At 39.6% G+C, this 143,559-nt stretch overlaps 1 protein-coding gene across 1 annotated transcript; it reads left to right on the forward strand.

Annotated features, from left to right (window-relative positions):
- The first annotated feature begins 26,185 nt into the window (after window positions 1-26,185).
- On the forward strand, window positions 26,186-112,809 carry SPTLC3 (serine palmitoyltransferase long chain base subunit 3). The gene is made up of 12 exons (XM_037405740.1): window positions 26,186-26,335; window positions 59,838-60,029; window positions 61,634-61,788; window positions 62,722-62,870; window positions 73,592-73,716; window positions 75,895-75,988; window positions 85,869-85,974; window positions 93,254-93,473; window positions 95,625-95,751; window positions 108,456-108,591; window positions 109,590-109,719; window positions 112,084-112,809. Exons 1-12 carry the CDS (start codon window positions 26,225-26,227, stop codon window positions 112,195-112,197), a joined length of 1,659 nt encoding a protein of 552 aa, XP_037261637.1. The 5' UTR covers window positions 26,186-26,224; the 3' UTR covers window positions 112,198-112,809.
- Window positions 112,810-143,559: the final 30,750 nt, after the last annotated feature.

A 143,559-nucleotide genomic window follows, 5' to 3' on the forward strand; every position in this document is an offset into this window, starting at 1 on the left:
AGAGAAGGGGATGTCCCAGATGTTCTTTGTATGTGCTGTTAAATTTGGGGGTTTAGTAAGCATATGATAGTCAAAAAAGACAAATATTAATGTAAAGGAAGAAGGAAATTATGATCATGATTATTGCTAGTGACTTTTCGGGGGGTGGGGGGGTTGGGGGGGCAGTGTTGATGATATATGAGTTTTTCTTCCATACCATTTTCACTCCTTTTTTTTCAGTGTTAAAAAGTTAGGTTTTTATATCAACATCATACTATAAAGTATGACTTGCTTATAGATATTTTTATGACTATATTCCAGTTAGAAAAATAGGATGTTTTTTCCAGCTGTATTTACAGTTGTTACTTCTGTTGTCCAGTGGTTCCTCCAGGGTAAATCTTTCACTTTCCAGAAGAGCATGGAAGCAGAGAAACCAGAATGGTTTCCCTGTTTAAGGATAAGGGTTTTATGAAGCTAACCTAACTGGGTGTGGATTTGTGTGATCTTCCTGCACCTCTACAAAGAGAGATAAACTACAGAAAAGCCACTACTTTCCTGTGACAACAGTTACTAGAAGACATCTCTTTCACAGAGACCCTGCCTGCTACCCAGTTTCTGAAATAACCCATGCAGTCTTCACCCATTTAGTAATTTCTGAAGACCTACTGGGTTGTGGGCACCATGAGCATCTTCAAAGACCATATTTTATCTAGAAATGCTATTCCAGGGGTTTGCAAGTTAATCTGAAATATCCAAGTATATGTGAAATAGAGAAATATCTTCTCATAGCAATCTTGTATTACAAACACTCTTCAAATGAGCATAGAAGTAAGTGTGCAGACATGTAGGCAAACTACAATTGCCTTGTGCCTTTTAAATTAGCTCCAGTGGCAATGGTCTGCTGAAGCTGCTACATTCTGATGTCAAGGCCAAGCAATGCCGTCTGTGAATCATCCCCAACATCAAAAACTGTGAAGAATTTCCTAACAGGAAAGCAAATTCCTGGGTAGGGCTGTGAGTGACTGCAGAAACTCAAGAGGTCTGGGAGTGAGGAGCACTCTCTTGAAGACTGCCATAGTGTGAGATGTTCTGTCCATATCTAGAAATGTAGCACTAGTCTGTTCGCTTGCCAGATCAGCAAGTCTCACTAGCTTCAGTTCAGAACCACAGAAAGTTAAAATATTCTGAAGCAGAAAGGAATTTGGTAAAAGAAGGGATGGAAGCTGCAGGGGAAAATCCCAAGTTTTATCCAAACTGGTATGAAAGTAAATAAAAGTAACAACAAAATATTTGATAGCTCCATTATGAATGCATTAGCTGTAAATATGAAATGCAGGCTGCTTAGAAGGAGCTATTGATAATGTCTATCAACACTGGAGTGAATAAGTACTCATGTTGATAAGGGTCCTGGCAACATCCTATAGTACCCTCTTCAATGCACTTACAGGAAAGACTTGCAGAATGTCACTCCTCCATAGCCAATGTTGGAGGTTATTTTGGACTGCTAAGGATTTTAAGTTTCATCTAAATGCCAAGGTAACCTTGGAGTATGTTAAGGAGACCTGGCTGTGATCATTCATCTGTGGGTGATAGTCTGCTTGTGATGAGAGAGTGACTATCAATCACTGTACCAGCTAGATATGGAGACAAGTGCCTGTGAAGAGGTCACACAGCTTCAGCAGAACCCAGCAGTTTGGACAATACCCAGTATCTTGGCACTAGAAAACAATGTTCTGCTTAAATAAATAAAGTCATACAAGAAAGAAGCCTGCTGCATGCAAGCTAATGAGACCACAGATTTTAAGAGTTGTTGAGAGTGAAAAAAGATTGGTTCTCAGCAAAGATTGTGTTGATATTTGCTTTGTGAGTCCCCACTGTGCAAGGACTTAATAAACCATAAAACTTTCCCTTAGACTACAATCTGTGTCAGCTGCTAGACCAGGAACATTTTACCTGTGGTTGTTTCGCTTCACAAATATACTGCCTTTTAATATATTCTGCTGCCATATAAATGTGGGCTAGATATTTTTTCCAGTAAAACCTTGGCTATTGATTTCTTTTTAGTCTACACAAAAATATTAGGCCATTGATTATTACAGATGAAAAATGTGCTATGCAGTATATGCTTTCAGAAAAATACATACAGGCATCCCGGTAAAGGCAAGATTGTCTTCTTTCCCTTTGCAGAAGAAATGTGAGTTCTGTTCAGGAGATGTGAGATTATAAAAATAGCTATGCTGGTTCAGCCCAGGGACTTGTTATTCACTCTCCTATTTCCAAATGTTGCTGGATGAAGTGTCAGGGTACATGGAACAAAGGGACCCCAGGGATATCGTGACTGCAACCATGGCTCATCCTTGGTCTTCTGCCTGCTTTTGTTTATCAGTATATGAATGTACTGCAAACATCAGATTTCCTCCAAGTGGCTAACCATCCTGGTGGCGTGTGCAGGTCCGTGCTCTTCATCATCATCCTCACAAACTTTGGCGACCTGGGCAGGGTGAACCCTGGTGAAAGATTCTAGGTAAAGACGTTCTGCAAAATCATTACCTGCTGCTTCCTCTTTGACTTTGGCCTCATCCACTGGCCTTGTGTCTGGTTGGCCTCTACAATGTCAAAAAAGACTCCCTACCAAGAGAGGGGGAAAAAGCAAGATGGGGAACTGATCCTGTGTAAACTGTCCCTAGAGTAAATGCCTGTAAATAATTTTTCCTGTTACAACAGGAAAAAATCAAGCCTTTCATGTATTGCTTTATCATCATCATTCTCTTTCATCTGTTAGCCCAGTTTTGTAAGCCTAGCAACTGCATACTGAATAATGGTGTATTATGGGAAGTAAGCAATAGCAGAAAATGTATTTGAGAAATTCCATTTTTCTTTCTGTTTTGAGATTAGCAGTTGTTTTTTTCCAAACATATTTGTTATTTAGAATGATACCCTGAGTAACTTTGAACTATAAATTCCTTTTGACACTGCTTCAGAGGAGGTAATAGTTTATTTGGCATTAGCCATGTGATTGTGGTACTGTTCTTTTAACAGCTGAACCATAAAACTTTTAATTACAATTCTAGTTTTTCTCCTAGGATAGTGAATTTGAAACTATTTTTCTATATGGATTGGTTGTGGTGTTTTCCACCAGAAATACTTACTTTAAGAAAAAAAATTAATCTAGACAGTCTACTTCCTGAGAAAGAGTAAGTTTGTTTAGAAAATCATATATATTTGAAAAGGGAATTACAACCCCTAACTGGTTTTCAGCTTTGGTCAAATAATCTGGCCAAAACTATATGCATTTTAATGACAAAATGCTATCCTATTGTCCTATGTCCTTATTTTTTTTCTCCCTGGGTCCTCTTCCTAATGTCTACACATAGCATTATATGTATTTCCTAAGAGGAGAAAGCATGCTAATTTTTTACCCCAGTATATAAAGGAGTGTAAATTCCCTGAAGCTCCCAGATTGTGCTTCAAATCCCCAAAATATTATTGCTTTTGGCTAAAGCATTTAGAATGGAACAGGGAGGAGTCTTCCACGAAGTTTTCTGTGGGTAGAGGGTGAGGAAGAAGAAATGTTGATATGTTTTCAAGTGACTGCCACAGAAATATTTGGTGGTATGTCTGATATGCATTTTCTCTGTGGAATGCCAACCACGAATGTGAATACAGGCAATATTGAATTAAAACTGGCACCTGTGCAAATACCTGTAAGCAGTATGTTTCAGTTTGTCTTTAGCTCTTCTGTCCACTATCTGAACTAAATACTCTTTCAAGCTGTATTTATTATGTCTGTTGAACAACTTATCCAGAATGCAGTCTAATTTATTTTAAACCCAAAAGAATAGGGGCGATTTTACTCTGACAACGGTGATTAATTTAAATCTTTTAAGTCCGTTATGGACTTGAAGTGTTCAAAATTATTCTTGATGAACTATTGAACTGATTACTCTTTTTTTCCTTTTGTCATGTTCCTGAACTAATCAGGTTTTCTATGAATGTGTTAATTCATTAAAAAATTCTTCTAAATCTTGCCAATAAAAAAAAGTTATTACAAAGGATTTTTTATGAACTATCCCTGCTACTGTTTCTTTAAGAATCTGGTATTTTTTTCAGGCATTTGATTTGTCTGCTTAGGCAAGTCTTCTGTTTCTATGCTATGGTTAGATAATTTAGTCTGTTAGAATGAGAAAATAACCAAAAACATCTAATCTATAATGAGTTGCAGTATTACTTTTCAGCATGGATAATTATTCACTGACTATTTGTGAAGTATTTAGGATTCATAAACATCTTCAAGCCTAAAAACATTTGTCATGCAGATATGCATATGCAGTTAATAATAAGCCACAAATAATAACTGAATGAGCCGACAGTGCTTACAACAAAATTATTCTCTATTTTTTTGATATTTAGCCAAGTCTACTCAGGATCTATAAATAACTGCTGACTTACAGATTCTGAAGACCAGGTAGAACTGTTGGATCATTTTTCTGATTTACTAGGTAGTATAGGCAAGGTGCTTTTTACCTAGTTATGCTGGGTGAAGATTATATCTATGCATATTTATTGTTTTAATTCTGCTGAGTGTAGATAAACTGAAAAGGTTTAAATAAAAGTAGAAAAAATCTGGTAAGGAATGTTTAGTGTAGCAATCTCTTATTTAAACAGTGCAGCAGTCATGTCATAGTTAAAATTTCCTCATATACAAGGTGGAAGGGTTTAGGGAATTTCTTATTCCTTCTTTTTGCAAAATCATGTAGAATCATGTTGGGAAATAGAATCCAGAGAACAGTGACAGTTGTTTCTCTATAGCAAATGAGATTTGTTAATGGAAAGAAATGCAAGACAGCCATCTGTTGGAATGCACAGCAACATGCTTGGTTTCCAGGTCCCAGTGTGGGCTATCAGTAGCCCAGAAAGGAACAAGTACAGTGCTTGTTGCAAGGGCAGATGGTGTTTGTGGACAGTTTAAATTCATACCGAGCATAAGTCCACTAAAACCAAAATGTATGCATGTGAAAATGGGTCCTAGGAGTGCTGCAGACAACTGGCATTCAGGCAGGGCTTTGTCATCAGCATGTCACTGGTTGTACAGAGGTTTTCCATGTCTTTTCACAAGTCACAATTCTATACTGCAGTACTACGTGGCCAGCTACCATCAAAAATGATGGATTCACACTGATACACTTTTTGAGGAGAGTAAATGTGCAGCTGATCTCAACATGCATATCAACGTAGAACAGAAGACTGGTTTGTTCCTGGGCTTGTATGACACCTTCAGATATATATTGTAAAGAACATACTACTGAAGATTACAATCATATTTATCTTTGAAAAGTTGGGTTTACTGTAAGATTTGGATTAGATATCTTGGATCCTTATATTTTGTATATTATTAGTTTTTATCAAAAGCCTTTCCAACATATTGACCACAATTGGGTCTTTGGTTGTCCCAGATCTACTGATCCAGATTTACAGTTTGATAAATTAGCCTAGTAGCATGTCATTGCCATTCATGCTGAGGATCTAAGCCATCTTCTTTCCCATCCAGACTTCTATTCTGAACTGATTTTGTACCTTTCTTAGATCTGGGGCTGTTTAGATAGGCTTAGTGCCCAAAACAAAGAAAGTGACTTCATTCTGCTTTCTGTCTCCAGATCTTTTTAGTAGACAGAAATAAAATAGTGCATATACCGCCTCCCTCTCTTACTGCAGTCTTCAGTGTAATGCTTGAGCACATACTCTCTCTTCTAGGTGATAATGACACAAAGGGGAACTCTTTATAAGGTACCATGGTGCTGGGTGTTTGGGCAGGGATGTTGTAAGCCTCTTGCGTATTGCTGCTGTCACTAGGCATTACAGCTGCATGCTAGTACTCAGGACTAAGCTCCAAATCACAGTGAAGTGAATGGAAATATTACCACAACCCACGCAATTTTTCAGAGCTCCCTGGCTTGCCTTTTTTTGTCCTTGGTGAGGCCAATTAAATGTAAAGCTAGAAAAAATTGAACCAGTGTTGAAAATCACACCCTACATGTTCCTCTGAGTACAAACAGATTGGATTTCAATTAAAAATTACAGTTAAGTAAAAGGTCACTTGTTAATTCTAATGTAATTCAAAATGGGCATAAACTAATTTTGTTTCTTTCTTTGTCTTTAAATTCTGTCACATGCTTTTCTGTAGGTCAGTGAAATCACAAGAATGGATAACAGCCAGTAGCTGTAAAAGCTAAAGGGGAGAGGAGCAAGGGTGTGTGAAGCATAAGAAAGGTATCCAAATAATCAGTTACGCTATATAATGGAGCAGAAGTTTATACTCACTGATCTGCACTGATGATTTGTTTGCTGCATTTTGTGGCAGGCATCTGTTGTGAATATTTGACAGATGTGATTGCTTTGGCAGAGATACTCAAATTGTTTGCAAACACTGAGGATTTGACCACTGCATTCAATGTGATAATCATAACTCTCATACTCTGAATTCCTGTGCTGGTTATTTTTCCCAGTAATTTGACTTAGACTATGACTGCTTCTGGTTGTGATGTATTCATCCCATGTGCTATCATCATCAGATTAATATATGTTCTAAATAAAGTTCAGCTGATACCAGACCGGTACAGCTGGAAGGACGAGGGTACCAGCTGTGGTAGGCCAGCTTGTTAACATTCCTACAGATCTTACTATGAGCTGAATACCTGCTGCTCAGGTTGTAACTTTCTGGGAGTTTTAAAATTACATAAGCAGAAAGGACAGAAGAAAAAGGTTATACAGTTTCTGGGGAGATGTTTGACAGAATGTGTGCTGTTTTTAAGAGAAGCTGGCCTTTCTGCTGTGTAAGGTTTTATTCTTGATTAGTCAGCATATCATAACAAAAAAGGTCTAGTCTGGTTCTGATTTTATGTTATATTTAATGTAAATTTCATGACTCTGCATAAATTTTAATCTATAAAGCCTGGACTTTTCCCTTTAATTTAAATGACCCAGTTTTGAAATTGCTGACTGCTGCTGTTTGGGGGTATTCACTTCCAGAAGCTCCTGGGAAAGAGGGACCGATCCCTAACCTCAGAGGAAGTTTTGTCCTGCATAAATAACTTCATTCTCAGAAGCAATCTGGGCTGGGATATGGGATTGTGTTTAAGACAAGGGAAAGGTAAAACAGCTTCAATAGAAGAAGATAATAGCTACATTATGTTTACTGAAAGCAAAAGAAAGGCCTTCAGAACTTTGGGATCAAAAGCAAACCAATTTTTTGATAGAACAGAACAGTTTTCCAGCAATGCTGAATAAGTTTGATTCTGCTAATAACCTTCTCCAAGCTTTGCCTTTGACCCCAAAACCAAAATAGAAGTTTTTGCCTTCATTGCTCAAGACAGATGAGTTTTTTAGAGCAAGATAACAAATGTGGATTATGTCACTGCAAATATTGCAGCAGAGGGTGACACTTCATGTGCTTGCCTCTGGCTAAGTATGTAAGGCTAGTGCTATATTCTTACCTAGGCTCAGCCTCTCTGCTTACCTTAGAATAAATTAAACTGACTTCTTGTCTTTGGTATGGCTGAAGCAGCTTTTTTTTTTTTTTTTTTCTTCCTTTTAACCTCAGGGTAACGAATATACCTTAGCTTTCCTGAGGTAAAACATAGCGAAGAGGAGACACTTCGGTTTACAAGATCAGTGCTATACATCTGCCTAAGGCTGACTTAGCTAAATTCATCTCGCAGTAAAACTGAAACACTTTGACAGTGTTGTCTTCTTTTTTTGTCTTTTTTGCATTTTTTTTTTAAACCTCTGACAACCTTGTGTGTGCTAATTACCCCAGCTAAAACACAGTGCATCCTGAGCAATGAATGAAATGTTTTAACTGCAGTATTCTTAGGTTATGCTAGTATGGAGATCACACTGCTGATGTAATTTATCTTTTCCCATAGGCAAGTAATCTTCCTCCTTCTCCTGGTTCATTATTCAATTGTATATTTCAATTTGATTCACTCACGTGTGGCATTCTGCTGTTCTCCTTACTAGATGTTCCTGCTCAGATTTAGCTACTTCTAAAGTACTTAGACAGCTGTGGGCTTCCTGTGCTGCTGCCATCTGCTCTCCACTGAAGCAGGTGTAATTAACATAGGAACAGTACTTGATACCTCTGCACAATTTGTCTTTTCACCCCAGAGTGGCAGCCTGAAATTTTCTGACTTTCCTGCACTTAAATAGACTAACTCAGTTTCCCCGTGAAACTCAGTTTCACCCATCCAAGCTGTACAGGAGAATGCTGTGAGAGATCATGTCAAAGGCTTTACTAAGGTCCAAGTAGACAACATCCACGGCCTTTCCCACTCTAATCTTTGCTCTGTATAACCTTGTGACATCCTTATAGTCTTCCAGAGTTGTCTGTCCCTCCTTCCAAAGATGGCAAGCTCTCCTTTTTTCCCCCAAGTCCCAGCCAAAGCTCTCTTTTCAGCCAGGCCAGTCTTCTTCCCCAATAGCTTGTCTTTGGGTACATGGGGATGGTCTGCTTCTGCACCTTGAAGACTTCCTTCTTGAAAAATGATTTTCCTCCAGATAGGGAACCTAGGCACTTGTTTCTTTCATTCCCAAAGCTTTTTATCAGCCTGCTTTTTGGGCTTGTTTAGGCTATCTTCACAAGAGCCATGTGTTGGTTTGTGGGGGTTTTGTGTTAATAAAGAGTGATATTTCTACTTTAAAGGCTGAAAGTTGCTACTAATAAGGCTCCTAGATAAAGCTCTAGAAAGCGTCAGAGTTTGCCTCAGGGACAAAACCTTGGGAGAAAATCTTGATAGAATGAAGGCAGCTTCTCTCTGCCCCACCTCATTAACCTTTTTGGTTGGCCCATTCCAAAGATCAAAAGACATTTTCTACCATACTTAGTGATTTAAGTTCATGCGCTTCTCCCAACTTAGCTGTGCCAGGAATCGGGACTTACGTAATATATTGTGAACTTAGCAGCCATGAAAATTGTGACAGCAGGGGTTTTTTTCAAGCTTCATGTGTTTTCTCCCTATGATCAGAAAAATCCATTTATAAAGAAGGAATAAGGTGGACAGGTGTTTTAATAAAACCTTCTTGTGAAATTTCCAAACAGCTGAAAGATAGAAAAACAGATGATCTGTTAGTAATAATTTTTTCTGCAAATACTTGGCTTGCATATATTTTAAATATGCTTTCAAAAGAAAATGATGATGCAAAGCAAAAATAATCCCAAGGCTCCCTTATAAATCATTTTATTTCCATCTCAAAAGAGGTTTTTTCTTGTCATGTCAACATTATTTTAATTAGAGCACTGGAGCTCCTAAGGAAGCACAAATAATTGCAGAACCATGTTTCATACACATTCACAGCCATCAGAGGTCAGTACAAGTTCACTAATCTGAGCAGTTTTAAGGTCCTTTATTCTTCCAGTTTTGTATAACAACTTTTTCATAAGTAAGAGAATAAGCCTTCATGTCTGTGACATCTTACTACATAAGAAGATTCTTGGGAACTGTAAAAAGCTAATGAACACAAAATATATGCTTATGCTAATATCTTGACGCTATATAGTGTGCCAGGAAAAGTTCAACTTCATGTTTGTTCTAGTTTTGGGAGTGTAATTCAGCAATTGCCAAAGGACTGGAATGAGCGGAATAGCTATACCAAGTGTTCTTCCAGACTTTGGTTAGTGCTTGTGCATTAATGTTTATGTTCGACATTAGTCCTACCATTTATGAAGCTTAAGCTGCTAAGATTGAGCACCAGGACAGCTGCAGTAAAGGGCCTACACCTTGCAATGTGTTATTCCAGTGGCTCATCTAAGCCCAGTATTAATGGGCCACAGCGAAGTGCCCTCTAAAAAATAAATCTGAATAGTCTTCTGTTAAAAAGAATGAAGGTTTAAAGGCTACGTTTTGAGGATTTATAACTGATTTTAAAATATGCCGTGTTTATTTCAAAAAAGCATGCTATAAACTGCTAAAAATGGAAAGTCTAGCAAACTGAGGAACAGAAGGTTCAGGAAATTCTGAACTTAATTTTCCCAACCCAATACTTACTTCTGTATCCACCTGCATTTCACTGAAAAATGTTCCTTAGAGGAACATGAATAAAACTATTTGGCTGTAGTGTGGGAGAGTGAAAGAAACACAGTGAATCTAGTGGTTTAAGTCCCTGCTGCAGAAAAGGTCTGAGAACCTTCGTTAGGAAGCCGGCAGAGAACAAATTTGACCACCTTCTCCCACTATTAAAAGCGTGTCTTTGTTGTGGGATCTTCTCCCTCTACAGACAAATGTCAAAGGTAAACAAAAAATTGGTAACTAACATGAGTTTAAGTGTTTGTTTAGGAAAAGCCTTTCTAAACGATTTTGGTTTTGACACAAAAGAAATATTGAAACAGAAAAATTCTAAGAAGTATAATTTTAGCTCCCTAGACAGCAGAAATAGTAATGTGAACTGCTGCTTATCTGTAACTAAACTATGAAAATAAAATTTAAGTGTAGAAGGTCAGTTGAAAATTAAGAATGCAATTTATTAACTTGGTTTCATTGGAAGAAACACTGAAACACAGACTCAGGGGACAATATTACAAAATGCTGCATAATCAGAATTGCCAAGGCTTCAGGTTCGACTTGGATCTCACTATATTTGTTGTTTATCTTGAAGACTAGTTCCCACAGTCATTTATCATGTGAAAATCTCAGCTTTCATTTAGACACCATGTTGTTTCCTTTTTGCCTGTAAAGGAACATATGAAAATACAAAAAGTATGAACTCCAGTGTTCCTTTACTGTCATTGAAAGAAAAAAAAAATATAAAGCTAATCTCACAGAGTCCCACTGCTCCAGAAGGTAGGGCTGCAAGAGAAAACATTAAAAGCCATTAGACTATTGATAGAACTGTGACAGTTGGCAATTTTGAGTTTGGAAAGAAATTCTTCTTATAGTATCTAGCTCAAATAGGAGTCCAGTAAATACATATTAAGAGTACTAGCATTGAACTGACTAGGAAACCTTCATAGTCCTGGTGGATGATAGAGGAAATCCCAGTATCTGATAAAACCTCCATCAGGGCCAAACATCATCACATATCCCCTGAAGTCTGAACAAAGACTAAACAAGGCAGTATTCTGACTGTTCTTGCCACGTCAACTAGTGTTAAGCCAAAAGTCTTTGCTTTTTACTGGTGTTAACTCAGTAATAATTAGCTATCCTGTTCCATCACAAAATAGGAAAAAAAATATTGGATTTTATCAAAGGTGATGCTGAGGGACAGAGGTACATTATGAGGTCTTTATAGGGCAGTGACAACCCTGGAAAGAAGATTCACTAGAACCTAAACTGTAACCACATTTAATAATCATGACTTGAGAAATGTTACAAGAATGGTCAGGAATTTTGCTGTATCTTATAAACAATTATTCTCAGCCTTACCTTTACACTGTGAACAGCTGTATTAATTTAACCAGAAATATTTGATCTGTGTAGCTGTAAGAAGGCAGGGATGTTTGCAAGAAAAGCTTTGGTATTCTGGGAGTGACTAGTTAGATAAAAAGACTTAATTCAAAGGTGTTCTGTGTTATCAAAAGGTCATGATATTGAACAGTGGTTTCAGTTCTTGTAAAGTCCACTGGCAATTCTAATTAAGCATATATGGAAAAGAGGAAATATATGGATGATTTGTTTGCTGTTCAATATTGTATGAAATCTGGGATTTATCTTTAATTATACTGCTACCTGAAGTTAATTAAAGTATTGCCCTAAGCATCAGGTGGAAGGTGGGTTTGATCTGAAACATTTTGTGCTTAATGTCAAGGTGGATATCTAACTTTCTTGTCAAGTTTCAGTAAGACACGATGAATTATGCTAGTAAGAACACAAGCAGTCTTAAACTAGGCCTAGCTAGACACTGGTCTGGGTCTGTCTGGGAGTAAATCTGAATCTGGACAGAGTGCCTAGAGTCAACAAAGCTCTGCAGAGGCACATGTGTATTCTTAGGGAGAGGGCCATGACTCACCGCAGGGTTATAACAGAATTACTTCCCCCCCCCCCCCCCCCTTCTAGATTTTGTTTTTACACAGAACTGCTGATTTTGTGTGTGCATTTGTGTCTTTGTCTTAGACATCAACGTCTGGACTGGGTAATCCTGAATGTTTTCCTAAAGTATTATATTTTCCATTGTTGAGGAATTATGGTTAAATCAGAGAATTTTCTTGAGAGCTCTTTTAGTCAAATCCAGATCACTAATGGAGCACCAGGCTGTCTGAGTAAAATTGTACCACTAATCTTGAATAATTAGATTCAAGATTAGTATCTCCTGGCCTCAAAAATCTAGTGATAAAGATGTAATCTTCACACCATTTTGAAACGTTAAAAATAATATCAGAATTCTGAAATTCTTATGACAAGGAGTAGCACATATTTTGCTAATACTGTTGATATAAGTCAGTTGGTGTATAGGGCTATAGAAAATGACCTCCAAAACTAAGTGCTTCTGCCAGATCTTAAGTATAATGTAAAAGCAGCAGTCATTTAGGGCAGCAGGGAGCTGGGGCAGTAGAAGGGCCGTGGTTCAGCTGTCTCCATTACCAGGACTAGAAATCTTAGGAGCTAAACAGACTGCTAAAGCTGACAAGGGAAAGGTTGGAGTTTGAAGCATGGCAATTGCTGTGGGAAGGAAAAAATTAGTAAGGCCTTTTTCTTCCTATTTCTTTCACACAAGTACAATAGCAAACCTCAATCTCCAGATTTTCTCCTGACAGTTCTCAGTCCCTGCTCCACCTCTTTCTTCTATACACCTGCTTTCAATGAAAAGTCTATTAAGCTTTCCCCAGCCCTCAGTTTTCTCCTTCCCTGCTGAGTATTCAGTTTTTGCCTAGCCCAGTCAGAAGTCTTGAGTCACCTCTGTTCTATTTTTAGCATGCTTTCCTCCAGCAAAGAAAAGGAAGAGAATGAAACCTTATGCAAAGAAAGTGCATTAATGCTGCAGTAAATCTATGACATCAGCTGCTGTTTGCCAGCAGGTGAGGAAAAGAATTTTTCAAGGTAAAAGACTGTTTTAGATGTCTGTTAGCTACAGTGAAAGCACTGGAACTGAAGGGCATGCACTAGTCTCAGAGTAAGTTGTAGACAATCACTTAACAGCTTGAAACTTTAGCATTGAAATTTAGCAGCACAAGACCTCTGTCCTAGGTTACAGTCTCATGTATAGGAAAGGTTACTTTGAAATCCATGCAAGCAGTAGCCTCCTAAATATAGCTGGAATAGTCACCTCCCAGACTAGGGGATAAACGCATGTAGCTGGACAGTGGCATGAAGCCTGCCTAAATTACTCTAAGGCTCAACTTGCCTGGTATTCTCTGGTGATAAAAAATATGCTGCTTTGTTTGACATCAGAGTTTGTTTGAAAAGACCTTATAGAGACCGGGAGAAAGAAACCCTTGATTCTATTTCTTTACTGAGGTCTGTCAAACTTATCTTGCATAACATTAAAATTAGAGATTATGTAGAATACAAAAACAATTGAACACATTGGAAAGAAGCTTTAGTTTTCGATTGTCTTGGCATGACAGTTAAAAGACTCTAATCATAAGCTAGCCTCCTTTAAGAATACAAGTGTGTTTAATGAAACTCTTGTCTGAAACTAATATACCAAAATAGAAACTGCTGCTCTGGAAAATCTTCAAGATTATTTTATTCTCTGGTATATGTACCAGCTTTGAGCTGATCTCTTGTAGTTTAGATCCTGAAACATGGCAGAGTTTTTGGAATACCAGAATGTGTTCCTAAAGCTTCTGTACAAATGCAGGGTGTTTCAGACTTGTACACTAAATCTTAAATATGAATAACCCCAAGTAAAGAACAATATAATTTTTAATTTTTTGACAAAATTACATAGTGCCATTAAATATAAGGCTTAAACCAACTTAAAAAAAAGTGTTTATCTCAGAACTTTGGGGATTTTAAAAATTCTTGGGATGATCTTGTAATGTTGCCCTTCTGGCATTTGGGACCAATTCTAGGATTATTTTTTAAATTCTCACTTACTCTTTCATCCTCCCATCTGACCCTTGGTACCTCTTCAGAGCTTCATTACCTTCAGCGAGGCATGAAATTTAGAAAGAATTGCAGCTAAGTCTGCTTAAAACAGAATTGCAACTAAGTCTTTAAAGCCATAGATGGAGCAAAAGTCAAAAGAATTTATTCACAAGGGAAAATAGAAAAAACTGGATCTGGAAAACTTTTTGAAAATTTACAGTAGGTAGGTAAAGTGAACAATAATTTGGTTTCTTCCATCTGTTTGACAGTGGGGGGTAGCAATAATTAATGTCAACCATAGTAAAGTATCATGAGTCAACCAAATGAAAAAAATTTATTTTTTATAAGGCAACCTAGCTACCAGATCTTTACCATAATAACTGGCAATAAACACAGGGGTTTTTTAATTTGTTTTTTCTCTCTCAGCCTGTATTTCCCTAAGAGATAGTATGGACAGAACTGAAATGATGAATATCAACAATATAGGTATTGACAACAGGAAATGAGACTATAGGTAGCCCATGTATGGAGTCACATTTAAGACAATACTCTAATTTTGTGTCACATCTTGAAATGATTTGTTTATTGGCAATGTGGAAGGCAAGGAATCTACTGTATCATGTCACTATGTTTAGTACTGCTAATAAAAAGGTGTTGAAGCATAACTACTACTTGGATGAGTAGGGCTATTGACCTAACTGGGTCTAATCACATGAAGTGCTTCATTGAATGAGTAAGAATTGCAAAACGGAGCCACTTGTACCTAGATTAAAAAATGCAATTTGAGTATTTTGCAATATACTATTTTATTATTTTTTTAAAAACAGGGTAGCATTACTAATTGTCATCTGGGCCTGTATAAATCTTATGCTTCTTTAAGCACTGAACAATTACATTATTGCTCATTCTTCTTATAACCTTTAAGTGTTGTGTGAAATCACTTCTTTAATTTCCTGTTCAGAGACTGAAATTTCATCATTAAACATAGGTTAAACCTATGGGTTTGGGTTCCCTTTTATTAGTAATACTAAGGAGATTTGTCTTCCTGGTTAAATATCAATTGTCTTAATGTTCCAGATGTTTGTAGCTAAGAAAAACTTGTCTGAATTGATGTGGTGATGACACAGAGAAGCAACAGATGGCACAGACCTGCCTCTGCTCCATTCATCACGTCAACAACTGGAAACAGTGACAATACCGCACTGGCTTGTTCCAAATTATGGAGCCCAGCAAACAAATTAGCCTGACTTGCAGGAGGTCTTGAAAAGTACACAGAAATCTGCCTTGGACAGCTATAGAGGTTACGTGATCATGGATCACATCACTGGTGAAAGAGATCACTAGAAAAATGTCCCAAGAATGAGGTTTTCTCTCTACCTGGTGCTTGTAAAGTTCTTTCAGCCTTTGGCTTGGATGAGTAAGTAGTTCTATTGACGTCACTGGGTCTAGCTATATGAAGAAGGTTTTCATTTAAGGAGTAAGAATTGTAGATTTGACGTTATGATCACATCCTAGTTAAGAATATGGTAATGGCATGATACTTTTAAGTGGAAGAAACTAGAGTAAAAGGGTATACTAGGCTTACTTATGCCTACTGCTGTGTTTTTGCACCGAGATCTTGGGTACTATACCATTATTCTTTTTGTCTAGATCTGATTTTCTGTATTACTGTTGGTTTTGTTTGACCATGACATTCTAGTCAGATATTTTTTTTATCTTTGTATCATAAATTAGACACAGAACCATATCAGCTGTGCAACTTATAGTCTTAATCCTTGCAAGGAGATTGAAGGGTCAGGTACCACAGATGTCCTGGGGTTGGGTACAGATTCCTAACATGATGCGTGTATTGTGTATCAAAAATCCCAACAAATTCCTAATGTTGTGAGTACTCATAGCTGATTGACATCTGGATGAGATGTCAGAGAACAAGTTCCAGTAATATTGCTCAGGAAACCAGGGGGACAGTATATTTATATGCTCATGGCTTGCAACCATTTTCCTGTTGTCTTATTGTATATCATTAAAGAACAAGGAGATGCAGGATTTGTAACTAAAGAAAAACAGATTTTGTTGTTTGTTCCACGAAAGTAGAAACCTGCTGGACTTTTTCTTCTCAGGCCTGCAGAACAGGCTGTTATAGAACACCAAATACAAGTTTTCAGTATAAGATATTTATTAGTATGAATCTTTATGAGGTTTCTTCTGTGCCTTGGTGAACACATAGTTTTGGTCAGGGGTATATTTATAGTTTGGGGGGAGTAGGAATATTCACAGTGGTATATTTAAAAATAAAATCAGCAAAATTACTTGCTTGGTAAATAAAAGTGAGTAAAATTAACTGTTTTATCCAGATTGGAAAGTGATATGTGGATAAACTCCACCCCCTTTACAAATGGTAAACTGTTCAGCTGTTTTACTCTTGACTGCTCTAGCAGTGTTGAGGCTATTTGCTAGAAGACTATTCTGTACAGTGAGTGGAAAAAGGTAAACCTGTGATTCTTTTGCTAAGAGTATGAATAGTTCCCAAAATATGAAAGTTTAGGGATTTGAAGCCAAGGTAGTTTCTGATGCTTTTTCCTTACAAGCAGAGTAGCTTGTTCTGTGCTTCCTTTTATTACCTGACATGAGTTCTATATGTCCATCTGAAAAGTTCTTAGAAAAATGTTTGTACCAGCAACTCTCTGCACTCAGGAGTTAGCAGAATTCTTTGAAATTAAGAAGTCAGAAAAATTCCTTCTCCCCTGCAAACGCTTTGAGAATATTGCAGCAAAGCCTGTGTTTCTAACTATGGTGATTTGGGGCTGTTAAAACTTAACTTTCTGTCAAGAGAGATTCCTAGCTTTCAATAACAACAAAAGATTTTGCATTAGTATTTGAAAATATGACTCAAATGCATCCAAAAGTTTTAGAAAGGAGAAGGTCTTAAACCATTATTATTTTAAATTTATTTCATGGTGTTTCAATACCTGATATTGACTGTATCCAGTAAATCATGAAAACAATGATAAAATAATTTTGTAATCTACATAACAATTGAAAATGGTAAAGCTAATTAAGTATTTTCAGAGGAAAGTGCAACTGTGATTGAATTTCCAGTAGATCACATTATGATGATGGTAGACTGTTAATACAGAGTACATGTAGTTTGAGGATTTTCTTTTTATGGCAGAATAAACAAAAGGAAAATAGAAACTAATTTAGAAGCCTCATTTCTCAATAGAGATATCCAAAATCAGCGGTTATATGCAAACTTTTTAGACCATACAAAGGGTATTACAATTTAATTTTCAGCTTATAGACACTAAAGAAAAACAGAAAAGACTATGAAAATAACAGTAGTGACAGCCAAACAGCAGAAGACCTTGGCCTAAGATTTAATAGATCTAAAAAGGAGCACAGCCCTACAACATTAATTGATCTCCAAAAATATCGATGACGATCACATGCCAAGACACCCCAAAATACTAATCATGGTAACCAAGTTATCCTGAACCATGATGCTTTTCCTTGATAACATAATACATCTGATTAACTAGTAGAAACTTGGCTACCTGAAAACCTAGTGGGGTTTTTTATCAGCTCAAAGCTTATAGCCCCTTTTATTTACATAGCTGAGCTAATGCAGACTTAGGTTATTTAATATGTGTACTACTGATTATAAACAGGAAAAAAGCAGATAATGGTTTATTAATTTTATCTAAACCTTAGCCTGAATAGCAGTTTTCATGATGAATGACTCTGGAATATAAACCGAAGATTTGAAATGTGTGGCTTCCTTATATACTTCAAGAATGACATCCAAAGTCATGTGCATGCTGATACATTAAGCTTAGGTCTGGTTATAATATGCCAGTCTGTTATCTTTTACTAGCCTATAATAAATTATCTGTGGATTTAATAATCTAAAGTATTTTTCAAAAGGCCACCAAAACTTATGCTAGTTGCTGACACAACACAAGTTAGGATTAAAAAATCATTAGAAATTGAAGATGTCTGTCAACTGGTAATTTATTCATACTACTATTACTCTGCTGACATGTATTGACTTAAATATTGTATTATTATAGTGCAAGAGTAGAATAAGACTTCAACCCTAGTCAAGGAGGGAACAACATCTGTGAGTAGCAAGAAATATGTTGTGTTTGTCTTTAACTACATATTAAAGCGGTGAGAGCAAAAATGACAGAAAGAATTTGACACCTAAGCAGAGATCTTCCTATCCAACAACAGGATGATCTGGCATTCAGACATACAATAGTGTGCGTAACTCAAATGAGTAAAACAGCTGCACTTAGTTCATGCATCTCCTTTTAGCCATTTTTTTTGCTCGGAGAAATGTACATTAAGGTTTCAATAAATCTCCCTGTAGCACTGGAACATTAACACTAAGTGCATCCAAGGAGTGTTTAATAGAATGCAACATTAAAATGAGACATTTTATGCATACCATGTTCAGTATAGGGTTTTTAGATGCATCCACTATGATTGAGGGTGCCTTTGTTATCAATGATGGTCTGGCAATTCATGCAGTGCTGTCCACTACTGCACACACCTAGTACTGTGTGTACTGATATCAAAGAGCAAAATTTTCTGCTGTGGTTTATTCTGCTTTTCAAGAAAATATAATTTATTTCCAGTGTTCTAAAAGCACTTGGAGGTACAATTGGAGCTCCATTATGTTTCATATGTAAAATGAGAAAGATGTTCTGAGAAACCTACGAGAAATCTGAAACAAAAGACATAAAGCTGGTAGGAATATATTAGGAAAAAAAAATTCACTGAAAGGGTGGTCAAGCATTGGAACAGGCTGCCCAGTGAGGTGGTCAATCACCATCCCTGGAGGTGTTTAAAAAAATGTGTGGATATGGTGCTTAGGGACATGGTTTAGTGATGGGCTTGGAAGTCCTGGGTTAACGGTTGGACTTGATGATCTCAAAGGTCTTTTCCAACCTAAATGATTCTGTGTTCTATGCCAGGGGTGTGCAACTAGTATAAATAGACCATCTGCTCTAGTCAGCAACGTTTAAGCTTCCCTTCGAAAACACATACTGTCATGTAGGTGTGAGGAAACTCTCTACTTTCTCCTCAAAACAATTACTAGAAACATATCTTCATTTAAATTACTAGCACTTCATCCCTCTCTAAGTAACAGTTTTGTCAAAAATTTTTTTCTTTCACTGGCAATTCTTTTCTGTCCCTTAAGCCAACAGTTTCTGAGATAAGAGAGTCATTTGTTTTTAAAATGTTTTCTGATCCCTTCATGAACATAGTTAGTGTAATCAAGTTGTTAAACTGAATTCACCCCTGTCTTCATAGGAGTTATAAGCCTGAGGGAAATTTTTTGACAGCATATGGAACTGCCAGCCTGAGTGGTGTAACAAGTGTCCATGCAGGGTGTCTAGTTATCCACATCTTTTCAATGGGTGTATCGATTTATGGCTGTCTGCTGTGTAGATTTCACACTCTGCCTAGTACCGTAACTTTACTCACATCAAAGTAAACTTTGATTCCCAATAAATACGCACATACATCACTGCTTTGCTGCTACTGTGTGATCATAAATGAAAGTCTTTCCCTTTCCTTATACCCATGGAAACACTTTTTTATTAGTGCCATCCAATATGAATTCTCAAAATTTTCAGTGGCTGCTCTTTGTTTGTTTGTGAGGTTTTTTTCTAAGCCCACTGACAATTTTGTGGGAAAGCAGAATGGATGAAGGCCAAAAGCTCTTTGTGCATTACCAAGAGCCTATCCACAAAAATCTGTTGAAAGGAAGGAAAGAGAAACAATAGATTGTGATGATAAAGCAATACAGATGAAATTCAGATGGAAAATGTAAAAGATCAAGACTCTGCCTGCTTCATGCTGTTTCCCAAGAGTTTCTCTTGGGTCACCCATCAAAGAAAGAGCTGGAGAGGGTTAATGAGGTGCATCAAGTTTTAAAGGTGACACCTCTTCTGAACTGCCCAAAGCTGGATTGCTGGATTCGGGGGGGGCTGGCTTACAGGTTGGGTTTTTTCCTTTTAGAGACAGGTAATCAGGGCAAGGGGGGGGAAGTGGCGGCAGCAGGGTGACAAACGTGCTAACCGCTTGAAAAAATGTGGAATTATGTATTTTTTTTTTGTAGACATGCTCTCTGTGCACCTGTGAATGTGTGACTTCCCACAGAATCATGTTATTGTGCCACTCTGAGGTATGAGCCTGAAAGTAGGTCAGTGATCTCCCACCTCTGTGATTAAAAATCAACAAATCCATCTGGGCTATCACTAAACTAAATAACAAATTTTCAAGGCCCATTCATTTGGACAAAAAAGAAATCAGTTGACATTTTTTTGATGCAAGACAGTTGCATAGAATGCAACATAGTGTACCAAATGAAATTTTCAGTTTTTTATAGACCCCTCAAATGTGTGAATCCATGTGTAAAGACTGAAAAATTGCACAACAGGCTTTTTTTCCTTGGGTACCTACATCCATAATCCCTAAGAAGTTCTTGCACTCTGGTAGTTCACAAGCCAGAGAGAATTGTCTAAAACAGTCTCTTAGGGAAAACCAATGCAGCTCAGAAGCCTGGAGTCACATTTCAAGCTATGAAGCAACACTTCTCCATCCACTGGCCCTTAAAGAGGCCTCCATCCCTTTTAAGATTTAGTCGCAGTCTGAGGTGTAAAGGAAGGATCTCTGCCAGCAGAATGGCAACCTCCATGTCCCTTAGAACAGAAGCAATGTTGAGGAAAGCTCATGATGACTTGTAGAGCAGAAGTTAAATAAGTTTTCTCAAGTAGGGGAAAAATACTGTTGCTTTCTAGCACACAGTAGTCATTTGTATATGCTGACAGGATGAAATTGCCAAACTGCTATTCTTGCTTCACCCAGAAAGATTTTCATAGCAAGCGATGAAATGACTGTATAAGTCTAATCTGTCTGTTCAAGAATTGGGTCCAAAAACAGGCTGTGGTGCAACAGCTTGAAACATGTCAAAGTGCACCCTCCAAGTCCTTGCCTGCTCCGCTGGCCCTTGGTTCCTAGGGCTAGCTCAGCTTTCACAGCTAGACATGTCTTCTTGCACTTGTGCCCACACCTCTGGCTGTGCTTTTCCTGCCTGAGTGTGAGCATTTTGCAGTCGATTCAAGGAAATTTATTTTTTACAAGTGGGGCAAGATTACCTTGTTGTCAGGACCCTCCTATTCTGGAGGTCTTACAGCTTCTGTTCTAGAATTTCATACGATCCAGCAAAGCTCTAAAATGTGCAAATTTTTGCTATGGCTGATCTTCCCAGCTATTAATATCAGACGTAACTCAGAGTACATAGTCCCCTCTAACTCACCCCTGGGGAGCTTCTTTGTGCCCTTCTCTCCCCCCCAGCTCCCAAAATGCAGAGGTGGAGAAAGGCAGCCATGCCAACCCAGGGCTTTGCAAATGTCACATGGACCCGCCAGAGCTGGAGGAGCGCTGCCTGTTGTACCTTGTCTCTCTGTTGCAATGCTGGTTGCATGTGTCTGCCTGTGCCATAGGTCTTGGTTCTGAGATGCTCTAGGATCAGTTCCTGACCAATTTCAAAGCAGTTTGTATATCCTTCAAGGAGCAGTTGTGCAAGGGCACTTGAGGGGATCCATCAACATTGGTGTGCAGGTTTACGCCCAGGTGTAGGCTGTTATCCCTACTCATTCTCACATATAGTATGGCTAGATAGGTTTTAAAGCAGCAAACGTGGATTAGGGGTTCTTCCATGTGAGTGTTTGGGAAGTTTAGCCTACAGCCAGTGCTGGTGAAGTCTGGAGGAGTCCGGAAAGATACCCAGGGAGATGACTGGCCAGCTGATACCTGATACTTGCTGTTGCTTTGTTGTTATGGTGTCTCCCTATTTTTTTATTTATTTTAGCCTCATTGGTGTTGCTATATATTGTAAGTCATTTACAGATCTGAAGTAGGAATTCTCTCCAATATCCATGTGTCCACAGGTACCAAACATAATACTGGGATCCTAATCAGAGAATAGGTCATCAGTAGTACATAGAATTTATAAAGGTGGACTTACATTGTAAGAGAAGTGATTGGGAGAGCAAGAAGGCTTTTTAACTGTGTACTCCACTACTTGGGACATGCTCTGCAGCTGATTTAAATATTAGTAGAACCCTGACTTTTAATGAAGTAATAGTTAGGCTCCCAGTTTTTTTCAGTTCCTATTTGACATTGGTGTCTGTCCAGCGAAAATAAGCATAAAACTAGCAGGTGTCTTTGTGTAGATCCTTATTGTTTCATGTGGCATGTAAATTTGCATCTGTTGTGAACTGTAATTATCAAGATCTTGCAACCGGATTGCAAGACCATTTCACAATGATGCCATAACTAACCGTTCTCTGGGATTAGCAGGAATCCTGTGAAAAATCCTTCTGGCTAATGACATTACGGTTTTCTGGGGGTCAACTCTCACACCTTCTTGCAACACATACTTTTTTTATTGATAGGTAATCCAGTAGTGCTATTATAAATGGGAACCCTGTGGCCACTATAATGACACTATATGGTGTGAATGAGCCAAAATTCTAATGGTAGGTTAGATGGTTTTGTCCCCGTTTCTTGAGTGCATCTGAAGAGGTCAAGCTTTTAACCTATCCTGTGTAAGAATGGTAGTGCACAGCAGAAAATTTTCTTCAAATACTGAGAGACTGCTTAGTCAGAACCCTACCCCTTCCTATTGTCTTCACTGTGTTGTTAAACTTCATCTAATTAACTGTATATATTTTACTTCATTTCTGTACCACGCTCCTCAGCGATTTGTCTCAGAGCATTTACAAAGGATTTAAACACTTTATCCTGATTTGAAGGGGTGAGTCAGCAAACACCCAATGGTGTTAACATGATAATGACAAAGCAAGGAATAAAACCTAGTTCCTGAGAATTCATTGGTTGTTTTCTTACAAATTTATAGTAAATGCAGCCAAGTCTTAAAAACTTTACTAGCATCTATGTAGAACACAATGTGTGGTCTGCTAGTAAACTTAGAAATTCACTGACTTCTTGCCAGTGTATGATGGTTAACAGTGTTACTTCTGACCAGTACTCAAGCCACTAAAAGTGAAACACATATGACCTTTGTAGGATTGGAGTCCCCTGCAGTTAAATACACACAGTTCTTGTACGGTTAGCATAGTAAAATTTCTCCTCCCATTTCCCAGAATGGTAAAAAGAGACAGGGTATTGCTGTTTGCAGTTTTGGTGTTGCAAAGGACACAGTTATTGAGTCCTTCCTCCAGTGTCCAGGCAGCATAGATTCTCTTATTTTTGAGTAATAGATCTAGATGCAGCTAATTGGTAGCATGATAGATAATGGATATCGAAGCCTGAATAACAGATGGCTTTGAGTAAGATGGAGTTCTGAAAGGCACAATTCAACCTTCTTTTTCTTCTGCAGGAGAAATACCACATCCTGTTTACAGATCATCTGTGTGTATTTGGCCAGACTTAGCCATTCTATGAATCATTTGCTCTGAATGGAATCGGAGCAGGGATTTTACTCAGCTCCTAGTGGTATTTGTTTTGTGGGCTATGGCTTTTAAAGCATGGTTAAAAGCAATCCAAAAGGACAGCTGTTCTCTAAGGTTTTTAAAATTGCTGATTTAAATTCATGTTTAAATGTAGTCTCTTTAAGTGCTGCTTGTTTCTGATCTTAAATGTTAGAGACATTGAAAACTAAAATTAATATAGCCTATTTAATTCACTATTTTACTGATGTAAGGGCACCAGTGTTTCATGGGCCTTGAAATCAATAACAAGTTTAGGCTTACAGCCAGGGGCTAGAGACAGAAGTTTCATCATCTGAAATGTTATCTAATCAGAGATTCCACTCTTTCATAAACATGATTGAAAATAAAAGAATAAGGCACACGTGAGATGGTAATTATATCATATTGTGCCCTGGAAGGTGCTGAGTCTATTGACAGGAACCTGGCTGAAGTGCTGGCTGAGACACTGGAAGCTGTTAAGGGGAAGAACACTACTCTGGTAAGTCTTCTTGTCTTTTATCACAACAGGGTCAAGGTGATCAGTAACTGACTGAGCAGATGATATATTTTACAGATGTTTGATATGCTGTGACAATCAAAGAAATAATTCCCAAATGAAGAATGCTTCTTGGTGAAAGGGGGTTGCTAGATGCAGAGAGCAAGCTCTACATTATCTTGTTCCATTTATCACGGTACCATAGGTGGTAGATATGCAGGGAAGTATTACTGACCATTTTTACTGCATGCTTATGGCTTGTCCTCATCTCAGTGTTCTCCTTGTGAATATGAACTCCAAGCCACTTATCATGACCAACAATTTGTCTTATCCTTACATATTCACAATTAGTCTGTAATTGAGTTATCCCTACAGATGGCTTAATGAAACCTAAAGAAGACCAAGTCATATAGAAATGAGGCATTCTTGCCTAGGAAAAACACAACAAAGAAAAAACCTACGAAATCTGAGTTCTGATAGTGAATCTGGTGTAACTGTGAAGAGGTGTTTTAATGTTTCTGTGTCATTTTAGTTGTTTAAGGAGATATTTTCTTGACCAAAATGACTACTGTCTTATTAATTGAAATATGCAAGTAAAAGGCTTCTTTCCAAGGATATAGAACTCAAACCTAGTTAGAGGTGGACTGCTTTTCCAGTTGTGCTACTCTATAGTCTATCATGGTGGTTTTTTACAGATCTTAATGGGGGTCTGCAGACCACTGGGTGGTATGAAATGAGGTGAAATGCAAAAGGAGAGAGGCACGGATGTTTGTTTTAAACACAGTTCAGTTCAGGTCTCTCTTAGGGTAGAGACTGAAAGTTTTCCAACGTGTTGAAGATATTCTACTTTCCAAATCACTTCAAAGGACAAAATACATTTTAGCAGTTCTATACATGTCTAAAACAATTTTTCAAAACAAATGCAATGTGTTTCCCAGTATATTTTTGCAGTGGTTCATTTAACATCTCCTGCATTCCACATATTCAAGTTCTAGGCTGCTTTTTCTGTATCACTTGCATTTCCTTGCCAGGATGACACAGAATTTTTTTCTAATTAAAACAGTCCGAGTATCTTTTTTCTCCCTGCCTTTCGTCCTTACTGTTTTTCAAAATGGATATTATAATTCAGTTTTCCTTTAATCTGTCTCCACATTAATTTTAATTTTTTGGGGAGGAAGAGATTCTATGAAATGCTGCCAGAGATGCTTATACTTTTATGTTTTGCCACTGAAATCTGAAACATGAGAATTTGGTTCAGGAAAGACAATATATATGAGTACTTCCACAGTCAAAAAACTCTTGTCTTAAAGGCAAGGTTGTATGTTAGTCCTGCCTAATACTTTCACATGTGACTAAAACCTGTTTTGTTTTAAAACTAAATTAATCAACTTTATAAAAATCTGTTTCTCATTAATTGTAATAGCATGCCATTTATCCTATTACTGGCTAAACTGAGTTTAAAGGGACAGTTCACACTAGTAAACACCTGTGCACACACCTGTAGGATAGGGACAAATATATTATTTCTACCTCTAGATAAAATTTCATTCTAATACTAAAATGCTTTCCATTTCCTGGTTAATATCATGTCTGTCATGTCTGTTACCTATATAAGAAAATATTTATTAAAAAAAAAGAAGAAAAAAAAAGTTCTGTTCTACTCAGCAAAATACTTTTTTCAACCAGTATACTCTTAGCAAGATGAACCATGTAATTTAAAAGATTACTCTGTTTAAATTTTCAAAACATTTTATTATTCTACTCTAAATGGAGTAACGTAGCTCTATGTTGAGTGTAATAAGGAGAAAAAAAATGTGATGTTCCTCACTGGGAGATGTTTAAGAGGTAATATGTCTTTAAGTGTCCCCGCCTCTGAATCCACCCACTTCTTGATAGCTGCAGCAGCCTTGTTGACTCATAGAAGCTGCATTCATACAATAGTCGGCAACGAGCAGTATTTTTCAGAGATTTTAATAGCACACCTCCTGCTATGTATTTCACGTTCTAGCTTGCTGGGGCTGAAGGTGTATGAAAGAAAAAGTTTTAAGTTTCTAAGATATTGCAAAAGATAGTTCCTCCTCTCATCCTGGAAAATCCTGACAGACCAGTTGGATACCTTTCAGGCCTTAACCAAGAACTTTATCTGCTCATCCCACTGTCTTTTTTACAGTTGAAAGACCCAAGACACCCTTAAGAACTGAGAATCTGACTAATTTAAACAGATGGCTAATCCCAGTGCAGTCTGCAATGGACATCTACATCATCATCAGAAACAGAATAACCTCTTAAAAAGTGGAATCTATAAGAAAAATGGAATTACAAAAGGAATGAAGGTAAGGTGTAATAGTTTACCTTAATTGCCTCAATATTGAAAACAAATAGGTAGTTGCAACATTACTTATTAAGCTAGTTTTATGGCGGTCTTAGTCTCCATTGAATAGGTTGTATGGATTAGGCTTGTGTGTCAGATTTTGTGGTCTTAGGACCTGTCGCTGCTTTTTCTCTATCATCCTGAACTGTTGTGAGCGTTGTGAATGTCGGTCCTGTGGACTAACTGGCTTCTAGTTCATATCAAACACAACAAACACATGCACACTGAAATGTAATTGTTTCCTTCTAAAGATTAACTGATGGTGAAGTCAACTTTGTGATGTATTAATCACTAGTGGAAAGCTGTTTTATCAACTTAAAGCATGTGTGGAGTGGTTTTTAAAGTGTGATTTATTGCCGTACAAGTATAACCCAAAAAACATTTAGGCAGGGAAGCTGTCTTTTCTTGATGTTTACATTACTGCAAGGTTGGTTTAACTGATGCCTGCACTTTACTGATGTCTACTCTCCAGCCTTGTACTTCTGAAAATACAAGTCAGTTTACTTACTATTTTCTCAAGCTGTTCTCTTTGAAACCAGCACTTCTCATTTATGTGAATGTTTTGTGGAACAGTTGGCATGTAGCATCCTAAAGAATGAACCACAAAACCGAAGGTATGCTTTTGCCAAAAAAAGCCCAAATCTTAAATGTGGTCTGTCTGTGATACCTGTCCTGACTGGGAACATACTGTCTGTCTTGAAGTGTCCTAATTCTAGATGTTGATGTGGTCACTAATAAAAATCTTGTAGTGACTAGAAAAAGGCTGGCTTTACAGCACAATGTGATGGTGAGAGGGGGATGGAGGAAGTTGCTTTTGGAGCCTGAGCACTCACCTGACCATCCTTGTTAAAAGCTTTAGATGGAGAGAGCTCCACTGTTTTACAAATAAACTGCTATCTTCTATCTTTCTCTAAATGGAGCTCTTACACACCTAACACACTAATGAAGGCACGCCCAGTGTCATGCTTGATGATTGTCTGGCTTTAGGTGTCTCCCTTGGTATGGTGTTTCCCAATCATTGGCTTGTGTAGGATGAGGAAAGCAAAAAAGCTTGTGCAATGATTGAAAAGGCCTTTCCTGGTATTTGCTTCCAGGAACCTAATCTAGCATCCTTTTACGTATCACATATGTCTTCTCACCATTTTATATATTAGCTATTTGCCACAATGATGTCTGAAATCTTTGCTTTCAGCTTAAGTGGCAAATTTCAAGGGCTAAACCTTGCCATTCAGTTATTGTTAAGCTGCTGCAAATGAGCAGTTTTGAAAGCAGTAGACTCCCAGGAGGGGATTAATTAGGTTTTCTTCCTTAATAGGAAAGACATGGCTAGAAACATAAAGTAGAATACTGCTGAGGGGTGAGCAAAGAGGAAATAAATATTAACCTGAAAAGGGTGAGAAAGAAATGAAGGAAATGTTAGCAGATATACCTGCTAGATTAGTAAAGTCTTACAAGCACTGTATGGCTGGAGAGGGAGTTTTACCCTGCCATGTGATGTGTGAAAGAGGCACTGAACCACTGGTAAATATCATCCATGGCTGAGGAAGTAAAGCCTTAGAAAGTTCATGAAGCTTATCAAAGGCAGATTTGGTAAATCCGGGTCTAGTACTGTGTTCCGAATTACATACCAGTTCCCCTGTCTTCCTGTTTCAAACACAGATTGGAAAAGAAGGAAACAATAACAGACTAGAGTCCTGTATGAACCAGGAATCTCATCCCTGGTAGGAATCTTCCCAATCCTGTCTGGTCTGTTTCCCCGCCTCAGCTGCCTCACCCTGTTCAGTACTTATGCTTTATCCTATTTTACAGGAACAGATACTGTCCCTTCCTACCTGCTCTGTTTACACGGCTTACTGCTTGTAGGTGTGCAAACTCCCACAGTCTTCCAGTGTGTTTATATTTGCAACACCTCACTGATGTGTGCTTCTCACTTTATAGCAGGGATGTGAGGAGCAGGGAATATGGCAGCTGGGTGCTCAAGGAAGCTTGTGCAGAAATGATACCCATGTTTGTCACGATTCTAGTAATCTTCCTCCCTTCCTCCTCTTCTGCACATTCTCCATGTTGCCCTGGTTTCCCCTAACACTCTGACACACGCACAAGGACACTGGGACACGGACACACATGCATGTATTTCACTGCCTATTTAGTAAATCGCCATTAAAGACCTTAAGTAGGAGGGGAAATATAGTGCTTGAATATTCAGGGGATGTGCCTGATGAGGCTGGTTCTAGCACCTGAGACTTGTGGCAGTTCTGAAACTCTTGGGGTTAGTTACAACTGTGTTACTTTGCAAGGAGGGAGATGTGTTCTGATTTGAGAAAGGCAACTGGTGGTGCAGAGGTTACAGCGAGGGCATGGCACAGTGAAGGCTTCTAAGCCAGGAATATGTAGCAATAGTTGCACACAACTGACTGACTGGAACATCAGGCTTTGCAGAAATCTGCTTTATAAACCTTTTTTTTTTTTTTTTTTTTTTTCTTGAGAGCCCACAGGAAGCACTAGCTTCAGGAAATGCTGGCTTTGGAAACAGTGCTTTTGAAAACACGGGCTCAGGAATAATGTGTTTTGCATCTTAATGATGTAAGAACATTTTGTGTGTCTGTATGTGCATGGCAGAAATAGAGAAGTGATTCTGATATAGCAAAAAATCCAGGTTTCTGAAGAAAGGATTTTCTTTAATGGGTTGGATGATCAAATGTGGGGGAGTAGTGAGGTCTTCTTTACTTCTAGCAATCTGTGGTATACCAGGAAAGGGGATAGTTAAGTGATAAAGAAGCAGTGAAGCATCCTACCAGAAAAGAAGCTGTTGCTTTGGGGAAAAAGTTATATTACTTTTGAGTGGGACTACATGTTTGAATAGCTTCTGTGATTATTTTAAGTCTGACTTAACTCTAGCTGATAGCACAGACTCCCATGTAATAATGAACACCAGGCCTAACCATGTCTCCACAACCATGCTGCATCCTTGCATTCATTGGAAGTTGGGCCAAAGTAAGACCTAAGCTTTGGAAGGTGGGTTGTGGGCCATGTCTTCCACTTCGTTAGTGCTTATAACACAGGCACATGCTGGGTGTTCCTCCTGAACCTGTAGCCTGGACTTGCCTTTATCCAAAGCACAATTCATGAGCTAACCTATTTATTTATGTGACAGTAGTAGCCAGGAGAAGGTTATTTTCCTAGTGATGGTTACTTTTGCTGTTATACTGCTGTTGATTGTGTGTTAATCGTAGGGTACATTTAAGTTTTAAAACAATAAATATGTCTCTCCAGTGGAAATATGTTTTTCCTACAGTACACATGTAACAGTTTTATTTCTTAGATCATTTCTTTGAGTGCGTTAGTGAGCCTGCAAGGCAGTATAAAGCTACCTGCAATTTCTTTTTTTTTTTTTTTTTTTTTTTTTTTTCTATCCTGCACTAAGAATGGCAGTAGCTTGGAAGAAACTTGCAGTGAACAAGACTTCAGCCTTTTGCAGGGCTTTCAAGCTCCTTTCAGAAAGCAAAAAAGAGCCCAGAATGAGATCAAACCCAGTAACACCTGCCCCTCTTATTTGATAGCCCAGAAGTATGATAGCCTCCAGCATTTGGGGTCTCTACATTCAGAAGCTGATTATATTTACCCTTTGTCCTGGGACATCTGAACCTTATCCTAACTGTTCTACTGCACTATTTATTCAATACTCCAGCAGTCAGTTTCAGTCCCTTCCATGCTTTTGGCTCCCCTGCTTTTCTTCCTCTCCGTTCTGCTCTACAATGTCACTTACTCCTCAGTGAAGATCTTAACGAAAAACATTGACTGTTTAAAAAGAGTCATGAAAGGAGTTTGCCATGCAACTGTTCTTGTAGGAATCTTCTATGTTGTAAACGCCCCCTGGAATTTCTTTGTGCTCTGTCCTCTCACATATATATATATATACACAGCACTTCTTCATGTGCTTTTACAGTAGTTTGCATCCAAAATGTCCTATTTATACTAACTCAATATAAATGTTAATGAGTCCTGTGGGGAAATATAGTAAGCTAATTCCTACAATTAGAGTTGTGCGATAAGGTTTATTGATAAGAGAAGAGCAAGGAGTGACTGTTAACGCTGATCAGACTACTACCTTTCCAAATGCTTGCAGCCTCAGCTGTGCAACCATAATGATCTATCAACGTAATAGGGTCTTTTTTTCTGAATTATCTTCCTTTTTTGATGTTGCTTTGGGTAAAAACAAACTGAAAGGAGGTTTTGTTGGCCCAGCCTTTTTCACCTGCAGCACTAAGCCTTTTGGACCTGTTCTATTGTGCACATACTAGTGGAAGGTGCAATCCCCCTAAGCCCTCTGGGTTTCATAGCTGTAGTGACAAAAGGAAGATACTGAGAATTGGTTTCCAGTCAGAGTTCTTTACCAATTACGGCACCGTGTTTTCAGTTGTACCACAAACATGACCTCCTCATCCTCGGTTCCTGCCTTCTCTTCTCCTTGGTTTCGAGCCCCAGAAATTCGTTGCTTTGCACCAGCAGTCTCAGCTAATAATCACAGGTCTTAGATCCACACCCTTGTTTCTGTCATCTACCCTGCTATGTGATGAGCTCAATGCATTGGAAGCAGGAAATGTTGAAGACTTCTTTCTGCAAACTGAGATGTGACCAGTGTGTAGGCACATGTTAACAGTCAATGACTCTCATAGCAATTCTTTAAGTGTGTTGCACGAGACTTTACATGCAAGGTTAGAGATTTTTCACATAGCACAAAAAGTTTCCAGCAAGGCTGGAGTCACTACCCTGTTAACACCTGGAAATCCTTGAATTCATATAATTAAATTTTGGGAGTTTAAGCCCTGACAAAAATGGCATGTATTAATTTGGTTTGGTTTGAAAAACCTAGCATGTCAGGTCCTCTTAGCACAAGAACAGCTCATTCCTGTACATGTGAAAACAAGTAAATGTATCAGGACACTGGCTTAGCTAACCAGATAACCCACGGTTGAACTCTAGTGCAAAAAAAGCAGTATACAAGAGGTAGAAGCAGGAATGGGCTAAGAAAGAGGAGTTTTGAAACATTGCAGGGGCATGTATGGATGGTATTAGGAAAGCCAAAGCTCATTTGCAGTAGACGTTTGCAAGGGACATCAAGAGAAGCAAAAAGAGCTTTTACTGCTGCATTAGCAGTAAACTAATAAACATGGAAAATGCGGCCCATTGCTGAAGGGAATAGGTGACCTAGTGACTGCAGACATGGGTAAAGCTGAGGTATTCCGTACTTTCTTTGCCTCCGTTTTCACCAACAGTATCTTTCAAGCCTCTGTGTCATCAGGCTGCCGGTAGGGGAAGAGGACTGAGTCGTGGAGCTCTTGAGAAATCTCAGCCCATACAAATGCATGGGATGACAAGGGAGGCACCCAAGTGTGCTGGCTGGTGTCACAGTGACATCACACACTATCATCTTTGAAAGGTCATGGATATTCAAAGAAGATCCCTGATAACTTAAGATAGGCAAACGTTCCGCCTGTTTTTAAAAGATCATTTCTAGCAAAGGTTGTTTCTTGGGGCACAGAGAGGAAAGTGATTTGAAATAGCAAACAGGGATGTACCAAAGATAAACTATGTTTGACTGACTGATTGTCTTCTATGATGAAGTGACTAGATTTGTGAAGGAGGGGAGAGTGATAGATGTCATCTACCTCAGCTTTAGCCATACTATCCTCATATGCTACTTGGGACATTAGGGTCTCTCTCAATGGGTAGACTACTATATGGGCTAATAACTGGCTAGATCATTGGGCTCAAAAGGTAGTGGTTAATGGTTCATACTTTTCCTGGAGGCTGGAGAGGTTTCATGTATGGGGGGAGCAGAAAAGGAAGATGCAGATAACAGCACTGGGACATGTTGCTCTGGAGTCTCCATCATGCAGGCTTTCAGGACAAAACCCCAAGCACCCTGCTGGGAATTTGGTGTTGACTTGCCTTTGAATGTGAGGATGAACCAGAGGCCAGCTGAGGGTCCATCCGGTCATTGTGTAAACTCAGACATTGAAGTGAGTCTGTGACCCTTTAGTGTAAGGAGGCAGCATTTCTCTGGCGAGAGTCCGCTGCAGTGATCTAAAAATGGACAAAATTGATGCAGAACTGCAGAAGGGCTTCTGTGGGCAAGTACCTGGCAAGCAGCTTATTCTTGCTCAACAGAAGTAACCAGTAAAAGAAAGCCGATGAAGTGACTAGTTCCATTGTCTGTCTACTTATGTCCCTACAGCATGAGAATTAATTACCTTTCTAAGATGTAAGTGGAAGTCTAGCTTTCAGAAACAAATAAGGTAATATGTATTTTCTGCCTGCTCTGTCAGCGAAGGACATAGCTGGCTGTGTTCCATTGCAGAAGCAAGTTCATTAATATAATGGGCAGAATGGTAAGATAACGGCTGTTTAGGGACTGTCTGGGTCTCCGTGTGAGCTAGTGCAGGCAGAATGCAGTTACAACCACAAAACCATGGATGAGGGGCAGAGAGTAATTTTATTTTCATTACCTCACTGGGGCATCCCCAAAGCAGCACCCGGGCAGAGGTGCACACAAGTGGGGACACAGGCACCATGGGGCTTGGTCCATGTTAGATGATCACCAGACCTGCTGTTTTCACTGGTATTTCAGGGATTCGTGCAGGCGCAGTTTGCCACTGTGCTTTGATCTTTCCCACAGCAGGGCAGGAATCTCAAGCATGTTTGATAGGATGCCTCTAAGTCTATCGCAGGCCTGTGTTATTGAAGCACAGATGTTCTACTTGTCCAACACACAAAGCTAAACAACAATTAGTAAGATATAGGTGTTTTTCTACACCTCAGCTGCAGGTCACTTGAGGACGTTTATAATCCTCCTTATCAAACTTCTGTTACTTTCCCACATTCCACCCCGTCACTCAACGGACCACTTCTGCTGATGCTGGCAAAGTTGGAGGTGTTTGTTTGTTCCTCTGGGGTATAAGGCAGAGTAATTTAGAGGCAAGTAATAAATACATGTAGAAAAAGGAAGGAACATATCTGTACAATAATGCTTTGAATCAGGTGTTCCACTTGTCCTGTCAGGGAATTAACCCACCCAGCCAGCCAGGCACCACCAGTAGATTGTTTCATTTGATGCATTAAGTCCTGGAGATGTTGAATGTCATCCTCTACACTGACTGATTCATCAGTTGTGTTGAAGCAACATGTGCCTTTAAAATTGGGGTAGTGATGTCAAAGAAGGAGATAGTTCACCACCAACCAATTTTGTAATGTTTCTTGGTGTACAGCCATTACCTACTCAGAAAAAATAACAACAAGGAACATCAATATGAAAAGCACTTGGCATAGCATAATTCTGTAATACAGCTACTGGGATTGGCATGCCAATGAAACACATTGTCAAAAGATCTGCAGCTGTAAATCCTCTCAATACTAAAGGCGGATGACTTAGTTACAGTAGAGGCCAACCACAACCATTTACATGTTGATCTCGCAGAAATGCTTCCAGAGCATGTGCCTGTAGTGTAAGACTACAAAGCATGATGAGCCGATCTGTGATAAGGGAGGAAAACAGGAATGTCATCTTCTTCCAATAATACGTATTTCAGCTCAGTAATACTCCTTCAGCTAATATCACTCTGGATTTGATAACCTGATGTGGGGTAATTGCCCACACGTATTGAAGAGCTATGGCTTGCACTTTTTTAGATTAAACTTCAATTTGATGTAGGGTTTGTGACACCAGTAACACCGTTCCAGTGCTATCCCCTCTAGATATATAGGCATAGGTATGCATTGAAGATACGCGAAATCCCTCCCGAGCATCTGATATCGATAGAGGATGTAAAATAAGAGAAACTGGGGTACAGAACATACAGCATTCTCAGGGCTTATTATATGAATCTTCACATCTAGACTAATAGGTCATGGTCCCACCATGTAATCTGTTGGTGTAAATAATTCCATTTCCCCTTTAGTTAATATTTTGGGAGAGAGACCATCTGGAAGAATTTCAGCCCTCACCATGTTTTGTAAGGGAAGTGTTGTAATATGATCATAGGGTGTTTGATTATGGATATTCCAGCTGTTTAACAAAAAACCTGTTTCAGTAAGACATGAACTCATGTTATAAATTTTAGTACTGGTTAACTTTTTAAATTGTTCCTTCAACATCCCATTCATGCTTTTAATCAAGCCATTAGGTTGGAGATGGCAGTCAGTGTGGAATGTCTAACCTATTCCTAGCCCGTGAGCGCAATCTTCAACATTATGTCCAATAAAATGTGTTCCTTGGTCACTGTACTTGGTGAGGAGGTCTATACTGATGAATGAGTTGTTCTAATGCTTCAATAGTGTTATGTTAATTAGCATATTTGGTGAGGTTAGCAATAAACAGTCCTGACAGTATATTCAAAGCAGTGAATATATATTGCCACCCCCTCAACAGGGGCCGGGGGATGATGTAATCAACATGCCAGGTATTCAAGGCCCACTGACACTGTTTTATCTTTTCCCATGGCCTATGTAATGCCCTTAAATAAAGCTGTGTACAAATAATACAATTAGGTGCACATGCTTTGTAAATATATAATGACTATCAAAAAGAAAGCATTAGCAAGATCTATCACCACCTTCCAGGGCTGTAATTTTTTGCTGATTTTTTTTTTTCTATAAGAGTAACTATGTCTGGAACCATAACTGCAAGTGGGGGAGTAACTTTATTCAACGTATAATCTATAGTTGTTCTCCATGTGCCATCTGGTCTTTGAACAGGCCAAATAGGATTATTAAAAGCAGTCATGGTTTCCTTAATGATTCCCATTTGCTGAAGTGCCTGAATGGTTTGAGTAATTTCCTTCCCCCTCACCTCCTGGACTATGGTATTGTTTTACAGTTATCACCTTGGCAGGCAGAGGCAGCACAACAGGATCCCACTTTGGGAATCCACACAAAATGGTTATAGATGGAATAGCAAATCCCACTTGTGAAGTCTTAAGCAGAAGCAACCATTTAAAGTTTCTACTGCTTCTCCTGCCAACATATATATACCCAAGATATATTCTTTAATTGGGACAATTAACACTGTCACAGTAAATGGAGTGGCATTTCCTATTGTTAAGATAACCTTAGTGTTCAGAGGGCAGATGTCAGATTTTCCCCCAATCCACAGATCTGTGATGTGGATTCTTAATATTACTGTGCAATACAGTAACCTCAGCTTCAGTACCCACCAGAGGTAAAACATATTAAATCCCCGCAGACCACTACTTTAGAGTTAAAGGAACACAGGGACGTAGATCCCCCTCACAGTAAGAGGCTACAGTGGTAGCAATTTTGGGGGACCTGCCAAACCTTCATTTCTGCTGTTTTGGTATTTGCCAGGTAGTACCTTGTCTAGCCTATACCCCAGGTAGGTGGGGGTGGACGGTGGGTGCAGAGTTGGCAGTGGGGCCAGGGTCAGTTGGCATTTTTGCGTAGGTGCTAACTTTGGCCATTTCAGTTGTCTGGGAGGTGATCACTGCCCTGTTATCTATTTCAGGCATGCTTCCAGAAGAACCCATGTAGCTAGAGAAGTAGCCACAGGGGTCCAGCGCTCAGTACTGGGCCATCTCGGAATACAGGGGGTCACTGTTGTGGCCTCCCCAGTCCCCAGTTTTTTTGCCAGCTATGTCATGGCTGTTCCTGGATCCTGCCAGACATGTGAGCTGATACAAGAACAACCACAAAACCATGGATGAGGGGCAGAGAGTAATTTTATTTTCATTACCTCACTGGGGCATCCCCAAAGCAGCACCCGGGCAGAGGCGCACACAAGTGGGGACACAGGCACCATGGGGCTTGGTCCATGTTAGTTGATCACCAGACCTGCTGTTTTTAATAGTATTTCAGGGATTTGTGCAGGTGCAGTTTGCCACTGTGCTTTGATCTTTCCCACAGCAGGGCAGGAATCTCAAGCATGTTTGATAGGATGCCTCTAAGTCTATCGCAGGCCTGTGTTATTGAAGCACAGATGTTCTACTTGTCCAACACACAAAGCTAAACAACAATTAGTAAGATATAGGTGTTTTTCTACACCTCAGCTGCAGGTCACTTGAGGATGTTTATAATTCTCTTTACCAAACGTCCGTTATTTTCCCACAGTCTCTGTAAAACGTGACTTTTTGCCAGAATAATGGTTAACATCATGCTGCCTCTCACAGTCTGCTGTTTGCAAATGTGCAGTGGCAATTCAAATACTGTTTTACAGGCTACTAGACAACCATAAAGATCCCTTAATTTATCACAATATGCAGGTCTGTTTCTGCTGTATGAACTCTCTCATGGATTATTGTTTTTAATTTCTTTTTAAAGAACATTAACTCTTGTTACGGCTAGGACTGTGGGATTAACCAGCAAAACAGGAAATTAAATTTCCCTACAACAACCAGTGGCTCAGCCAGAGAACTTCTGCTCTTCCTGGCAGCTAATTTTTCCACAGAAAACACTTTCAGAAAGCAACCAAGCCAGAGGTTTTGTGAGACTATGGTCTGAGAGAGTTGTCATTATGGGATGGATGCTGAATTGGGAAGAAAAGTGCCATTTAGAAAAAGAGCAGGCAGCAGGAACCAGCAGTATTGTGAGCCAAACTGAGGAGGATCTGGAGCATTTCATGTTTTAGGGTGCATTGATTCAGTCAGATAGCTAGAGCCTTCGATGAGATACCTTTGGTATAAAACTGTGAGGTGAAGACCTGAATTTCCAGGGCAGATACCATCTATGCACACCCATGTCTTCAGCACAAAGTAACATTTTTCCTGTTGTGGCCAAGTGACTTTCTCCATCCTGGAGTATTCTGAATTTCTGTGAGAACCTCCAGTGTAGGTGTAACACAGCAAAGCCTTGTCTGTTCTTCTGATCATCTCAGTCTTTTTGGAAATTATTCAGCTGTATCCTTTCCTTCATTTACTTGGCCAAGCACAGGCTTTGGCATGTGCTCTGTCATTTCTCTCTCTTCCGAAAAATGTGGTTTTCCTACTCAACCTACCAAGAAGTGAGGATTTATTCACTTAGCGACAGGAATATGGAGTGTCATATTTGTGTCAAGGAGCTGAGACTCGTAACCATTTCAGCTGACATCATGCTGCACTCTGCTTCCTCCATGAACTTCCATTGAGTTTCTTCTGTCCTGATGCTGCTGATGATTCATATGGTCTGAAGTGGCTGCCATACATCCCTCTCTGTGACTCACTTGCAGCTATCTGAGACTTCAGCTTGGCTAATCTTCTTGAGCTTCCGTGAGGCTAGCCTTCAGGAGAGTGCCTCAGCCTGTCCTTGTACTTCGGTTCTGTCCATTCCTTGGTGTCTCCACAAAACTTTGTGTTCGTTGCTAAAAGACCATTTCTTCCACTGTGCCCCCCAGGTTGCACTTCTTGAAGGTAAAGGTAGCTGCCATCAGGCATTTGTGCACACTGTTGTAGAGGACATCTGTAATATCACTCAAGCCACTGCCTGAAGAGGGCAGGTTACGGATGTTTCCACCCAGTCCTAGCAGCCATGGGTCAGTGACTGTAGTGATTTATATGGGAAGCTTGGAGGCCAGGGAATATAACTTGAGAAATCATTTAAATCACCCGTGCTTGTCACATCATACCTCATTGTCAGCTGAAAGAATCCCAGCCCTGTGATCTGATCAAATATATCTCCTATTCAGGTCACCTGCTGATCAGCCTCAAAGTTTCAGGTATTACACAGATATCAACACCAAACAATGAAACTATTCAAAGCAAATAGACCTTTGTTGAAGGTAATTCATGGTCTAAGAAAGCATTTGAAAAATCAATATATTTTCCCATCTTTTTAAGATCATAGTCATGTAAGTTCATGAGTTTGAGCTTTTGAACTTCCAGCAAATCTTGATATCAGGCATGCTCAAAGGCAACATTTTGCTTTGTCTTGGGCACAAAAATGTGTGTCTGCATGTCTCTTGCAGTCCTGTTTTCTTTATGTAAGGCATTGCTTTCCTGTACAATTTTTTCCTTGCATCATTGTTACATAAACAGCTTTTTTGTTTGCATATGTGGGCGGTAAGATTGTTTGGGAGGTTCTAGCAGGTACCAGGGTGTGTTAATCCTGAAGGCAGAAATCTTCTTCATTTTTTGTGGTTTTGTTTGATCACAAAGGAACAAACCCTGTTCAAGACTTTTTGATGCACTCTCCCCACCTTTTTCTTCTAATCACAATCGTTCTTTACCCATAGGCCAGCATCCTCTGTTTCTTTTCACTTGCTTTAGGTTATAAGAGAACCAATAGTGAATTTTTATAAGCCTTTAAGTATAGGATGGTGTATCCGTGGGTGAATATTATAAGGGGTGTTTTACAAAGTAGATTCTGCTGTGTGTGTGTGTATTCCAGTTTCATCCCAGGTTGAGAAATACAAAGTGCTTTATCGCATAATATCTAGGAAGAAACCACTGGGGTTGAACTTGTCTATGTAGATTTTTGGCTTTCAATACATTTCTTAACAAGTGTCGTTCAGTTGAACTCACAACCTTTGTTATCCAAAACCTATTCTTACCCATAACTAAGCAGCAACAAATATAGATTCCAAGGACAAAAATAAGTGTTTTGCCAAAATCTACACCTTTGTAAAGAAAAATGGTAGTATTTTTGGTTTTCATTCTGTGACAGTATGCTGTTGAATATGCTGTCTAATTGCTTGTTCATAAAATCTACACATTTTCAAGGGATAGAAAGCTTATTAATTTTGTATTCCATCTTTATTTTCAGATGTATATTATTAGAATTGATATATTGACATGCAGTTGTGTGAAATGTTGGATATGCTATGTGCTTGCAAAAAAATTATGAGTAATTTTTGTGTCCTGAGACAGATGTACTTGGGGAACTGTAGAATAGCTTTAATAAAATCCAGTTTCATCTTTGCTTAAACCTTTTGTCACAGGAAAGGTGTAATTTATTGCATCCCTGAAAAGGAATTAATTGGCCCCTTCACACCTCTTGCTCATCAGTTAAAGGCAAAGAAATCAAAAAGGTGACTTGTTAACCAGAGATATATAGGATCAAGAAGGGCTGCAAGGAAACTGCTTTTTTTGTATGTCTGTTGTAAGGATGGATAGCTGAGCAAGCTGGCCCCAAAATCCTGGCCCTTGGGCACTGGTGCTCAGTATAGAAGCCTAGCAGAGGACTTGTTACAGCAGCAGTTCTCAGCCTAACGTGATGTCTACAAGAGCCTTCCATCTTCCTCCATGTACAAATGTCTCCCAAGTACACAGGTTCACCTGTCCATTTCCAACAAGCTTTTCTCTGCAGTTCATTAATGTCTTGGTTCTTCCTCAGTTTCTGTTGTAATGAGAATCTCTTGCCTTTATTGTCTTACTTACATAAAGGAAGTCCTGTCATCACCTCTTTGATTTGGTAAAGAAATCACTGTGGCTTTGCATTAGAGATCCACCTCTGGACTGGTATGCAAGAGTGAAAGTCAACAGACTCTCTGCTAATAATGAACAAGACAGCATTACCAAGCATAACAGATCAGAAATGGAGCTCTGTCTGCTTCCATCTTACCCCTAACCCAAAGTATCAATTAATTGATGCTTTTGAAAATGTTAATATGAACTTCTTTATGCTTTCAGCATGGCATAATCAAATCAAGCAAATCAGAAGGTAAGAATCAGATTTTTCCATCAATAGATGGAAAATATTTTAAAACTAGCAGAGATAAGGTACTATTAGTAGTTTTTTATACCTGTGATTCAGTGGAGGTATCTGGAGAACTTTTGAAAACTTATCTCGTATGTGGGCTGAGAATTACATGGGTTCATATAAGTGAAGCGAAGCATATCTTTATTCAATTTTGTCAGTATTATTATCAGAGACTTAGGCTTTTTTGACTGTTTAAGTATGTACTTGATGAGAAACAAGGCATTGTAATCCTGTGATTTTGTTATAAAGACGTTAACATTTACAGGAAATAAAAATTAATTCAATGACAAGTTATGCAGATTCTTAAAACATCAGGTAGGCATGCTTATTTTTATTCCCTGCTGAAAATTTTACAGGTGTCAAAAATGTGTGTAGTTCAGGGAGTATTGTATGAGGGGAAAACAAAAACCACTTATATAGTTTGTTCTTTCAGCATAGTAGCATTCTGCTATCTTGGTTGGTTTTGGCCTCATTTCCTATAACAACAAGACTTATTTAGTGATACTCTCTGTCAGATCCTTAACAGCTTGTGAGCTAGTAAGCCATTTTCAGTCAGACTTGACAAAGGCATATCATCCACTCTTTCCTTAAAGTAAGCAGCTGGGAACAGGAAACAGGTTCTGCACATTCACTGTTGAAAGAGAAGCTGCAGTGTGTGTTCCTGCAGTGTGCAGGAACCCATTCCTCCAGTACGCTGGAGAATCTGCAGTAGAAAGGTTTGGTCTGCATTCCAAATAAGAAGGAAGTTTTTGTCAGTGTGTTGCTTTATTTGACACCAAAGGCAGTCAACATGAAACACATGTAGAAGCCCATAATTTATTATTCCCAGAGTTCACAGTACTCTGTTTACTTCTGCTCTAACTCATTTCTGCACGGTGCATATCCTGCAATTGCATTTCTCTGGAATTTATTTAGTCTGTAAACTTCCTGAGATAAAGATTTTATTATTATTCTGTCCTCCTCTTGTAAAATACTTGGTACACGTAGGAGAGGTATCTATCTATTAAGTGTACCTTCATTCACAGGGGTTTTCATCAATGTCTTCCCACTTTGTCAAATATCAGTGATTTTTTTATCAGTATTGTGTAAAGCAGTTGACCTGTCTCTTGTTCTAGTTGCAGATAGTAAGTCAAGATAGAAAAGTGTATCTTGGTCTCATTTCTCATGGGACATTTCTACCAGTCTATCTACAGATTAAGCCTGAATTCAAGTTAATTGTTATACTTGTGGGTTTGCAGTAATTCAATTCTAATTCAGTCATGCATCAGTTCTTCATCTTTAGATGACACTGGTTCAAAGGTGAGCAGATTCAAACTCATTGTTGTCATCTGGCTGGTGTTTACCTGTTCCACAAAGGCTGCATGATTTCAGTTCACCTACTTTTGATCAAGTATTTCACCTACTCAGCAATGGTATTCCAGTGGGAGCTGTATTTTGGAGCACCAGCATAAAGACAGAAATGGAACGGATGCAAACCTCTCAATGACAGGTAGTTTCTGTAAGCTTGGGCTGAACATTAGTGGGTAGGCATTTTAGAGAGCTTTCACTACTTCTTCCTTGAGATTTAGGTGATCACAGTTAGAATATTTTGTTTTTCAGGGCTACCCATAGAATAACTTGAATAGTGTGGAAAGCTTGTTAAAGAGCTTATAACCACATATCCAAGGGAAGCTTCTGCTTTAAACATGTAGTCTAAAATACTGGCAGAGGACGATTTGAGGGGGGGGGTGTATTTTTCTTATTATTTTGAGTCATGTTTTGCTGGGAAAGCTAATCAAAATGTCTCCACACCCTTACGCTTCTCAGTAAGTAAGCACCGTGCTTCACAGACAAGAATTTGTTTACGGATTTCACTGTTTGCTGCTTATTCTTATCTTTTTTTCTTCCAACCCCCCGCATGTTCCTGGCTTATGGCTAACATTTCAAGGCGCGTTTAGCCACTGTTGCACAGTGTGTTCCATTAGTGGCTGTGCTACAGGCTCACTTGGTGTGTGGCCCTAAAAACCAGCCATTTCCCACATGACTCGTGCAGGGTTTGAAACATAGTATTTCAGGAAAGATGGGCATCAATCATGTTTGATTACAAACATGTTGGCAATCAGATTTGCCAACTATACCTTCTTGGAATAAGAAACAGCTTTACTACGAGATCATGACAACAGACAGAGTTACCAAGTCTGATGAGAAAACTTCTGGCACAATTTCTTGAAACTCATGGTAGAGGCAAATGAACCAATATACTTTCTATGCTATTGGACAAAGAACTTTTTTCTTAACTTGAAACAATTGCTAGAGTCTTTGTTTCTTAATTAGCCTCCTTTAGCCCTGGTTAAAACAAGCAGACACACCTGCGTTTTATCTAGTCACATGTTCTGACAGATGACTGAAAAGCTAAACAGGAGTGTGTGATTTTGGGGGTTTCTTTCAACCCATATTTTTACCATGTAAGATTTAGCAGAGCTCATAAATAACACTCTTTTAACAGTTGAGTAGGTAAGGACATTGCCAGGACTTTGAGACATTCTGTAATTAGAAAAGAGAATTGAATTGGAAAAAAAAAAACCCAACACAATCAAATCTGCACACACATGTGAGACATTGGAAGGGAAGGATATCCCTAAAGCTGTCAGAAATAGGTCCTTATGTATGGATACTGATCACTTTTGGAATAGGAAAATTAATTCTTGAGATGCATAATATCTAATTTATCTAATATTGGTTAGTTTCTCATATTCAGGTTACTCATTAGGTAGATACAAAGCCATGTATGTTATAAGCCAAGCAGGTTACAATTATAAATAGTTTCATTTAGGCCCCACTTTCACATCTGTAGTGAGAAAAAAGACATATCTACCTGGAACAACTTCTAATTATTCAAGTGGCAATACCAGGGACAAGAAATCACTGTTGAACTTTGTAACTTCTCACTTTCAAGTCAAGGTCAGTAAAATCCGTATTAGTCAATGGAAGGGACACAGACCTCTCTCACAAGTGACAGTTGGCCAGGCAGGGTGGAAATGTGGGAGTGAGATAAAGCAGTGGTTGAACTGGAGAGTCTGGCTTGCTTGGTTGTCCCAAGGAGCAAGCTGTGTTCAGCAGTGTGGTAGTGCTCGGGTGGAGCGAGGTGGAGCTGCCCGAGGGAGCAAAATGCACTGTGAGAACTAGGTCAGGGGAGTGCCCAGCTCGCTGGGGCTGCCAGAGTAGCCAGAGGCTAGAGAGGGAAAGCCAAGAGGAGGTGAAAGGTGGATGGGTTGAGTCTGTGGCAGGTGATCTCAGCCAGGGTGAAGGCAAGGAACTGAGGGGAAGGAATGGCACAAGGAGAGGAAGATGCAGATCTGTAAGCAGCTGCAAGCTGAAAGGGAGTTGCTGGGGTGTGGTTTTTTCCTTCCTATTTTTTGGAAATAGCAAAGAAGTAGGACTGGCAGGTGGGTAGCCACAGAAACATGAATTATTTCACAGTGTATTGACTAACACATAGCACTCTGAAATTAAATACTTTGGTGTTGACTGAACATTTTGTTAAAACAAAAGCAGCTGTGCTGGCCATGGCTGTTACTGCCAGCTTTTTACCATAGTCCTATTAGGAGAATTCTAGCATAATATTTTTTATAATTTTTTACGACACCCGTGTTCTGTTCATCTGGGCTAGTAAGCATGCTTTAATCTCTTTTGTCCTACATTCTTCAAAAATATACTTAAATTTTACAATTTTATTTCTAAATCCAAAATTGGGCTGTAGTATTTCTGGGGAAATGTGGTTTCCTCTGCAGTATGTCTCTTAAGATACCAGATCTGAGGGTTGTGTAGGGCTGAGATGGATCTTAGGAAACGAGGATAGAAACGCAGTTTACTGTGTAGGAATGCAAGCCTTCCACATTATTCTATTGAGATTTGTAACACAGGAAAAAGTTGGTAACACTTAGCTCTTGTTCACTAAAGACATGGACATACATGGAATTTCAAAATAATTCAGCTCAGCTTTGCAAACTAAGTGGTCAGATTTTTGGAAGAGCTCCCACAGAAAATAAAAATCTTTCAAAATTCTGTGGTCTGTGATCCTTTCTCCTGGTAGCACAGGAATGCCATTGTTAAATATTTTCCATTCTTGACATGAATTTACTCCCCCCGAGATAGGGTTCCGTTTTAATGCAAATAATCTACATGGTGTGACACACTTGAATGAGTGTACTTTAAAGATGTGACATTTTATTCCAGTCAAAAACATAAGCAATAACCTGAACCTTAAGCATAATTACATTTTTTGTTTCTAAACCTTCCTGTATATCTTCACTTACCACTACACTCTCTGACAGTTGCATTTTCAGTTTTCTAGGCATGGTGTAGGACCCAATCTTGCTGTTTGGCTGTCCTCAAGCATTTTTGGCATATAGTGGATAGAACTGGCCAAGCCTACCTTTTGGGGTAATGTGTCTATAGTAGAATCCCAGTTGGGACATTTTTCCATTGTTCAAGGTTTTTTTCTTTCCAGAAGAACTTCTAATCTGGTTTTTTTTTTTCTTTAACAAATAACAGAAGATAGTGGATTTTACCCCTATGCCTTGGCTTACAGTGATTCTGTGAAAATGAAGCAGCAATGCATTTGGTAAAGCAAACCCGTAAATAAACTATGTGAACATAGATTTTTATGTTTTGGAGTATTTGACATGAAGTGATATCATGTCTCTACATGCTTTTCTCCAGGTCTTCTGAAATGGTCATAACTTTTGGTTGGTACCTCAGGGAAGCCAATGTCGTTCACTGTGCATTTCTAGATCATTTCCACACAACAGCTCCAAAGGGTATAGCAATACTGAGCACTTAGCTTAGTCTGAACTGCCTTAACCCTCCTTTCATCCAAAAGGAGAAACCTCTCATTTATTTCTATTTTAATTTGACTTAAAGCTAGAGCACATAGTACACTTCTGGGATTAGCCTCTAGAACTGGATAGGGATGTGAACTGCCATCTCTTTCTGTGTGGATGTAGGCAAGACTCAAACCAGACCACTGCTCTGAGCTGAGTCCAATTCCAGAGCCACTACCTTTTGCAGAGGGAAGGTACTGCCAAGGTATCTTGCTTTTGTAAAACTCAGCATCAGAAAGCAGTTGGCAAGCCTGCCAGCTCCTGTACAAGCTGTGAGCCAGGAGCCCCTGCATGTCACCAAGGCAAGACCATGCCTTCAGGCATTGCAGAAACCACCTGCCACATGGACTGACTTACTGCAAAATAAGGAGTGTAGCTTGGCAGCGAAGGACATGCTGTGTGATCTGCCAGCCTGGCGTGGAAGCACCACTGGTTAAAGAGAAGAGGAAGAGACATCTTTGGAAACATCAGCTCCTCCCATAGTTCAAGCAATTATTTAAACAGGTAACTCAAGCTAATTACATAGTTTAGCCTTTGCAGCTGACAGTTACATTTCTGATGAAACAAGATTTATCTTTTTTAGAAGTTTCTCTAGGGCCTTGTGCTAGCACTCATAGCTGTGTTTCCCAAGTTGTGCTTTCTTTGGAGCTCACAGTGCCTTAACCATATTCGCACACTGATACCCTGGATTCTGCCTCATGAGTCCCTGCTGTTGGGCAGCTCTACCTGAGTTTTATTCTAGGAGTTCCACTTTCTTCCTCATGAGCAGAATGCAGAAAAAATACTAACATGCAGAAACCCTTTTATCATCCAGCACTGCTATGCTCTAAGAGATTAATTTCATCCATGAAAATGAAGAAAAAAAAAATGGGGGAAGAGACAACCATACTATCTGGTATTAATTTGTCCCCAAAAGGGGATATTCTTGAATTATGGTAGTTATTCTGCATGTCCCTCTTGGGTTTGTATCAACTGATTTTTTACACAGGCTTAAGTTATTCCATTAGTCTTTAAGGGAGCTGTCAGAATGGACACATAAAATTTCTTAATTCAGTTTAGGATGATTAATTTCCTATATGAGAATGAGTGGAGTGCACAGCTTCCGTCCCTGTGGAATGGGAAAGAATGTAAAATAAGGAGTTGCCAAAGTATACTAGTATTGTTTCAGCATTCCCTGTGAAGCATTATGTCTGAAACATCTTACCTAAAGGAGTGTCTCCTTAGACAGATTTTGTGAGGTGTTTATGTGCCTGATGATGTTTATGAGACCTCAGGTAGTTCATTTTTTTTTTTTTCCCCACTGTAACTAAACTTCATTAATTCTTCATCAACCCATTTGTACTGTGGGATGTGCTAGTGAGATCATATTACTTTGCACACATGGACACTCCTCAAAAGTAAATGATATTTGTCTCTGCTAGATGGTAGGATGTAGGTATGTAGTTCATCCTCTCAGAGTAGTTACTAGATGAACTAAAGTTATCACAAATTTAAAGTTGTCAAATTTAACACCTCTCTGCTGCAGTTGAGAGAGGCACCTGCACCTTTTGTCATTGCTTATTATTTGCCCCACTGCACAAATGTATTTGTAGCATTGGAAGGGCACAACATTAATCTTATGTTTGTATGTATGTATATTTATTTATTCATTTATTTATTTATTTTTGTGGAAGTGTAGAGGTGAAACATGAGGTCTTCTGAAAAAGGTTTATTTATCTTCTATGTGAAGTTTTACTGTGACTTGCTTATCATGTATAACTTCAAGCAATATCTGTGGGGTTTTTTTCAGAAATATGAGACTATTTCTTTTACTAGTACTTTAAAACCTTTGCATTTTAATAGGGTTTAAAACTACGTTCCTTTCTGAGAGAGCACGCACCTTCCTTTTGGGTTTAGTTGATGATAGTCATATTTTAGAAATAAGATTGGTGTATGGCCATCTTCTGTCACTCTTGAAATGTGTTGAGTGGCTCAGGAGAGTGGTTGCTCAGAACTTCAGCACATCCCTTCTAGATGGTCCTGTCTAGCCTTTGCTTTGCTGACTACTGTTGGTCTATCTTGGTACTTCTCAAATTTAAGAAAACAGGCACAGATGTGTGAAGTGTTATTTTAATGGAGAAGTCAGAGAAACATCATATCTTTCAGAGGACTGGTATACTATGATGGTGCTACACAAAGATGTTAATGACGTAGAGATAACAGAGGTTTTTGTATGGCCACAAAAGAAAAAAAAAGTAGTCTATACAGTCTTTGTTAGTCAGAACATTTTTCACTGAGTTGTGTGCTGAACAGATTTAAGTTCTCCAAATCCAGACAAAAGCCAGAGTCAAGATAAGCTTATTTTAATTCTAAACAAACTACTTCTTTCTTCCAGCAGCCATGGTTTAGAGGTTCTCTCTATCTGCTTGCATTTCACTTTGTGCAAAACATATATCAGCTGTTTTCAGAGTGTTGGTCTTTCCTGTTCCACATTCCGCGTCATGGTGAGGTTTCTGAACATAAGGTAAATGGGGAAAAACAGGTAATAGGGCTTAAAAGTATTTTGAGGTATCATGTAGACCATTTTTATACTAGGCAGATTCAGTTTTATCCAGGGCTAGTTTCATGCTAGAATATCTTTAAGGCTGTTTTGGAGCCTCTTAGCCTATAATCTGTGCCATTCTGTTCTGGGATTGTTAAGAGACTGACAGCATGGCTTTCTAATATCTTTTGCTAGACATTATTAGCTTTGACTTTACATAATAAGCACAAGAGCACAATAAGTAGTTTGATCTTCCCTCCTCCCCTTTTTTTTCCTGACCAGTATCATTTAAAAGAATAATTTTCTTTTTTTTACTTTATTTTCATAAAAACATAGGACCATAGAACAGCCCAGGTTGGGAGACCTGGAAAGATCTTGAAAGATCATCTGGTCCAAACTTCAATTTTAATTAACCTCTGACAGAGGTTTGTTTGTACCAGTCTTAAACACTTCCATTGCTATAACTTCATGTTTAACTGCTTTTATCAGTAGAAAGTTATTTCTAATGTCTGATTTAAATCACCTTGGCTGTGAATTACGAATGTCGATGCATAGATTATTCTCTTTCTCTTGCAAGTTACCTTTTACATATTAGGACTCCTGGCATGCCAGCCATTAGTGTTTTCTTTTTAGACAGACAATTCAAATTCATTCATTCTTTCCTCACAAATTACTTGACCAGGCTTTATGCTTCTCTTCCTAGCTCTCTCCATTTGGTTCACTTCTTGTTTCTCAAAAACCATTGCCCAAAGCTGGATGGAGTACTTCACCCGAGACCTGCTTACTGCTTAGTAGCACTAGAGTGGTTTGTCCTTTTGCCCTAAACTTTATTTTCTTAAAAGACGGCTGTTGTGGGGTTTTTTGTCCTAACTCCTTTTACCTTTAATATTGCTTCCTGTAGAGTTGCCTGCTATTTCTGAGTAGAAATCTGTTATTCTGCTGTTCCATTTCCTGCTTTTCCTAAGTCCCTTGATTTCTACCTTTTTACGATCAGTATAAATGAAAACTTTGAGTTAAGATACCCTAATGTCTGCTTAAACTAATTCCAAGGTGGAGTAATGTTTTGAGCATTGTTTTTTAATTTGCCCTACATCAGTATGGGAAGAAATAATATTGGAGGTAAGACAAAGGCTTGTGAAATGTCCACAACTGGGTTTTTTTCATTTTTTTCTAATGAAGCTTGATTGCATCTTGGGTTTTGTCCAGCATCTTCTACCACCCCAGAACATCCCAGCTTACCTACCATGTCCTCTCTTTCCAGATGCACAAGAGGTAGAGTGTGCTGAACCTTGTTTAGAGATACGTAGGTGCTGGCTCATGGATCATTACACTTGGGCTCGTGTAATTTGCTCCAAGAATGGCTAAAGAGCCAAGTTATTGCTGTCTCTCCTTCACCACATGGATTTGGATCTCTTTGCACTATCAGGTTCAGATTTTCCTGAAGCTTTCAGGAAAGTTCATATCCTGAAGACTTCCATCAGATTTGACTGAAATTGATCTATGATCTCAAAATCTACTAGAGGGGTACTTGCAGACTGAGGAGTATACATAAAGACATAAGCCATTGCTTGCTTAAAATACAGGTTACAATTTTTCAAATCCAAAGGCTAATTCAACTAACATTTTGCTTCTTACTATGTATTTGAAAGTTGTCTTCCTTTGCCGAACCAACAAAACATGCTTCAGTTGCCCTTTTCCCTCAGAATTCTTGAACCTGCTTTCTGTCTATTGAATTTCTGGTGTGGGGTTTTTTTTCCCTAATCCTTGTCTTTTCAGCCAAGAACCACAGCCTCTATCTAGGTGTTTGCCTCTAGGTACATGTGGATTTACTGATGAAAGTTAGTACATGGTGGGTGAGGACTTTCCTTTTTGTCTATATCTAGACTGATATAAAACCTGAGGAAAGCATTTACTTAAGGGTGATTTCTGCAAACCTGATAGTTACAGAAGGTTCAGATGAAAGCCAGCCAGCCATTCTCATCTTCAGTGTTATGACTTACATAATTACTGGAACAGCTTGTAAAGACTATTGTAATGTATGATGTACTAACAGAAAAAATCATGTAACAATTTATTTCTAGATTCTTATTTGTTAATCTTTAAATAATTGAGGTAGCATATAGTTATTTTCTTTTGAGCTCTGGGATTGAATTAGCCGCTTTAATAATGATCAATGAATATCATTACAATTAAATAGACATTAAGAAGTCATCAAGGCCCAGATCATCTTTTCCAATTGTACAAGGCAGAAATTGAGATCCATGGGAAGACATAGCCTCTTGCAGAACTGTTGTACCACCTCTGGGATCCTGGAAGAGCCCACCTGTGAGATCCTCATAGGCGTAGAGGTGGACATGACTTAATCATAGCAGATCGAAAGCACCCTTTCCTTATATTTTCCAAACAAAAAATAGCTAGAGAGAGATATTACTGTTTTTGTAGAGTTTCAGGTGGAAAAGCAAAAACATAAAGTAATTGGTTGTCATCTGTTAAAATTTATAGCTTTTCTGCATTAAGGCAGAAATTGGTGGATCCAGGTTACTCTGTAAACTTTCTGGGGTTCTTGTAAGATAATTTGACAATAGGTCGGTTGCAGTTCTTGCCATGTTGTGAAACTAAATTGTGCACTGATTTGATCACGTATCCCAGTTCTGATGCTGGCTTTGGTATAGTCTGTTTGACGTTAATTATGCCATGGTCACTGCTGCCAAGTTGCCTAACTATTGCTTAAATGGATTCCTGTCTTCTTGCTTAAGACAGCTTCTCCTGTGTTTGAAGGTGTCAAGCTATCCGTTTTCTCAACTTTATTCCCACTGTGATGTGCTGTGAGACTGCTGGCACATTTATAAGATGGCTTTCTCCTTCATCTTCCTTGAATTCTTCTGTCCTAAAAACTCATGTGCTATACAATAAGTGGGTTTATTCTGAATGCTTTTTTTTCACTAGGGCTCAGAAAAGGACCTTGTCTACCCTGGTGGTGGTCTTCCTACTGAGATTTTAATTCCCCTACCTGTAAAACTAGCAATGCAAATCCTGATTGCCTCTTTCTCAACTGTTCTTGAGGAATTCTGCTTTCCCCATCATTAAATCGGTAATTTTTTGATTACAGTATTTCACATTCTCTCCATCCATGGTATGCCAAGAGATCTGCTTTAAAATAGCATTTAAAATGAGTTAATTACCTTGGAAGATATAGCATAAATCCAGCTAAGACACTGATTGCATTAACAAAATAGGCAATGATTTTTTCTGTTGTCACAGTTCTGAAATAAGATATGTTACTCCTTGCGATAATAGGAATGTGCTGTGTTTCAACTTAACCTATGCATAACTCTCAGAATAATTAGAATAATATGCAAATTATTCTAATGAGGTGCAACTTTCAGGTAGGAAGTGTGAATGCTGTAAGTTACATTTGTGGTCCTTTAACAAAGGACCTGATGTATTTATACCTTCCAGAAATCCTCATCAAAGTTGGTACTGTCATCTGTTTCTGAAGTTTTAACATAATTAAGACTGAAGCTTGTATTTGGTGTGATCCAGGGAAGTCCAGACACACATCCATTCTGATCAGGGATGTGTGTCTCATTATTAAACTGTTTCCATTGGTCACCCGTGCAAATGCCTGGCCCTGTTTGAAGCTGTTGTACTATATAATGGGAAAAGCTCTGGGATCCAATGATGATTCAGTTATGCAAGTTCATGCATAAGATCTGTCTGTTCACCTACAGCATTTTCTTCACAAAATAATTTTGCTGGGAGGGCAATGTGATGCTAGCTAAAACGTTTTCTGGTGTTCTTTGCAAAGTCACTAGCGGGGCAAATGAGTTGGTGGATTGTTTCAAGGAGATTTTAGTTCAGAATCCACACTGGGCAGAATCATTAACACTCTGGTTGGATCATCTCAAGTATCCTTCCATTCAGCTAGTCTTGATCCCAACGAATATAAGTTTCTTATCAAAAAGGTATATGAGGTGCACAGAATTAATTTCTAAATGCTATATCATTTCTGGGAGAAATTTCCTGTATTAGCAGATCATCACCAGTGATGTGCAGAAACCAACAGCCTTTGAAGTGATACCACTTAATTATCGTCTTGTTAGTTTGTTTGTTTATTCTTAAAGCCAAAGCTATGGGATTTGAGTGATCAGGAGATATTCTGATGTGGCCAGGCAGTGCAAATCTTGTAGCTTACTATAAGCTTTGGCAATAATAGCGAACACTTGTTGCAACTTGATGCCCCGAACTATGTCAGGATTGCTGTAACCTAGGTGTTTCATCCAGTTCTTTTGTCTGATTCAACATGCCTGGCTTTCTACTCCATGATTGCTGTAAGGTTAGGAAATACCTTCTGCTGTTTTTAAGTATCTCTCCGAGTAGTGAACTTCACTGTTTTGTCTCTAGTAATCTGAAATTACTAAACTCCATCTTTGCCCTTGTGCATCCCTAGTTATATGGAGTTGAGTCTGTTTTGAATTTCAGGGGGTAATGGCAAGCAGAGCAGTTTCTTGCTATTACTTGCAATGTACAGATGTAAAGCCATTGGGAGAAGAGTTTACTATGCAGGATTTTTTTTATCTCCCATGTACTGTCTGATGTAAGTGCCTTGGTTGGTATTGGATAGTATCTGTCATGGTTTATATTGCAATTTCTGAAACCTACAGTTCAAAGTAGTGCTTCCTTAGATTTTTGTCTCCATCATCACATTACGTTTTTATGGTTTCTTAGTGGTATTTTTTCTAAAGTCAGTGTGTATGACTTTAAGCTTTGGTACTGTAGAGAGATGTGTGCAACCTTTCTTTTGACAAACACTGTAGTATGACCATTCTGCAACATGCAGTTCTACTTGCTGGACCAAATTCATACCAGATGAAAAGCGCTGATCTATAGGTTTTACGAAAATTGCACACAGTAGACAGTTAACTTAATAGTTGCAAATAATCATTCACTGATGCCGGAATGCATGTTGCTTGTGCTTTGTGCAGGGCTAGAAATTCATATCCTGATGTATCGGGCTAAGAGACTTCATGAATGAATATAAATATCTGCATTAAAACTTAAAAAATTAAGATAACAAAATATGTACCTTCCAAGATCATCTTTGTTCTTGTTTGGACCTCTTGCCACTTCTGTCTCTAGGCTTTTACCAACTTCTTTTCTTCCTGAATGTTATTTATAATGTCTTCTGCATCCTTTCAACCTCCCGTGTTGCACTCAAAAGTATCATTTTAGCATCAGAGTACACTGTCAGTCTGAAAATTATATAGTAAGGGTATTGTTTTCCTAATTATTATATGATGTTTTCTTTTTAACTGTATATTTCTAATGTGCTTATCATTCAGATCTGTATTTTTATAGCATTATTGTCATAGCATTGCAGGACTTGACTATTTGGTGCTGAAAGAATTTATTACAAGGTGAATATTTTGGAGTTTCACTTGTGCTCAACTGAAAAAATTATGCAAGTCTGGAAGGTGAAGGTCCTGTCTTTGCATACCTTTGTGGGTATTGGCCTATAGTATGCTGTCATGAATTTGTAGAGAGGCTGCAAGTTTCTAGACAGTAATTAGATGACAGTTGATTAAAAAATGAAAACCTTTTTACTGGTGCTTGTGAAAAGTATGGTGAAAGGACCCAATCTTCATACAAAACTCAAGCAGCAGAACAGAACAAGCAGCAGCTAATACCGTTACAGGGAACAAACTTTTCAGAGTTCCTGAGTTGTTAAATTCTAAACCTCTGATGAGTTCAATTGCACATGGATTCCCAAGTTATTCTAAAGGTGTTCTATATTTCCTAAACCTTCTGGACAGTCTTGGAAATTTTACTCTTAGTCCTTATTGATTGACTTATTATCACGCATATATTTTTTTCTTGAAGGTTCAGCAGAAATCAATAATCAGTCTAAACAAGGATTCTGCAGACATGCAGTAATAAGAACTAAAGGTTTTTTGGCTTGGTTCCTATTTATGGTCTGTCTTGTGTGAAGATTATATTTTCCTGTGGCTTTGTCACATTGCAAGAGGCTGTGACCTTCATTTTAGCACCCTCTAGACATAGAAGTTTCACAACTATTTGTAATTTAAGTTTTGTCTGTATATGTACGAGTTCCCCATGTATTGATTTTTGGTTTGTGTTTTAGAAACTTGAGCCTGTAAGATCTGAAATGTGTTGTAACAGAAAAGAAACCACATACTTAAAGTAAAAGTTATCATTGCCAGTAACTGAAGAGATTTGTGAAGTAATCTCAATTTGTGTCAATAGTACATTCATTATAGGAAACTTTTGTTTTTCATAGTTTCGGTTTCCTTTTTTCTGTTCCTGGGGAACTGCATACAATCATTAAGAATCCCCCAATGTCTTATGGATGCCTATGTATGGTGGTTTTATGAAAACTTTTTAATTATTGCAGTCCACTGGTGGATTTGCATAGAACCTGACAGTTTTATTTTTTGAGATCCAGCCTTCTGGTGACAATGATCCATAGGGAACAGAATTGCACATCAGCCACTTCAAATTATGACTATCCAGTGGCAAGCTCTCAGTGACATTCATCTAGTCCATACTCTTCTCACAGATAAAATGGAACTGCAGTACCCCGTCTTCAGCTTCTGCACCAGAAGGGTACGGGCCTCTACAGGTCCTGTCACACCCATGTGGCTGTCTCACACATCCTAGGACATCTAAAATCACCCACATTTAGGATCTTGTCCCATATGCTTTTCTTCTAATGTTGGGGAGGAAACATCTGTTTTGAACCAAACCATCTGCAAGCAACCAGATCTTGCATCAGTGATTATCAGTCTGTTCTCCCATCAGTATTTAGCTGAAGCAACACGCTGTCCTAATTTGCTCAAGATTTCAATTTCATCTTGAAATGTGCAGATATTGAGCAAATATGGCTATCAGTTGGTTCATAGTTCTCAACACCTATCTCTTAATATACATATCTGTCTCGGAAGCTTTATGTAGATCAGTCACCTTGCATTGCTTTTTTAATAGGTTGTAATCAAGAAACAGAAGAAACATTCTTCTGAAACTGAGTGAGAGTAAATTATAAAATTTCATCCATTTCTGGATCAGATTTTATTCCTAGAGGAGAACATATATTTAAAGATAAATGCTTTATTATTCTCCCAGTAGTTTTATTTCAAGGATATAGCTTTCTGCACCTACTGCTGCTGTATTGGAAGTGGCCATAAGAGCTCAAAAAATATTTACTCAAGGAGGGTTTCAAAAGCAGATTGGGATTTCTGGATTTCTTTAGAGTTTATGTTGTCTCTACAGAACAGACTTGCATGAATACATGAATTCTTGGGTCTCAGTTCCCTTGATGCAGCTCCAGTCACACAGATTTACTCCTAACTTATGCCAGCATAGGTGGTTACCTTTTTGCCAGTAAATTAATCAGGGCCAACACACAGATTTAGTACTGTGACACTATGTCTATGCTGTTCAGTTTTTAGGTTTCCCCTTGATACAAAATCTGGCCCATGCCAACTAGCACTATCCCAGAGGCTGCAGGACCTAAATGCAATGAAAAATTTTCTAACTTTAAGGGTAGTATATTCAAGTATTATTCATGCTATTGCATAGCTATCTTTTAATTTTCTTTGCTAATACAAATATCATGTTTTATAGTTATTCCTTATAAAGGTGTTGCCAGGAGTGTGTTTAATAGGCTTAGAGATAAGTTTATGTTATTATTGGAGCAAGATATTTTGATTAAGATTATGTGTCTGTTATATTCAGTGTTTTATACTGATATCCATTCTAATAGCACTCAGATTTTTTGTTAGCGTTAATTTCTCCATTTTAAAACTGAAGGGATTTAGGAAGGGAATTCTTCATTAGGGAAGAGTTTCAGAATACTTTGGGTAACTGCAGGATATGAGGATCTAAGAGGTACTGCTCTTAAAGCCGACTTTACTGCACTGGCATCACTCTTGTTGACTTCCTTGTCATCATAATCTTCCCTAGGAATTATTTTTCTTTATGTGCCTTACTGGAAACCAATTTGCAGCTGTGGTTTAAGGCAGCTGCCAAATCTGCTGACGTGTTCTCTATAGCTATGTGCTACAGAGTTATAATGCGCTCAGAGTTATAAGGCTGATATGCCAGTGCGGCCTTTGGTATCAAAAAGTTAGAATGATCTAATAAGCTAAGCAAATATTCAACACAGAGAAATTGCATATCCTGATTGTGTTTTTGGTTTCCAAGAAGTCAATGAAATCCTAGATTTTTCAGAATCCATGGCAAAACATCCATTGGTTTTGAATTTCATCTGTAACCTTTTTGGATTGGGTGTCTTTTTACATTGTATCAGTAGATTCCTTGCATTTGTGCCTGGACAGTGTGCTTAACTCTGTGTCAGACTACTGAGAAACCATTCTGATTTGGAATGCCAGCAGAATTTTTAAAACAAGCCAATAAAATGCAGATTACGATATGACAAAGGGTGTTTACTCAAGGTTTTTAGAGGAAGACAAACATAAAATTGCTGAGTAACTCTGGGCTGCTGATTAAGTTGACATTTTTGCCAGAGAAATGGGAGATTACATATAAGAGACAATTTTTGAAAAGGCAACAAGGGAGATAGAGGGAATGGAGTCCCACGGGAATCTCTAATTCAGCCTGTACTCTCTTACATTTTTACCAATGGTCTGGAAAAGGGGGAGAGAGAAATAGGTGACAATATGATTTGACAAGACCAAATTCTTCAGGGTAGTGAAATATTAGCTCTGGGCAACAAACATTGCAGAAAATACTCTTTGGTAGTGTGTATTGCTGTTAAAAAAAAACCAGACAGAACTGCAGGTCACTAAGTAAAAACCAATTAATTAATTGGAGGGGGAAATGATCCTAAAAATGCACAAGCAACAGTGTGGTCTAAGGAAGGATATATTGTAATCATAAGAGATATTTCTGAAACGGTGAACTGTGGCAGAAAAGGCAAATAAAATGTTAACAAACTTTAGAAAAGCAACAGAAAACAAGACAAAGTGTCATTTACGGATTTATAAATCCATACTGTGCCCTCAAGTGTTGTATGCAATTTTAATTCCCTTCCTCTGCATCTCAAAAAAGTATTACTGAACTTGGTATAGTGAAGAGAAAGTTGAGCATTAAAATATGGATTTTTATCATTTTTTTTATCTTTTAAATCTGTGCAAGTACAACAACACTAGACTAGATTAGAATTAAATAGATCAAGATTCTTCAGCTTGGGAAGAGACAAGTGGAGAGGCAGACGTCATTGAAGAACAGAAAATTATGAGTTGTGTAATTGAGTAGAAAAGCTTAACAGACAACAACGGCAAAGTAAATTGTCAAATGAAATTATTAGGCAATTTTATAGTAGAACAAAATAAATACTGTTTTTACAGTTTAAATCAATCATCAGAGTTCATAATTCCTTTCCACAGTCTATGGGTTCAGCAATTATGAACAAATTCATAGTTATCCTCTGATTACTATTAAATGTGGTAACACAATCAGACTCATGCAGTCTCAAAGCCACCATTGCTGGAACCTGGGAGAATATGCTGAAGAAAGTATCATTTTAGTTTTTAGAATCTTTGCTTAATAGTCTGCTACTTAGGATTGCTAGAGTTGAGGTATGGAGCTAGAAAATTTACTGCCTACTACAGGTGTTATTACAGATAATAATATACTTGTGAGTGTACAATTCAGCAGAGCACCCAGTATGTAACTAGTGTAACTAGTGATCTCTGAATCATTTCAGGCATTTGTAGGAGATTTGCTGTATTTAATTTTGGTGCCAGCAACAGCTTAGTTACATCGACCTTCACTGTCTAGGTGTTTTAAATGCACGGTCTCCAATCCCACCTCTTTCTTCTCAGATTAAACTTTATGATAACATGTAAAAAATCAACAGTAAAGTAATGCACAATGGCAATTAACCATTCATCCACTGACCATTTAGTTGGCTGAAATTGAACTTCCTCATGATGTTCAGTCAATGACCTATATCCCAAAGTCTGGATTTGAAGTGCTGCACAAAAGCATCATTATTACTGCTCTCCAGAAGCAGCAAATCCACTTGTTTTAGTTATTTCAATGCTGAGACCCTTTCTCTACTTTGTGGGACTCTAGGGTTGGATCAAACGTTCTTTACTCTCCTCATTTTAGTTTTCAGATGAGACGTCACTGTGTTCTTTTGAATTTATTCTCCCAGCCTTATACTAACCTTGAGCTATTTGAAGACCCCTCATTTTAGTCATTCATAAACTGGAGAATATGGGTTGCATTCTGATTCCTCATTCTTTAGTGCTTTACTACTATTGATGCCTTTTACTACTAGTTGTTTGTATTAAGGGTAGCAGGTGACAGTGGTTACCTGTTTAAATGCATGTCATACTGCATAAAGCAGCAGCAGCTGAAATGACAGTTCCACACAGAAGAGTTTTATTTTGGAAGGATTTTTCAGTGCAGGATATGAACTTCGCTGTTCCCTCATCCATAAGAGAAGTGACAACAAAGTGTTTCTTAATAAAATTTATAAACAGAATCACCATGCTAATTTTCTCCTCCGGGCTCAAGTGCATTACCACATCGTCACAGCTTGACAAGCTACAATGTCAATTGAATTGCCACAGATGACCATAAGTATGCTCTTAGCCCATGGCACATGTAAGGTAAGATGACTGAGCTTAATCCTTGAATTTATCTTCACGCTGTATGCACACAGCTGTTGTGACTCATGTGAAATATGACTTGACCATGTATTTAACTCATGCTCATAAAATGTTTTTCATGGTAAATAGTTTACCCTAAAAGAGCAATTAGCTTGAGGTAGGAGTGCATGTATAGCATTTTTCCCAAGGCCTGCCTACACTCACATGTTGAGAGGCAGCCCTGCATTCCTTCTCCCTCACAGGGCAGTAAGTCTTTCCAAAGCCTAAATGGTTTCTGTTCAACCCTGCTAACAATTTTCTCCTTTTTTTTTTTTTTTTTTTTGGTTTCCTTCAAAATCTTTATATTCTGTCTTGTGGGCAAAACCTTTTTGTCTTCACACACACACACACCCCCCAGAAAACTTTGTGAATCCAGGATTGAACAGCCAGTTGCTACTGAACTCAAAATGTTTTAAGGATAAAGGTGTTTTAATGCAGTATGAAGATCAGTAATACTTTAGGTCTGACAAGTACCATGAACTTGCAGTTGTTCTTAATATAATGATTCTATTTCAGCTTGCTGCATTACATAAATAGATAATCTACTTTTTGTAGTTCATCCATCCCATAGGCAGCAATGTATTAATGGGATTTATATGTTGGAAGTCTTGCTTTATAATGTGTGCAAAAATGTCTTGTGTGTCTTTTTTTTTTTTTTTTTAACAAAGGACACTTTTTTTTCTGGATTAAATTTTGTTATATTTGAATTGGCAGGTTGGTTATTACTAGCCAGTATCTCTAAATGCCATCATATTTTGCAGAAATAAAGGAATTACCTCTCTTCCAAAGAATAATCTGATTAGCTACTGAATAAAAGTTGGTTTGAGAAGATTGAAACTAAAAAACTTTAATTTTAAAATGGAAATTTTAGACTATCTTCAAGACAAAACATTTTGTCCCCACATGGTTGTAAATTTCTAGAAGCTCCTCACAACAGGGTCACTAATTCCACCAAGCAGGATGTCTGTGTCTCTCTTATCTTCTTTTTTTTTTTTCCTTACCCCCACTCCCTCCCCCCCCCCTTTTTTTTAAGTTCCCTTAGAAGTATGGAAAAGGTCACTGAAAATATGATTAAAAGCATTTGTAAAAGCAGAACAGAAATAGAAGGCCAAGATCATAGGTGTTTTGGATACTTCCTCAGATCTGAGGAGTACCATGGTAAAGCTGCCCTATTTCAGATGGGATTTGTTGTGTATCGGTTAGTTGCTGCAATGTATTACACAAGACTTCCAGAAGCAGAGTCAGGTGCAGTGTAGGTGAGTTTTTAATGCTGCCCTTCCCTTTTTATAGCTCTGTCTTGCAAGAACAGAGTATTGTGGTTTCTATTTAATCACCTCTGAAATAATTGTCCAATTACACAATAATATGTTGCCAATCTTTTATAAGTTTCACATTTCAAAATAGACAAGGGAGTGGTGTTGAAGACAGATGCAATTGAGAACATTGGTGGAGAGGAAAGAAAATGGAAGATACTTATAGTGGTCAGTAACAACCGCAGCATTGAAACTTGAAGGTGTATATATATATATATGTTCAATTTATGCTCTTAAGGTATAGGTTGAACCACCTGATACGGTGTCAGTTCTAAATGTCTCTCCTAATCTGTAGCATATTGCAGAAAAATATTTGCCTCAAGATCTAACATGTAATCTTTGATGAGATTAAATGTATTAATCACAAGTTTCTGTTCTATATTTTCAGAAGAATGGCATATCAAATGGAACTCTCTACAAAAAAACATTTATTGAGCACTTTGAACAGGCACCAATGTATGTTGCTGTTCTTACTTTCCTGGGTTTTGGAGTGGGAACAGTATTTGGCTACCTGCGAGATTTTATGAGAGCCTGGGGACTAGAAAAACGTAACGTTGCTACTGAGAGAGAACAACAAAAAGTATGTATGAAAAAGACATTATGTATCCACAGCTGAGTTTTCCCCTCCTTTCAAGTTGTGTAGAATAACCTGCCAAAGTAACAAGGCAGACAACTTTCACCTTAGAGAAGAACATTCCATAGGGATGAGAGGAATGACACACACTGCAGTATAGTTAAACTTGTGTGTATGAATATGTACCTATACATATGTAAAATCGTAATTTTCAGCCAAAGAGATGTTCACCTTGTTCTAAGTGTGTCAGAATACTCTAAGCAAAATAGAATCTCAGTGTACTAGGTCAATCCACAGAAAAAGAAAACTCAGAAATGCCTTATTGTTAAACATATTATCTCTCCAGATCTCTTAAACCCAAATTTTTCTTTGTCCCATCCGGCGGTCTTGCTTTGTCCATAACTAAAGGCAAAGCTAACATCTTTGTAACTGCTGACTTAAGTTGCTGAACTACTGGACACAGAGTATTCAGGAATCATTGTACCAGCACAAAGTTAATGTAGCCTGAATTCTTTTGAGTCCTAACTTGGAAATTTTTTCATCCCGCATTCTTCTAAGTGAAACTTGCACCTCGGCAAGCTCAATTGCCTTCCAACTTTGTTTAGAATTTTTTTTTAATTTTTTTTTTTTTTTGCTCCTCTTTCTCTGTGCAGTTTGAGCCATCATTTACAGTAAGTAGCACCTGACATAATGGAGGGAAAATGCCAATAGTGTTACTGTTCCACTTACAAATAAAATTCCCCAATTTTTTTCTTGTTTTTGCTTTTCAAAGGTGCAGGCACAACTTAATGAAATATCATAGTATAGTCTTTCTATAAGTGTTCTCATGGAATACCCTTTTCAATTTGCTTCATGATTTGGCCATTTGTTGAGCTATTTTGATTGCAGACATGCCAGCTAAATCTTTTTGCCATCCACCGTGGGTTACAAGCTCATTTAATTCTCCGGTCTCCCACATATGTAACTACATGCCATGTTATTTTTTTCATTTTATTGTAACCAATGTCTAATATGGCTATATTGGTTTTTCACATAAAACTTTGTTGAGATTCTACACCATTCTTTTAATTTAATTTCCAAGCAAAATCCATAGATAGAAATCAGTTGTCAACCAAACTAGTTGTCTTCACTGGCTGTTTGCATGTCCAGTCTCGGTGAATAATGCCCAGATCAGATACATTGGACTATCTTTAATCTTATGTATCCAGCATTTCATGAAATCTAACGAGTTGTTTATCCTAGTTCTGCAATCTGCTCCACACATAGCAAAATGCCCAAGCTGAAACATTTTGTTTCTCCGAGTGAAAGAATCATGAGTCGTTTCCAACTTTCCAAATATTAGACTGGAGAATTAGGCCAACTTGTTGTTTGTTAAAGAGAAACAAAAAACTCACAACAACAAAACCCCACCTCCTAAAAAAGCCAACACTGTACTTCCAGGGAATTGAAGTAAGATATTTGTTGGTTGGAGTTGTTTGTAACATAGGAACACGTGGCTGTTAGAGCTCTCTGGTTGCTAATGAATCAATTTTTCCTTTTTAATGGGACTGACTTGGGTACAAAGCAGACATTTCCCTAGCAACATAACCCTGTGCATGTTTTCAAACCAGGACTTTGTGCCACTTTATCAAGATTTTGAGAACTTTTACACCAGAAACCTCTATATGAGAATACGGGATAACTGGAATCGTCCAATTTGCAGTGTCCCAGGGCCACAGTTTGACCTCATGGAACGAGTTACAGATGATTACAACTGGACATTTAGGTGAGTCAGCTTACACTCTGCAGCTGTCAGCTTCGTAAGAGTACTTCCAATACATCTGCAAAGCACAGAAAGTTGCACCTAGCCCCTCATACCTAGATGCCCAACTAATATACATCAGCATATGCTTTTCTGAAATCAGTGCTGTGCTGGTAATCTCTCCCTTTCTTCTGAATATTGTTTGGAAATGCAGTATGGAAGGGACAGAATGCTATCAATATGGATATTTGGTGTGTCAGCACAAGTAAGACTATGTACGCTTCATTTAGAACAGCAGATATTTAGTCAATATTACAACAAAAAATTGTATCCATTGATTACGATTTAAATCATAATTTCTTGCATTGCATAAATGTGGCTTCCTACTTACGTAGTGAGGGTTTGGCAGTGAGTTTTAAGCAGTTCACAGCTTTGAAGATTGATTGCAGTGTATCGCAACTGTTACTGAATTAAATAAATATGGAAATTCACCACATAGACAATGTGTAGGTTGACTATATTTCAGCTTATTGAGAATGTATCATAGTGTTTCCTGCAATATTTTCCTCATGTTTAATTTCTGTGTGTACATGAACACTGATGACTTTGTGGAAGCTGTTGACAATTTGCTTGAAAAAATAGGTCTGTAAGTTGTTCCTGAAATACAGTCCTAGGTTCATTTATTTATTTAAATCCATAGAAGCACCCTTTCACCTAATACCAGTATATTGCCATTTACAGCTTGGAATCTGGAAAACATTCTGATGAAGAAGCGGTATTTAGTCAGGAAAACAGAAAGGCTAGAAAAACATTTGGAACATTAAAGTATGAAGATTGTGAATTCCCAAATAGGAATTAGGCAGTGGAATAAAATTTGGTGGGAAAATTTTGGGGTTTTTTCTTTTAGTTTGGGGTTGGAGGGAAAGTTGCACTATTTAAGATTTTCTTTAATTATAGGTTTACAGGAAGGACTATCAAGAATGTAATCAATATGGGTTCTTATAACTACCTCGGCTTTGCAGAAACGGATGTTAACGCTTTGAAAACTGTGACCATAGAGTTACAAAAATATGGGACAGGAATCTGCAGTACCAGACAGGAAATGGGTGAGTAAACAGCTAGATGGCCACCAATGTTTCTGTAACTACATGCTTTTTATTACAGATATCTTGAAGAAATTGGATACTTAGAGAATTTTAGTCACATCAACAATTACTTGTTTCACTGTTAAAAATGATGCTGTGTTTTATTCGTTATCACATGAGGATTTTTTTAAAAAGAAAAAAATGTTATTGGGTTTTGGAAAAGCAAAAGCTAATTTGTCATCTAATGGCCTGGGACTTTTAATGATAGAAGTAGCAGGCTTGCTTTTTTAAAAAAGTAAAATAAAGATTGAGACTTCAAGAATTATCCTAGGGCAAATTTAATTGCATCACAGATTTATATCAGTTAACACATACAGAGTGTTTTGATTACTAAAATGAGCTTTTACATATTTTTTTTTTTTAATGTTCTAAGACCACATTGTAAAGTTTTGTGTGACATTAATGGACACAATGTAGACATTTCTAGTGTGCCTCCAATGAATAAATTCAGGAAGGCTCCATCTGATGTTTTAGGTTTATATGTCCTTTATGATTTGGTTTTTTGGTTTGTAGGCTGTGTGTAGTATTATCTACAGTTGTATATTTTTACACAAAGCTGTGCATTCCTAATGATGCAATCAGCCTGCATTTCAGAGAAAACTGTTTTGAGCTGTAGAAATGCAAGGGGAGATTATTCTTCAGTCTTTGTCTTTCTTGGGAGCTATCAAAAGAGGAAAAAAAAGAAAAGAAAAAAAAAAGTAAAAGAAAAAGGTAGGCTTCTCAGCATGGAGAAGTCTTTTATATACTTCATGCCACCCCAGTCTAGGAACCTGAAAAAATGTCACTTTGTATCTCTCAAAGCAAACTATTTTCCTCCAGATATCTCATGGAAAAAGTATTGTATTTCATTTAGGTTTTTATTTAAAGTCTCATTTCCAGACAAAAACATAATGCAAACCTTGTCATCTGCTTCTTGTCATCATGGTTTGATTTCCAGTAACAAATATGTCAGTGTCACCATTCCATTCAGAGAGGGTTTACAGGTTGACCCTACTTTCCTTTTGTAGGCAACCTATCTGGGGACTGCAATATATTGTTTAACCTGATTATATGCTTGACAGTGGTCACCATTACTAGTCATCTAAGGTATTAAAGGAACATTTTTCTCTGTCTTTTTCTCTTGGATTCTGTTTTGTCTGAGAACATTTCAAGTTGTTTTCAGTATGTCAAAGAATATGCCTGGTGTGACTTGTTCTCAAAAACCTTATGCAAAGATTTGATTCTGTCTTCAAATGTTAAAAATCTTATTAGTTAACTTCATTTGGTCTGTTGACAGCCAATGTATATTGATTTCTAGGACCTTCTCTTCATCTGAACTCCTGTGCAGTACTTAAAGTTATCTTGATAGATTGAGCAAAGCTTTAGATTAATTCTAATTGCTTTCACAACAAATAATCCCACTCAGGCTATTCACAATGCAAGAATGCGCTACAGATAAAGAACACTGTATAAGTCTTGTCAGTATCAGTCTTTTAGGGAGTGAATTTCAGAGAGCAGCTTGGACAACAAGACATTAAAATAGGGAAGCAGGGTGTTAAGACCTGGGTTAGATGGTGTAGATGCGCAGTCATAGCGTTTTGTCCTAGGCAGCTAGCAGAGACCCTGTGCTTGTATAGTCAGTGGAGAGAGGTTGCTCCACAGAGCAATTCCGAGCAATTCTTACTTCACTGTCCCTGGCTGTGTTGGAGCCTGTCTACCACCAAAAGCTGTATAAACAACCTAAGGAAATTACCTTCTTATTAGTAGTGTGGGTACCCTCTTTTCTTTTTGCTTTACCCTCTTGTGCTGCTTCAGCTCTATTCTGGTTCACAGTTGAGCAGATTTGAGAAATCCTATCGGAGTTAAATCTATATATACATATATACTTTCAAAAGATAGGTAAGGAAGGGTCTATATGAAATGTCTCATGTTTTGTAATTATCATTTGCTATCTTCATCTTAGAAAAATAGAACCGAATGGTTTTGTTCCTGGGCAGATAACATTTCAAAACTTCTGTCATTATTGTGTGGCTGAGCTAAAGGGATTTGAAGTAAAAATGAAGTGAGCTATAGGAGGCAAGGCTATAAATTGCTTGTGAAGTCTCAATCCGAGAGAGCACTTGTATGTATTTATAATTTCAAGCTAATTGATTTTGAAAGTACTGTTCTGCTTACGTGCATTTAAGTGTCTGGCATGTTTGGGGGGTTACCAAGATCTCTCTCAAAGCTGTGATAGGTCTCTCTTGAGAAGGATCATTCCACTACTTTAGGAAGATTTCAGAGAGGGGAAGACAAAGAAGAAACAAATAAAAGTAATGCAAGTGTTGTTTGAAAGACTAAATGATAGTAAAACTGTCTTTTGTGGTCTCCTGCCTAAACTTCTCTTTTTAAAACTATGCAGGCTATGGAGTGTCTATGAAATACTGTCATATGAGAATGCTGCTGCTCTCAAAATAAGTTAGTACGGACGTTTTAACATGGTGGTTTATATTTTGACAAAACTGTGTTTCAGTAAGGAAACTTAGTGAAGCTAAATCTTGCTAAATGTAAAATAGTTATTCTACATTCCCAGAACAGTAACTTAAGACTGTGTGTAAACACAGTTTGGAAACCAACTTCAGTGAGAACTGTGACGCCCTGCTCGTGCTTTCTGTAAAATAATAATGCACACACCACTTGAACATGCTTTTGTGGTTGAACAGGGATGGCTAGGAAACTGATAAAAACAGTGGCTGCTCTTCTGAGATTTGTCCTCCGTAAAAAGATATAAGGCTTTTCACTCCATTTTTAATTCCATGCTCTTTTAAAATAATAATAAACAACTTTCTTAGCATCACAGTTACATTTAAGACACATTCCTGGGGCTTTTGTGGGACTTTCAGTCTGAAAAAAAAATATTTTCCTTTTTTTTAAGACCAAGCTAACTACTATCCCTTAGGAGCAAGATCTTTGGGTTATAAGTGGTAGTTCCATGAAAGCATTAGCTTATTGTTCAGTGGTCAGAAAGCAAATCAAATACTAGAAATCATTAGGAAGTGAACAGAAGCCAACCACAGAACCTCAGTATGCTACTGCATAAAGCTGTGGTTGGCTGTCGTCTCAAGTACTCTGTGCAGTTCTGGTCAAAAACATTTAGCACAACTGGGAAGTGTCAGAGAAGGGCAACAAGGATCATCAAAGGCCTCAAACAGCTTTGGGTAAAAAGCTATTGAGCTAGCTGTCTTCAGCTGTCAGAAATGCCTATCAGAGCCCAAAGGAGGACATCACGGAAATCTTCAAAATTATGTGTGGCTTGGAAAGAGTGGTCAGGGTTGGCTGTTCATTGTCTCTTCCACTACAATATTCTACAGGCCATCATATGAAGTTGGTAGAAGGTTTCCATCTAAATACAGGAGGCAGCTCTTCACACTGGAGGCTGGCAGACCCAAGGAACTCATTGCAAAGAAGTCTGCAGATCCTAAAACTTTACAGTCCATTGCATTCCAGGGGACACTGGTCACATACAGAGGACAGATCATCGACAGTTACTAGAAATACCAAAAAACTGTTTTCTGATTCAGGATATCATTATGCTGAAATTAGTTAGAAGCTGGGATGCTACTATATATACATGTTCGTCCTGCTTTCATTATTCCCCACTCATCAATACAAGACCACTGTCAGATGAAGTATTATGGGCAAAAGGGACCTTTTGTGTGGCACAGTGCATCTAATACTAGCTGTTTAGCATTATTTTCTGTAATTAATTGTTTAGTATTAATTTATATTATTACTTATGTGCCTATGGCCATTACTGTGCAATCATTAATACCAGACCTGTGGACTAGCAAATCATTGTCCAAATTTGGCTTCAATCAGGAACGTGCACATACTTATATTTTCTGTAAAGTTGAGCAGTATTTGCTATAGAGGTAGCATGTAAGGAAATAATAAAGCAGTAACATGGATGTTTTCAGTATTTCTGAGGACACTAAGATCAAAAAGGCATTAAGGGAAGACACTTGTAAGAGATCAACACAAAGAGCAACAAGAGAGTTGCACATATGCTTGGGGCATGTCTTCTAAGAGCAGTAGCTTGGATGAATGTGGGAAAGTGGTTGTTTGCAGATGGTAGACAAAAGGCAAAAAATGCTGATATCATGGTCTCTTAGAGAGGAAAGACTTTTCAGTTCTGTGTGGTGCATGGGATGGAAGGATCTTGGCAGCAAAAATGTAGGCATAAGTAAGACCCTTCAGAAAATCTCAGAGAAGCTGGATATGTAGAATGAGGATCCTCTTGGTCAGAGGGACAGGCTGGGAGGAAAGATAGAGCTGTTCACCTAGAACGGTAAGAGTATTTTGAGCACATCTGAGAACACCAAGGGTAAACTTACCAAAGCCAGGGGGAAAGATGCTGCATAAACAATGTGAGATGTCAAGAGAGGATAGAGATCTGCACCTACCATATCTAACAAAACTGACCATGGCTGTAATCTAAATTAAAACAGCTTTTGTCCAACAGCAGTCTCTCCTGCAGGTGAAGAAAAAGTAAATTTTTTTGTTTCTTTGGCTAGTTTATTATAAGCCAAGAAACCAATCAGGGCATCACAATGCAGGCAATTTCATTTTCCAGGGATAAATACTGGGTCTGTCAATAGTTCTTAAATATTAAAGGATTTATGTAACTGGAAACCAGCTATTAAAGTAACGGGAGCATTTGGAACTTTAGGGTATTTCATGTAAACTACTTCCAAAATTTCTCTATGTTATGTTTTATTTATGTTTTGGTTGTATTTTATGTATTTTAATCTTCCTATCAGAAGTATTGTTTTCAGCTTAATGAAAATGCTGATTAATGGGTATCTAAATAAATTTGAAATAGTATGTATTCCTTCTATATAGTGAAAAGAATGACAACTTGAATGTAAAGTCCTTCTTTCCCATGCAAATCAATTTATTTAATGGCTGGAGTGAGAGTTGGCTACTATTGGAGGCAAGCTTACGAGCCTTTTGTCTGAGCCCATCGTGTCATTCTTATGTTTACAGTGAGCCTTTCCTAAGCAACGTAACCTAAAATTATTAAGGGAGAAACATGCAAATTATTATTTAACACTGTTTCCTGCTTGCTGATTGCAGGTGATAATAAAATCAGTAATGTTACACATTTTTAAAATAAAGCAGATTATCATGCCCTGAACACACTTCTAGGCTTAGCACCAGGGTGGTGGCGGGGCTGGTCACGTGAGCAGCTGGTAGTTCCAATGCTCTGTTTATCTAACTCACTATTATTCCTTATGGAGATTATATACGTGAGTAACAGGAGCAAATGTATCATTAGCACTGCTTAAGCCGCCCAGCAGGATTCCTGCCTTTTGAAATCCTTCTCCAGTGATTATGCCTTGGACCGAAAGACAAGACGGAGCCTGCACAGAAGGCTTGCAGGGGTGATTCATTGTGGAGGGCATGGTTAGGAGATCACCTTTGAGCGCCTGGCTTGCACTCAGCTGTAGGGCTTTTTGTTTGAAGACTTTTTAATACTTGATTGTGATCTGATTTCTAAAAAGCGGATCTGAAAACCTGTGCCAACATTAAAACTACAAAAGTAGCTCCATCTACTTCCTTCTATTAGGTTTTAAGGCCTAATATGAATTTCTAGCAGCATTTCAAGATGGTAAAAATAGTTATTCAGTCATTGGGTTTTTTATACCACTTCAATGCATTAATTAGGACCAGGGCTCATTTTAAACTCAGTTCTGTACAAGCACAGAAATAAATGGTCCATTTTCCAGTTAGGAGAAAAACATAAAGAACTAAACTTCCCATAACTTACAGTTTCCAAAGAGGAGCTTAAGGAGCAATAGAACCATGTTAATGAGAATTTGTGTGTGTGTGTGTATATATATATCTGTGTTTTGTCATCTTGGCTACTTTCTGATAAGGTATGGTATAAATTAGGAAACAGTTCACAAGAGGAATTTTCCTTCTTTGTCATCTCCTGCTAACATAATTCTCCTTTTTGCGCCTACCCTTGCATAAATAACTGGTCCAACTTATAATCAAAGAGTCAAGTTTGTTCCTGGTATTTCACCATTGCAAAAGTATGCCTTACAAAACATGATTAAGCTCTGGATAGTCCGTCTTCTGGCAGGTGGAATTGAAGGCATCAGGAGTACCTAAGGGTTGTGTAAACCTGTTCAAATGTCTCCAATATATGATGTTATTTATGTACATACAAATATTTAGATACTTAAGATACTGCCATCCAGGCTTTGTCATGAAGAGGCTGGACTTAAATTGTTACTTTTAGCTTGGTTTTTTATAAAGGAAAAAAAGGAAACAAAACAGGAAGATCTAAATTAAATTATAAGTTTTGTTAAAATGAACCTTTTCTTTTCTGAGAATCAGTAAATTACACAGGTACATTATTATATCTATGACACCTGCAGCATCTTTGTGGTATGAAAGCCCTGTTGACTAGTAAGAACATTAAGAAAGCTTGAGCACTTAATTTCTTTCAAATGCTTCCTCAAAACCCATTTCTTTTGGGGCTCTTTTATGCACATGCAGTGTTAAATGAGCAACTACATAACATTCCTGTGTCCTTCCCTCCCTCTGTCTTGCCAGTATATATCATTCTACAAGTTTAGGCTTTGCTCTTGGAGTGGGCTCTGTATGGTAGTGGTGCTATCGGCATCATCCACTCTTGTAGAATGGTGTAAATAAAACATTTTCTGCATCTCTGTTTCTTCATCCTTCTAATAAAACCTCACTCAATCTTGCTTTTTTAAAAGTATGTAGGTGTTTCAGTAATGTTATTTTTCATCTCTAACAAAGATCTTACCAGAGTGAGTTTGTGACCTTAAGTTTCAAATGTGGCAGGAAGGTTTAGGTATTTTATTCTGTTCCCCACCCTCCTAAGAATACCTCTGACAAACCATAATTTTCATACAGTAATGGTACTTATTCATCTTAGTAAGTCACATCAGTGATCCATAGGATTTCCAGTCGCTGTCCTTATGTGGAAGTAGCTTTTATGGGAATCTGTTATTTTTCTTTCGTTGACTTGTTGCTTATATCAGCTTACTTCTCCAGCTTTTGTTTAACTTGAAGGTATTTTCCTGTCTTCTTTGGGTCTTAGAATTCCAAACAAGAAATTCTATTACATACTGTTGCCAGTGTTGGCAGTTTAACTAGTACATGTCATTAGCACATAAGAACCTGAAAGACTGTATTGGGCAGACTAACCAGTGGCATAAACCACCTTGTCCAAGCTGAAAGTGTCAAATCTAAATAATGAACTGTATAGATCATGGGAAGTGCGTTTTCAGGCTTTATCTGTCTAGTAGAATGACAGTGACTTTCAACCCAAAAGCATGGTTAAAACTATGAAAGCCTGCCAAAGCACAGTGTATTTCATGTTCCCTGTCCCCAGAGTGCAGTGGCAAGTTAATGGAGGGAACTAGGTCATCAGATTTTGAAAAGGAGGGCATTTGCTTTGAAAAGTGTGGAAATTTGTGGAGGTGGTTAACATCGCAAAAGTCCATTTTTTATAAGATCTTCAATTTTACTCTCCATAACACCTGTACAATCCCAGAACACAGTAACACCTGCTGTTCAGCAGGGAGAAATAACAAGATATTTTAAGGGCGATGATAACCTGACTTGAGGCTGCTAAGGTTGTATTCAATGAAGACCAGTGTAATTCCTGCCTTTCTTATGTAGCTTGAGATGTTAGCAGCCTGTGCCAGTGGAAGTTCCTTTGGATCAAATTTGCATGTGTCTGGTAGTGCTGTTTTTACTTGTTGGGGTGGTTGCTGTAACCAGCTGAGAATGCTAGTAGATAACCTTCGTTCCAGCAGAGCATATTTGACTCCTTGTTTCCGCCACTGGTCCACTGGAGAGAAGTGATATAACTGGTGCAGTTTACATGGTGTCCAGGGACTGACCAATACCGGAGAAATCTTATGATATGGTTAAATAATTGCATAATTTATTCAATAAATTCCCCTTTTACTTTAAACCTGGGAAAATGCAAGCTGGTGTGCTTTATCAGCTCTATTCAATGTATATTGCTGTCACAAACCTCCCACTGTCAGTACTGATGTGTATTGTATTGCTTCTACCACACCTCACCTACCACATACATTATTGCCATTATAATTAAAGTAATTCAAAAGAAGGAGTTATTTTGCAAATAGTTGTCATTCAGGTTTTAGTTTTGCAAACCAAACCCTCATTGATTCCAATTTGTATTCCAGGATTTGTAGGCAATAACAATACACAATATCATCTGCATTCTCTGCTAGGATTAGTAAGTAATAAGTAGGAATCAGTCAATTTCAGAATGTCTCATTCTTCACCGTCACAAAATCAATAAAAATAGGTCAAAAATGTGCTGTTCCTTTCTGGTTCATCTAATATATGCTTGACCAGAATAGTCTGTAGTGAGTCAGGCTTTTCTTGTTTGTAAAAACAGAAAACATATGATGTAACCCCAAAAAGCAATTTAACTCCACCCCAGTAGTGTTGGATTTATCCCTGGGAGAGTCAGCAACAATTCTGTCATGCCTTAAGATGCCTGTCTTGCAAAGCACATACTACTTGTTTCTCATGCTTGCACAAACCTCCTCCTAATTCAAGCTGTGACCATAGTGTGGTTGACTTCAAGCTTCCATTTCAGACTTCGTCTTCTCTTTGTGTGCCAATAACCCTCAAGTGACAAAATAACATCTGCAGGGAACACTAGGGCAGGTGATTATGCTGGAACCTCCAGTTGTCAATGAGTGCTGCAACCAGGTTGAAACCTAACTGGGCCCAAAATGCAAAAAATACAGAACTAACCATGCAAATACACCCTGGGACTTACTGGGCTTACAAGTTAAGATGTAGATTCTCACACACATCTTTAGTGAGCAGCTCAACTATGAAACACTGTGTGGTTTTGTATGGCTAAAGGAGTTTGGCTACTAAGCAGTAGCTGTGTGCAAAGCCAGCACGTATCCTTGTATATCTTGGGATCTACAAATTCAAAAAGTAGAAATCCTCAAAAAACTTTATGCTGAGTCAGCTCACATCTAATGGAGGTTCTGCAGAGCCAAATTTTCTGCATCATGTTACCTAACTTATCAGAGCACAAAGCCAGAGACAACCCAGATCAATGTACACCCAATGTGATACTAGTGCAGAGGTGCTCTTGACGCTCTGCCAGAGTTGGCTCAGGTCTAGCAGAGCCCAGGCAGGCTCTGTGCAAAATCATGGCGCCACTGTTCTTTGTTGTCCATGTAATACAGGTTTTTCCAGAAGCCACATGATCCTTGCTCCTTATCTCCCTGGGTATGGGAGAGTTACCTGCCTGCATGATATTTTTCACATTCTGTTTCCAAGTGAATGCCAGTCTTACTTTGGATATTTAACAAGAAAAAATAACAAAAACACTACCTCACTGTAACAAGCTGAGTTAGTGCTGTTGCTGAAACTGTAATGCTGCCATTCTTATTTGGTTGGTGTTTTTTTTATGAGCTTTCCTCCATGGTGAAGGTAAGATTATCTTTGTGACTCACCATTCTTGTCAAGACACTCTAGCCAAACTTCTGCTTTCCTCCATTCTTCTGCCCGTGGTCCATCACAGTGAACACAGATTTCCTATTTCCATCAGCTGTAATTCACTTTCCTTATATTATTGTGAGATCAATTTAGGCAGTGCAAGTGAGGTGAGATATTCACTTCCCTAATTTTTTCTTCTGTTCCCTGCTTACAGCCTTATTCATAGGGGAAATGCTCTGTCAGAATCCACAGGCCACTTTCTTTTTTTCCCTACAGATCGTCCTGTAAGAGTTCCTTCTGCCTTGGTACCTGCAATGCACAGCCAGGCAATCAAAGACTAGAGAGCTGGCAAGTTGAGATGATTCATTACTGTTCAAAGTTACTTGTTATCTGAATCTCTTAACACCACTCTTTCATTTGTTGCCTTTTTTATTTTGTCACCCTTCATTGTGAGTTGGGTGGGAAAGATACAGTTTTTGTTGGATAGCTGGAACACCTCATTTGTTTGGAGACTGCAGGCACTAATATTAGATCAGTAACGTGTGATAAAGAAGGCTCTCCAGTGTTGCCTTATCATTTATGTTTGACTGTTGAGAGGGAGGAAAAAGGAGAATTATCATCAGTTATGGAGAGTGGTGTGGCTTTCACCTTCTAAAACAGAAAAAGATGAAGAACACTTTTGGTTTTCTGTCCATACAAAATCATAATTAAGGATTTTGTACACATACCTAGGCACTCAAGAAAAAAATGGAAGAATTTTGTTGTCATTTGTTTTTATTTTCACATCCAGAGAGAACTCAAAGAATGCCCAAGATGTTTGTCCCACGTTTCCTATGAAAAGGAGGTGTTGCAGGGGGCGGAAATGGCAAAAAATTACTCTTCAGAATAAACTATGTCAAAGTTGTTGTTATGGGAAAAGGAAAGTTCTTCCCAAAGCAACTGTTTTGCTGCCTTAACAGCACTTGTATTTGTTAGCATTAGTTATAGTTGGTTTGCATCCTTGCTTTTTCTTGCTTTATCCCACATGCAGAAGATATAAATGGAAAACCTTCATTAGAACTTAATGTCATATAGCTTAATGACACATTTCTGGCCTGTTCCTTTTGTATGTTTTATGTCCTTAGAATAAATAATTTCCACAGTTTAATGAGATTTAAGATTCCCTGTGCTTATTTCTGCAGGCACCCTAGACAAACATATAGAACTAGAGAAACTTGTGGCCAATTTCCTTGGTGTGGAAGATGCTATGGTGTTTGGTATGGGCTTTGCAACTAACTCGATGAATATTCCAGCCCTTGTTGGAAAGGTGAGTACTTCCTTAAGGAATATACAGAACAATCATTTGTTAACTGTTTTAAGAACTCTTCCAGTATTCTGGGCATGTGTTAAGTGCAAAGGCTTGATTAAGGAACAAAGCTAGATACCAGGAATGCATGAGTCATAAGGCTGATGACGTTATGACCTTCACTATATGCTCCTTCATCATTTTTTCTAGCTCTGGGTGTTGCTTTCACACATACCTAGCGTCTGTTTAAGGATCAGCAATATGGTTGTTTAGCTTCTCTTAACAAAGTTGCTTCTCCTTAAAAAGTAAGCAAATGTTGCATCCCGTGTCTCAGGTGTTGTGGGATGAAGTATTCAGGCTACTTGCAGAGATATTGTCCAGTTGCCTGTGATGAAAGGTGATGATTAAAATATTTTTTTACAACACTTTCAGAATAAAGAAAGCACAGTGTTTAGCATTCCTGATGAACAGATCTCCAGCCAGCCCTGCAAAGAAAGCAGGCAGCAAATGCAAGTCTAAAGTTGTGACCGTGTGACCAAAAGTTGGGGTTTTATTTAGTGCTGAAGGGACTTCATCTCCAATTTGAGGTACCTAACACAAAGGCCTAAAAATTCGTCATCCTGTCAGTCACAGCTCCTGACATAACAAGCAGATAAACTGTGCCGTTAGCTGGGAAAGTGCATAGCTCCTCTTTAGTTCATGCAAGTGTGAAACAGAAGTGTGTCATGCAAGTGGGAGACAGTATTTTCTTCTTGATGGAAACAGAAAGAGCTCACTGTGTGGTGTGTAATTAAGATTTCTTCTGAAGTACCGGCATAGGGGTGCAGCTACTTCTTTACTCACTATTGAGGATGAATCCAGCTTTTGCAAGAAATTTCTAAAATACTACATGTGTACAAGGGTTGGGCAGGGACAATTGCTTCAGCTGCCCAGAACATGAACTTCAGTCTGCAATGGTGCTGGAGAAGTTGTCCAACAATTTCATAAGGAATAGATACAGAGAATTAATAAAGATAAATTTATGAAATTGCAGACATACATAACAGCATAAAATGCTTGTCCCTTGCTTACCTACAAAATAATTTCCCCCCACTTAGCTGGCCTTATGTGGAGACTTAGGCCTCTGTCAGAGGTGGGATATTTAGGTATAAGTGCCACAGATAAAGATATTACTATATACATTATAACTATAACAATTTAGTATATATTATATATATATTACAGATATTATATAATTGCCCTATGTTGAGGAGATTAATTTATTCCTAAATTTTCCTCTATAATTAAGCCTAGCAGCTACATTTCCTTGTCAAGATGCACATACTCTTGCAGTATGTTAGTTCTGCATACCAGATTTTAGGCAGGTTTGTGTATCTCTCATAGGTATAATCTGTGTTTCCAAAATAAAAAATTACTTAATGTTGTGTTGCCTTTTGAGTAATGAAACCACAGCCAAGATGTGTAATTGTGTAACAGAAAGCAGAGCTAAATTAGGGTTCCAGTGTGAATTTCTACCATGAAACCTGGCTCCTGTCAATATAATATACAAATTTATTTATTCTGCATTTCTATTTTAGTTTCCAAAAACAAAATGAATTTTCAACAGAGTTAATTGATGAAAAATTATACTACAGGTGAACTGTATATGCATTTACCAGAGAACAACTCTGTCTGGTGCCTAGGCCCCACCTCACATTTTAATAGAGGTGGGATTTATGAGACACTGATCTGTTCAGCACTTTGGGTTGCAGAAACAAGATCAGATGTCATTCCAGCCTCCTTCCACTATTGTCATGCCGTCTTTATAAATGGAGTGGTGAATAAATGGAGTGGTGACTGCATTTTCCCTGCAACACAAATAGACTGTAGAAAGATGGTAGAGGAAGCAACATCACTTGGTTTTACTTTAAAGCAGTCAATCTTTACTAGTGTTATTCACTACTTTCCAGTTACAGGAAATATTTGGCTCTTTTGCACCACCTGGGAATGTCTGAGAATCTGATACCCCACTTTCTGCCTGCCTTTGCAGTGGGTCCTTGGCACCTTCAGAAAAGTGGCAGAAAATCCAGTTCATGCGTAATACCTACAGCTTCATTGGTGCAATGCTATATCATAGACACACATGTATGCTGGCACACACATGCACATGTCAACAGCCTCCCAACTCATGCAGATGCTTATTGTACTCCTTCTCCACAGGGCTGCCTCATTTTAAGTGATGAGTTGAACCACACTTCTCTCGTTCTTGGTGCGAGGCTTTCAGGTGCTACTATTAGAATCTTCAAGCATAATAGTGAGTATTGAAGTTGGAAATATTTAGAGACAGAGTTGTTCACACCTCAAAGGCAAGAATGCTTCCTTTCAATGCTTGCTTTGCTGTCAATCCCAGATAATACTTTTGTCCAGATAGAAGGATTAACTATTAAACATTATGAGTGATTTTTGTTGGGGAAAAATTAATAGTGTAATACTGTAATTGCTATTGCACATGATTTGGGTCATCAGGTTGGATCTTAATTTCCAAATCCAGAGTCTTAATTTCATTGCTGTCTTTTTGACAGGCTGAATGACTGTGTGCTGTGATAAAGTTTTTATTGTTATTGTCACTATAGCCAAAATAGTACAAACATACTTATGGAAACATACTCCGTATTTCCTGCCTGTTTCTAGCAGGTTTAATGCAACCAGAGTTACATTAATGTGGCATTACTTTAAAACAGTTACCTCAAATTCCTAGGGGACTATACCAAAGATGCAGATCGTTATATCAAAAGCATCATCCCCAGTATTTTTTGAAGTATAATTTTAGTGTAGAAATCACACATTAACTTTGCAATCATATAACTATCTTCTAAAATACTTCTAAAATGCTTTTTAGCTTCTCTTTAGCTAATGATGCTGTGGTTACTGTCAGAGACATTGTGACTGGCTTTGATGACAAGAGCTTGTTCTTTTCCCTTATTCCCCATTGCAGTTCCCTTTTCCATCCCCATTGCTGCCACCAGGCAGTGATTGCCACACAAGTTATGAAGCTAGAGAAATGGTAAGGAATCAGAAAAGAGGTCTGATCACTTCTGTTAATAGCTAATACAGTCCCTTCTCTTTATTAAGTGTTCTGTTCAGCCCTGAGGTGAGCAAAAATGATTTATGCATATGCTGTAAAAGGCCCAAGGATCTGTTGGAATGAAAAGCACACTATAATTATAATATAAGGTGTTGTTATAATTAATATCTATTCATAATTTGGGCAAGAAGCAATTTCTGAAGATCATAGAAGAATTAAAGTTCATCTGAACCTGAATATTTTTACAGAAGTAATTATTCATAGATTAGACTGTAGTGTAGCCCAGTTTGATTCACTTCCGCAAATCTGGATATGCTTATCATGGTTGCTACACCAGGCTTTTCTCAACGCTTCCTTAGTTTGTTCAGTGCCTTATCCCATTCAAACTTAGGTTTGCATCACATCTTGCAGGATGACCTCTCGCTACCCAAATTCAAGTTTTCGCAGCTTCTCCACCCATCTACGCTGTGTGCAGCCCAGCTGGCTTGTGTTGCTTCCCATAGCATTTCAAACATTCCACTTTGAGGAGTGTATTAGTCTCAACTGCTAGGGAAGCAGTGAAGACATCACTGGGAGCTTCATTCTCTCTCTAAGGAAATCAGTCTCTAACCACCTCCCAATATTTCATTCTGCTCCCAAGCACCTGATACCTAACCAGCCTTTGCTTGCACTCACGATAAATTAAAGCTGATGTTCTTCCAAATAATGTGTGAACCTAAAAATAATAGTGGCCTGTCCCAAAAGCACTAAAGCAGCACCTGAAAACTTAGACAGTCCCTTCAAGGGTTTTAGCAAATATCAGTAGAAGCCTATTCAGATTGCTTTGAAAAACTCATTGCCTTCTAGATTAGAGATCTGATTTGACAAAGTCAGTCTTGTATACTGTTTCTGAGACATCATCCTAACTTATTTTCAAAATGAAACTGGGAGCTTATGCAAGTGCTGTTTGGAATCTAAATGCCAGCTTTTGTCATCACAATCTTACAAAATTACAAAAAGGCCTTGAGTTTTAACCTAAGTTGCATTTAGAGAGCATTTCATGGGAAGAAAATTCACATGTTCATGTTCTCTCTCTTAGCCTACTATCTCTCAGTACCTTTGTTCCATGTTTAGAAAGTTATTTCTTTTAAATATTTCCTTCATCATACCTGTAAGTTACACATCACCAACAGCTTTTAAAATCACATGTGCAGAAATGTATGGATATGCTTCTTGCTTTGGAGAAAATAGGATGTGTATGCGGGGAGGACAGCAATGAAAAGCATAATCCAGCAGAACTGCCTCTGTAACTTGCATACTTTCACCCAAAATGAATTAGACAGCCTTGTTCTATATGGATTTGCCAGGGAGATGTGTGATAAAGACAGTACAGCAAATTAATTAAGGGCGCATAACCAAAACCTCCACCTTGTGTTGGGAAGGTTCTTTTCAGCAAGGCAGGTGCTTGTTTGTTTTGTTAGATCAGAGCTGTGTGGCTTATGCTTCCAGATTATCTTTCTTGCTAATATGTGGATATATAGCATATATACAGACATGCACACTCTTGCCTGAATTGTCAGAGTATGTTTGTGCTGTTATTGTCATGCTTATGAACAGGGGAATTAAGCCATTATCCATGTCATACTGCTTGATGTAAAAGAAAGATTCCTTATGCTGTATTGGCCCTGTGGATGAATAGAAAACTTTGCCCCTTGAGTTACCACTTGAAGATCTTTAAAGATCATTAATTTCAGCATCAGGTAGTAATGTGTTTCATCTTACTTTTGAAAATCCTCTGTATTCTAGTCAAAAAAGGTAATACCCTCCACCTCTTCTTTCCAAGGTCAGGGGATTGATGTATGTCATTTCATAGAAGGAAATCAATGACCCTTTAAAGATCCTGGCCCTGGGCACCAATCGGATTAGGGCTTAATGTGCATTTCATTCTTACTTGTATGTACAAAGCCAAGTTGTGTGCTGGCGTGAGTTGGCCGATCTCCTTTGGAGCTCTGCCAACTTACACACATATACTGTTTGACCAAGTATTGCCCTATAGTAAAGAAAATGGAAGAGATGCCAGGCGGCACCACCACTAGTGCCTGAGACACGCTTTTTGTGCAGGAGAATCAAAATAAATTCAAATCAGGCAGTAGATTTCAAAGTTAGCTTCTTGCTATTACAATGCAGCTTGAGAAAGCAGACTTTTTTCCATGTTCCTTGTTGCTTACATCAGCCTCTTTTAAAATGCTGTGATAAATGCCCTGTTAAAACTGCCTAGAACATATTTACTTCAGCTCCAACTTCCTTGGTTGCACATGTGTAGAAGAGACACTGGGAGACAGGTGAGGTGTGAATGTTTGCAGTTACTATAAATGGCTATCAAAATGAGGAGGAATAACCAAGTAACAATTTAGTGAAGTAGTGATATATTTTCTCAACCAGCTACTTCCGGAATGTTATACTAAAAACATACACAGGTGTGTGCTAGTAACCTCTCTTTCTAACAAGATTGGCGTTGTAAATCTCTCCCTGCTCTCTTTTTCCCACCTGTTATGGAAAAAGTATTTTTACAAGAAAAAAAAAATGCAGGAAACTTTGTCCTATGAGAAAAATATTTCACAGAAAACAAATTAAACCCAGATATTTAAAACTTGCTACTGAAGCACATTCATCTTTCAAAGGCTATGCTGTACCTAATTTTGTAGAACTCATTTCATTTCAGAGCATATAATCTGTAATACTGGATCTATTTCTCATTGCTCAAAAGCAAATGATTATTTTTATTTCATTAGTAAGCTAACAAGTAATCTCTGCTTATTACCTTTATTATGTATAATACTTATTCTTACAAAAGTTAACAAAATTCTAATTCTATAAGTGGGTATCTGTTCTAGGCATTACAGTTTTCACAAAATCTGAACAGCTTTTCTAGAAGAGACAAAATTATTAGCCCTCTAATGCTTCTCCTAAGTAAAATAAAAGGCATCTGGGTGTTTCTTTTTTTTAACAAAAATATTGCACAGGTGCATGAGAAAGTCTTCAAGCCTTAAGGTGAGTAACAGAACAAAAATGTGCTGTGGACCTATAAGTCCATTTTTATTTGGACTTAGGAATGTGCCCTACATCCTGCCTGCCAGTGAACAATTCATTCCTTGTGATCAGATAGGAATTTACAGGTCTGGGCTGAGAGAATGCACAGGCACACACCTACAGATGATCTATGTGAGAGAAATTTAGGAGAATATTTCAGCCCTATAACTAAAAACTACTGAACAGGGAATTCCCTTCCTGTGGGCTTTCATTTCCTAGTCTCCCCCCTGCCAAGGTCACACCAGTATGCCACAGGGTATTTGGCCTGTACTGGACTTTTTCTGTTTCAGGTAATTGTGAGTTTTTGTGGATGTTAGCAGCAAAGCTCAGCTCCCTGGAGCCCCTGCTCTGAGGAATGGGTGGAGGGGGATTTTTAATTGGTGGGGTTTCATTTTATTTTAAGACCTGAGCAGTCCTAAATTTATGTAGTAGTGATTTTAGGGCTAGAATTGTTCTGACCTGCACCCATAAAGCATCTGCCTTTTGTCTCCCTTGCTGTAGTGTGGGCACCATTCAAGTCACCATTTCCCAGGCAGTGTTTCATTTAGGACACTAGAAAAAGGCTGCATTTCTACACTTGCACCTTCCAACAACTAGTATGCAGTGGGAGGAAGGTGGGAGGCTCTTTGGCAGTAGTAGCCCGGTCTTGGTTAGTTTTATGTCAGAAGGTGTCTGATATTACCCTCACCAGGCCTGGACTCCAGGGAGCCTCTCCCACCCTCCCCAAGGGACTGGAATGGGCGTCCCTTAGCTATATGGGTGCTACACTTTTGGATTTTTTTATTTCCTGGTCCCAGGAGAAACTATTTCTATTTCTAAGACAATCTTTCATTAATGTCATATATTTAAAAGCTCTTTTTCAGAACCTCTAATCTTGATCTTGGTTAAATATTAGCCAAAATCCTTTGACCCGTCCAATAAAACTTGAAAAAGCAAAACCAAATAGCTAGCCATTAATTGGTTTGTGATTTTATCAAGGATTTTGTGTCACAGCAATTACAGGTTTTATACTGGTATCAGGTGCAGCAGTTCTGGGTCTTGTACTGGTGTCAGGTGAAAGAATGTCTTTGTTCATTCAGTGGACAGATGAGTGTGCCACTGACTAACTACACCCAAGTGAATTCTGTTCCTATCAGCCTGTATAAGAAGGTGCTGTACAAGGCTTAGGATTTGTTTATTCTTTCTAATTCTACTATATTTCTCCCATATAACATCAAGCAAATCAATTGCAGTCACATTTTCAGGTTTAGATTTGCAATTGTGTGAGCAGCGTGTGGGAATGTCCTGACTACACACAGAAATCAGGCTATGTGGAAAAAAAAAATCATCTAATTCTCTTCACTGCAAGGACACTTCAACATGGAATCAGAACAAATGCTACCAGGAAGGCGGGCAATTGCAAGGCACAACCAAGCACCTTGGTTAGGTGAAAACCTGGCCTCTAATCTGGCGCTTGAATCTACATCTGAAATGGGAATCACAGCAGTACATTCCTAGCTCCTCCTTACTCACCTTTCCAGTGTGTCGTGGAAGTAGTACGGGTTTTTTTAAGTTCTCACAAATCAGGTGGTTGATGACAGAAGTGTGTCATGCAGGTATGAGCTGTTCAGGTTTCCATACAAAATATAGTTTCCTGCTTGGACAACAGTTGTGAATTTATGTTAATCCAACTCTGACATTTCTGAGTCTACTCACTCAGATTAATGTTTTGGAGTTCAGATATGTGTGCCACGAGGACACCTTAAAGCAAAAACACAGCAACACAGGAGGAAAACACAGGAGGAGTTGTAATTAACAGTGAAAGAACTTTTAGGCAGCAGAATGTCCTCATCTTTCAGTGCAAATATATTATCTAGCAAAAAAGAAGGAAAGGAGAGAAAAAAGAAGTGGAAAACTATAAGTGCATGCCTTTAAGTGAACAAGCAAACAAAACAGGGGGGAAACAAAAGAGATAAAGAAGCAGGTAAAAACTAGTGAAAAACCTTGTCAGTCAAAAAACCCAAAGAGCTTGCAGTGGCTTGGTACAAGACAGTTTCTTAATATTTATTTTTTTCCCCAAAGGTGTATGTGGCCCTTGAACTTCAGAAGGGAGGGCAGTGTTAAGCTACTACAGAGCAGGATGAGAGGCACATTACCCACTTAGGTTTTGTCCTCCTTCAAGCCTCTGGCCACTCTCAGAGACAAGATTACTGCACCAGATAGGTGGACCACAGCCTAATCCAGTTTGGCTTGTATTTCCCTGTGACACATACAGACGCTGCCACAGAGAGGAGACTGGTATATCCTGCTCCTAGTATGCTGTGTCTGCATTTGCCCTCTCTGATTTGAGAAAGCCATGTCTGATTGCCAAGTGTGAATAGGAAGCTTTCCTGAGCCAGTGCCCTTTACTTTCCCAGAGATATATATTCACTGAGGGGCAGGGAAGGGAGTCTCAGACTGTTACTGTGGCTGCAGTAACCACCACTCCCACCACCCTATTCCAAAGATATTCAAAGCTGTGATTTCAGGGAAATGGATCTAAAAATGTTTTTGCTGTTCAGCGCTGTGCCAGCACTCAGGGACTTTTCAAAGGCTAATTTTCACTAGAACGAAAACCACCTTCTACTGTCATACAGCTACTGTTTACATCAACAAAACCCTTGTGGTGGTTTCCCTTCGTTGCTTTAGGGATCAAGAGGGGACAGCATTGGAACTAACCACTGAAGTCACTCGCGAAAGGACAGTGACCAGGAAAAGGTACCAGCAGGGGGAAAGCAAGAGAGGAGGAGGCAGGTGCTGCAGCAGATGCACTGTAGCAGGGGAGAGGTGGTTGCATGGGAGGCTGAGAAGGGCCAGGTAGCCACAGAGTCTGCATGAATCTGCATAAGAGGAGAAACTGAAAACGACAGTGGCAAACACAAGGCAAAGGAAAGAAGAATGTGATAAGGGTAGTAGTAGCCTGTTATTTTAATTAAAAAGGCTTTAGCTCACATCACACAGGAGATTTCCAGTCCATGCAGAGGAATGGTGATGACATCGCCAGCATTGCAGTGTAAGGATGAGGGGTGGAGACGCTGTGTCTCCCTGCGAGGAGGCAGTGAGTGTGCCTGGGAGAGGGCAGGTGCCCCTCCAGGAGTCTGGAGTCCCACCTGCACTGGAGGCAACATGACACACGGCTGCCTGCCCAGGTCCAGGCTTGCTTACACCCACTGGCAGTTTGTGGTGTTGGTATTTCTGTTGAAGTAATTTTGAAGGATCCCAAACAAGGATTATGCAAGTCTGTATTAAATTCTAAAAACCCTAAGAGATTCCTTGTCCCTGCTTAGGAAACTTTACCCTCCACATCTAGACAATATGTCATAGGGAGAAGGTGGGAAGTAAGGCAAGGATACATTTGGTTGTGCTTTGACTAATTAATCAAGTGAAATTCTTACCACCTCCTGGGCTGGTGCACAGTTGTTAGCCATTACCGCTGAAAAGCCTGGGCTTGTGATGGTCAAACAAGAAGGACAGTTATTTTCCCCATAACTGGTTATTCAAGATGGACTTGTGCAACTCATCATCTCAATGTTCCAGTGTTTCACAGTGTAACTCTATTTAATGGGCAAATAATTTGATATCTGAAAGTCACTTGGAGTTGCACTGTTATTTTTCCTGAGGTTCAGTATATCCCACTTTCTGGAAAGTCTGAGCACGAGCACAGAGAGAGCACTGCATCTTCACTTGGAATAACAGAAACAGCCTTTTGGGGGGAAGATTAAAGGTAACAGATTTTCTCTTCCTCCCAATTTCCCCTTTCCAGATAAGGCACTACAAGCATAGAGTAAAAAGGTCAGTAAAATTCATTTGCACCTAAACAAATCATGCATTGACAGTTACAGGCCTAAGAAATGGTCACACGTAAATTTTTCAGAATGAGACGGCAAAATCAAAGTGAGATAACCCTGATCTTGCAAACAAACAAGTCCTTAGCCTGTACTCCAGCAGGGCTATGTCACGTGTAAAGTCAGGCAAGCTCATCCCTCAGAGCAGTTCTTCCCTATCTGCGGTCTCATGTCCCACACTAGTTTGGACAGGGGAGCTCCTCACATCCATGGATTTTTTCAGCAGCTCTATTAAACAGTTGTATGCATTTCACTTCTCTCTATCCTATCCTCTTTCTCTGTTTCACATGGAAGTACATTGAAACACCTGAATCTTCAAAGCTATGCTTTTAGTTCAGAGGGCTGGGCGAACCGACTTTCTTGAAGGCTGGATATGATCTGGACTGACGTGTAGACAGAGGGTTTCAAAGGTCCCAAAAGAATGTGGATGACAATGACATCAGTAGAGAAAAAAATCAGTGGAAATAAGGGGGACACAAAAATTTTGCTTTTGAGTGTCTGAGTGAGCTTTCTGTCATCCTGGACTGTCCTTTGCTGCTCAGAACTCAGAAGGATTTCTGAACGTTATCTACTCAAAACAAAAGAGAAGGTGAGCAGCTCTTTTCCATGAAATATTTACATGCTGCAAATGGTCAGCTGGCTAATGAATTCCCCTTTTAAAGCACCAAGGAACTTTTATTTCTTTGATTGCCATCTAGTGGAAACTGTGCTGTCTGCATTGCATTATTCATAATGCATTTCCATCTCGGAGTTCCTTGAGCTGTGCAAATGATTGCACCATTGAAATAAGGGGCAACTTATCGTGCATGTTTTGTGCTTTGGAAATTATAGCAAGGTCTTGTTAGGTCAAGAGATTACGCATTAAGGTGCAGAGTGGCAGAGGTGTTTCTGAGAAATTTATCTTTTACCGACATCAGTAAAAGGTACGAGCAAGAGGTGAGGTATCAGGATGGAAGGGTTCAGGTCATAACCCAGCCATCCCTCAGGTCATGGGTTATTCGTGATGGACATTCATATGCAAATGGACGGGTTCCACTCAGGCAAGAAACCAAACTATACATCAGTATAAATATATTTAAGGTGTATTTTCTTCACTTGGACAATTGGATTTTACAGATTAGCTTTGTACTATTTTCAAAGGTTCTAATAACTACGTTAAAATGTGTTGCTGAAACAGTGTGGTTATATTGTGAAAAAATGCCACTGATTTTCCCAACCCACAGTTTGAGTTAATCTGTGGGGTTCCTTGGGGCATTACAAGTCTCTGTAAGATGTTCTTTGAAACATTTTGAAATGTCAATCTAGATTCCTGAAAAGTACCAGAATAATTCGGTTTGGAGCGTTCACTCACGTAGAAACCCAGAATGCTGGTTAGATTTCAGCTCTGCCTTGAGAGTCACTTTAGTCTGACCCTTGTTCCTGTCATATTTTTTCTTACTTCTTCTATTCTTCCATGTTTTTCAAAACTTTGGTGACTTTCCTTCTAGAATTTTGTTAGGTTACCCACACTCAGCCCTTGAGAAAGAAGCTAAATTTCTAGCATTGTTCCAGGCTCCTTATATTAAAGTCCCACCAGCGCCAAGCATTTTGGTGCCAAATCAATGCATCTATGCCATGTGCTTGTATCCAGTTGTCTCTCCCTCTCTCATCAGCAATCTTTCACTCATTTTCCTTCTTGAGGACAAGATTTCTCTTGCTGCCATCCTGACATGATTCATGCAGCTTGATCTAAGCCTTTGCTGAAGGAATGGATGTTATTCATGAGCCCATGGTGATGTTGGAAAGCAACCAAAAACTTACTATCCGGAAACACTGAGACATTATGAATGTCAGCAATGCATACAGAGAACTGCTGGCACTTAGCCTCAGTACTTAAGCAAAGCACTTCCCTTTTGTCTTTAAATAAAAATTTACGTTTAGAATTTCTAAAAGTTTACCAGATAAGGTGCATAACTGGAAGGGTTTTGTAAGTCGTCTTGTCGCTAGATTGCAGGCAGGCAAATTAAATTAATCATTGGGTCTTGCCTACTAATAAAATGAGTTTGTCTTCAGGACACATTTTTTTTAATGTTCTCTTTTCTGTATAGGAAAAATAGTGTCAGGAGAAAATTGAAAGTTCTTTAGAAAAATCATTGTTAATGTTTTTTATTCCTCCTTTTTCTTATTTTTAACTAAAGATATGCAGAGCCTTGAGAAGTTGCTGAGAGATGCAATAATATATGGGCAGCCTCGAAGCCGCAGAGCATGGAGGAAAATTATCATCCTTGTGGAGGGCATTTACAGGTATGTTTGTGTTCTAGAAACGTGAGTAACCTTTATCATTTCTGAGGACAAAATTATATATTGAGTGAAGCGAACATTGACTCTAGGTATCTGAGAGAAATCTTAATGAGAGTGGAGGCTATAATAACATTCTGTGATCTTATAAATGTGTTGATTTCCATTACATCAATCTGAGTCCTGGTGTAATTTGCTCCAGTTAGATCCTCTGTGGTGTTCTGAAAGTTGATGTAGCAAATCACAGTGAAGTGGGAAATGTACTTTAAGAGCAAGATAGGTCATCAGCTGTTGTATGTTGTCACAGATGTGATAAAATCTGTGGAACTATAGTAGGGGTGGAGTTTTACTTATGGAGTAAGCTGAGTTTTCTAGAGTTGTTTGCTGTGCATGGACAGATCACAAGACAACTAACTATGCAGAACTAATTAAGTTTTGCATACCCAGTTCTTACCCGGCTGTTGGAATCTAAAAACTCAAGATAAATATAGGCCAAGTGATATCAGCACCTTTCTAGTAACCAGTGGTGGGTCTAATGGACTCACATTTTAACAGGAAAAACCACCAAAAGATTGGCTTTCAAAGAATTATATAGTGGTCTTTCATGTAGCCCCAGTCCCTGTAGGAATCTGAATGAGAGAAGTGCCTTTGATAATCCATCAAATTCAGCATCAATTATGTCATGTAATTGTACAGCATCCTAATCAGATAGCTACAGTTCACTAGTGTGGTGCATCTTACACCCAATCAGAAAGACATACCTTCACTAGAATTTGGCAGCAAAGCAGAGGCACCAGCCACGCTCACTGTCCTAAGCATCATCCTGGCAACCACTCAAGTCAGGAGAAGGTTGCTGAGGAGGCAGCCATGGGGCTGGTGGGTGGCATGGAAGGGGGAGCCACTGGTGGGCAAGGAGTTGTAGCAGGGAGAGGTTGAGACCGTGAAGAGGAGGGAAGGGCTGAAGAAGCAGGGATCTGGACAGTAAGAGGGTTTGCAGGGATCTAGGCAAAGCTACTGTGGTGATGATGAGAGAGGGAAGGGAGTAAGAGAAGGATAGTTTGGGGAGTAGCACCACCTGTACCAGAGAGAAGGGAACCAGAACCAGTCATTCACAGGATGTGACATGGTTTATGAAAGCAACATTAAACTTTCTATGTAGGGATCATATCATGTGTTGCTGAAATATAAACACTCTGAATGGGCAGTCATTTACACCATTTTATCAAGAAATGCTAGCACAGATGAGCTGATTAGCTTTTTTCCTAAGGAATCTTTTACGGTCTCATGTCATCACAACTTCATAGCTTTCAGTGTTTTCTTTTTACCTAACGCTTTCCATCTGCGTAGAGAACGAATCAGCCCTTATCTAAACACCTGTTACTCAGAGCTGAAACGGGTCGACAGCAGATCAGCTGATCCAAAGCAGGCTGAATGTCTCCTTTCAACCAGAATAAACAGAGCAAATCTGCAAATAAACATAGCTTGGCACTACTAAAAGAAAGTTCAGATTTAAGGACTTTGATCATGCAGAAATTAAGTAGACCACCAACATTTTACTGACAAATATTCCCATCAGTCACATGGCCTGCAGAAAATGCTCTGGCTGCTGAGCTTTGTTCACTTTTAAATCCTTTACCCTGGATATTGATCTCTGAGGAGCAAGAAGGTAGACTGGTGACACAGAAGCACAGCTTGGTCCAAGCAGTGGGACAAACCCATTGTAAGATATTTGCAATTTATATTTCCAGATGTGTATTTGATATAGTTTTCCTCTAGTTTTGCAGTTCATTGTCAAAGGAGATTTTGTTCTCAAAACTTCAAAAAACCTTCTGTTGGAATGCAAAATAAAAACATGTTAAACCTCAGAGAACTTCAACAAAAAAGGAACCGTAAAGTTCCTTCAGCCTCATAAGGGCTAAATAACGCTGACACCACTTGTGCTCTCAGTGTCTATTGTTGTGCGAGGCATAATGTTGAAGAAAAACAAAACTCAGGTCTCTAATAGTCTCTCACTGGAAACTAGCCCTAGCAGTAGCTAGTTTGGTTGATTAGTTGTTTTTGATAGTACAAGATTACGGTTTGCTTGCAAAGCAAGTCTCTGACTTGAGGCAGAATACCACCATGCCCCACCGTGTTGTATCCCTGCCACCACTGCCAGCCCGAGACACACACAGCTGATCTGTCCTTAACAGCACAGCTGGGGACAGATTTGCAGGCCATATAGTCTAATCCAGTAAGTAGCTAATAACATTTCATGTGCAAAAGAAAAGCCGGAGAAAGATATTAGAAATAGTCTTACTTTTTTTTGTGTGCATGTTCGTTCTTTTCTTGGTCCTTGATTTTTGAGAGACTAAAATTTTCCAGACCCCATATTGGCTAATGTTAGGTTTTATGAATACTTGCCAGATGCCAAATTAACATTCATCTAAAGGGTTTAAGAGGAGGTAGAGTGTTGTTAGAGTATTCTTCTTACAATAGTTAATACTGCCTTTTTTTCCTTTTTTTTTTTTTTTTTTTTTTTAACTCCTCCTTAAAGGACTTAAGTTATGCTTCAGGGACAACTAATACAGAATTTAAATAACTTAGAGCCTTTCTTCATGTTAAAATATCTTGAATTGCAAGTTTGGCTTGGCAAATTTTTGCAGAAATGCTTTTTCCAGAGATGCAAAAGAAACACTAAGCTTTCCTTCTTTAAAAAAACTTGTTATATGGGACACCATAGTCTTAGTATGGTCAAGTTGATGGTATGGAAAAAAATGTGCTTTCTGTTTCCATTAGGAGTATGTTAAAGTGTTTACACTGTGCGTGAGCCCGGACTTACCAGTTGGCAGAATTTAAAAAGGGTCATTGTTAGCCAACATGAGCATTTCTGGAAATCACAGTTGTGTTTGAAACCATAAGCCGCAGATTTTTCTTGGTTACAACTGAAAGCAGAATTGGCCCCTCGACTTGGGAAGCACTCAAGCAACATGTCAAATAAATAGCAATAAGTATATGTTTCTTTGCTTTTTAATGTCTCTATTATCTTTAAAAGAAAAAAAATCAGAAGTAAATGTAACTACTAGTGAAAGTTGGTGCTTAACTTGGGTAGCCTAGGAGCAAATATATTCCATTTGTGTTCCAAACTGAGACCATCTAACCATTGATCTTCAGTATAAAAAGCATGAACAAGTTTTGGCAGTGTCCAGGACACAGGTTAAACAGACTTGCTAAATCATATTTCTATTATTTAAATTCCAGATAATGTTTTCCTTGGCTTCTACCATTTCCAGTTCAGGATTAATCAGTTACTGTGTTCTTGCATGATTTGTGGTAGGCTTCTGCTGTCTTGCACACATGCTTACCTAGGAGTCAGATAGGCCAAAGCCCAGGGCAGGAATTATGGGGCACCAGAAACTGTTCAAAACAGATTGTTTTTCATTTGTTTTTTCCCTGCTTCTAATTTAATTTGGGTATTTTCCCTTCCAGCTAAGAAAATAGCTCTCTGATCAGTTAGATACTGTCCAGTGCCTTTTCATGTACATTAGAAGTTCCTTGGGATTCAGTGCCAATACCTTAGGAAATTTATCAGGGTTATTTTTTATTTCCTGGGATTAAGTGACTGGACTTCCAGAAAAGAATCAGGTAACGTTTAATGTCTTTGGCTGGGGACCAGCATTAAAGGTTAACATTTCTATCATTTCAGCGTATGGAGTTGTGTTTGAGAGCAGGGTCAGAAAGTTTCCTTAAAACTATTGCTCTAAACTGCAAAACAGATTGTTGTATGAATGTGCAAGGCTTATGTAAGAAAACAGTAACTAAAGTAAACATTAAAATGGAATGAATAAGTCTTGGGAGTAACAGGTCAGGAAAGGAGGGATATTCCCAATTACAAACTAGCCTGAAAGAGGAACAGATACAGTTTGCAAACATTGAAAGGATAGTGCTACTATAGGACATGTTTAAAGACATTGAGTGGTACAATTATGAAGAAGATAACAGATTCAATATTGGTAAATTAACTTTCCTGACAGAAAAATTAAATTGAAACTGTGGTGCCATAGTAGGATGTAGAAAACCCTTTTCCTGAGAAGTTTTGAAATAAACTGGACAAAAACTTACCAAGCGCGAGCCTGTGTTCCAAGTGAAGTGACCAGCACAACTGCACACCTCCTGCCTCTCAAAGCACCTGGCTCCACAATTCATTAGCTGCATCAGGAGGAATATCAGTGATTTGGTAGGGATTAAATCAAGCTTTAGAATTCAGTGATCCCAAAATTTTGGATTATTTCCTCACATCTGGAAGCAGATTTAAACTAAGCGTGTACTGAGGCAAGCTTTTGTGCCTGCCCACTGAACAAGGGAGATGAGGATCAGCTGAAATCTAGCAGCTTTACATCCCTGTCACCAAGCTAATAATTTTTGCTACAAGACAGGATGTAATACCACGTAATGAGAACGTCTGGCCTGGGCAGAGTTGGTTTATATTCATCTGCATACAGCTTTTTCAATGTGCCCTGCGCGCTTGAGCAGATCTGGAAACAGATCAATAGCTTTGTAAAAGTGACACAACCAGACTGAGACAGAACTTCTGGCTCTCTGGCTTAAACTCAGTTGACATCAATATTTACTGAAGGATCCTGTAAACTTTCCATCTGGGCTATCCAAGGGGTTATGTGAAGTGAGCTTTATCTTGGAGCAATTCTAAACAGAGCTTATGTGTTCATATCACAAACCATCTCCCAGGGTCAAAAGAGAGACCAAGAACAGAGTAGGCAGCAAAACAACTCTCATCTCTGCCATCAGGAGGGCTGAGGCCTGTTTGAAAGGCAGCACAGAAAATGTACACGAAACCAGCAGCACTTTATCTGCTTCATGGACACTTCAAGGCCATGTTAGGATCGCTGTTAACTATTGTAATGTTTATGTCAGACAGCATCTTTCAAGAGCAGTAAATCAACACTGGAACTGAATACAAGTGCCTAGTTTTGCTAAACAGCCTAGAGTTCAGAGAGAAATCTACTCATACAAGTAAGAAAAGTTTTCATGAATGCTTTTAATGATTAAATCTGACAACAGCCGTGTACCAGCTCTATGTGTTCTGGGATTCAGCAACAACTTGCTTCCATTCCATAAATAAGCAGCTAATCAAGCTCTGTATTTTTAATTTAACGTTCTTACTCTTCTCTTTTTGAAGATAAATGCTGTCTCTCCCATCTGAATTGCCATGAGCCACTAAACCTAATAACATCCACGTAAATGTGGGGAAAAGTATTATTGTCCTTCTCTGCCTAGCTGGTCTGCCCACGTATTGCTGGAAGGTGGAGGGTGGGATGTCTATTTACCTCCCTCTGCAGAGGGACCTGATATAGCCATATAGCGGGCTGACCATATAGCCAACCTGGAGGCTGACCAGGTGCAGCCCAAAGCTGCCACCCCCAGCACGTATGGTGCTGCGTGCCCAAGCGCACACAGTGGCTCCGTATAATTTTTAGCTGACTAATGCTTTGACTCTGGGCTATGTGAGGACTGTGGGCTCTGCCCTTGTATTCCTTAGGAAAATAGCTGTGGTAGTTCAAGTTGCAACTCCCCAAGCTGCCAAGTGACATTTGGGAAAAGTGAGAAAGCCCAGTCTTCAGGAGCTTGCAGTACAAACCCACCCTTTTTTACTGCTGCGGCCATGGTGCCGATATACAGACCCACAGCTGCCCCTTCTATGTCTGAGCAAGAGAGAAGGGCAAGATTTGCCAGCAGTCACCTGACAGCCAAAAATATGCCTCCAGGCACATACAGTCAGGCTTTCTGAACCTCCCAGTACAAACAGCCCAGGCAACCCTTGTCCAGGGCTGCTCCCCCATGCTGTTCATTCAAACTAATGGAGACTTGCCTATGGGCAGGTCTCCTTCAAAGCTGGAGACCAAGATGTTTCCAAGCTTAGTCAGGAGACCAAAGGATGAAGGACGACTAAAATTGTCAGAAATTTCCCAAGTTCTAAAAGCACATCCTGCTCCTTTTGTGTTACCAAACTGCCAGCTGCATAGTGCAGCTAGAGTGGCAATAAAAAACTCTGTGAAAGCCAGTGATCCAGGACCTAAAACTTGCTAAGAAGTTGTGGTGATTGTAGTGCCCTTTTGTACATGCTATTTGTGAACAATGTTTCTGCTTACCTGAAACTCTTGTAGCACTTGCAAGGGGATACCCCTTAGCTGCACACCTTAGCCAGGGAGCGCTGGTTTTCCTGGCACACAGCGTACTCCCTTTGTGTTTGGTAGGAAGTGGGTTAGCATTTCAGGCCCTGCTCACTACAGCTAGCGGAAGAGAATATGTTTAACTCATTATGAAACAGACACTGAGCGCATCAGAGCACATCCAAGCATAGCTATAGTCATCTCACAAAGGCTTTCAAGACATAATAGTCTTCACAGCAATATTATTGATACTTATCTTAATGGGATTAGAGTGCATTTCTTATTCATCTCCCTGGGCTTTCATTTTGCTATACAACTCCTCTGTGCCTTCTAACATACTGATGTGATTACCAACAATACAAAAGATTTATCATCTTTTCTCATTTCTACAAATCTCAGTACACCATTAGTGCAAGTTCAGAATATTTCTTTTTCCTGCATGGCTGTAAGAAATTAAAAAGAAAAAGTGGATTTTTATTTTTTTTCCCTTTTGAGTACTAGGTAGCAGGCTACGTTTCCCAAGAAGTACATGTTAGGAGCAACTATTGGCAAGAGTGGATTTAAGCTCCCTTTTCTAATCACCAATTCTGTCCGCTCTGAAGACTGGGGCTGCTTAGAGTTATGCACAGCACCATCTGTGAGTTTCATGGGGCCCATCTCCTGTGCATGTCAGACCGAGCTCCTCTGCGCCCGTAACTGTAGAGCTGTTACCTCCAATTGTTGCCACAGTAGCTGACAATGAAGTAAGCAGGGACCAGACTGAATTATAGAAATTCCTTAGAATTCATTACAATATTCGTTTTGTAGTAAATTGCAATGTGCTGCTTTGGGTATCTCCGTCTTGCTTTATACCTTTCCTTCCTTTTCTGGCGTGTTGAAAATTTTTAAATGTTCAAAGACTTTTGACTGGTTTGGATTGTTTGAAGGCTAGAACTGTTTGACTGTTTTATATTCACCTACGGGTGGGAAAGGGTTGCAATTTTTCTTTGAACTGTAAATACAAATCGAGGTTCCAGAAGATCTTTCATGGAATAAAGCAATTAATGACTATGTTTTCTGGCAGTATCTTAAAGAGAGTACAGGATTTGCTGTTCATCCATGATTCTCTCTATCTGCAGCATGGAAGGATCCATTGTGCGTCTGCCAGAGATAGTCTCCTTGAAGAAGAAATACAAAGCCTACCTCTACTTGGACGAAGCTCACAGCATTGGTGCAGTGGGAGCAACGGGCCGAGGAGTTGTGGAGTACTTCGGTATGAGTCCTGATGATGTTGACGTGTTAATGGGAACATTCACAAAGAGCTTTGGCGCAGCTGGAGGATACATAGCTGGCAGAAAGGTAAAAGAAAAACACAAATGTTTTAACATGGTGGGGAGTACCTTCCTATTATGTTAATATGTTATATATTTAATTATCTTATTGCATTGACTGCTTCACAGGAGCACTATTCCAAAGTTAGTACCATTTATGTCTGGATCCCAAATGCACATCAAACAGTCAGACTTTCTTATTTTTGTCTCATGTTCATATTATGTAATTTGCTTGTTTTGGGTATTTCTGTGCCACCCTGATGATTGTTGTTTGTCTTGGAAATGTTTAGACACGTTGTGGTTGGCTAAACATACTTCACTACATTAATTTGCATGCAGATTGCTCATTACTTTATTTCACATTTGTAAACAGTGTGTGGAGCAATATTGAGAGATTAAAGCCACAGTTTCGTCCACTGATAATAAAATTCCTAAGCAGCTGTGAATTTTCATAGTTGCATTTTTAGGAGGATGAAGAAAGAGGGTTACTCAGGGCCTTTTGCAATAGTAAAATCCATGTCCTTGGTTGCTCTATGTCTATTAACAAAACAACCTCTTGCCAACAACAGATGTCAACAAAAAGTAGAGCTGAGCTTGCTTTAACTGGGGGTGTAGAAGAAGAGAAAGCATAATCATCTCCATTGTGAAATGTCATCCGTTTTGCTGCTTGACAGAGATATCAAGTGGTTGCTGTTTATTTACCCTTTTCATATCCTGCTGAATGTATTTCTGAAGTAGTTTGTTGAATGAGTAGGAAGTCTGGTTAGACAGCCCGTATGGTTGCTGTCAGGATAACATTAATAAGGGTAGCACTTGAGTAGAATAAAAGGGCTATAAGAAAGTATAAAGTGTATATTTCTTACTGTCTTTTTTGGTTTTGCCCCTGGAGATCTTAAAGCAGGCTATCATAATACATCAAGAATCATTTTTTTTTTGTTTCCTTTGCTTCCTGAATTTGTATCTGAAGGTTTAACTCTTATCAAAGACAATGTGGCTAATGTACTAGAAATTATAGTAAGCCTAGACCTGTGAAAAGCACTCTGAACTAATTCATTACCTAATCCTTGGAAGTCTTCTGAAATGAAAGTGGGTCACTCTTTTCCTCGCTGCATGTATCACTAAATTTTGTCTCAGGGCCTTGGTGGCAGCTGCCCACCCAACACACCTAGCATACCTACATTCATTTCTGTAGCCAAAAGTTCACCGTGGCATTTTTATTCTGTGTCAGTTAGAGCACAGAAGCCTTCTCAGCTATTCAATCAAACCCTTAGGATTACAATTGCATTATAGCAATGCATAACCTGTATAAGGTTAGGTAATCTTTATCCTTAGCGTTGAAGTTACTAGACTAGAACACTGGAGCATAGACTCATACAGCTTTTTTGGCAATAATTTGTGTTACTCTTTTTGGCTTTTTTTTTCTGGTGGTATTTTTTATCAAAGCCAGTTTTCAAGCAGGCCGCACCCCTTTCTCACTAACATGCGCTTAGCTTTTAGTTGGTAACTGTTACTCTGATACTTTGCAGTGGGAGGTATCAGCTGTCATAACAATGATGATCTCAATCAAGGGCCAAATTCCAACAGTATCCTTGGATTCAGGAGAGTTATTGGTGCTTTACACGTGCCAACAGTGCATCAATGCAGATTGTGCTCTTAGTTACACAAGGAAATGTTAAAGCAACTATACCGGCTCTAACATGACTGCCCCTGCCGCACTGATGGAAAGTATCAGATGGAAGAAACTTATACGCTAAATAGCCAAAAACAGATTGCAATAAGCTTGCTTTTCCTGCATTAGGTCTTGTGGCAGAGAAACTACACTGATGTCATGTAGGCTTTGTTTCATTCACAGAGAGGAACCGACAGTATTTTAAGTTCAGCTGTTCATTGGTCTTTAAATTATTTTGGCTCCTTTATAATAGATCTTAGCGCAGAAGTAAATATTATTCTGTTCCAGACTTCTGTTTCAGCTGTAATTGCCCCACTTAAACGGTAAAGTGTTTGCACCTGCCTGATGTTTCTTCAGGCCATGTATTAACAGTAGCAGCCAAGAAAGCAAACCAATAACTGGTGCAACATCATCTTCCTTTTGCGTGTTCTCACTCCTGCAGTAGTTAAGAGGGAAATCTGCTGTTTGGCAAGCTCAAAGCTCATTCATGCTTTGTTTTGCTTGTGTAAGGACCTTGTGGACTTTTTACGAACTCATTCTCACAGTGCTGTGTACGCCACATCTATGTGTCCACCTGTAGCAGAGCAAATCATCAGGGCAATGAAATGTCTCATGGGACTAGACGGGACAACACAAGGTAAGCCACCTTCTTTAACCACTTATTTCAATTACTACCAGACCATCTACTGTTTACAGGCACATGCAAAATGTCATCCAGCAGCAAAATAGTATGGTAACGTAACACAAAGGAAATAATTCTTACTGTAAAATTAATATAAAAATCATCATGCTTATAAGTCCTATCAACTCTATTTATTTTTCCACACTCATTCCCGTGCAGCGGGGATGGAAACATTCTGGAATTCTGGATCTATGGTTGCCAGCCCAATCTGATTTACAGCAACAAATTAGGAGTATGTGAATTGCCCTTGAGTAGATTTTCTGACTTTGTAGGAGGGGTTCGTAACAACATGCCTTTGTTTATGGGCTAGATGCTGTCAGTTTAACTTCTTTGTAAGTGTGAACCTTCAAAATGGCAAGCAACTCAAGCATGGTGCAGAATTTCAAAACAGGTATTGTATGTTAAATAATGGTGTGAGAAGATGATTGTGATAATTCCTATCTTTCTCAGGCATTGATTATGCTGTCCTGAAGCTAGTTTTGAAGTACACTTTGTGCCAAAAGAATTGACTACTGGGTATCTGTATGAAAAAAATAAGTTTATTTAGGTATATTAGGAATATAAATTCCTCAAGTTTCAGATGCAGCTACCATTCATTCCTCCATTTAACATGCTTTCTATGCAGCAAGCAACAAAACAATCGTGTGACCTATCTATCTGTTACTGTCTCAAAGTAGTACTGATATGTATCCAGTGTTCTAGGTCTTAAATCTAAACTCAGAGGAAAGCTGGTGGGTTTTGAATTTGTATATTGTTTGTCAGGAATGCCTAAGAATCATATTATTTTGCAACATGAACCTAAAGATACAGGCTCTGCTCTGAATTGCAATCTCTTTTATACTGGTCCAGCAGCACTGTGCTGTGCTGTTTTCTCCTACCTTGTGTAGGACTAATGGAGCAATTCTTTACTAGTCCTCCCTGATAGATAGGACCAGGGTTAGGTGGGAACGGAAAGGAAAAAGAACGTATGAGAGCAGGTAAGATAGTGCTCTGCACTATTCTTTGCAGTGCCCTAGAGGGCAGTTTCAAACCGTGATAGGCACGAGGCTGTTAAGACGTTTATTGCAGCCCTTCAATGAGGCCAGAATTTACAAGACCCCAGTGTACAAAAGGAGGGACAGAGAATCTGGTCCTAGCGCCAAACTGCTGAGTGCAGTAACAACGCGCAGCAGAACTCCAGTGCGACGTGTAGACAGTGAGGAAACGATGCTTTTGTCGTTTTGGCAGAGAAGTCAGAGCGTAACAACTGTTTCCAGCTTGAAATTCGAAAGGTCGAGGTTGCGTGTGCAGATGCCTACGTGCTGTTCCGTGGAAGGGACCAGCTGTGACGTTTCCCTGACGTTGGGGACCAGGTGCCGCCCGCGCTGCCGGGGGCTCCCTGCGCGGGCCGGGGGAAGCGCTTGCCGTCAGAGGGCGGCCTTACACCGAGCGTCCCCAGGGCTGCCTACCAGGCTCCCCTAGATGCCGCGTGTAAAGTATTAAACATGCAGAGCGTTTCCAAACCTTCAAAGCCTTTTAAAAGTGCTCTTCAGCTAGCGTGATTCTGCACGCAGTTCAGTGCCGGCTAATAGGAGAATTTGGTTCAAGACGGTCTTTTAAGATGCGTGTGTCTGACTGTCTTAGGGCTAAGAGTTTGCAGTATTTTCTCTTCCAGAAGCAGTGGTTGCTTAATGACACAATGTTTGTACTTCTGCACAAAATAAGTGCTTATTAAGTCTTCTGTAAATCCTTTATGAAATAAATTAGAATTGTGTCATTTTTTTTCAAATGTGTCTTGTAATCTGAAATGCAAAAGAATAGAAAAACAAATAAATAAATCATATATCTCAACTTAAAGTATTGCACAAAGGCTAGCAAACTGGCTATGATGTGTAAAAATGCTTCTTGTCCTTCTGAGCCAGACTCATTATTTTAGTCTATTGGTTTTTCTTTCATGTGGGCCTCCCTTCATTAGGCTGTCTTGTGGACTACAAAAAAACCCACAACCCAAAACACAGGAAAAAATGTTATGCTGGACTATACTACAATGCTGCTTTGGCATCAGAGAGAGGAAGGTGGTGGCTTAGAAAAGAGGGGGGAACAGAAGGGAGAAAGCACTGTCTTTTCTTAGATATTTTTGTTTCTAAGTGCAACAGTGGCTTTGGTTGAGGTTTTTTTTTTTTGGTCTGCTATCATAGAAAATGGTGAATCCTGCATGTGAGCCGTCCTTGTGAGAGCATGAGCCACTGTGTAGCAGAGATACCTGGCAGAGAAGTTTTAAGTGAGCCAGAGTTGCCACAGGGTGGTATGGAACCTTTGTTCTCTGGAAACCTGTTGAATCGATAAAAGGAGTTTATTTTGTAATTTATTTCAAATGGCATTCTCTTCCCACAGGATGATTTGAGGAATCCTTTATAAGGAGATGTCCACTGATGGTTTGTCCTCTAGCGAGCATTTCTGTGGGGGAGGGAGCCTTGCAAAAAATACTGGGAATGTTTTGGGAAAGAGTGTAATTAGAGTTTGCTAGAAAGTTCCATGTTAACTGGAGGGTACTTCTTGAAAAGAGTATGAAATAATGGGATGGCAAATGTGTTAATCCAGCATGTTCTTACATCTGAACTTCATGACTGATGCCTCGGTAGATTAATAGAAATCTAAGAGAAAGAAGGCTGATTTGATAATTTAAATTGCTGCTCTGAAAACTCTTTATATTTTTTAGCACTTCAAGCCATCTTCTTCTGATTTTTCCCAGCTATCAAGCTTTTACATTCCTTTCAATTTCTTGCTATTCTCCACTGATTTGTTAAGCAGCTGATCTAGAAAAGAGTAACATAGGTGGAATTATATAGTGGTGCTGCCAGAGGCCCAAAAGGCAGCAATACTGCTTGCATTTATCCTGGTGTATATCCAGCCGATTGATCTCCCACATTTTCTTCCCTTCTTTTCAATTAGTAAGAATATGGTCGTTTGGAAAGGAAGTGCATTTCCAGGACAGGGTTGGTATACCAGACACATGACTGCAGGATATGAATAGATGTTTATGGACATAGGGGGCACAGCAGCTTCATTACAAGGAAGGAACAGGTTAGCACTTTAAAAATAATTCTATGAAACGTAAACTGTTTAGCTGGAAATATTCTACAGCAGGTGTCTGTTTCAGGCTACAATTTTTTCATATCAACAAAAAGGTTCAGTCCTTCCTCAGGAGAAGGCTAGACATACATATGGGGGTTTGATAATCTAGGAAAAACAAAAAAGGGGAAAAAAACCCAGATTTTAGAAAATCCTTTTTGTCCTGAAGAACTTCAGTTTCTCCAGGCTTTGGGATGAAGATTTTGATTTTGATAGCCAAGTTTATAAATTTTGCCATGTCTGTGGAATACCATCTGAATTTTGGGATGTTGCAAATCTCTAAAAAATCTCTACTTAGAACACAGACAAATGCCAAGATCCACTGAGTGAGGAAGCAACTTCCAGCTCAGCTGGGGGGGCTTGAAAAGAATTTGCCTCATCTGAAGCCTGAACAGACGACTGGGATGGGCCTGAGCACCTGCATCCATCCTGCACTGTGAGGCACTTAGGGAGGTGAAGCAGGAAGATTAAAGAGAGGAGAGACTGACAAGCAAAGGAGGCACAACATGGAACAGATAGCACGTAGGGATAAGGATGGAGACCAGGATAAAATGAGGTGCTGAGGAGATGGGCTGGAAAGGCAGTGAACAAAAAGGGCCTAGTATGGGAAAGGAGAGGAGGAGGGACAAATGTGTCTGCACGAAACTATAGCAAACACAGAACCCTCCAAACTGGTGCTGGTACCTCAAACACTCCTTTGCCTTGTCTGGCCAACAAACTGTTGTGGAGGTAGGCTAGCAAGATGTCTGTTTACCTTCCTTTGCAGTAGGAGACTCCAGTTTGGATGGGCAAGTTCTCATTTTAAAAGCCTTGCACCGACATAAGTGAAAAGATACAGAGAAGACATAGTAACTCCCAGAGAAACCATCTATAAATGGATGGGTATGTCCCATATTAATATTTGTGATAGCTGTGAGACACTAATGTCATGACAACGTGACTGGGAGGATACTGCAGAGCCTGCAGCCAACCCTCAGCCCACAGTGACTTGAGAAAATGAAGCACAAGAAATGCTGAATTAGGAGAAGATAGTAGTAGTTCCCTCAAAACTGATATGCACAGTTGTTCCTGCCTGGGAAGGAGGAGTACATTGGGGTCACTATGACAGAGTCCTTTGTTTCTTGAGGGACTGACGGAAGAGTCAGAAATTGACAAGCAAAATTGCAAATGTATTTCCATTTTTATGTGAAATCAGGTTTTTAGTTGAGTTCGAGGCTTGATGTTTTTCAATGCCATGTTTCACACAACTCTGAAAATTGATGGCTTGTAGAACAAGGCGCATTCATTCTTGGTACCATAATGTCATAGATACTATCATAGTGCCTATAATAGAGTTGTTCAAAAGTGTATGAACTTCTGGCAGCTGTATTTCCTTTAGTAATGTCATAAGGCAGCAAGTTCCACGGTTCAGTTCATAGACTCTATTAAAAAAAAATATCATTTTATCCCTCTTAAGCCTTTGTGGCCTTTTCATCTCAAATGTGTCTCTCCTCATTTATTAGAAGATAGGAGAAGCAGAAGTTCCCATGGCCTTTACTCTTTATAATTCATAATATAGATATTCTTTATATGTTCTCCTCATAGCTTCTCATTACACCACTGGAGATACCTCAGGAAACTCAGCAGCTGCCTTAGTGGTTTTATCCCCATGATAAGACTGTAGTTGACTCAGTGTTTGGACCCTGCACAGATTTTCAAGTACACATACTTGCATGCAACACAGCCCCTCCAGCTGTGACCTCAGACCTTTCTTTTTCCTTTTCTGCCTGACAATGCTAAAAGCATATTTTTACACTTAAATATGACAGGTAAAAAATAGAACTACTAGGCAGACGGGGTTAAGACTGCTAAAAAATCTAAAGTAATTTTCTTGATAACTAATAATATATTATAGTGGTGTAAAAAACAAATCACAGCATTGCAAAGGCATCATTTTTTTCTGTTTAATGCATGGCAAACAACAATTCACCAACAGCAACAGGTATTTTTCGTAAGTTTTTATGGGATGCTGAAAAATTTAAAACCCTATCCTCGGGAATCTACTGCCATTGTTATGTTAAAAGATAATTCCTAAGGCTGTTTAGATAGAAAATGTTTCTTTAAAATGTTAATTTATGCTGTCATTTTTACTGATTGTCTTTTTGCAACTACTAGTTTTCATCTTTGTTTTAGGCAGACTTTCATCTTTGTTTTAGGTAGACTGCGTTCTTGCGTTTGAGCTCATTCAGATTGTGAGAAGCAACAGAACACTTTCTGTTTGGGCTTGGCATTAAAAAGATCTGTTTTTAAAGGTTCCTTTTTAAAACGTTTCTGTCTGCCTTAGATTTTTGTATAACTGGACGACCAGCTTCTTAAAATGCTCAGTTTCCAGCATTTTCCACTGTTACCTGTGCTCAGCGATCCTTTGAAAATATTAGCTTTGCCTGTCAGGGTCCTCTGTAAATTCAAAAACCTTAGTTTAACATCACTACAACCTGCCATAAACCAGCGCTGGCGCAAGGAAGGGCAGTCTTGCTGTCCTTTTTTCCTTTCCCCCATGCCTATCCCCTTATTCATGCCCCTTTTCCTAACACCAGCATTAGTGTTCATGCAGTCATGCAATGAACTGAATCAGAGAACTGATCCAGCTGAAAAATAACCAGCCCTCCCACAAATGGTTAGCCTACAGCCAAACCGGTTTGCTGAGCCAATCTACCATATGGCTACAGTGCCAGCACTTGCGCAGCTGGAGCTGAAAGGAGCAATCCCTTTTGCAGCTAGGAAAATCTGTGCCACACTGAACTGATCATGAAAGTGCAGCTGTAAGCTTTAATACCTCAAGCTACTTGGTGACGAAGCCCTTGAACCTGCTCAAAACAGCTTGCAGAATCAGTAATACTAAAATATATCTTTTTACTGTTCCCTCTCAAATTCTCATTTTGCTGCTTCATTCTGAGATGTTTGCTTCTCTTGGGTCCTCATCAAGTAGAATGCTTGAACCCTGGCTTAATTTTAAGTTAATATTCCCTATAACCGTGCACTTACATTTAAAGCGCATAAGCAAATTTATTCCTTTTTGCAAGCATTGGCTCCATGACCAGGGCTCCGAGTCACTATGACAGTGAAGATGCTAATGATGACACTATGTCGTTGTGATTATTACTCGTCTAAGCTGAACACCACAGATGCTCTCTTAGCAGTGGATGATGAAACAGAGCTAAATTCTGCTATCTTTACCCAAAATGAGTGAGCAGCACTGTCCAGTGGAGCCACCTGCTACATGGTCCACCTCCTAAAAGAAGCCAAATGTACCCATGAAAGGTCAGTTGATCTGAACGAGCAGGGGCTTTGGAGTAGTAGTGTTCACAGTGATTTGCAAGAGCTCTGAGGCTTGAGCAAATTCTACCTCGTTTGAAGTCACTTTCTCCATATTCAAATTTAAATCAGTGCTGCAGTCCTCCAGCAGACTCCACCCATGGATAGGTGTCCCCTGTATTCTCAAATCAGTATTAACTGCAGGCAGAGGAGGGATGTGATCATACTTGGATGTGACTCGTAGCCCCAGGGACAGCAACACGCAGCTCCAGGGCACAGTCGCCTTTTAAGGGTGCCTTTGCTGCTGGGACAGAGCGTGAGGATCCCTCCTCTGTTCCAGATGCTGCTTGCCCATGCCCAAGGAATCCAGCACTGTTATCAGCCTGAGAAGCACAAAGGAGAGAAGTGCCTTTTCTAACAGCGTTTAGATCACTGGCATTTCAGAAACACCTAATGTGATACAGATGGAGCGTGTTGTGCACTGGCTGGCTTTCAGCAGGGGGACTGACGTGCTTTGTGATTAATCACCTGTGCTGGGAGTAAATAAGGCTCAGCCAAGGCTGGCTGCTCTGTCCCCACTTTTGTGCAGGACACTGAATGCTTACATTATATATCTGAATGAAGGTGCTGGGTAGGCACAGCTGACTCATTTGAGAAATAAGGTAAAAACGACAGAATCTGTACAATCTTTCTCCTTTCTGCTTCAGCTGAAATTGTGACTTTTTCTTCCCTTAATCTGCTCTGGAAAGCGTTTCAGCAGTTCACAGTTAAAATTGGACTGACTAAAGAAGTCCTTAAGGGCTTATTTAGCAGCCGAATTAAGTTGAAATTACTAGGTTTCTAGTTGGCATTAGATTGTAGAAGAAAATGTCTTCACTTCTCCCCAATTCATAGCAAAGTTATTTTTCTATAAAGATTTTTTATCTGAGAACATATTTCCTTTAGGCACCCCAGTTTTATAGCATTCTATTTGTGATTTAATGCACATGGAGGTACATGTGTGTTACTCTTACAATGGAACCAGAGAAAAAAAAGAAAATCTGTCCATCTGCAACAGTTTAGAGGGGAAGAGCTATTGTTTTCCAAATTTTTTTCAGCCTATGAAAGTTTGCTTTTTACTATCTAGTTAGTAGAGCAGGGCAGGGAAGGGAGTTCTCCATCCAAGGGACACAGATTGAAGAGACACACTGACACCAGTATGTAAAAGTTTGATTGTGTAACTAGTTATCTAGAAAGACTCCATGAAACAACAGCTGGAGAAGATTAAAGCAGGTGGATTTGTGCCTTGAAGAGTCCACAGCATGCCAAAAAAAAGTATGGCGTGGAATTATCTTTCCTGGAATGGGTTCAGGAAAAATAGCTCTCCTTCAATTAAAATACACCTGAGATCTTGATTATGAAAGGCTACAGGTTGCTTATTCCTGTTTTCAATATACTGAGTCAGAATTTCCAAGGGTACAAGCCTACAGGAAGAGTTCAAAGGTAGAATGTTTGTGCAGGAATTGAACACAGCCAGCTTCTCTGCTTATTAAAATCTTGCAGGAGTGAAAAGCAGACATCTCTGGAAGAGGAAAACAAACTTTTGTTTCAGAGAGCTGATAGGTTTACTACCTCTTTCACTGCCAGGATAAGGTCCCCAGCTGGCATAAATAGCAGAGCTCTATTGAAGTGCGTGGAGCTGTGCCAGGTAGCACGGGCCTGAGATCAGGCCCTCAGATGTGTAGTCAGGATGCCTTCCTGCTGTCCAACTCCAGAGCAGCTCCTCACTGAAAGCAGGTCTCAAGCCATAGGCTGGCATGTGACAAAATATCTACCAAATTTTACTCCAAGTGGCTCCCTTAAAAAGCTTGTTGCTTCAAAGAAATTATGAGCAAGCCACTATCTTTTATCATTTCTCCCTCTCTTGCCTTCTCTTTGTATTTTTCCTTACACTAAACCATATTAATTTAGAGCTATAAAGCCTTCTAAAAGGCTGCAGAAATTAAGGAGCTAAAAACGGCAATATGCAATAATGCATGTGAAATAAAAATATAATCAGCATTTTCCCCAGACTTGCAAACACCTTAGAACTTTGCATTAAACCGAATACTTTTAAAGCAGTGCAATGAATGTAAATGCTAAATTTGCCAGCAGTAGGTGGACTGCAGATGCAGTAAATCTGTTTTTGTTGTACCATTCAGGTAATTAATACTGTATTTCAACAAAATTCGGGTATAGGCTGGAATAATCATGGGCTATGCTCCAAGCAGTGTGAAAATAACTTGCAAAATTTAGAATCCTTGATCATTCATTTGGTCTTCCCTCTTTCTATTCCTTCTTAATTCAGCTCATAAAAACATGTACAGCTCTTAATATGAGGTCATGCTTAACCTTAGCTGAAAACTCCGGAGCATTAGTGGGCTTAGTTTTAATTAGCTAAAGGTCAGTTTTCCCTGTCCAGGCTGTTTTCTCTGAACATATGCTATGTTGTGGTTCACATGTTTTATAGAATATAACTGGATATCCTGCATGTGTGCTGTAAGCTATTTGCATAGACTGTAAATCCTCAAAGTTTTTGCAAATTAAGAATTTTTGAACGAATATATTTAATGTTTAAGGACCTGATTCTCTAATTACTGCCTACAGGTAAATTCTTACAGTCAAATATAAGCAGCTATATCATTTTAGCTCAAGGGTCTGACTCGGCAGATTTTGACCCCATAAAAATAAAGGATGCAAGATCACAGCTTCAAGAATCAAAGAAAATAGTTTTTAAATGCAGTGCCTTTAGTTAAACATACCCCAGTGAATTTAGACTAAGATCTAATTCTAAACTGAACTCATCACTCTTATACTGATTTAATCTACAGCATGGGGGAAAAACTGGGCCAATGAGACCAAAATAAACATTTTGCTCAGATCTGCCTCCTTATCTGACATCGGAGGGTCCCATAAAGGAACGAAAAAGCATTGAAATACAGTTACAAACTTCAAGGTTTTTTTATTGCTTTTATCAGGACAGCATATAAGATGGGTGTGTATATGATGTGTGCAAGTAGTCTTTGACCACAAAACTTAACATGAGAAAGGAAAGTGTTGACATTTGGTAAAGAAAAAGGTTCCTCCCAGGCACCCACCCACAAATGCAGTGTTGTAGCAATCGTCTCCTAATGTGCTTTTTTTCTCTCCAGATATATGTGAGAGCTCTGATCTTTTATTTGGCTCTTTAATACATCCCTGCAAATGAAATTACTATTCTGGGTTGTTGCTAAAACATTAAAGTGGCTCTTTTGCATCAGCACTGGCTGGCTTGAAATGAGCCTCATAGGGAGTCTCCAAAGGGGATCCATCCCATCACAAACTGGTTGAGGATATAGATTTAGTGAGGGAAGATTGGAAAAGGAAGAGGTGTTTGACTTTTAGGGGGTTGCCTGAAACTCCCTTTCAGCTCTGATGTTTCCTTCACTGGATTCCCCTCTTGCTTTGGAGTCCAAATTTCCAGTACCTAAAATAAGTAGGGACAAACTGATAACTGGGGCCATGCGCGTATGGTTTGATAAACAGCAAAGGGCCTGGAATCCTGCATGGCTGACACTTTGTTTCCAGCTTTGTGGTAAACAGCTGAATAGAAAGGAGAAGGCAGTGAGTCTTAGACTGCACTCGCCAAGAACATCTGCATTTGTGAAAACTTTCCCTAATTGAAAATCTAGTAGTTTCAAATGCTGTAGACTGAGAGTTTGGAAAGTAGTTCAGAGGCTGCTGAGATAGCAAGAAGCAGCAGTGGTTTTGAGACCCCAGTTCAGGTTACTCCTCCACCCTCCTTGTAATTGGGCATTCAGGAGGTGCTAATAACATCTTGACAAATTCTAACAAGGGAAAAACTCTCTTAGACTTCAGACACATTATCCTGCAGTTCTTCTCTAACTCCCTTTCCTTGCCATCTCCCCTGCCCCCATTTCTCCTCCTCCTCAATATTTCCTCCTGGTTCTTTGAGATCTACTACACCAAAAATATTTTTGGAAATACCACAGACTATTGTTTTTATTAGTGACTGGAAAGCTTTGTAGTAGGATGCTTTTGTGTTTCATTTGTTTTCCTTGCTCTGGCACAGCTGTTTTTGTTTTAGCAGCATTGGAGAGATGGTTAAACTATTTGTGGCCCTTTCTAACCCAGCAGATCTCTTCCACTGAATGCTTTAAACTGAATGACTGAAACTGTAACTAACAGGTTGTCTGTGTGGGCAGTTTTGTGCATGAAGTTACAAATACACTGGTTTTATGAGATCTTTTAATTTGTTCAGCAAAACACTGATCACTGTGAAGCAAGTCCCAGTTTCCCTATAAATTTCCCAGTCAGAACATTGACAGAACCTTGATTTGGGAAGATACAGAACAGATGAAGCCGTAGATCTTGTTCAAACCTACGTGCACTCAGAAATGATTAATGGAAAAGAGGTTTGTGTAGGTGTGGTAATCCCCATCTTAGTCAAGAGGGAATAGGAAGAAAAGCCACAGCAGGTGGTGGGGCAGAATGCGGTCTGAGGACAAATCTGCTGAAGGTGGTAGGTAGCAGTTACAACTGCCTAACTGACCACTGTGGTTACAAGGAGGAAGATGGGAAATTAGGAAACAGGCATCCAGTCAGAGGAGGCTGACAGCAGAAAGCAGTAAATGAAGAATGAAGCGAATGAAAAGTAAAGTAAAATGAAAAAATAAATGGAGAGTGAAAACGTAATACATCTGTGCAAAGGCACCTTAAAAGCAAAGGGAAAAAGAGGAAATGAGTTGTACTGAAGGCTTCAGTGTTCATGTCTGGTGACATAATGTAAGTGATATTGAAAGTATGGGCTGATGAACGGCAGGAAAATGAAAGTTAAGAGCGTAGCTGAGATGTGTCCTGCTAAATCCCAGCCTTACCACATGTTCCCACCACCTCTGCTGGGCAGGCACAAGCAGCTGCACAGCGATTAGGTTTAGAGAATCCATCTGTTTGACATTGGTTTGGCAGTTTTCTTTCTGGCGGGGTCAGGCAGATGACAGACCTGACTTGATTCATTGTGTGGCTAGGTGAACCTAGGACTGGTACTGGTGGGAAAGAGCAGCATGTGGGTATGGGGTAGGTGGCACCATCCCTGTCAGCACCTTCCAGCATTGGAAGAGCAGTGCATATATCAGCTCTCTGATGAAATACAATGCAGGTGGAGTAGGGAATGGACATACTCTATCTCCTGCCTACAGTAATGCTGAGTATGGCTCTTCCCTTTTGTATGCAATGGGTGGGGAAGAAACTGCACTTGTCAGAAACCACCTCCTTGGTGACACTGCAAAAGAAAAGACTGAGATGACTTTTCAAGCACATCTTTTCTCTGCTGGTTTTTGCCTTTTTCCTTCGTTAAATATAATTGTTTTCAACCCTCCTGTCAGTTTTGCTGGGGGACACATCAGTGGATTCATGACTGAATGAGGCCAGGGACAATGCAGAGAACAAAACTTGTGTCTGAAAGTCTTGAATGACTAGTCTCTTGTCAGATGATGATATTGAGATAATAATAGCAAGATAAGAGTACAGAGAAACTGAGCAGAAGTCAGCAAGGGATTACATCTGTAGATACGTGTTAGAGTAACTGGAGTTATGCTGAATGTTGGTAACCATTGGATGCTTTTCCTCTGTCTAAAAAGTTGCAGCAAAAGCATCAGTATGAGCTGACCCAAAATTCGGTATTTTCTCCTTTAAGCTTTATTACAGTCACAGAATTAAAAAAAAAAAAAAGTGTATGCACAGAACCAACTAAAATATGAGGACCCCTATGTAATACTGTAAATGAGAAAAGATATGCATATACTGACATCTGTATCAACATCTGTAGACATTGATTGTTTCCCTTTAGAGTGAATTATGTTGAGGAGGAACACACACTACATGTATTGTATCCACAGAAGCATATAACTACTTCTCTATAGTGTGTGTCATTTAGTAGGCTTTATTCAATGCAATACAGCAAAGGGAATTGGTCACCTGCCTATCCCCTGCAGGCATACTGGTTCTGCCGGTGGGGAAGCACCTCACAAGTACAGCAATAGCAGTTACCTCTCCTACAATGCCATAATAATCAATGTCATTGCATTTAGCTCTTTCCATGGTTTTTTTCTGATTCAGACAGCAACATACGTGTTTCAGCTAAACTTCTTAACTGTTACCCACAGCTGTTTCTTGCCTGTTACTAGATTCCAGTTATGATCTTTGCACTGACTGTTCTCCTGACTGACTCATTTCAGGACTCCAAAGAGTGCGCCAGCTGGGGAAAAACACAAGATACTTCAGACGAAGACTGCATGAAATGGGTTTCATCATTTATGGCAATGATGATTCTCCTGTTGTTCCTTTACTCCTTTATATGCCTGGTAAGATAGGGTAAGTACCAAAAAAACCTTGTTGTCAAAACAAACACTGGTCAAGTTCATAGGTTGTTTGGTATACACTCCGAAAAATCTAATTATGTGTGTTAGATGCTTCTTGGGAGAAACATATGCTGTTAGGTGAATTCATCACTTAATTATGTTCTATTTTAGATTTGGCCCTAGGATTGATTTTGAGCTGTTTCAGTATTCAGAAGTTTTAAAATTTCTCTTATCCTTTTTAATTTGCTCTGGAATAATACTTTTTTGACACCATTTTGAATTTGTTGGATTGTTTGGGGTTTTTTTTAATTTGTAATCATTACAAGAGACGTATTGCCTTTGATGTATGAATTTTTTTGGATGGATGTTATTTTCCCCCATCTGACCTTTGAACAGTCTTTGCATTTTTTACCATTTGGTACCTATCAAGCAGCACTTGTGCACTGACTCGGACATGCAGACCAAAAGTCGGTAACAGCATAATGTAAGGGTTGTGCTGTAAGGGAATATTTGCAAGTGGCTTAGGCTGTCGGTATGCTCTAGGTCTAGTACATACCACACAAAAGGTTCTTAAACTGGCAGAGTAATTGTGAGCACAAAGACACCATCAGGTAGATTGTTTTATTCCTGTTGTTGTGCAGGAACTCAGCTCTTACACCTTCCAAAAGCCCAACCTCTTCATGCTTAGGGACTGTGAATGCCCACACGATTTGATTTGCACTCAGAGCCTTTCACTGACATCAATGAATCCTGTCTGTTCTACAGTGCTCTCTGCCATCACACTTCTAGTATTTGACACACACTTGGCTTCACGAGCTGTTAAGCAGCAAAGAATCTCAGTCCTACTGGTAAAATTCTGGCTGTTATTGAATTCAATGGGAATATTACCATCCACTTCAATTGAAGACAGGATTTTACCCATTGTTTTATTATACTTGAATGTTTTCTCTCTGTGGTCGGTTTATTGAAGATAATTTGCTTTTGGTTTTTTTCTTCTTCTTCTCTCCTTAGGGCTTTTGCAAGACGCATGTTAGAAAAAAATATCGGGGTGGTTGTGGTTGGGTTTCCAGCTACTCCTATCACAGAATCCAGGGCTCGGTTTTGTGTATCAGCTGCACATACACGGGAGATGTTAAACACGGTAAGCACAGCAGATGTGCCGCTGAAATTAACTTCAGATGCAAAGGAGGTTAGGAGAAGCTCTCTGTGTGTTACTTTGAATCTCAATAATTCATTTTTACATTTGTTTTTCTGGCCTTGTCACTTGATCTTTAAAGGCAATTTAGCCTTATATATTTTATTTTTTAAAATAGATTACAGGACAGTTAACTTGTTATGTTCTTCTATTTCTAATAGTGAACAAATCCGTCATCACTAATAAAGAGCTACATGAAGAGCACAGCAAGACAAAAGTTAAATGCTAGGTCAAAACTATCAGAGTAGGAAACCTGAAACGATATGAAAATAATTGAAAATCAAGATTCCCTTACCCTTATTTTCATTCCATATTTCCACGTGTTTCTTGAATTGCAGAAGTATATGGGACAGCCTTGGGGGTACAGGTGGAAATTGCAAGCAGTATTTGGAACTGTTTGAACCTAATGAAGTTTAATTGGTGCTGTCTGGCCTGTCTCAAGTTCCGTATCTTTCTCTGATATCAGAAATACTGTTCAGAGTATGTTGAGACTTCCATCATAAACCTCCATTCCAATGCAGTCAGAAATGTGTTTAAAATAAATTCTTTGAAATTTTCCATCTCCCTTTCTTGCCAAAGGTGGTTTTGGCCTGGCTTGATATACGTTCTTTCATTCTCAGAATAAGCTGACTTAGAGGCATGAAACACAGAGGCTTAACAGTAAATTTCAGGCTTCCTTTTTCCTCTTTGCACACGTATGATGGGCAAACCAAAGCATCATGAACACGGAAGGCATTTGAGTGAAAGATGCCACTCCTTCATGCAGGCAGGCACCTGTGCTTGCAGAGAGCCCCTGGCTCACTCTTTGCATTCTGAGATTCATGTGAAGCTTGAGGCCAGAGCTGTGCCCAGCTGACCAGCTCCCATGCCTGTGTAGACACTCTCCAAACATCAAAAAATCTGCCTTGCATGTGTGCACTGTAAAATTCCTGCTGCTCTTAAAGATGCAATACTTATTAACAAAGTATAATACCATGATGATATATTGCATAGAAGAAGGCATAGCTACGTACTTGTGTTGGTCATTGTCAGCTTCTGCGGTTTGACTGTGTAGATTTTGGCTTATGTAACTAGTAATAGGTGGTGAAGTTGATCTGATGACTAATCTCTTGAGGTTGCTGCTTTAATTTTCTTCCTCTTCCCCCACCCCCAAATATCAAGCCCATCACAGTTTTGGGCTATCGTTGCATATTCACTCCTTGCTGCTTCCTGATAGCAGTGAAGGTCTGAAACACTCCCCAGGCATCATTCTTGAACGTGCCTTTGAAAGTGGGATCATTGCTGTGGCACTTGTGGCATTCTTTACGTGTCCTTACAGTATGGGGGAATGGAAATACCCTGAGTTTAATTACTTGCAGGTGGAAAGTGTTTTAGGACAAACACTTTGTGACTATGCCTAAACCCATGGTAACAACAGGTAACAAGCACAACGAAAGCTTTTCCCTTTGGCAAAACTTGATTTGAATCTCAGCCTGGAACTAAAAAGAGGAAAGATCCATGAAAGGGCAAGCTCCCAAGAATAACTTCCTTAATGACCTTGAAGCTATCTCTCTGCATAAACCATTACTAAATTACTTCTTTTTGGTTTTGAGCTTGTTTTATAGGCTTAACAGAAACAGGCTCAAAATCAAAATTGCTGTTTCCTTCTTTGATGCCAAAAGGTTGGCTGCTCTTGAATGTGGATCAGATGATGCAAAACACCGAGCTGCTTCTTTACGGTATAGAGTTCCCTGGCTACTTTTTGAATCTACTGAAAGATAGGGACGCAGCTCAGCAAATTGCATTACAATATTAATGCATTATTAATTATGCTTGTGATATTAATACAGGAAGATAATTGAATGCACTAAAAATATCTTACATTATTCAGACTATGATGACTTGGATCAGCACTGTGGGCTGAGTTCATCTAAGAATATGCAGTGGCAACTCCAACCTTTGGGTTCTACAGGGAAATATTGAAGTATTGCCTTACACATACTTTTTGTACAAGCAAAGATGACTTTATCTGGACTATTATCTCCCTGTGCTTTTAGAAAAAGGTCATTTCTTTTTCATCTGTGCTCATTTAATATACTTACTAATAAGCTCTAACCTACTGAAAGAGTGAACTCTATTCTTGTAGATGCTTTGTACATCTATGACTCCATTAACATTCACTACAGGAGAATGAAAACAAAATATGCCCATTTGCCCTTTACATTTTCTTTAATTGATGCTTTTATAATCTTCCTGTTCTGCTGTAAAGTAGAGTTTACTAGAACTTCATTTCTCTTCCCAGAGAACTGACACAGTATGATGGTCTTACAGGTTTTGAATGCTCTGGATGAATTGGGTGATTTTCTACATCTGAAATATTCACGGTATTCCAAGTCATCTCATCCCGAACTGTATGAAGAAACTAGGCTTGAACTTGAAGATTAAGTTTTCCACCCATGAAGAGAACATTATGATGCTATGAAAGGGGGGAAAACCTGAAAACTAAAAAATATGAATGCATTTCTTTCCTTCTAAGGACAATTTTTGTTTCTTGGTTAATTGAAAGGAGGGGAAGCTCAGGTGTTGCATTTTATTGTATCAGATTTCTGTATTCAAGAGACTGAAATATTGATACAGATTTGCCTCCCAGGAGATCTGTCCTTCTTACGGTATTTTTGATGCAGAATGAATGCATCCATTGATCAAGTTGCTAACATACAGCTTTTGTTATGGCCCCTTTTTATGAAAAGGCTACAGATAGTCTTAATTGTGACTGAAATAATAAAGTTTAAAAATGGAATGGATTCCAGTGCAGTATGGTGATATAGCTGAGCTTCATCAGTGAGATGGACTTTTATCTGTTGAAAAGCATATATCAAGACATCGGCGTGGACTGCTACAGAGGAATGAGCAGAAAGTAGCTTCTCTGAGTTGCCCTATCACACATTTCTCCAAGGACAGAAAATGTTAAAAATTGGCTAATGCTGAGAACAAGAAAAGTAGCCTGACCAGATCATGTATTTCTGACAGTAGATTATGGAAAGGGAAAATGCCTCCTCCAACCCACAGGCTCTTTCTCTGCTACTTAAATACACTATAAGCTTTGTAATGTACAAAAATTTGGGCTTAGACATAAACAGAAATGCTTTTCTGCTAATGCGTTTGACCTACAGCCTAGCACATCTTACCACAACGTAAGTTCTTCAGCAGGCTTGCTCCCTTTTCGTGTAGCAGTAGTAAATAATTTTAATAACCATTTAACATTCCCGTAAAAATCTTGATCAAAACAGTCAGATACTTGCAGTTCACAAACTACAGATGACATTTATGGGCCCATTCCTAAGTTTCTTGAACTCCTTATGGGCTTAATAAATTCACTAACAAGTACATAATGCTGAAGTTGTTAGTTATACAGAATGTGAAGTTCAGGATACCATAAGCAGTTCTGCCACCTGTTAAATTGAAAACTCTGCCATTTCTAAATGTGCTAAAGTCATCCACCTAATAACATTTCTTGAAATATGTTTGTCTGTTTTATGAACGTCCGGGGTTGGTTTACTTGTCTAGTTGCAGGTTTTTTTGAGTGGTTTGTTTTTCAAATAACTGATTATGTCATCTGAGGAGGAAGATGTCCTTCTCCCCTTTTCCACTGTCAGGGTGACAAACGCTCAAAGATACTTGGAAGAATTGTTACAGCTGGCAGTTTCCCTGCAACGCCTGCAGCAGCATTATTGTCAGGCTTATGTGGGCTGAGCTGCTTGAAGGAGATTTGGAGGCTTTTTCCCTTTTTTGCGGTGTTGAAAAGTGGTTCTGCAGCTTTAAGAATGAACTCCAAACAATTCCACGCTATCAAATGTCATTGTAAACACATCAGATGAGAGATGTTTAGCTTTCTGTTGCACAGATGTACCACACTTTCATGTTCTCTTGAAAGCTGTGGTGTAAACTTAACCCGCAGCTGCAATATTAGATTTAAGAACAGAACAATTAAATTGTGGAGTACCAATTACACTATATTACTCCCTGCTTGTTAAAGCAGCTTTCAGGATATAACAAGGCTGATTGGTTATGAGGGCCCATTTTTTGTTGGATTTTTGTTGTTGTTGTGCAAGTTAATAAAAATCCAGTGGTGCTATAACTTTAAGAATTGATTACAACACATTCCATAATATCAAATGTCGGCTTTAGGAAACATATATCAAGGGCTGGGGGAGGACTAAATGGTGCCGTATGATCCTTCACTTTGGTAGGCGGACCTGAAAAACACTGCAGAGGTTCAAGGAAGCTGTGTTTGTGGATAAAAGCAAACTCACTGTATAAATATTAAAATACTCAAGCACGGGATGAGGAGAAATTAAGAAACTTGAACTTTGTCTTTGAGTAACCTGGCAATTTGGGATGTACAGCTTCCTTCTGTGTCGGGTGAGTGCACTTACTGTGAAGGGGATGGGTTGAGAAATTACTGCAACCTGTTCCTCAAGGAAAAGTACTGAGTTTGATACATCGCGTTTTGATCTGTTGTTGAACTTCTGTGGCCAGATCCTCGGTTGACTTCTGACCTTCTATCTTGGGGTATACAGCCATAGTTTATATTTCAGCAAATGTTCTTACACGTGCTGTTGCAGGCAACACACTATTTCCCTCAAAGAGAGGCCTGAGATTGATTAAACTACAGAATGATCGCTTTTTGTCCCCCTATAGGGGAATGTTTTCTGTCTAAAGCCGAATTCTTCCTGCCCTCAGAACATTACTCTCTCTCATATTAAGGAGACAGGACAGCTATTTTTCAGAGACTGTCAGCTGATTTATTATATGCTCTCTTCTGATTTCTTCCATCCCTTACACATTAGAGAAAGCACAGGCTGACTATCCCTGGGCTTGGGGAGCAGTTAGGGAGCAATCCCTGCTCCATTGGTGCAATAATAAAACTCCTAGGAACCTCAGACTTTTAGATTTTCCCCATGAGGCTTGGTTATGGTCTGGCACTGGCTTTTCTGCCGGTGTAATTTCAGTGGATTTTTTCCAGATTTACATCAATTTTAACAGATTTAGAGTTGATCAGCACTTGGAGACTCTATTTTAACTGGCATAAGAAAAAAACCGATGGAGTACTTATAAGGGAATTAGCACATCTAGCTTAAGGGTCACATATTTCCTAGAATATACTCCATCTTCAGGCATGCGTGTTCTCAGGAGATATAGTCCTCTGTAATTGTTTTCGAAGGTTTTGAAAAAGAACTGCCTTCAATAAACAAAAACTGTTCAAGTTGTCATATTTTAATCCAATGGAAATCTACGTATGTATATACTAACTTTTTTTTTTGGCAAGCTGCAATTCCAGCGTCTTGTTGTCTTACATAAAATCTTGCTTGACCTTCATGCTATGGGAAGACTCAAGACTTGTCTGATTGACAGAGTTATCTGAATTGTTTAGCCCTTCCTTTACCTCACCTTTTAGAAAGCCTCCGTTTCCTGAGCTTACCAAACTTGTGAAGGTTGTTGCCCCATCCACTTCTCCTGCCTCTTCATACTGTTCTCTCTGTGCTGCTGGTTTCTGTCCTCTGGGTCTAGGGGAAAGCACGCTGGCAGCTGCAGAGGACCTGAAGCGTTATAGTTGTCTTTTTGGGCATTGCCTCACTCTGCCTGCTTTTCCTGGTATCATCAGCTCCCGCAGACTTTAATCTTTCCTTTTCAAATATAAGTTTCCCTCTGATGGTGCTAAATTTGTAAGCTGAACTGAATCTGAACTGCCCAAGCTGTTGAACCAAGAATGGGCTTGATCTGTCACTCATGCAAGTGGAGATCAGGTTAAACCTTGCTTTGAAGTCAGTATTGTTGGTTTAAAACTAGTGCAACCATGAAAGCAACCTGTCAGTGTGAGGTAAGCTGCCTGCGTTTATTTCAGAGGAGTTTGAATACTGACATCTCTGGACTATTTCACAGCCACCGCTCTTCACAGGGGACCAAGATATGGGAGTGGATTTATTTAAAGGTAGGATTGCAATCTTTTTTTTTTTTTTCTTTCTTTTTGTCCAAAAATGTGTTTGGTTGAAGGTAAATCACATGTTTCCCTGTGAGACAGGGAACAAAATAATGATGTACGAAAAGCAATCTACACAGGTGTTTATGTACTTTCTAGCCTGCTTAGAATCCAATAGAGAATCTCTGATATATGATCTGCTTTTTATTTGTGCATAAAGTTTAATTGTTCTTCAAATTAAAACACAGATCGAGAGCAAATTTTAAAGAAACCACACCACCAGCTGAGAAATGGCAGATGTCATTCCAATATTGGCAGCTGAACATTCGAGCCTCCAGATGCCTTCAGAAAAAGTATCTAGGTATTTCCCTCATTTACTCACACATTCAGTGTTGTTCGTGCTCACTGCAGACCAGTCACAAGATAATGAGACTCTTACTCTATCCATTACTGAGACAGAGTTTCATACCTGTCAAGCTGGTTCCAAAACCACCACCCAAGAGACCACAGAAAGTAATAATTCAGCACCATCAGAATAGGAGTCTGGGGTCTGAATCAGACTGGTTGCTCAGCAGTGACCTAAGAGGTGAATGTAGTATGTCACTGGCAAGTGACATAAGGGAGCAATGATAAATCCATTTATATCACATGCTAATCAAATGGAAAAGGTAATGTAGAGGCACAGGATCTGGAGAGACACCGTGGACCTGGAGTCTTAGACTAGATGCAGTTGTGTGCGAAGAATTTTTTTGTGTAACTGTTAAAGGAGTTGTTAAATCTTTTTAACCAGCTAGGTGGAAAACTTGGTCTCTAATACCAAAATAGTGACTGCAAAGCAGGCGGACAGAGATACTGCACCCCATGTGTTACTCCAGTTTGTTTACGAAGAGAAGACAAGGTAGATAGGGTGCCATAGCAGATGTTCCTGATACTTAGTACTCTGAGATGACATTTCATAGATCCTTTTTGGAGAGTCACTTTTGCCAGGTGCTGTGCCAAGGCCAACATGTATCAATCATTATCAATATACCCGAGTTCAACAGCTTGTGATGCAGGTGTAACCAGGTTTGCAGTAATGCTTGAGTCACCATCTGTAAACAGTGGTGATGCTGAAAATTGTTCAGAGGTCATTCTAGTGACAACCATGCACTGCATCACTGATGATTGCGATGCCCTTGCTGGGCATTGTTGGTGGGATGCCACTGCTGGAAGTGGCTGTGCTATGGTGACAATTACCTGTGCTGCTCTGCCAGGTATAAATGATGTGGCTCCAGGAGAGGCATGACAGTCTGTCACCTTTTTTGCAGATACAGAAGGACATGGCCTGTAGGTCATTCCAGCAGATAAGTTTGTTTCTGGTAAATCAGCTCAACCATAAGGTGTAGCCATGAAAGCAGGACACTAGGAAGTCTAGAAAATCAGAAATCGATTCTCAAGTAAGTCAAGTACTTGCAGTAATAGACAGAGAAATTTTGATGTGTGTGACATGAAGTGAGTGCCAGATGTTATGGGTGAAGCTTGTTTTTCTATCACCTTTGTTAAAATTGTCTCAGAGAATTTGCTATGAACATGAGCTGTCTAGTACCCTGTGAATGGGCCAAGGTTTATGTACTCTCCAGTTCCTGGAGCACAGAACTGATCTCTCATGCCATAAAGTATGAAGTACCATTATATTTGTTGCCCTTATCTTCAGTAGCTCCATTTTCACCCCCAGCACAGCAAGCAGCAGGTCTATCTTACTGTTTCAGAGCACAGCATAAACTGGACAGCTAAGCCTGTTGGAGTGCAATAGGAGTGCAAAACTTACACGGTCCATGGCACTGCAGCAAGTATTTCTTGACACAATCTGCAGATAGTGCCTGTCTTCTTGCTGTGCTGCAGATAGCCTCTTGTCTGAAGCAGGTTCCTCATCTGTTAACCTCTCCAGCAGCTGTTTTGGAATAGCACAGAAGTGATGAAATCAGTGGGGACATTTCAAAAGCATAGCTTCCCCTGTGTGTTTCCTGGAGCTTGCTCTGACACAAGTATCCTGTGTGTGTCCTACTCTCTCCCCTTGTTGTTACCACACAAACCTCGTGATGACTTGGCTCTCTGCACTGTACAGAAACAGTTTTGTGCATTGCTGGGGATCCTACTTTCATGTGGGAGATGCTTTTCCAAAAACCCTAACACCAAGGATGCAGCTTCTCTCAGCCAGAGTGGTCAGAAGAGGCATGATATTTTTCATAGTTTCTGGACCATCTATTACACTTTTGGCATTTCCCAGTGTGCAGAACATCCTGATACAAACTCTCTGACTCTCACCGCACACTCCAATACCCATATTTTAAAAATTGCTCAGCAAACCACTGTAACCTATGGACGAGAGCTCTAAATTGGAAGCAAGAGACCCAGTTCTGATCTGTCTGTGCTCTGCTAAGTAATTGCAGATGAGACACATTAGCATTCCTTGCCTTATTTTTATCCCTCTGTCAAACTGTGATAGTGATCCTGATTTATTTGTAAAACACTAAGTTGAACTGATGAGAAGAGATACAAAAGAGCTAAGTGTTGTTATTATCCGAGTGATCTTTTAACTTCTACATCTCAAAACTTCTCCATTAATCCTGTACAAGTCACGAGTACCCTGTTCACCAGACCTAATATATGAGACAGTATGATGATGAAGACTAATTACAAATCATAGAAAAAATTTCTGGAAAATTTTAACAGATTCTTTTAACATTTCTATTCTGTGCAGACTTTGTCAGTGTCTTACTACAATGATGCCAGTTGGATTAGGAAGCTTTTTAAAATGTGAATTTATCTTTTCAAAGATTTGTAGCCAAGCCTTTCCAGTTTGTTAAAATGTAATTAGTGTCTGCTTGTTAATATGATGTTCATTGATTTTTAAAGTACACAGACTTCAAAGCTAAAAATAAATAAATAAAAAGAGATAATTCAAACCAGAGTGGAACAGCTCGGACAGTTTTACTCTTTTGCCAGGATCCCAAAGCTGTTGCGTTCAAACAATGCCACAGTTTGAGTGGAAATGTGAAGATTAAATCCAAACCCTGCGTGTCAGCTTTTTTGCAAATGACTATCCAGGATTTCAATAAAATGTCCAACCACAACAGATCATGTTGCAGGGATTTTTATTGCTTAACAGCTTATGATAGTCTCTTATTTCTCTAACACAAACCAACGCACCTAGCACCTAGTAAGTGTCAGTGGAATTTTGGTACCTAACTCTGCTAGGCTTTTTTTAAGAATAATTTTGAATGGACAAAAGAAGAAAGGGTTCACAAAGATGATGGATGGTTACAGAATCTCCCAGCTGCACATCAGTGTGGTGTGGCACATAATGGAAGGTACACAAGTATGAAACGTAATTTGACCACAGTCATGGAGGAAACAATGCAAGTGGCTGAAGAGACAAGTGGAGGTAATTTGAAATTCAGACAGGAATTCAAATACGTGATTGATGAATATCCTGAGGAGGCAGCCTAAGCAACACTAGAGCACAACACCTTCAGAAGAAGGAGGCCTGGAGGACGGAAAGGTGGGAAGGGATGTCCATGGGAGAACCCTACCCAAGTGCAAAAGAAAGGATGAAATTAGCTAGTGCAGGAGAGATGAAGCTGAGCAATGAATTTGTTCAACTGGAGAAGGAAAACAATTCAGAGGCAAAGAAGAAAGGAAGGGAAACTACCCCCCAGAGACAAAATGACAAGACAGTGGAGACCGCCAGGACTAAGACTCCACAGGGTAGAATGAAGGGGAATGAAAAGACAGGCTGATTTTCAGACAAGCTGGAGAGAAGAGGAGATCCCACCACACCAGTATGAGATGGGTGTCCATGACACCAGACAGGTCCCTTGATTGTTTAGAACAAGAGAGGAATAATGTGGAGCCAAAGAGTAGAGAGATGCCTTGTTCTTCCATAACTAGATGTGGATCAGTGGCAAAGAAATAAGGAAAGCTGATGGAAACAAGGATTATCTTCTATTCAGGACAAGTGATACTCTGGAAACAGGTCAAGAACAACTCCAACAGAGAGAGGACAATGTCTTGCGATACAGATGTTCTGGTAGTTTTTCCACAGAACTCTTCCAGTCCCAGTGGAAAATGATAAGGTAATAAAAAGTTATGTATTTCCTCAGATCTAGCTCTGTGAAGGAAATTTGGGCATGTTTGATACTGAGAGGCAAAGAACTAAAGCATATTCTTCTCTGAGTGTGGTCTCCACTTGTGATACTAGCCTTCCAGGACTAAAATTGGCAACAGTGAGTAAAGCCAGCTTTCAAGTGTAAAACAGGGAGAAACGGGCACAAGAGCCCTGTCTGATTTTCATGCTGAGTTTTAACAGATGGGAAAAGAAATATCTTGGTAGTGAATATAGTAGGGGACAATGGGCCTTGAAAGAATAAAGACACACTGACAGCAAAGTATTCATTCTGTGCTGGTCCCAATATATGAAGATATTTTTTTCTAAAGGTTTTGAAATTGCCATTCGCTTCACAATTGCAGATTTACTGTGTGATGCCATCCATGGTGAGCACAGAAGGAGGTCAGCTGTGTGATAACATCTAAGCTTTGATTTCTGTATTGTATACAATTTAAGTGTTCTGGTCTCTTTCTGTTCTTTGAAAATCAAGAGGCCACCTAAGTTTTAAAACAGCTTCATAGTTATGCCAGACAGTACTGACAGGAGATGCAGTCAGTGAAAACACTTTACAGGGTGGTATAGAAGCAAGTGGAAAAGGATGGAGAAAAATCTTTGAGTTCAGGATTGCTCAGTTGCTTTAGAAACTGCTGTTTGTAACAATCTCCTGATCCAAGCCTTGTTGAGTCATCACATGAGGCTGCAGACATGGCTTGATTTAAGCTGTTTCAGTAGTAAGTCTTCATTACCTTGGTTCACTGTGACTTAACCAAGACAAAAGCACCTCTGTACACAGACAGTAGACAGAAGATTGTAAATAGAAGCAAAGTTTAAGCAACGGTAACTTTCAGAACAGGGATGATGGTGATGATGATCACAAGGGAGCAACTGCTTTCTTTGATACTTGTGAGAACAGCAGGGATATTTGTCCATGGATGCAGCACACTGAACACATTAAGTCATCTACATACATAATTTTACATCACCAGCAGTCAAAATAACATTCAGTGAAGAGTGGAGAGCTCAGAAGTTTTTGAATGTGGAGTTAGGATCTTCTGTAAGTCAAATTTTATTTTAAAAATTGTCTTAGAGATTTGCATCTCACTGGCATCACTAGAGGGAGTCTTGGGGAAGAGGAGCTGGTAGGGAGAATGCTCTCAACCCGACTGGTTAAGTAATCCTCTTAATCTGGGTATAAGAAGTAAGCTCAGATCTTGTAGGTACAGGACAAGTGGCAAAAAAAAAGCAGTGCTGTGGTAAGAAAGCAGAGGCATAAAGTGAGAACTATGAAATTTCAGCCTAAGAGAAATGGTGTAAAGGTAATGAAAGCAAATCATAATGTATCTGTTAGCCGTAGAAAGGGAAGCAAAGAACTAAGTCATAATGTAGTGAAGCTGGGGAATTTACTGCATATGGAAGCAGCAAAAAAAAGTCAAAGATCTGGCTGTGAATGTGCCATGAGGAGCCCACCATGGTGGCAGAGGTGTGATGCAGCATTGGCTGGGCTGCCCTCAAAATAGAACTTGCTCTGTACTGAGAAGTACAGAGCAAATGAGTGAGAAATCAAGGAAATCAAAAGAAAAAAAAAAAAAAAAAAGAGATTAAGAAAAGCAAAAGGCAATGTTGGAAAGACTTAAAGTAATTAAGGGAAGAGGAGGTAGTGTGGATCCAAACACCCTAAAGATCATTGATACAGGGGAACTGAAGACCTATAAGGGTGATCAAGAGCTTGCTTAGTCAAGGTACAATGAAAACTTGCCCATGGAAGAGAAGTTGTAAGGTGGGTCACAATCAGTCAGCAAAGGATTAGATAATGCACTCAAGGGAGCAACACAGGGATAAAGTGATGCTAGGTGTAGGGGATTGGATTTGAGGACCCGCAAGGCCCTGTCCAGCTTAATCATCTACGATTCCATGGAGACAGCAGTGAAAGACCTGCATTGTCTTCCCTGAGAACTAATTTCGTTAGGTATGGGCTTAGGTCACGTATTACAAATAGGTCTCTTTTATGTAGGATTCTAGTTTGGAGTTTGCAGTGATTGATGGATTCATTAAAACGTCATCACTGAGACAAAAATTTTCTGTTTAAAAATAAATAAATGACGACAGAAACGGCATAGAGCCTTCTGCTTTTCTTGTTGATTCTCCCTGCAGCTTAATATGGTTCAGGAGACTGCTTGGTGGGCGAGGGAGGAGACGGGATAAGAAAGGATTAGCAAGGGGTATCAGCATTTCATTTCGATCTTTGACTACCTGGTTGCTCTTAAATTCTACCTCCCAGTATCTTTCTCTTTGTTTTTCTGAACGTCACATAAGCATAATTCTGGTGCTGAATAATATTTATACTGTGATCTCTCATTTGGTCTGGAAAAAGGCACTTGGCCAGATTCTCAGGTAGTTATAACTGAGCTTTATTGTACAGATGTAAGCAGAGTTGCACTTGAAGATCCAGCCCACTGGATTACTGCTTGTACAGCTGTGCTGTCTTTTTAAAGCCAAATTAGTCAGTATAGAAGGAGTTTCTCCACAGAATTTGGCTGTCATCCTTGTGACAGTACGTTATATTTTCAAGTAGATCCCATGGGCCAAATTAATTGTAGTATTCTACTGATGTCAGTGATGTTACCCCAAGTGTGAATTTGGCCCCATTGTTCTAAGGCTAATAGAGATTTTTTTTTTTAATGAAAGTGGATCATAAAATATTCTCAGATTTTCATCTGGTTTTGCTTATAGTAATTATCCTTTCCTGGAGCTGAGTAGTAAAGAAAATATTCATATTCTCCAGTGTCTGGTATAAATTGCAGTGCTTGTTTGCTGCAGCCCAAGACACAAGCTACGGACAAAAATTGATGCATTTTCCCATGTGTGTACAGGCAGGATTAGCCACTTTCTCCACGTGGGAAGCAGCACGGCAAAGGATTTCAAAGTTCTTTAGTATCAGTGCTGTATCAGTGAAACACATTGATGCTTAGTGGCTTTTTATACTTTAGAAAGAAACTCTTTTGGCAACAAATGCATCAAGATAGCATTAAATTCCACCTTGTTATTAATGGAGACAAAAGACTTGTTCTATTTAAAAGGCTTCCTTTTTTTTGAAATAATATCTCTAAGACTTGCAGAATTAATACTGCAAGAGGGAGCCAGCATATTTTTGCTGACAGCTTGCACCCAGTTATGTCAGGAAAGATGTGGGATGCAATTACAGTAAAATTAGCTGAACCAGGCAGTTATTACAGGTGGTTCCTACTCCCGATCCCAATAACACCCCTGGGAAATTGCAGTTGGGACTCCACAGCTGTCATTTGGGAGAGAGGGAATGGCTATCTCTGCCTGGCCTCTGGTGGACTGCGCCTGCTGTCTATCACAGCTAGTTTTCCCAGATTTGTGTCGAGTGAAGTCTTTGCAGAAACATGAAGAACCAGAAGGGTCTGCTTGAGCTATTGTGACACTGTTCAGCATAATTTTTCCATTACAAAATTGAGGAACATCAATAAAAAAAGCTTAAGTTGATACAGGACATGGCCTGAAATGCCATATAAGGAGTAGAAGGAACTTTACAGGGCGTGAATGTATTTATAGCAAAACTTAAGGCACAAAGTCTACAGCTGGAGTTCTCCATCCCACTCTAAACCATTGGGACTCCTCACATGTTCTTGTTGACCAAATCTTTTAGTCAATTTTATATTGTCACGGAATAGTCACCAAACAGAAGTGTTCTGGTTTACAAAAAGACATCAAATAGTTTAGGAATTTGACCTCCTGAGTAAGAGTTTAAAAAAGAAATAGGTGTGAAAATTGAGGATGTGGAGCTGACACTGCTTCTCAAGCTTAGGAATCTGTCTCTGCAGGTGCATTTGAGGCTTCATCTTGGGGAAACCTTCACAGTCCACAAGAACTGAAAGAAACCATGGTGCAGAATGAGTTCTTTCTATCTGACCTCAGTGGCTGCTGCCCTAATGCACTCCAGCAGGGTATCTGGCCCTCTGGATGTTTAATGAAGAATAAAGGCTAGTTCTACCTCTGTGGTGTTGAGAATAGGAGTTATTCTTGAAAGAGAAATGCTGACATTGGATCAGCCCTAAAAGTAGTGGTGAAAGCTGTTCTGTTAATATGCAATTTTCTTTTCTTTCTGTTGTGAGTAGGGGTGGAAGAAAACACAGAGATTGACTCTGTGCCCATGTAAACAGTGTATCTGTGAAAACCATACTTCTTGATGAAAAGAAAATAATGTCCTAAGAAAACAGATATGATGTACCCCTAACAAAAAAGGCAAGAGGGATCTCTAGCAACATCTTTTTTCACATGAATAAGGGAAAGCAGCTGAATTTACTGTATATTTTCTGGAAATCTATGGTCAGTCTCTTTAAGACAGATCATTAACCAAAGAGGTCTCTCTTGCTGGAATTCTCTTAATTTGATATCAATGTTTAAGTACCCTTTTCCTCCAGAGTTAAGGATCTGATTTCAGGTGCGTTTAGCATCAAAGTCAGAATTTTCACCAGAATAAACTTCTCTCCAGTGTGTATAGGAGAAACATCAACTGGACATAGTTGCATGTACTTCAGGGCATATTTCATGCTGTTCCTCAGAGCTGTATCTACTGACTACTGCACCTTGGTGTCTAGGAACTCCCTTTCTTTGCCATCTGTTTATCTGTCAGGCCTTCAGAGAGTACTCTGTGACTTCAGTGCAACTCTCCTGTCCTATTAAAATGGCTCCATGTATGCGCAGCCTTAAATACAGAAGTGTGAAGGAGGAGACAATTAATTTATTGCGGTAGGGAAAAGCTAAAGGCCAAGTCTCTTTGAGCCTTTAAAATTAGGTTAAGAAAAAAATTAGAAAAACATGTCTGCTGTTATAGACCATCTCCTAGTGATGCTCCATGCAGTGATGTTCTCCTGAAGGACTAACAGTTGTCTAAGTTTTAATAAGTGTGGCGGTGCCCTGTTACCCTTAATAGTTGAAGCTGGAGCAAAGCTTTCCTAATGAAACTTTGAAACCAGGTAAAACGGCCTTCTTCAGGAGGTCTAATAAAATCCTGCAATTCAGGCCAATTGTGCTGCTATTTGCAAGCTGGGGCGCAGTTCAGTGCAAACGCAGGAAATTTACTGTAACAGGTGGAAACCAGGCAGTGCTTGGTAATGCCACGTCGTGCTGCTGCTGGAGTCAGCACAACTCAGTCATTTGACATTGGAGATTTCAGATGGACGTAAATTACAGAAATTGAATGTAGTTCTAAGGGAGTGGAACGCATCAGAATCAAAACCAGGACAAGTTACTCATCCACAGAAACAAGTATTATCCATTTCTATACTGATGTGGTTGAAACCAAGTGTTAACAATGCTGTTTCCAAGCCTCAAGGATGATTTTTTTTTTCTCTTGCTTATAACAGCCTGTACTTTATATTAACAATTCTTGTAAACCCACTTCCTGCATAAGGTACTAGGGAAATCCCTGAGAGCCAGAAGAAAAGAGCCATCTATTTTAGAATGTTTTCCCATCTTCCCCATGTAAATATAGGCCAGTTAACTTGTCAGTTCTGAGGCAACTGCAAGAAACAGATGCACAAAATAATCAACATCTAGTTAAAGAGAATGTGACCAGTCATTGCCATTATTTTTGATAATAAAAATAACAGTACAAAATAGTTTTAAATTGTCACTACCCAAAATGTAGCACATTAAATGAGTAAACTGATATAGCAGAAAGGTATCAGGAGGGTACTTTTATCAAGACTCTGCGATGATTTGTTCTTGTCCCCAGGCTATTCCTTATTGTTATCAAGGATTTGAAAGAAAAAATAAATAAATGAGCTGCTGGAAAAGTTGCAGATATGCCATAGTGGTAAATAAACAAGACGGGTCAAGTCTGTGAGGCAAACTGCAACACTTGGTAAACTAGACTCCTCTGAACATGTGTTTTAAAACAGCAAAATGCAAGGTCATACATTTGAGAACAAAGACTACAGATGACAGTTTACATCCTGCAAGCAGCAACTGTAAAAGCCTTGGCCCAGATACGGGTGGTGGGCTTTGTCAATACATACATGCAGACAGATTAAATCCAATCCCAGCCATTCTAAAATCTGTTTGTGTTAAATCCATATAATCAGTCGTTCTCATTAGCCAGAGCATTCAGTTCTCAGTCACTGTGCAGACTTTCAGCGAAAGCTTGCCTGCTTGGGACAGTTTTTCCCTATATTCCCACTAGCTGTAAAAAGTCAGAAAGTACCTGAGTTTGAACTTGAAACTTAGTTGGTTCTTCTCCCTCTGAAATGCCTTATCATCTTGCAGTGAATCTCCTGCATTTGTGAACACTGTCAGTTACCACACCAGTTACCTAACTAGGGATCTCATTTTAGGGCAGTTCTGCCACTTGTAAGTGAAGAAACAAGGCCCTGTGGGAATCGGGCAGTTCAAAACATCGCTTAAGATCTATTGGATAGATGGTGATGTTGGATTGGAAAGATCACTCGTGCATTCTTGAAGCCCATAAACTTTTCAAGATTGAGCCGTTCAGATTGTTCTCCCTTTCACATAAGAAAGAATGTCTCAGGTATCCAAATGGTAAGAAAAGCCAGGATTAAGGTTATCTGTGCAAACTAAAGTAATTTTCCTTGTGAGCGCGGGTTAGTATAGTTTCTCATTGCAAGACTGCTGTTGATTTTTCCACAGGTCCCTTACCTTGTTGATTTGTCGTTTGCATTATTTTTAATACAGGCTCCTAAGTTCTATGTGACTTCTGAAAATGCAACATGAGCTGTAAATCCCTGGGGTGCTCTTGGAAAACATCAAACCTTTGAGTCATCACTGACCAGGTAAGCTGACAAAAATGAGTACCAGCCAGCCCCACAGGGTGGCAAATACCACAGGCAGGGAACCAGAATGGATTTCCTTACTCTCTTGGACTTCCCACCCCCTCCACGTACCATCAGGGTGGTATTTCAAAGCTGAAGTAGGATGGAGTGGGGAGACAGAGGACTAGGAGTGATAATGAGCAGAGCTTCTCGGCTGTGCTGCAGGGTGGGGACAGGCCACCACGATCATGGGCAGTGGGAGGTTTGGTCTCCAGTCCATAAGCAGAGGGCTCAGCAGAAGCAGTCTGGCTGTTCCAGTGCACTTTGCTAACAGTTCCCATTAACCATGCTCTGCACTGGTTACAATCGGGACTGTTTCCATGGAGGTGTTTACTTGGGGCCTGTGGGCACAAACTTTGGTACAAATATTTGAAAAATGTATTGTTAAGCTCTAGAAAGAGGTAGGGCACACATACACGCTTGCCCTTGTTCATCTGACTAGGAATGCTCCAAGCTCATGTAATCTGGACATTTGTCTGATCGAAGGTAAAGTGGTCACTCACCCCCTTGCCCAGAGCAGTGCTGCGGTTTTTGCATTATTCCCTGGAAGCTGCATATTTTCCTCTCTGGAAAAGGCTTATGGCTGGTGATTTACACCCTTTGCCAGACGACCCCAGTTAAATATTTATGCCTTTCCAACACTGGTGAACAGCATCCCTTCTCTGTGCTTTTTGTGAAGCTGGATTCCCTCTGTAACCCTAATGCTCCACATTCCAGCTGTGTCCTTCCTTGCTCTGCCAGAGCTACAGCCTGTCCTTCCTGCTGGCCTGATTAGCACCAGTTAGCTCAAACCGGAATAACAGCACAGCGTTTTTACTGAAAGGATCTCAAAGACAGATCAAAACTCTCATAGCTCCTACGTATGGCAGTAAAGTAAAAACTGAGGTACAAACTAGCAGAGCAGTATTAGTGTAAAAGCTCAGCATGAGAGCACAGCGCTTGTATTTTATGATGGTGACGCATTCTTTTTTCTTTTTTTTTTGTGTTTTGGACTTTTTGGATGAACTGTAATGTTAGGTGTTCTCTCAGAAGATGGCATGTTACAGAGCCTAACTGCTCTTGCCTTTTCCTTGTTCTTCAAACTGCAACTTTCTAGAAGATCTGAGCCATCCTCTTCTAAGTAGTGTCCTAGCCTAAGAAGTGTATGGGGTTTTTTTAATCACAGTGCTTCACAGTGCTCATTTTCTCAAGCAAGTGGATTTGACTTTCTAACAAAGTATGGCTGCGAGAGCCCTCCCTGTACAGACTTTTTTCTTTTACTGTCTTCCAAGCTGCTTTGCCCTGCTACAACTCTTGTGTTGCAAAGGCAGGAAGGCTCCTGAATTTCCTGTCTTTCCCCAATGAACATCACTTAGCATCCAGCCAGAAGGCTTGGTCAGGATGAAAACAATATTGAATTTTGCAGGTCTCATTTATTTAGGAGAGTAAAACATCTTTCTTTTCAAAGTGCTTCTCTTTAGCTTTCATTTCCTGTGCACAGAGTAGCTTTGTCTTGAGTACAATAATTAAGTTGTTGACCTTCCTTAGAGGTCAAACATAGCTTCCCTTTAGAGAAAGATAAAAACAAGCAATAATAGATACTTTGACTGCATATCTGTGATGTTGCTGTAATTTCTGCTGGATTTTTTTCCCAAGATAATTCAGGATGACATGTTGTTGATCCATTTCTTTTGGTAGGTACACAGAAGTTGTTTTTTCTCCTTTCTTTATGAGAAAAGAAAATATTCCATTGTAACTCAATCATAGAGAGTGAGGCAGGATGTGTATATTCTAATGAGAATGTTTCGTGTGATTTTAACATGGAGTTTTACCCTCTTTAATGATTTTTTTTTCCTCTAATCTTCACAGGTGGTTTTTTTTTTCAAGATCAAAGACAGTAATGGAGAAGCCCAGACATCTTCCTGCATTATACAAGCCAAACTGTCATTCTTTTTACATTGCTCTCTTTTTGTAGGTAAACATTTTAATTCTTCTCCTTTGAAAATGAGCTATTTCTAACTTTTATGTTTATTCAGTTGTTGTTTACTTGGTTTTAAATATGACTGCTAATTGACATTAGTGTTCCTAATGGTTCCATGTTATGTTCCACATAGTACCTGAGATTATGTCAGCAATTCAATTTCTCAGTAGCTGTGCCTGTGTGAGTAAGCAAGGCACTTGGATCACCTGATTAGTCTCAGTAAGTATTAGCAGTAAGTTTGACTTCTTTCATATAGAAATTTGAGATCTTGCCCATGGCATGGAAGTTGAGGGGGTACATTGTTCTTTACAAACTGGGCAAGAAATAGAAATTCCCACAGGTAGAAGAAATCCACTAATTCCAGTGATTTGGGACATTATTGTTGATTTGTGCAAATGGCAATAGGTGCTGGGATCGTCCAGCATGCAGGAGGAAGGGAAAAGTAAATACAGGCATTCCATCCCCCATACTGGAACAGGCAGGGCCAGCCCTAATACTTCTGATTTATTAAACTTTCTGTTCTAAACACTTAGACTCCCTGTGCCCCTCTCATTCCTTCCAGAAACCTCATTCAGGCCTTTAGAGTTCCTTTTTCTAGTGCAGACAGCAAAATTAAGTCTGAAAGTACAAGTATGTATATAGCCATAAAAGGCCCCAAATGTACATGTACTCTTGAAAGCAAGAGAACTGACTCACATCGCAGCTGAGACCGAGCATTCATCCCGTCTCTTGCTGTTGTGGCACTTCATAGCTATTAATACATGAGCAATCCCCCTCATTCACCAAAACCCTTAAATTCATCCTACTGTCCCACCATGGTGAATTAAAGTTAAATATGCCTTAATGAAAGGAGGGCTAAGTGGAAAAAGTCAGGCCTAAGCAAAGCATCTTTTTTGTTCAGAAGCAAAAGAGCAATGCTGCTATCTAATTTTGGACCCCTGGGAAATGCCTTGACACTGAAGTGGTCAGCACCATGTAAAAACTTAGTGAGTTACTGGGATTCTCCACTGCCAGCAGTCGTTCAGACTTGTGTGGGCACCCCTCAAAACCCCTAAGTAGAAGCTATGGTTGCAGTTCTTTCAGCCATTTCAGAACTTTGTAGGTAAATGTGGTCCAGCGGCAGCAAAAGGCAGTTCTGTTTTTAATAAAGATTAAAAAATATTTTTGAATGACCCTCCTTGTTCCTTACTATTATACAGTATTAAAATATAAGAGCTCAGCCAAAGAGAATAGAAAACAAAGAGAAAAGCCTTTAAAAAAAATTCCACAATTTTATATCCTTTCCCTACTAACCCACCACAGAATTCAAGGGTGGGGGATTCGAGGGCTGAAAGAATCTTCATATGGTGCCAAAAATTCCCCACAGATCTCTCCAGTCCCTCCGCATTTGGCTATTTAAAGCAAACACATTGTGTTTTAGATGCTAGTTTAGATCCATTTTCCATATGAGGAGGTGGGATGCAATTAATTAGCTGTTCTTTTGATTTCTGAGTATCACATGTACATTTCGTAAGGGCATGTACTTTTGACAGAGAGTAGAAAAAGGAAATAAAATACAAGCTGCACTGCTTAAGTCTTCTGGGTACAAATGATGGATCAGCAGGGGATTATCATGTGTATTTTATTGCTACCAACGCTGATTGAGTCACATGAGTGTTAATACAAACCTAGAAAAAAATCTGGACGAAATCACAGTAACAGAGTTTAAAATGTTTATTTTAGTCATAATTGCACTGTTTTTACATAGCGTCTTTGATCTGTAGGTTGAAAAGAGGCAAAGCCAGTAGTCCACAGTAGAAGTAACCAAAGATAAACTTCTCTGTCGAGTTTAAGAAAATCAAGTCCATAGTCAGAGATACACACATGGACAAATAGAGTGGGGAGGTGAAACCCAGACTTCAGCATGCCAAAAAATACAATTCATTGCATTTAAGCTAACGAAGTCCCTTTTCTGGATTTCATAGTGAGTGCATTTATTTTAACCTTTAAGTGGATTGTAGAGGAAATCCAATGTAACAAAGAAATCATGTAAAACGAGGGAAAAATGTTTACACCTCCCATCTAGCGTGACAAAAATAAATAATGAAGCTCCCAAACTGGAAGGGCCAGCTAAGTCCTCCAGGCCCTTTATCAGCACGGAGATCCAGCTGCCCTTGCTCCATGGCCCTGTTGGCCACAGATGGTCCTGGAGACCCCTCAAAGGGCCCCCTCCAAACTGGGAGCCAAATTCACCATCACAGCAGCAATTTGTTGCCTATGTCAGCTTTACAAAATGACCAAAATGCCTCTGTCTTGCAGAAGCAGCAAAGTGCTGTGTGTCTGCTCTCCTACCAGGATGGAATTTGTTCGTCAACCTGTAGACCTAGGGAGCTGCAGCACCCAGGTGACTGGCCTGCGACCTCTTGAGCCAGGGAATGAACCAGAACAAAAAAGCCCTGTAGGCCCATTTATCACTCTCTTCCCCTCCTCCTTTTTTTCCCTTCTTTTTTTTCTTATCTCTTTTTTTCTGGTGTTTTTTTTTTCCCCTCCCTTTTTTTCCTTTTTTTTTTTTTTCCCTAAAGCTAAGGAGCATCTCCTAACTGAAACGACTGCAGACTAAGGACATTGTGATAATGTTTAATTGCACAAACCTTTTGTCATCTTTATCTCTACAGAGAGGAGACAGGAGGTTTGTAGAGGAACTATTGCCTTTTTGTAAGATCTGCTGATGTAGCTGGGAAAACAGACTAGAGCTCTGTCACACAAGTGCTTTCTCAGGTCCATTTTCTACCAGAAGGCCAAATAAGTTTAGTACATTCAGTGGTTCCCTCCCCTTATATTTGGTGAAAATGTATGAGCATTATTGAATTATTACTTATATAGAGAGATATAATATAGCATTATTCTTTTCTTTACTTTTTTTCTGGTGCACAGCTTTCCAAAATGATTCCAGGGGGGTCTCACAGAGGCTGACTCTCCCAAAGCCCTCTCTGAATGAGCAGGGGAAAAGGCAGGTTCCTTTGTGGGGCATTTGAGAGCCAGAGCCTACCACAGCTGCACCAAAATGCTCTCGTGAATAATTCCTCTCTCGCTCAGCTCCAGGCTGGACCCAGGAATGCTGCGGGCATTTGAACCCTTCCGTCAGGCTACTATCCCATGCACTGTTGGTGTATGCATGCATGTTATTGCAAAAGCAAATCACACTTTAATGACAAATGTTTCAAAAACAAAGCTATAAATTATTTACCTCAGTTATTAACTTCAAGTTAATTGTTTAGTTTGTTTCCTTCCACACATTAAATGAATTGGTTAGGTTGTTCCCTCCCACACACCCCACCCTCATTAACTTATTCTTGAGGGGAATGCATTTGTGGAGCCATGCTCTTTTCACAAGGTTGAGGCTAAAAATAACTTTAGAAACTAATTCGAGCTAATACTTAATTTAAAATCCAGTTTGCCAGCCTAGCACAGACTATAACTGATCTCTGAGCCTGGTTTCTTTATTTGTAACAATAACCATGACCAGTCCTTTTAGCGTTGATTATTTCTGTATTTCCTATACTCTACTTAAAATATATACGTACACATCACACATGCACACACATGCATATGTATTCCTGAGCCTAAGGAAACCCCCAAATTACACACAAAATTTATTTTCTCTGTGTGGCCTGGACTGCCTTTTGGGCACCAGGTAAACTTACTTTCTCTCATACATGCATGTGTACACTGTGGAGACAGGCAGCATCAGCCCGGGTTTGTTGTTTGGTTTGGTTGGTGGTTTTTTGAGAGACCATCTTATCAGACATTTCAATTATGTTGTCTAAGGACTGAACTGTTTCTCCCAGGTTCTTTTTGTCAGTGATCAGCAAATAAGATGCTTCAAAATGTCTGAACTCTCATGGGTCAAATCCTTTTTTCGTTTAATTAAATATGAGTTTTGTCACTCATTTTAAAGCCAAGACTGTAGCACATAATAGATAATTACGCAATCCCTGGATGAAAGGGATGTTTTCTCCTTGCCCTAGATAATTAAGTCCAATGGACAATCTTTGCATTCCCATCACTAGTTGTTTTTTTTTAATTGGTCTTGAGATGACTGTGTCCTGAGCTCTGAGGGTTGAAAACCTTTAAAAAGGAGATTTTCAGCCTGTAGCTTATGAGTCTGCGGGGCAGCAACAGGAAGCAAATGTATTGTCAGTAGGCTCAGGAACTGCACGGGGATACATATGTCTGCTGAAAAAAATGCAGCAGTCCACATCAAAACCTAGATGGAAGGGCACTGATATTGCTAATGTTAGGCTATCTGTGGGAAAGGTTTTGGTCTCAGAAAAATACTTAGATTTGTGGAGGAATTCTTTGCTCTTCTGGTTTCAGCACTTTTCTGTCTGAAACCCACTTCTCATTTCTATGGTGCTAGGCATAATTTATTAAAAAGCATACTTCTTTTTGCTTTCAAGACGTGTCATTTAATAATGCTGCATTATCTCTGTCCAATAGTACAGAACAGGACATTTCCCTTTGTGGAAACTAGTTGCTATTTTAACTAGACATTATTCTGTCCACTTGTACGCCTGCTCCTTTCCTTCCTTTTGGTCCTTCTAGGTCTCTTCTCACATGGGAAAGTTCCCTTGACCCTGGTTGTCAAATTTTGTGAAATTTTTCATCTATTGGTTTCTAGTTTTGGTATAGTTTTATCACTTATAACACTAACTGAAATGACAGCAAGATATTTTCATCATTATTTTCTCCCTATCCTTCACAGACTTTTTTTCTGAACACTTCTGCCCAAGCAACCATCGATCGTCCACACAGGCACCCAGGTTAGTAAGGTTCCCTTATCATCAAGCAATGCATGGGAACATTTCTGCAACATCATTTCTCTACAGTTTTCTACTGACTTTCTTCATTGTTGCATTGTCTATTTGGAATGAAGTTTGTTCCTATTTTCCTTTAGCTTTGTTTAGCTTTATCAGTTTTGTCTTATCTGCCAAATTGAGAAATTCACTTCTCATTTTTTGTATGTGTATGTATAGACACACACAAACGTGTGTGTGTGTTATTCTACTATTTTTTAATTTTACTGTTTAAATAATTTTCAGTCAGTGGTAGAATTTTGCCCTTTCAACCATGATTGTTCAGCTCATTTAATAATCTCTAGTAAGAATCCTTCTGCAAGGTCACATAAGCTTTGTCTGTTATTTTGCTGAAAGAGTCGAAGAATGCTAGTGAACTTGAGAGGTATCATATCTCTTTTCATGTTGTGCTTGCAAGTCCTCTAATTCTTTAACAATCATATCAACTATTTTGCTTGGTACTGATTTCTACAATAAGTAGATGCCATTATAGATACAACCACTGCACTACATGAACCAGAACTGTTTGTAGTCTAACTCCTTCCAAAAGGATTTCTACGTGTTTTCTACAGACAGAATTAAAACTGCCATACTTACCTCAATTGAAAAGATATTGCAGCCTTTATGATCACAAGAAGGAGACAAACCAGAGCAATTTAAACGTTTACACATTCGTTTTTCCCCAAGATGCTAAATGCTGTCTGGTTTAAATTAGTTTATCTGGCAATGGTATAACATAGCTGAGTGTTTTTGGGGTTCCTGGGGTGCACAGTTCAGGCTCAGCACCCTTAACCATTGCTAACATTTTTGTCATCTAATGTACCAACAATGAGCAGCTTTTATTTTACACACACATCCAATTGATCTCTTCAGATCTAATATCTCAAATTGTATTATTAGCCAGGAACGGTCATGCCTTCCATGCCTTTTGTATCCTATATCTGGTTTACGCATAGATTTTTTTTATCTATTTCATTTAAGGGCTATGATTTTTTAATTGAAATTGTCAAATTACTGAAAGCCCTAATGAAGGTGAGGTTAATAGCAGAAGGTGCTTTATTCTGATATATATTATTCCTGCAGATTGGAACACACTACGTTTGCATCATGTCTACCTGCAGAGAGGGGGGCAGTTGCACCACAGTATTTAAGTATATCAGAAGGGTCAAACTTATACAAAAACCCTGCATCCTTTAGCTTCAGGGAACCACCTGGAGCTAAAAGAGCAGAAAGCAAATTTAAAGCATTTCAGTAAATGCATGCTAAAAACTAGCATTTAACACAAATTTATTTGTTAATGGAATTTTAGCATTGTTGGAGGGGACGTGGTACTCGCTACAAAAGGCAGGAAATCTGGAGTTAGCACTCCCCTGTGCACCATCACCTCCTTTGCATGTGTGCCTTGGAACTGGTGCTCTGTTACACACAACGTGTTGTGGGTTTGGCTGCTCATAAGTTGTCTACGCAGTCTAGCTTCTGACACTTCCATCTGATGGTAGTGGCCTCCAAAGTATGGGTACTCTGCAGTGGCAAACACCACCGTGGGCAAGACTCCCAAACGCAGCTTCTAGGCCTCTCTGAGACAGGCTCGCCAGCACTGCTGGCTGCAAGCGCTCAGAGCCAAGGAGCTGGCAGCTGACATCTGCAGCTACCAGGGTCTTCTGCTTCGGAGCCTCTTTGCCATCGTTATTTCCTCCATATACGTCAACATCAGAAATGCAAGTATAAAAAATATCCCGCTAACTTAATGCTCTCATGGAGCTTGAAATTTGAAGGCTTCAAGAAAAAGGAAGTGATTGTGAGATTAATCATAAGAGCAGAACAGCGGATAACAGTCCGGGCTTTAACCACCACACCCCCCGCCCAGTGATTAAATACACAGGCAAAAGCTTATGTGTGGAGCAAACTCAGTGCAACTCCAGGGGATTAAAGGCAGGTATCTGAGGACAAAACCTGGCTTGCTGTTTGGCTGGGACAGGGATTTGGAAACCCCATCCACCACCACATCCACGAAAAATCAAAGGACAGCAAGCAGGAGACAAAGTTCTGTTCTTTTTGAAACAAAGAGCTGCCAAAATGTTCATGTCAGGCTTTTTTTTTTTTTTTTTTTCTTTTCTTTTCCTTTGGGCAGGCAGAGCTGGGTTGCAGCCGAGCTGCTCACAGCCTCACCCGCACCCAGGGAACGCAACTTGCTGGGCCCAAAACAGAAAGTGCAAAGGCGTGCACATGTTTAGGGGAGCCCTCTAACAGTTTGTGCAGGGGGTTTCTTTAAGCATATCGACGATTTGGAGTTTTCGCTTCAGTGTGTCATTATGTTCTTTAATGAAACTACTGGCAATGAGGTAGTCTTCTTTTTTCTTTTTTTTTTTCCCCCAGTTTGGTTTGAATTTCTAAAAAGCATAATTTCAGCAATTTTTCTCTGTTCTTACACGCACACACAGAAATTGCTTTAGACAGGAAGAAATTGCTTTAGACAGGAAGAATTTTCTAAATCGAGTTAGACTTGAATCAAGTAAATGAAAAACCTATTTTTAAAAAGCACTGTGGTACTTTGCATTCTTAAAAAAATTCTTGTATTCCCAATTGTTTTTCAGTAAACTTTCATCGGTCTGTTTAAAGTTCTGCAAGTGTGAATATTCATATTTCAAACATCTGGCTTGCAAATCGAGCATTTCAGAAGTACTATATCCTCACTTACTACAGAATTGTCAGTAAAACTTCAGCAACAACCAACTCCTTTCCTCGCCAAGGACCATTTCTGCTTTACTCACACAAATAAGCTTTTTTTCCATTTACTGAAATGGGAGCAAAATCCATTCTGAGATAGTGGCCCCCTGGTTTAATCCATGACAAGGGACAAACAAATAGACCCTTTGAAATGAGTTTCATCTTTTGTGTCCCATTTGTTGTCTGAAGCAGGTGTCAATTGGATCTTTTCCTGTCTGTCTGTGGTTGAAAAGCACCATGTTGTAGTTAAACCCACTTGTAAATTGTAGCATTTTACAGACTAACTCCCCCAGGGATCTACTAAAAAGCTACTTGAGGTTCTTGAGGTTAAGTACCAGAAGTCAAAAAAGGGTTAATTTGCCCCCCCACCCCCCCTTCATTTCTCATTCTGTTTCAAGTTGTTTCTTGTTTAAAAAAGATCTCTCTATTGTCTCCGTATACAGTAAAAACACTCTTCACACGCAAGGGTCTGATCCTGCTTGCACTGAAGTCCATTTATTTGTAAATCATTGAAAAGTATTTCTTTTTACAGTAGGCCCAGCCACAATTTTCCTATTTTCTTGAGCCAATAATCTTATCAACCGCCTGCTTTAAGGCTGATGAGTGCTAGGGACAACCTCAGCTGTTTTTAACCTTGTGAAGAGGCAACTCTGGAACTAAACTGGCAAGAGGCTGGCCCAAACACCCTGCCATTTGACCAGACTGGTGGACTGTCCAGAAAAAAAGACACCACTAGTAGCTTCAATAGCAACAACAAGCTCCCACACCCCACGTTTTAAAAGAATGATATTATCTATAAGAAGATGCACAGGAAAGGTATAAATGATTATGTGATATAGGTGCATAAAATTAATTATTATAGCCGGTGTGATGGAAAGATAAAGGCTGAGCTTGATCAGATGGGGCTGTGTTGTTACTCAGTGGCACTTGCCCCTCTTTTGTTTCAGTGTTTCTAAAGCTTCCCATAGGATTTGTGTCAGGTTGCACCACCTCCTGAAGCCAATTCTGACTGTATGAAGATGTCATCAATAAATAGAGAAGAAAAATCCCAGTTGTTGATTAGCAGAAAATAACTGCCTCAGGCAGCAATGTGGAGCTCCAGGTAGTGCTTTTTCCATGCTGTTTTGTTTCAAATTTGCTGTTGTCTTCAGGGTACCAGAAGAGTGAAAATCTTCTACAGACAGGTCAGCTGCCTTGAATAAACACGTGCTTTGATCTTTAGCGATTTTCTGTCATGTGTACCCAAGTGTTGCACATTCAAACTCTTCTCCCTCCCTCCCTTTCTCACAAGTGCTGAGCACTGCTGTAAACCCACCACAGCCGGGTGAAGAGGAGCATCCAGCCAGCCCAGCCCTGTGTACCCGGTCAGTCACAGCACTTTCTCCAAAACCTCTGTCTCTGGCAGGACCAGGAGAGATGTTTGTGTGGTTTCCCCAGAACCTGGTGGCTGTGCTTTCTCCTCAGAACTCGCTGGCATGCTCCAGGCATCAGGTCTGCTGCAAAGGCTCTCTGGGCACCTTTCTGCAGCTTCTCTCTGTGCTCTGACCATCCCATCCAGATCCACTGGGACTTTACCATCCCACCATGGACAGTAGGTGAAGCTGTTGCTGTCCAAACTGGGCTTGAGAGAACCAGCAATGTGCACATTTGTTTGCCAGACAGTGTGCTTGAATTTGGGTAGCAGAGAACATTTTTCTTGGAATTAAATACTTTAGATGAGAGGCCCCGGATACTCTGTTTTCTTTCTCTGATGCTTTCTTTGACATAATATCATCCTCTTTAAAGGCACATTTCAAATTATTCCTGTCCTTTACTAGCTGGGACATTCCCCAGGGAGTCTATCACTATTGAGTGTTATGACTACCATTGTAGGTGCTAGGGTATGGCAAAAGTGGGCACCGGTATGTTAAAAGCTGCACCGAGGGAGGACACAAAAAACCAGCCTACACTTCAGCACTGGTGGAAGGAGCATCTAATCCAACTGCCCACCCTTAGTGCAGCAGAAATTAATCTGGGACCTCAGCAACTTAATAAAAAAAAAGTGAGCAAAGGGACACGTGCTAGTTTAAGTTATTTCCTTCACCTGCAGTAATAACTATGAGCCTATTCTCGCTGTTTCCTTAGAGCATGCCAAATGGCTGGGCAACAGAGGTGCCTTCACTGAGCGTGTTGTCACAGTCCCTACAGAAGCAAGATTTACTTCCTGTAAGAGCTTTTTTTCCCTACATCTCAGCAAATGTACATGTTTTAAAAGACTGTTGGAGATCCTTCAGACATCTCTGCAGGGAATACAGCATTTGTCATCGTGCTCAGATTTGGGTTACCACTGGGCTTCGGAGAAAGAGGTGAATGGCAGGGAAAAACCTGCCCTTGCTGTCCACGTTTCTGCACCTTTGTGGAATAAAGCCCCTCTGTAATGACAGGACTGTGGCATTTTTCCACTTGCTTCAGTACATGGTGCGGCGTATTTATCTGGAAGCATTCGCTGGAGATTCTGTTATGCAAGATAAAAGGACATTTATCACTAATACTACCTAGCTCCTAAAGCACTGGCTCAAAACTGAGCTGAGAAACCTCAGTGTAAATTCAGCACTCTAGTATTACAGGCATTTATGCAGGTTTCAAAACAAATGGTTTATTCATGCGGCACTGTTTTGACTTGACAAAGCACTGCACAAAGATGCTAGGAAATCCAGAGCATTGGCTATCAAATAGAGGAACCGATTTAGTAAGAACAATAAAATAAAGCCCCTATCCAGAAGGCATAACTAGACTACGGAGTTCCTTACCTGTGCCAGGGTAGCACGCACTAGCAGGAGTCTGAGTCACCTTGCACAGGCAGTGCTCCAGCGTTAAATCACCTAAGTGAAGCCAGGTGACACTTATCATCTGAGGCCATCGAGAAATGAGCTATATTTTCTTTACCTTCTCTGTGGGAACAAAAGCCTCCCTGCAACAGAGACAGCTAAGCTCTTTTTTTAGAAGACAGTCAGCCCATCATCTCACTCGCCATCACAGCATTTGCTGTGAAATCCTCCTTTCCTTTCCATGCTGCAGAGCTGTCCTTCAGCTACTCAGCTGGCTTTCTGATTCTTTTTGTTTAATTAAGTTCATGATCTCCAGAGTCGGGGGAGGGGTGTGTGTGTGTGTGTGTAAGATTCTTAGAAAAAAAAGCCAAATGCAAGCTGGTAATGTGATATTTTCTCTGCAGAAGTGAAGGGTTGAAAACCATAGGTGTGAAAGGTGTGAATTGCTCTGTTTATTTCTTTATTTTTTTCACAGTCAGAAAGGCTGCTTATCTGCTGAGCTGCTGAACATAGGATAAGATTTGTTAGAATGATCAGCCAGCTCAACCCTCAGGTCACACAACCCTTTACGGTGATTTACAACTTTTTGACCCATCAGCTGGACCAGGGCCACCTCCTCATTCTGCTCCTAGCTCCTACCAGACATGTTCGTGTAAAGCTCCTTCTCTGCAGTACCCACCGCCGCACAGACGGCTTGTGTAGGTACACACAGGGTGAGCTGCCACATTTTTCATTACTGTATGTAATAATTTAAATTTAATGATATATTTGGCTGAGCCAGTTTTAGGGATGAGCCAATTTAATGGCTCACTGCTGCCAAAACGTGGGGCTGCCTCCCTGCTCCAGGCCAAGGGGGCCAGCTCGGCCACATGGCTGGCACCGCAGCCAGAAAAACCACCAAGAAAGCACTCGCCTCAGCTGATGTGCTGCAACACACTGAACCAAGGTAACTCAATCAGGTGTCTGAGCCTTGACTCCATTTGTAGTACTTGTCTCAGCTAAACCAACCCAGGCACTTCTGCGGAGATAAAACTGTGTTCCAAGGAAAGGGGGTTGCTGGTTTCACTGTATTTCTCTAAAGAGGCAAAAATTGCCTTGTGGCAAGCTCTTATGAAAGTCAGCAGAATTTAGGCTCTTTGGGCACTTCTGAAAAATGTTTCCCGGCGTGCTGATGCCCACAGTCCCGTACTGCCACATCTTGGCAAATGCTACAGTGCAGTTGCATGCACATCATCAGTACAAAAATGTGCTGTGTATTGACAAGTGAAAATGTGGTGGAGTGTAAAATAAACAGAATTCGGTATTAAAAAGAAACAAATAACAGGCGGGAAACTGGGCTGGACTGTTTTCTCTGTTTCCATGTTCCATAATATAGACTACTCACTATACGTTTCCACTTTTGCTTCAAGTTTTAATAAAGTGGCCGCTACATTTCCAGTCTGTCACACAAGGTGCTGCAGAATTCAGAAATCTTGACCCAGTCTTTAGGCCCAGTTGGTGGCAAAACATGTAGATGGGAAGGAAGGCACCAGTCTAGGAGAAGCAGGAAAATGGAGAACTTTAAGCTAATCAGTTCTTTTTAAAAGAGGGTGGCTACTATTCAAGTTGTAATTCATTGGGATAAAGGAACCGTGCATCACAGAAAGACTTAGGTTGCCTGCAGGGGAAAGTTATTCTTTTTTTTTTCTTTTTTTTTTTTTTTAAGAGAAGACCCTTGTGTGTGCATTTGCAGCTTATAGCTAAGAGGTTGGAGCTAGAAGCTAATCAGCCATTCTGTCTCCTATCTGCTGATCTGCTGGCGTTGGGGGAAGGGGAATGTGGGCAAACAGGCATTAAATTCCACCGGCAGGCGACGGGAAGGTATTCCTTGATAAGCAGCATCCAAGATGATGAGCCGTAAAGCAAAGCCCCTGTGAGGAAGCAGGGGAAGAGACAGGGAAAGCTTTAGCCATCTGTCTCAACCCAGTCTTGCTCAATGCTTGTCAGAGCAGAGGTCACCACCAACAATAATAACCCTCAAGAAGCCAGACGTATGCTTTCCATTCACCAATAATCTACAAAGCGTCTTAGGGTGAAATCCTGGCTCCTCTGAAGTCAATGGGAGCTTTGCCAACGACTTCAGTGGAGCCAGGTTTTCATCTCAGATAATTTTAAAGCAACCCCTAGGCTTAAAGATAAAACAGCAGCATCCTGGGAGCGGGCGCAGGCAGGAGCGAGCTGAGGGCAGATGGGACTCTGCCAGCTATGGTCCTCTGAAAAGCTACTGGTCTTACAGATGGGGTGTCTCCACAGTCCTGGAGCAATACCAGGACTGACAATAAAGGGGTAAGCACCACGTCTTTTAACTGCTGGGACAACTGGGGTGCAGGACCCAAGTGAACCATGATGTTCTGACATAAAACCCAGTGGTCCTCCTACCTCTACATCCTCCTCATTTCTGAGATAACGCATATAAAGTGACTCGTGTTATGTTACGTTACGTTACGTTATGTTATATCATTCTTTATTTTCTTCTCTCTCCTCTCCTTATCCAGTAATTCTTCACACTGGCATTGAAGAATGTCACCTGGTGGCCCTCATCCAAAATGAGGATTTTTCACCCTTGACCAGGTACGATTGATGTGCTACTCATTTCGGTCACTAGGACCACCCAGAATCTGTAAAGTGCTGTGTCTCAGGCAATATTTTGTTTTTCAGGTCTCATAATACCAAGTGTACGTACCTGCACATTGATGTAGTGGGGTTGGCCCTAGACAGTGCAATGGACAGCACGTGGTGTGCTCAGCCATGATGGCCACAGCAGGAGACAGGAACACCACCAGCAGGACCTGCCAGCCAGGATATTGCAAATTCAGCCCTGGACACAGTTTCTTGGCCTTGAGCACTGAAGGTGGCACGGTGGCCATGGACAAATGTGTGGTTTTGTTGACAGGCTAGTGTAAGGGAGACCATGGAGCCCTTCATCTAGAAGCACCATGACTGGAACCAACAGACCCCTGAAACACCTCACCATGTGGTAGGGGCTGCAACATGGATACCACAACCCTCTTTTGAAACTGCAATGACGAACATAGGATCTGCAGGGCTCGAAAGAGGCAGGACATGAGGAGATGAGCTACCATGGCTTACTGACTCCTCACATATCAGCTGAGCTACGCTACCTGATCATGTACTGCACTTGTCGTGTCACAAATGCCACATCAAATGTGTGAATTTAACCCTGTTTTGAAGAGCGGCGCATTTCCCCTGGCACTGGCAAGAGGCTGGGAGTGCACATGAGCCGAGTCTGGAGGGAAGAGAAATGGAAGGTGAAAGCTGGGGGTAGAAGGGTGAGGTGTGAGCTGTGAACCTTCACAGGGAAGGAGCTATCAAAGGAGCACACACCTCCCTTACCCCAGCACCACCGTCAGACCCAGCTGCTGATTCACCTCCCTGCTGGGTGCCCATAACCACAGCCCAGGAGCAGCATCCCCCCCCAGGCTACCGATGGGTCTCCTGCCCCAGGCAAACCCTGACTTCATTTTCTAGGGACCAGATGGTAGCTGCTGGAGCAAGTGTTCACCCAGCCAGGAAAAGAGAGCTTTTCCCTTTGCTTTTAAGTCCATCTCCCCTAGTTGTGATTCAGCCGCCTGGATTCATCGGTGAAGTCATCTGCTGATTTAACAGTGTTTGTGAATTTAAATTGGCATCTACAGCGCACGCGTGCGCACACTTTTCTCTCCAGTCGCCCTCAGCGCAGCCACGCAGGCAGTATCACCATACCCAAGTGCCGCTTTTACGCTGACTTTTTCAAGTGGGAAGAGGCTTTGGTTTCTTGTCGCCATCCGCTCACTGCTAATAGTAGCATTGCTCTGTCCCTCGCTATCTTCGTACAACAGCTTAACGCATAAAACTTAACGTCCCACAAGGAAACACGCACCAGCACGGGCCCATCTCATCTGGATTAAAGATGTCTTTTGGTTCAGTCTCTTTCATAAGGCGAGGGAGAACTTACATTACCCAGAGCTCGGCGGCAGATCCATGTGTGTGTTTTTCACCAGGCTGTCACTTGGACTGTTTCGCATTACAAGCCTTCAGTCTCGCTCTGGCTGTCGATTTGTGCTATTAAGCTCTGAAATACAGAACTCACGTGCCAGGTTTCCATTTTTCTTCAACAGCTGGCATCCACCGACAGCCACTAGGTAGGGTCAGACTTTGGCAAACCTGGAGGACAGTTCTCCTGCCTCTTCACTGCCCACCTCCACAAGCCTGCCACCCTAACCGCTCCATGCCATGCCCTCTGCCGCTGGCGTGCCTGCGCAGGGGTGCAGCTGCCGGCCGCCCCGATCACAGCAATGGCGGCAGGAGGAGAGCCCAGGCCGAGCAGTGACATCTGAAGTACATCAGTGTTTTTATCTTCTCAGTATTTTGATTAGCCCAAGGGATGTTTGGGTTAAAAAAAAAAACAACACATTTTTTTAAAAACCACGTGATGGTCTCACAGGCAGTTACGGTTTT

This window comes from Falco rusticolus, chromosome 12, assembly GCF_015220075.1.
Source record: "Falco rusticolus isolate bFalRus1 chromosome 12, bFalRus1.pri, whole genome shotgun sequence".
In the NCBI taxonomy this organism is placed as follows: Eukaryota; Metazoa; Chordata; class Aves; order Falconiformes; family Falconidae; genus Falco; species Falco rusticolus.

What these genes read in the sequence shown, in the direction of transcription:
- SPTLC3 (XM_037405740.1), top strand. Translation starts at nt 26,225, where the DNA reads ATGGCTAATCCCAGTGCAGTCTGCAATGGACATCTACATCATCATCAG. An exon ending in GAATTACAAAAGGAATGAAG is followed by an intron (nt 26,336 to 59,837) that starts GTAAGGTGTAAT and finishes CTATATTTTCAG; the next exon opens with AAGAATGGCATATCAAATGG. An exon ending in GATTACAACTGGACATTTAG is followed by an intron (nt 61,789 to 62,721) that starts GTGAGTCAGCTT and finishes CTTTAATTATAG; the next exon opens with GTTTACAGGAAGGACTATCA.